This window comes from Choloepus didactylus, chromosome 5 (assembly GCF_015220235.1).
Source record: "Choloepus didactylus isolate mChoDid1 chromosome 5, mChoDid1.pri, whole genome shotgun sequence".
NCBI classification, from domain to species: domain Eukaryota; kingdom Metazoa; phylum Chordata; class Mammalia; order Pilosa; family Megalonychidae; genus Choloepus; species Choloepus didactylus.
The window spans coordinates 33,197,921-33,342,099 of NC_051311.1; the positions used below are offsets into that span (position 1 = coordinate 33,197,921).

At 38.1% G+C, this 144,179-nt stretch overlaps 1 protein-coding gene across 3 annotated transcripts; it reads left to right on the top strand.

The window, feature by feature from the left end:
- Positions 1–29,527: 29,527 nt before the first annotated feature.
- PAXIP1 (PAX interacting protein 1) lies at positions 29,528–93,557 on the top strand. 3 transcript variants are annotated; one of them, XM_037835746.1, is made up of 21 exons: positions 29,528–29,655; positions 34,400–34,534; positions 39,632–39,675; positions 41,998–42,061; positions 49,382–49,495; positions 55,141–55,770; positions 65,245–65,995; positions 66,511–66,605; positions 70,835–70,930; positions 71,898–72,035; positions 72,702–72,823; positions 73,333–73,517; positions 74,851–74,894; positions 77,461–77,531; positions 79,208–79,310; positions 82,587–82,755; positions 86,558–86,658; positions 87,858–87,992; positions 88,079–88,154; positions 88,258–88,318; positions 93,116–93,557. In XM_037835746.1, exons 1-21 carry the CDS (start codon positions 29,575–29,577, stop codon positions 93,129–93,131), a joined length of 3,231 nt encoding a protein of 1,076 aa, XP_037691674.1. In that variant the 5' UTR covers positions 29,528–29,574; the 3' UTR covers positions 93,132–93,557. The 3 variants fall into 3 exon arrangements, with proteins under 3 accessions (XP_037691674.1, XP_037691676.1, XP_037691675.1); XM_037835748.1 differs by lacking the exon at positions 55,141–55,770; XM_037835747.1 differs by lacking the exons at positions 29,528–29,655; positions 34,400–34,534 and adding an exon at positions 46,488–46,653 and having other exon boundaries at positions 39,647–39,675.
- Positions 93,558–144,179: the final 50,622 nt, after the last annotated feature.

Below are 144,179 nucleotides of genomic sequence, written 5' to 3' on the forward strand. Positions count from 1 at the left end.
AACACTCATTAGTTTCTCAGTGTCTCCAATTCTCCAACTTTGATGGGGATGATGATCTACAGAGAAGCTCCAGGACTTAAACACACACCTGCCCAAGGTGGAGAAACTGAAGGAGGATATTGCAGGAGCTGGAGTTGCTGCAGGCCTGGCTGCTGCCCCATGCCAAGATGGTGAGCTAGCAGATAAGCAACAACATGCATGAACTGCCACAGAGCCTCATACCACTGCAGCAGCCTTTGTCCTGTGAAAAGAAAATGGCTGCTGTTCCACTTCTGCCTTCCAAATCTTGAAAACGTATCTCCTGTGGCCTACCTATGCTAACCCCAAACTATGCAGGAAGAGAATTCTGGGAAATGTAGTTCCTACTTAGCTAAATTGACACAATATGATTCCACTTTAGACTACCCTTTATGAACTTGGCACACATAGACACTGCTTTTAACCATACTTAACTTCCATATAAAGACAGTTGCAAAATCATGCTTCCACCATACTAATATAAAACAATTATCTTCCATACTACTGAAAACATTTAATCAACTTCCCAAAATGGGATACAAACTCCCTTTATCTAATTTCAGATGACATTGATTCCTCTTCTAATTGAGTAATATTTCCTCTTTGATATCTTGTAACCTACACAGGTTAACTATTTAACACACAAAGGTGGATGAAAGGGAAGAAGAGAATAAAAATACCAGTTTATATATATATATAAATATATTCATGTCAAAATAAGGAAAAAATATCCAAAACTATTATATCTTTGTTTTTGCAACTGGTCATGTTAGAATTTACCACTTCTTTCTTCCACTACCAATTCTGTGTTTACTTTGCCCTCAGCAAGCAAGCACCTTGGCCAGTTTTGGGTTGTTGTATTTTCCATTGACTTTAATCATAAAGCATGAGGGTACTAAGAAGTACCCTGCCTTCCAGATAGAATGATGGAGTTGTGAAATGGGGGATACACAGTCATCTGTAAGGCAGTAGCAGATGGTCTTCTGGAGAAGATAAGACAAAAACCTCTCTGGGAACTTGATACAAAATAACAGAGACCCATCAAGGAAAATGATGAGCAGCACAGGTAAGCAAGAAATTTTTGCCAATGAGAATGAATATCTTAACAAAAGGTTTAATTATTATAAACCAAATGATTATTGCAAGATGCAAAGTGAAAACATCTATGTCTCCACATTAAATTCTTCTGGTTCAAACCTTCCTTTAGCATGCTTTACTTTACCAACCCAATCTTCTCCATGTTTCCCAATTTGGGACTAGAGGAAATGAAAAAGAAGAACATTGGATCAAACAAGATACATGAGAAGATTAGAAAAAGATGGCAAAGGAAAAATAGGGTATAGATAGGTGCTTGCATGATGTACTTCTAAGTTATGACGCTGGCATAGAGAGTTGACAACAGAAGGGTACATGGGAAAAAACTACACATTGAGTACTAGGGACTATAATTAATAGGAATACAATACTCTATAAAAGTTTCACTCACAGAGTTTATTCATCAGAAATTTAAATCCTTCAGAGTACCCCTGTGCCAGCTAAGTTGCAAAACCCAGAGGCAATAACCTCTTCAAGAACATCAACTAGATATGTCCCCTTTGCTCATAAAGTTGACACCCCTTTTCAACATGAACAAGTTAGGGTGGTCACTGCCTAGACATCTCTGAAGATTGGGAAAGTGATTAAACTAGAGGAACAGGTAGCAATAGACAAGATGGAATTTAACAAAGTATTATGAATACTGAATCTTTATATAATTTTCTTTTCCTTAGTTGTTAGGGTATTAGAATAGTTAGAAGGAAAAAAAAATGAAATGGTGGAACTGTAACCCATAACATCTGTTCTAGTTTGCTAATGCTGCTGGAATGCAAAACACCAGAAATGGATTGGTTTTTATAAAAGGGAGTTTATTTGGTTACACAGTTGCAGTCTTAAGGCCATAAAGTGTCCAAGGTGACACATCAACAATCAGGTACCTTCATTGGAAGATGGCCAATGGTGCCCAGAAAACCTCTGTTACCTGGGAAGACACGTGGCTGGTGTCTGCTCCAGAGTTCTGGTTTCAAAATGGCTTTCTCCCAGGATGTTCCTCTCTAGGCTTCAGCTTCTCTCTAAAATGTCACTCTCAGTTGCTCTTGGGGCATTTGTCCTCTCTTAGCTTCTCCGGAGCAAGAGTCTGCTTTCAATGGCCGTCTTCAAATTGCAGCTTCTCTCTCAGCTCCTGGGCATTCTTCAGAGTGCCCCTCTTGGCTGTAGCTTCTCTTCAAAGTGTCACTATCAGCTGCACTGAGTTCCTTCTGTTTGTCAGCTTATTTATATGGCTCCAGTGATTTAATTTAGACCCACCCTGAATGAGTGGGGTAACACCTCCATGGAAATTATGCAGAGTCATCACCCACAATTGGGTGGGGCGCATCTCCACAGAAACACTCAAAGAATTACAATCTAATCAACACTGATACGCCTGCCCACACAAGATTACATCAAAGATAATGGCGTTTTGGGGGGACATAATACATTCAAACTGGCACAACATCCTTTGAAATTTATTATATAGCTACTTGTTAAATTGTAATTTGAAAGCTATACCCTTTTTGTATATATGTTAGATTTCACAATAAGGAAATGACTGAAACTATGGTACTATAACTCAATAGCTTTGGAAATTTCCTATATATTTACTAGTTAAATCATACTTTGAAAGATATTACCTGTTCTAGTTTGCTAATGCTGCAGAATGCAAAACACCAGAGATGGATAGGCTTTTTATAAAACGGGGGTTTATTTCACTACACAGTTACAGTCTTAAGCCCACAAAGCGTCCAAGGTAACACATCAGCAATTGGGTACCTTCACCGGAGGATGGCCAATGGCGTCCGGAAAACCTCTGCTAGCTAGGAAGGCAGCCGGCGTCCGCTCCAAAGCTCTGGCCTCAAAATGGCTTTCTCCCAGGACGTTCCTCTCTAGCAAGCTTGCTCCTCTTCAAAACATCACTCACAGCTGCACTCAGTTCCCTCTCTCTGAGTCAGCTCATTTATATAGCTCCACCGATCAAGGCCCACCCTGAATGGGCGGGGCCACGCCTGCATGGGAACATCTCATCAAAATCATCACCCACAGCTGGGTGGGGCACATTCCAAGCAAATCTAACCAGAACCAAAATGTCTGCCCCACAAGACCACAAAGATAATGGCATTTGGGGGACACAATACATTCAAACTGGCACATTACCTTTTTGAAATATGTTATATTTCATAATAAGGAAATAACTGAAACTGTGGAATAGTATTCTATAATATTCTTTGCAATTTTCTCTCTAACTACTTGTTAAATTGTACTGGGAAAGTTATCACTTGTGCCGGTTTGTATATATTATGTCCCCCAGAAAAAAAGCCATATTCTTTAACGCATTCTTGTAGGGGTAGACATATTAGTGTGGATTCGGTTGGAAACTATTGGTTCAGTATTTCCATGGAGGCATAGCCCCACCCATTCAGCAAGGGCCTTGATTAGTTTACTGGATCCTTATAGAAGCTCAGACATAAGGAGCTCACTGTTGTAGCTGAAACAAACATTTTGAAGATGGCCATTGGAAGCTGAGGCAGACATTTTGGAGAATGCCATTTTGAAACACAACCTGGGAGCAAGCAGATGCCAGCCATGTGCCTTCCCAGCTAACAGAGGTTTCCCTGATGCCATTGGCCATCCTCCAGTGAAGGTACCTGATTGTCGATGCATTACCTTGGACACTTTATGGCCTTAAGACTGTAACTGTGTAACCAAATGTGCCAGTGTATATACTTATGTCCCCCAGAAAAAGCCCTAGTCTTTAATGCATTCTTGTGGGTGCAGACACATTAGTGTGGATTCGGTTGGAACCTATTGGTTCAGTGTCTGTGGAGTGACCCACCCAACTGTAGGTGATAACTCTGATTGGATAACTTCCATGGAGATGTGGCCCCCCCATTCAGTGTGGGCCTTGTTTAATTTACTGGAGCACTATATAACTTCAGACAGAAGGAGCTCATAGCTGGCTGGAGCTGAGACAGACATTTAGAAGATGGCTATTGGAAGCTGATGCAGACGTTTTGGAGAACGCCATTTTGAAACACAACCTAGGAGCAAGCAGATGCCAGCCACGTGCCTTCCCAGCTGACAGATGTTTTCCAGATGCCAATGGCCTTTCTCCAGTGAAGTTACCCTCTGTTGATGGACACTTTATGGCCTTAAGACTGTAACTGTGTAACCAAATAAACCCCCTTTATAAAACCCAATTCATTCCTGCTGTTTTGCATTCTGGCAGCATTAGTACACTAGATGATTTAAGTTTTTGTGTATTGCAATGGGATGAATGTATTTGTATATGGAAAGATCATGTCAGTTTGGGGTCCAGGGGGTGGAATGTTCCAGTTTGAATGTGTTACGTCCCCCAAAACGCCATTATCTTTGATGCAATCTTATGCAGGCAGATGTATCAGTGTTGATTAGATTGTAATTCTTTGGGTGTTTCCATGGAGATTTGACCCACCCAACTGTGGGTGTCACTCTGATTGGATACTTTCCATGGAGGTGTGGCCTGCCCATTCAGCATGGGCCTTGGTTAGTTTACTAGAGCACTATATAAGCTCAGACAGAAGGAACGAGCTTGCTACAGCCAAAAGGGACTTTGAAGAAAGCACAGAAGCTGAGACGGTAGCTGCAGATGAGAGACTGTTTGAAGATGGCCGTTGAAAGCAGACTCTTGTGCCAGAGAAGCTAAGAGAGGACAAACGCCCCAAGAGCAACTGAGAGTGATATTTTGAAGAGGAGCTGTGGCCTAGAGAGGAACGTCTTGGGAGAAAGCCATTTTAAAACGCAAACGGAGGAAGCAGACATCAGCGACATGCCTTCCCAGCTAACAGAGGTTTTCCAGTGAAGGTACCTGATTGTTGATGCCTTACCTTGGACACTTTATGGCCTTAAAGACTGTAACTGTGTAACCAAATAAACCCCCCTTTACAAGAGCCAATCCATTTCTGGTGTTTTGCAAAAAGGCAGCATTAGTAAACTGCAACATCACTTTTATGTATATATGCTATATTCTCCAATAAAAAAAATGATTAAAAAAAGAAAAAGAAAAATAGGGAAGAAAGTGTGAAGAAAGGGAGAAAAAGAAACTCTTGATGTTGATCAGGTCAAGTCCCTAACAAAGTCTCTCATTTTTATATGTAGACTTAGATTTTTATTTAACATTAAGAAGGCTGGAATTAATCATTTGATACCTGAAAATATCTGATTCAGGATATAAACAAGTGTTCCTAGAATGGATTCCAAGATAGGACTGCCTGGAATAGCATACTACCGCAAACATTACTGATAGATGGGTTTCAAGTATGCTATTCTCTGAAGAATCTTTATGTAAATGCCACTAAAAATATGGTATAACTGAAGCTTCTTTAATTCTAATGACTGTGTTGTAGATAAATGGAACAAAACATATTAATTATAAAATTTAAAAGTTCAATTTTTATGATGTTACTATGCACATATCCTCTAAATACACTAGCATTTTCTTTTGGAATGAAACATAGAATTCAACGTATCTACACATTCCCTTGTTCTTTTATACTTATACAAACGTTCTCATAGCTGCCTCACAAAAACCAATAGATTAAATAAATTCTCTCACTGAAAAACATTAGAATTATCCAGAAATCTTAAATCAGGCAATTATTGAAATAGTTGCCTGGGCAAAGTGTTGTAAAAATAAATTGCTTTTAGGTTCATGAGGTTGCTCTTTGCTTTCCATGGTCTTATTTTTCTTTCCTTCCATAGGTATTGTGATGGCTAGATTCATGTTTCAGCTCGGCCAGGTGATGATGCCCAGGTGTCTGGTCAAGCAAGCACTGGCCTAACCATTACTGCAAGGACATTCGTAACTGGTTAAGAAACCAGAAGGCTGGTATATTAAATTATCAGTCAACTGATTGCACCTGGGGTTGATTACATCAACAAAGGGAGTGTCTTCTGCAATGAGAGAATTCAATCAGCTGGATTTAATCCAATCAGTTGAAGATGTTTAAGGGAGAAGACAGAGAACTTTCACTTCTTCAGCCAGACAGACTTTCCTGGGGAGTCCATTGAAGACCTTCCATTGGAGTTGCCAACTTACTGCCTGCACTATGAAATTTGGACTCATGGATCCCCACAGTTGTGTGAGACACTTTTATAAATATTTACAAATATCTCCTGATGATTCTGTTCCCTAGAGAACACTAATATAGGTATCAAATGGACTCTTTTCTTCTCTATGAAGATTTATCACAGAAGCAAGATGAACACCAATATACTAAACATTCACGCTGATGAATTTTTCTTATTTTACAACTGAGACAGTAGAAAGTCAATGCCACCCAATCAAAACACAGCATCTGTTTCTTTCCTGTGATCTTCTTTTTGATCCATCTTATGTCCCCAATATTCCTAACTAGTAGCACACATACTGTTATGTTTGTCTTTCTGAGGAGTAGGGTATTTTTAAGTGAAGAAAGTGTACTGATTTACAACTGAGTAGAGAATTACTTGTGAAGATAAAGTATTAGAACTTCTATGTAGTTGGGTTTATAAGAGCTTAGAAAATGTGTCTTCAGAATAGAATGTTCATAAACAAAGAGTGACTCATTAGACACCCTTTTAGATTCACAGTCCTAAATTTGTTCTAAGCTTACAGCTCAAAAATATCACTTCATGTTAGAAGACTAAAAGTGATATATTAACTCATCTAAGGAGCCCCATATCTAATTTCTGAATATGTTCATAAAAATGGTTATCACATGTTGTAATTTCTGCCTTTTTTTTGTAATAAAAATTGGTTTTATTAATACCTTTGGAAAATGTTCCTAAAATCCCTATATTTGTCTTGATAGATACCAAATTATTTTAATTTCTTTAGATTAGTGCTAGTATTTTTCTCCACAAGCCTTACTAAACAATAGGAATTTATATTTGATATACTATGATACACTGCAAATCTTACTAAGACTTTATTCATTTGCACCTGTACTGTGCTAATCAGTATCAAATTAAACACCCCCATCAAGTCTCAGCAGCTGGCATTGTACACCACTGAGTATCACAAACTGAAAAATGATTATTTGGGGAGCCTCATAATGATACTAAGATGAAAATCTTGGCAGCCAGGAGATACATATTTTTCAATATTTGAGAAAAAATTTAATGAAAATGCCACAGATGTATTACTTGGGATGATAGTTTGCACTTATTATGAGGTCCTTTTCTCTATGGATTTTAAAGTCTAATTAGTCCTAATTTCCATGTTTTCCTAATGGTCAAGCATCCAGACACACCACCTGAGACCACAGAGTTATCACAGTGAAGTAGGAAGAGTGCTGGACTGGGGGTCAAGAGATATTAGTTAACAAACTTGTTGAGTTTTAGTCTTAGTTTCTTCCATTTGTTAGTTTCTGTCATTGGAGAGCTGCAACCCAGAGTTGGCAAACCAAGGCCCACAAGCTAAATCTGGCTCTCTATTTCCATGAATAACATTTTATTGGGACACAACCTCACTCATATGGAGACATATGAGTAGTTGTGAGTGATACTGTATGGCCCACAGAGCCTAAAATATTTTCTTTCTGGCCCTTAACGGAAAAAGTTTGCTGACCTCTGATTTAACCTCTCTGAACTCATTTCCCCATTTAGAAAATAAAATACAATAGTCAATAATAGAGCAACTTCATTAGAAGAGGTAAGTCTTTAATTTGTAAAATGATAACTATCTTTGGTGGTACCTTACAACTAAGGTGAAAAATCCCCCGTGGTGTTGTTAATTCATTGCAAATGCATCCATCCACTCCTTAAACATTTATCCGTCACCCACTTGGCATTAAGCAACAAACTTAGGGTTGAGGGGAACACACGTTAAAGGGAAAAAAGACCTGTTTTAGTAGGGGAGGAATGAGGGAGGTGGTGAGATGGGGAAGTATTTTAAAGTGAAACCATTTTAGTATTTTAAATATAAACATTGGGATAAAGGCAAGCTCCACATTTTAGGTTTCCTCCAGCCCTGTTTGTACTCCCTGCCCTGAAAACACTTCACAGAAGCATCACACTAGCCATTTATTGTATTGGATTGAGATAAACTCTTAACCTTTCACACTTGGTTGGGTTAGTCACCCTTGATCTATATCAAAGAGCCCCCAGCTATATAATTCATTTATATTTATTTATAATCATAAATATAAGGGACCAAAGAAATTCTCTCAAGGCATCAGAGATGTTTCAGGAAATGGAGCATTTAAGCTTGGCCATACGGTATGAAGAGGTAAGATTTGTAGAGAGGGTAATTTCAGATGGAGGGACCAACAGTATGTACAGAGCCGTGGAGTTCTGGATGTATTTGGAGGAGGTCAAATAATCCAGTTTGGTGGGAAGAGAGCATGTATAAAGGGGAAAGGCAGGAGGTTAGCCTGGGGTGCTTGGATTTTGGAGTACATAGGTGGTGGCTTTATAAAAGAGAGTGTTAAGAGATAATGGAATCTACTGAATGGCAGCCCAAGGGGATTGAATTTCACTTTGCATGTAGTGAGAAGCCACTGAAAATTTCTGGGCCAGAGCAATGGTAAAGACTATCTGTCTAATACTTTTTCTGGATATTGTAGAATTAATAGTGCTTCTCTGCCTGCTATTAACAGAATAAGTTTGGGGTTACCATTCAGATATTTTCCAAATGGATTCAAATGAAAAACCAACTTCTGCTGTTTCAATTTCAATCTGTATATTTTTTGATAGGAATGTATGCTGGGTGAATTCTAATTTATGAGAAATATGAGCAGTAGTTGTTTCTTTATGCACACTTTACTAGGTAGGAACACATCAAAGTAGTATTGGTGCTATGGCCAAGGGGTAATAAAGAGACACAGATAAATGAGCAACTGTGTTCTGTCTTCTGTCCTTCTCTGTTCTATAGGGGACTGATTGATTAGAAGGTACACCAGAAATGGGAAAACCATGCAAACTCATTTTGTAGATGCAGACTCATTTTTGTTCCCTAAAAAATTTAACCTTTTCTGTATCACTATATTAAAACATAGTTATCTACAAATTGTTTATACTTATACATATATAAACATGAGATAAGAAGGTCTATTTGATTTCCACAAGCAATATAGATATTTATGGATTCCCCAAATGTCAGTCATTGAGTCCATTAACAAGCATGAGGAAAAAACTATCTTATTATGCTATTTATGCCAGGTGGTAATTTCAGAAACTGTTCTTCTCATTATAATTATTTAGCATTATTCAATGTCTCATGATTATTTTATTGTCTATAACTAAGATCATGTAATATGGCTACTTCTTATAATATAAAATCCTAAGTTCTTCCAGGATATTTTTCAACCTTAAATAGAGGATATACCCGTTGAGTTCTAATTTGATCGAAATGATTGAATCACAATCCAAGTTTTCACTTGTATCATCTTTCAAAACAAGTGGGAAATAACCTTTGCATGCATCTGATATCTGATACCTCACCTAAGATTCCCTTTAATCAGTCAGTGTGAAATTTGGCAATATTCCCTCTTGTCATAAGCTATCCAATTATTGAAAATTAAGTAACTCCCTATAGAGGAGGAATCATTAAATATATAGTAAATAATGAGGTTAATTAATTTAACCCCTTCTAATTAGAAAACTAATTAAATCAGAAAATTAAAATTGACACAAGACATTAAAATCAGGAAGAAGCTCTGAATTTAGATCTAACAATTGTCTTTTCACTTTCAACCAATTCCAAAAAAGGAATATATATCAGCTACAAAAATACAAATCAGTGGACAATTTTCAATGTATTTCAAGTTAAAATTTCCATAGTATAAATATTATTTTCAAAGTTCACTTCTTTTCTACTTCTCTCATATATGAAACTAAATTTTTTCTTGTAATTTTTTTAAAGAAAGAATTGGACTTAGTCCAATTAGATGAGTCTAATCCAAACTTTGCTAGTAACTGTGACCATGAGCAAGTCACTTAAATTCTCTGGGCTTCAGTTTTCTCATCTTTAGTAGATTCTACAAAAGTCATGTAATTGACTCATGTTGGGGATGGAAGGGATTGCAAATAGCCCTAAATAGAAGTCACAGACAAGGAACCTAGAGTGTGGGGGAAGATGTTAAAATCTTTGTCAGTTTGGTATAGTACAGAAGTAGATCCAGGCTTAGGATCTTTAATTCGTTGGTGAGCTGTCTGAAAAAACAATAAGGATATATTTCTGCAAACAAGCCCATCTCTCTCTAAAAACCTAAACTGTCATGCTTCTCAACGTTATTTTTGGATACAAATTTCTAATCTTGGGAAAAGTCTGAGAGCAACAACAGAATGGAGAATAATGTGGCACTTAGTGCCATTGGAAACAGTTTTTCTAAGCTTAAAATATCTAAACGGTGTTCTGCTAGAAATTTTAGGGCCCTCAGTTTTTCCCTTTGTTTTCACTGAGTGTGCAAATGGCAAGGGCATGGGGCACTGTGGTCAATGTCCTTTTAAGGACTGCACTCTAAGGTGGGGCGCTAACATGGATTTCCCAAAGGCTATCTCCAATAACCACTGTGACAACAGGGGAGATCTTTGATAGAGGCATGATCTTACCTAGAGGAAGGTGAGTAGTACCAATTTGTAGGGAACTTCTTAAATTTCAGGGGTCTCCCTGAATGTATGTACTTCCTATACCCGGCATCTGTGACCACTGATGGAAATTAGGTATTGCCAATCTGATCAAGGTGTTATAAAACACTAGTGGCAGATGATGGGGCACAATTTTTCTCTCCTAAAGTTTGATTGCTTAGCTCATTTTAATTACTAAGAACAAATATTGTGCCGGTTTGTATATACTATGTCCCCCAGAAAAAGCCATATTCTTTAATGCAATCTTGTGCGGGCAGATTGATTAATATTTTTGATTAGGGTGTGACCCCTTGATTGAGTGTTTCCATGGAAGTTTGACCCTGCCCATTCAGGGTGGGTCTTGATTAGTTTACTGGGGTCCAGCAGAGAGCAGCTGAGAGACAGATGCTTGGGAGCTGAGGCTTAGAGATGTTTGGAGACGTTTGGAGATGCCAGCCCAGAGTGTGCTCCAGAGAAGCTAAAAGAGACAAGCCCAGAGACATTTTGGAGAACACCATTTTGAAACACTACCCAGGACCAGTAGATGCCAGCTACATGCTTTCCCAGTTGACTTAGGGGTTCCGGATGCCATCAGCCTTTTTCAGTGAAGATATCTTGTTGATGCCTTAGTCTGGACACTTCTATGGCCTCAGAATTGTAACTTTGTAACCTAATAAATCCTCTTTATAAAAGCCAATCCATTTCTGGTATTTTGTATAACAGCAGCACTAGCAAACTGGAGCAAATATGTTCCTAATTCTTTGGCATGTTAATGCTGCTGGGTCCTTTTAATCAAATGAACAATACAATTCATAATGACAATTTTATTTTCATACATTTCAAAGGCCATGATGAAGTGATAGAAGTCTTAAATCACCCTAAAACTATAGGTTGGCCACCTCCTACTTGAACTATATTCTGCTATATCCTAAGTATGTATTTACAGTCCTTGAAGTTTCCAGTGTCAATGTTAGGCCTAAAAATGAAAAGGTCTCTTAAGTCCAAATATTTTATAAGGGAACCAATTCACCACTGTATATGTGCTTCTTGGTGATAAGATAAATGTATGAGTCACTGTGATGGTTAGGTTCATGTGACAACTTGGCCAGGTGATGGTACCCAGCTGTCTGGTCAAGCAAGCACCAGCTTAACCTTTGCTGTGAGGACATCTGTGGCTGGGTAATAAACCAGCAGGCTGGTTTATTAAATCATCAGTCAATTGGCTACATCTGTGATTGATGATGTCAACAAAGGGCGTGTCTTCCACAATGAGAGAATGCAGTCAGCAGGATTTAATTCAATCAGTTGAAGACTTTTAAGCAAAACAGATAGAGGACCCTCACTTCTTCTTCGGCTGACCAGAGAAGCGTTTCCTGAGGAGTTCATTGAGCACGTTGGTCGAAAATCCCGGTTCATTTCCTAAACAGTTCGGCGAAGTTGCCAGTTTGTTTCCTGAGGAGTTCATCGAACACGTTTGTCGAAGTTGCCAGTTGGTTTCCTGAGGAGTTCATTGAACATCTTCATTGGAGTTGCCGGTTTGCTGCCTGCCGTACAAAATTTGGACTTGTGATTACCCACAGCTGCATGAGACACTTTCATAAATCTTATATTTATAGATATCTCGCATTGATTCTGTTTCCCTAGAGAACCCTAAGTAATACAGTCACTGTGCCTGGTTCTTTCCCTGCTGGTTCTGGAGGAGTTGAACAAGTACAGCTTCTAGACTTGACTTAATAATGTCAACAAAACTAGTGCTTAGTTATTTTTACAAGGTGAAATACTTAGAGAAACAGATTTGCCACAGACAAATCTGGACACTATAGTATGAATAACATTTAACTTCAAAGAACAATTTATGGATGAAAGTAGTTTCTGGGAAAATATTCCAAGAGGGAATTCCTTGCTAGATAAATGAAATTGTTGAACAATAAAAGCCTATTATGATGCATAGAATCTATGATCTTATCTTGAGTCTTAAAAAGCTCTCTGAAGTGAGTGAAGGGAACTATGTCTTTGACCACAACTAAAACACAAACATCCAAAAAACCAAAAAATTAAAACAAAACCAAAAAAAAAAAAACAACAACAAAGCCACCTATCTACTACAGTATTGTGTATTACCAATTATTCATTGCTTTTCCTCTAAAAGGATAGTAGTTTCCCACTCTGTTGACTTTGTTTGGGCTTGGCCATGTGACTTGCTTTGGCCAATGGAATGTGCCTTGACCTGGGTTCCCCAACACATCCCTCCCACTCAGAGTAGGAACCTGAGACAAAGGCTTATGTGCAGATTGTTCAATTGGGGAAGAGATCCCAGGGAGCAGCAGCACATCTCAGAGAGAGAGACAGAACAGGAAGGGAATGAACAACCACACTGTCCACTCCAAGCACTTCCATGCTCCATCCCACAAGGACTTGCTGAGGAGCCTTGTGAGATGTGTCTCAGAAATGATGGGTTGGGGCCGGGGCTGGGGTGAGAGTAGGTGGGAAGGAAGAGTTTTCCTCCATGGGTTCTCGTCCTCCAGCGATCAAGAGTGACTTCACAGGTCAACTCCTCTGAACTCTGCATTGTACCTGTGCGAGGGCAGAGCAGGTTCCCATAGTCCCTTTGTTGCTGTAAAACATTGAGATTTGGGAGTTGTCTGTTATAGCAACAGAGTTTGATGAAAGTTGACTAACGAAGAAAAAGTCCCCAAGCCCCAGTTAGGAAGCCCTCCTAAAATCTACCCAAAGGAATTTCTTTACTGCTACATGCCTCCCATTCTTCCCCGCTTCTAAATGGGAATGTTTATTGTAATTATCTTGTCCCAGTTCCACCATTGTTTGCTGGTGAAATAGGGGCAGTAATTAATAGGTTACTAGATGGAGAGGAACTACATCTGGAGTTTGCTGTTACAGTTTCCACGAGATCCTGAACTTTCAGCCTGATGCTGAGATTGAATGGAATTTTTACGGTTTCTTCTCTGGGGAAGGGGCTAAGCATATTTTGAGGACAGAAGGGATGGAAGCTCTCATTTGTGACCAAGAGGGAAGACTGTGCAAGACTGTATAGTTCACAGTTACTTGCTGCCTTCCATTGAGAGGATGATATAGCCCTGCCCACTGCACTATGACTTGCAGAGCCTCCCTGTGAGAAGAATGTCTTCACTGCTGCATTGACATAAGACTTGGCAATGAGACTTATTTTGGCAATAGGAATGTGAGTGAAGTCCAAAGAGAAGTTTTATGAGCCATTATGTGGTTCTACCATCATTCCTTCCCCTTGGTCACTACACTGCAGGTCCCTTCTGCCTAGACTCTGGGGAAAATAGGCAAAGGAGCAGAGCCATAACTGTCCTGCAGTCAATGCGAGTTTGAAGTCAACATTGTGGTAAGCCATTGAGGTGAGGTAGTAAGAGCTGACCAATAGACCCACCCAAGATACAAATGACCACCGGATTTGTGATATCATTAAAAATATATTTAGAGGCGGGGCAAGATGGCAGACTGGTGAGCTGTATGTTTTAGTTACTCCTCCAGGAAAGTAGGTAGAAAGCCAGGAACTGCGTGGACTGGACACCACAGAGCAATCTGACTTTGGGCATACTTCATACAACACTCATGAAAATGTGGAACTGCTGAGATCAGCGAAATCTGTAAGTTTTTGCGGCCAGGGGACCCGCGCCCCTCCCTGCCAGGCTCAGTCCCGTGGGAGGAGGGGCTGTCAGCTCCGGGAAGGAGAAGGGAGAACTGCAGTGGCATCCCTTATCGGAAACTCATTCTGCTGATCCAAACTCCAACCATAGATAGACGGAGACCAGACACCAGAGAATCTGAGAGCAGCCAGCCCAGCAGAGAGGAGACAGGCATAGAAAAAAAACAACACGAAAAACTCCAAAATAAAAGCGGAGGATTTTTGGAGTTCTGGTGAACATAGAAAGAGGAAGGGCAGAGCTCAGGCCCGAGCTCAGGCCCTGAGGCGCATATGCAAATCCCGAAGAAAAGCTGATCTCTCTGCCCTGTGGACCTTTCCTTAATGGCCCTGGTTGCTTTGTCTCTTAGCATTTCAATAACCCATTAGATCTCTGAGGAGGGCCCTTTTTTTTTTTTTTTTAATCCTTTTTTCTTTTTCTAAAACAATTACTCTAAGAAGCCCAATACAGAAAGCTTCAAAGACTTGCAATTTGGGCAGGTCAAGTCAAGAGCAGAACTAGGAGAGCTCTGAGACAAAACGCAATAATCCGGTGGCTGAGAAAATTCACTAAACACCACAACTTCCCAAGAAAAGGGGGGTGTCCGCTCACAGCCATCATCCTGGTGGACAGGAAACACTCCTGCCCATCGCCAGCCCCATAGCCCAGAACTGCCCCAGACAACCCAGTGTGACGGAAGTGCTTCAAATAACAGGCACACACCACAAAACTGGGCGTGGACATTAGCCTTCCCTGCAACCTCAGCTGATTGTCCCAGAGTTGGGAAGGTAGAGCAGTGTGAATTAACAAAGCCCCATTCAGCCATCATTTGAGCAGACTGGGAGCCTCCCTACACAGCCCAGCAGCCCAGAACTGCCCTGGGGGGACAGCACTCACCTGTAACATACCACAGTCATCCCTCAACAGAGGATCAGGGGGTGCACAGCCTGGAAGAGGGGCCCACTTGCAAGTCTCAGGAGCCATACGCCAATACCAAGGACTTCTGGGTCAGTGGCAGAGACAAACTGTGGCAGGACTGAATGGAAGGATTAGACTATTGCAGCAGCCTTAAAACTCTAGGATCACCAGGGAGATTTGATTGTTAGAGCCACCCCCCCCCTCCTGACTGCCCAGAAACACGCCCCATATACAGGGCAGGCAACACCAACTACACACGCAAGCTTGGTACACCAATTGGACCCCACAAGACTCACTCCACCACTCACCAAAAAGGCAAAGCAGGGGAGAACTGGCTTGTGGAGAACAGGTGGCTCGTGGACGCCACCTGCTGGTTAGTTAGAGAAAGTGTACTCCACGAAGCTGTAGATCTGATAAATTAGAGATAAGGACTTCAATTGGTCTACAAATCCTAAAAGAACCCTATCAAGTTCAGCAAATACCACGAGGCCAAAAACAACAGAAAATTATAAAGCATATGAAAAAACCAGACGATATGGATAACCCAAGCCCAAGCACCCAAATCAAAAGACCAGAAGAGACACAGCACCTAGAGCAGCTACTCAAAGAACTAAAGATGAACAATGAGACCATAGTACGGGATACAAAGGAAATCAAGAAGACCCTAGAAGAGCATAAAGAAGACATTGCAAGACTAAATAAAAAAATGGATGATCTTATGGAAATTAAAGAAACTGTTGACCAAATTAAAAAGATTCTGAACACTCATAGTACAAGACTAGAGGAAGCTGAACAATGAATCAGTGACCTCGAAGATGACAGAATGGAAAATGAAAGCATAAAAGAAAGAATGGGGAAAGAAATTGAAAAAATCGAAATGGACCTCAGGGATATGATAGATAATATGAAACGTCCAAATATAAGACTCATTGGTGTCCCAGAAGGGGAAGAAAAGGGTAAAGGTCTAGGAAGAGTATTCAAAGAAATTGTTGGGGAAAACTTCCCAAATCTTCTAAACAACATAAATACACAAATCATAAATGCTCAGCGAACCCCAAATAGAATAAATCCAAATAAACCCACTCCGAGACATATACTGATCACACTGTCAAACACAGAAGAGAAGGAGCAAGTTCTGAAAGCAGCAAGAGAAAAGCAATTCACCACATACAAAGGAAACAGCATAAGACTAAGTAGTGACTACTCAGCAGCCACCATGGAGGCAAGAAAGCAGTGGCACGATATATTTAAAATTCTGAGTGAGAAAAATTTCCAGCCAAGAATACTTTATTCAGCAAAGCTCTCCTTCAAATTTGAGGGAGAGCTTAAATTTTTCACAGACAAACAAATGCTGAGAGAATTTCCTAACAAGAGACTTGCCCTACTGGAGATACTAAAGGGAGCCCTACAGACAGAGAAACAAAGAAAGGACAGAGAGACTTGGAGAAAGGTTCAGTACTAAAGAGATTCAGTATGGGTACAATAAAGGATATTAATAGAGAGAGGAGAAAAATATGACAAACATAAAGCAAAGGATAAGATGGCTGATTCAAGAAATGCCTTCACGGTTATAACGTTGAATGTAAATGGATTAAACTCCCCAATTAAAAGATATAGATTCGCAGAATGGATCAAAAAAAATGAACCATCAATATGTTGCATACAAGAGACTCATCTTAGACACAGGGACACAAAGAAACTGAAAGTGAAACGATGGAAAAAAATATTTCATGCAAGCTACAGCCAAAAGAAAACAGGTGTAGCAATATTAATCTCAGATAAAATAGACTTCAAATGCAGGGATGTTTTGAGAGACAAAGAAGGCCACTACATACTAATAAAAGGGGCAATTCAGCAAGAAGAAATAACAATCGTAAATGTCTATGCACCCAATCAAGGTGCCACAAAATACATGAGAGAAACACTGGCAAAACTAAAGGAAGCAATTGATGTTTCCACAATAATTGTGGGAGACTTCAACACATCACTCTCTCCTATAGATAGATCAACCAGACAGAAGACCAATAAGGAAATTGAAAACCTAAACAATCTGATAAATGAATTAGATTTAACAGACACATACAGGACATTACATCCCAAATCACCAGGATACACATACTTTTCTAGTGCTCACGGAACTTTCTCCAGAATAGATCATATGCTGGGACATAAAACAAGCCTCAATAAATTTAAAAAGATTGAAATTATTCAAAGCACATTCTCTGACCACAATGGAATACAATTAGAAGTCAATAACCATCAGAGACTTAGAAAATTCACAAATACCTGGAGGATAAACAACACACTCCTAAACAATCAGTGGGTTAAAGAAGAAATAGCAAGAGAAATTGCTTAATATAGAAAAACAAATGAAAATGAGAACACAACATACCAAAACCTATGGGATGCAGCAAAAGCAGTGCTAAGGGGGAAATTTATAGCACTGAACGCATATATTAAAAAGGAAGAAAGAGCCAAAATCAAAGAACTAATGGATCAACTGAAGAAGCTAGAAAATGAACAGCAAACCAATCCTAAACCAAGTACAAGAAAAGAAATAACAAGGATTAAAGCAGAAATAAATGACATAGAGAACAAAAAAACAATAGAGAGGATAAATATCACCAAAAGTTGGTTCTTTGAGAAGATCAACAAGATTGACAAGCCCCTAGCTAGACTGACAAAATCAAAAAGAGAGAAGACCCATATAAACAAAATAATGAATGAAAAAGGTGACATAACTGCAGATCCTGAAGAAATTAAAAAAATTATAAGAGGATACTATGAACAACTGTATGGCAACAAACTGGATAATGTAGAGGAAATGGACAATTTCCTGGAAACATATGAACAACCTAGACTGACCAGAGAAGAAATAGAAGACCTCAACCAACCCATCACAAGCAAAGAGATCCAATTAGTCATCAAAAATCTTCCCACAAATAAATGCCCAGGGCCAGATGGCTTCACAGGGGAATTCTACCAAACTTTCTAGAAAGTACTGACACCAATCTTACTCAAACTCTTTCAAAACATTGAAGAAAATGGAACACTACCTAACTCATTCTACGAAGCTAACATCAATCTAATACCAAAACCAGGCAAAGATGCTACAAAAAAGGAAAACTACCGGCTAATCTCCCTAATGAATATAGATGCAAAAATCCTCAACAAAATACTTGCAAATCGAATCCAAAGACACATTAAAAAAATCATACACCATGACCAAGTGGGATTTATTCCAGGCATGCAAGGATGGTTAAACATAAGAAAATCAATCAATGTATTACAACACATTAACAAGTCAAAAGGGAAAAATCAATTGATCATCTCAATAGATGCTGAAAAAGCATTTGACAAAATCCAACATCCCTTTTTGATAAAAACACTTCAAAAGGTAGGAATTGAAGGAAACTTCCTCAACATGATAAAGAGCATATATGAAAAACCCACAGCCAGCATAGTACTCAATGGTGAGAGACTGAAAGCCTTCCCTCTAAGATCAGGAACAAGACAAGGATGCCCGCTGTCACCACTGTTATTCAACATTGTGCTGGAAGTGCTACCCAGGGCAATCCGGCAAGACAAAGAAATAAAAGGCATCCAAATTGGAAAAGAAGAAGTAAAACTGTCATTGTTTGCAGATGATATGATCTTATATCTAGAAAACCCTGAGAAATCAACGATACACCTACTAGAGCTAATAAACAAATTTAGCAAAGTAGCGGGATACAAGGTTAATGCACATAAGTCAGTAATGTTTCTGTATGCTAGAAATGAACAAACTGAAGAGACACTCAAGAAAAAGATACCATTTTCAATAGCAACTAAAAAAATCAAGTACCTAGGAATAAACTTAACCAAAGATGTAAAAGACCTATACAAAGAAAACTACATAACTCTACTAAAAGAAATAGAAGGGGACCTTAAAAGATGGAAAAATATTCCATGTCCATGGATAGGAAGGCTAAATGTCATTAAGATGTCAATTCTACCCAAACTCATCTACAGATTCAATGCAATCCCAATCAAAATTCCAACAACCTACTTTGCAGACTTGGAAAAGCTAGTTATCAAATTTATTTGGAAAGGGAAGATGCCTCGAATTGCTAAAGACACTCTAAAAAAGAAAAATGAAGTGGGAGGACTTACACTCCCTGACTTTGAAGCTTATTATAAAGCCACAGTTGCCAAAACAGCATGGTACTGGCACAAAGATAGACATATAGATCAATGGAATCGAATTGAGAATTCAGAGATAGACCCTCAGATCTATGGCAGACTGATCTTTGATAAGGCCCCCAAAGTCACTGAACTGAGTCATAATGGTCTTTTCAACAAATGGGGCTGGGAGAGTTGGATATCCATATCCAAAAGAATGAAAGAGGACCCCTACCTCACCCCCTACACAAAAATTAACTCAAAATGGACCAAAGATCTCAATATAAAAGAAAGTACCATAAAACTCCTAGAAGATAATGTAGGAAAACATCTTCAAGACCTTGTATTAGGCGGCCACTTCCTAGACTTTACACCCAAAGCACAAGCAACAAAAGAGAAAATAGATAAATGGGAGCTCCTCAAGCTTAGAAGTTTCTGCACCTCAAAGGAATTTCTCAAAAAGGTAAAGAGGCAGCCAACTCAATGGGAAAAAATTTTTGGAAACCATGTATCTGACAAAAGACTGATATCTTGCATATATAAAGAAATCCTACAACTCAATGACAATAGTACAGTCGGCCCAATTATAAAATGGGCAAAAGATATGAAAAGACAGTTCTCTGAAGAGGAAATACAAATAGCCAAGAAACACATGAAAAAATGTTCAGCTTCACTAGCTATTAGAGAGATGCAAATTAAGACCACAATGAGATACCATCTAACACCAGTTAGAATGGCTGCCATTAAACAAACAGGAAACTACAAATGCTGGAGGGGATGTGGAGAAATTGGAACTCTTATTCATTGTTGGTGGGACTGTATAATGGTTCAGCCACTCTGGAAGTCAGTCTGGCAGTTCCTTAGAAAACTAGATATAAAGTTACCATTCGATCCAGCGATTGCACTTCTCGGTATATACCCGGAAGGTCGGAAAGCAGTGACACGAACAGATATCTGCACGCCAATGTTCATAGCAGCATTATTCACAATTGCCAAGAGATGGAAACAACCCAAATGTCCTTCAACAGATGAGTGGATAAATAAAATGTGGTATATACACACAATGGAATACTACGCGGCAGTAAGAAGGAACGATCTCGTGAAACATATGACAACATGGATGAACCTTGAAGACATAATGCTGAGCGAAATAAGCCAGGCACAAAAAGAGAAATATTATATGCTACCACTAATGTGAACTTTGAAAAATGTAAAACAAATGGTTTATAATGTAGAATGTAGAGGAACTAGCAGTAGAGAGCAATTAAGGAAGGGGGAACAATAATCCAAGGAGAACACATAAGCTATTTAATGTTCTGGGGATGCCCAGGAATGACTATGGTCTGTTAATTTGTGATGGATATAGTAGGAACAAGTTCATAGAAATGTTGCTATATTATGTAACTTTCTTGGGGTAAAGTAGGAACATGTTGGAAGTTAAGCAGTTATCTTAGGTTAGTTGTCTTTTTCTTACTCCCTTGTTATGGTCTCTTTGAAATGTTCTTTTATTGTATGTTTGTTTTCTTTTTAACTTTTTTTTCATACAGTTGATTTAAAAAAGAAGGGAAAGTTAAAAAAAAAAAAAGAAAAACAAGGAAAAAAAGTGCCCCCTTGAGGAGCCTGTGGAGAATGCAGGGGTATTTGCCTACCCCACCTCGATGGTTGCTAACATGACCACAGACATAGGGGACTGGTGGTTTGATGGGTTGAGCCCTCTACCATAAGTTTTACCCTTGGGAAGACGGTTGCTGCAAAGGAGAGGCTAGGCCTCCCTATGGTTGTGCCTAAGAGCCTCCTCCCGAATGCCTCTTTGTTGCTCAGATGTGGCCCTCTCTCTCTGGCTAAGCCAACTTGAAAGGTGAAATCACTGCCCTCCCCCCTACGTGGGATCAGACACCCAGGGGAGTGAATCTCCCTGGCAACGTGGAATATGACTCCCGGGGAGGAATGTAGACCTGGCATCGTGGGACGGAGAACATCTTCTTGACCAAAAGGGGGATGTGAAACGAAATGAAATAAGCTTCAGTGGCAGAGAGATTCCAAAAGGAGCCGAGAGGTCACTCTGGTGGGCACTCTTACGCACACTTTAGACAACCCTTTTTAGGTTCTAAAGAATTGGGGTAGCTGGTGGTGGATACCTGAAACTATCAAACTACAACCCAGAACCCATGAATCTCGAAGACAGTTGTATAAAAATGTAGCTTATGAGGGGTGACAATGGGATTGGAAAGCCATAAGGACCACACTACACTTTGTCTAGTTTATGGATGGATGAGTAGAAAAATAGGGGAAGGAAACAAACAGACAAAGGTACCCAGTGTTCTTTTTTACTTCAATTGCTCTTTTTCACTCTAATTATTATTCTTGTTATTTTTATGTGTGTGCTAATGAAGGTGCCAGGGATTGATTTGGGTGATGAATGTACCACTATGTAATGGTACTGTAAACAATCGAAAGTACAATTTGTTTTGTATGACTGCATGGTATGTGAATATATCTCAATAAAATGAAGATTAAAAAAAATATATATATATATTTAAATAAAATAAAGTAAGGAATTGAAATAATTTTATCACAACAGAATCATCATGCAGCTTGTGGGCACTAAAAGTCAGTTACAAATTCTGAGGTTACTCTTAGGCTGTAATTTCCCAAAAAATGAATTTTTAGCAGGGCATAGTATGCTCTTCAGCTTATATCAATTCCAAACATGGTCCAAAATTTTGATTTTTAGCTTCATCTTGGCCACTACCTGTGGAGACAGTTGCTATACAGTGTGTTGTGGGAACACAGTCTCAGCATAAGAGGCTCCCAGCAAATGACCACTTTGCTTGCACAGCACAAAGGGTCCAAAACAGAAGGGGAATGGATATACCTTGGATGGTCCCCCAGAAAGGTCAACTACTTGGGTCAGGGTCAGTGGATGCTTCTCCTTGCATTAGAGATGAGGGATCAATTTTGGTTTGTCTCCCAGGGATGCCAACTGCTCAGTAGTTCTGCATGCCTTTCCTTGATTTGGAGATGAGGGACACCTGCAATGGCTGAGCACTGAACTTGCATACACTCCAGGGTGAGGGGGCTCGGCTAGTAAGCAACCGCTGCACCCTGGAAAGCAGCTGGGGCTAATTAAGATTTAACGGCTCCCCTTGCAACATGTGGTGTCTTGTGAAATAGAAACATAACACATGCATGCAAATAAGCACAAATGGAGACATAAGATGCAAAACAACAAGCAAGAGGGAATAGGAGGGGGTTAGGCAAGGCCTGGGAAATGGCCACTGAGGGTGTCCTTGAGTGTTGGAGCAACACCACCCCGCTAGACCTTAGCAAAATGTGCTTATACAGGTGTTCTTCATCTCACCCAATTGTTACACTACAAAAGTTGAGGGCAAACTGAATACTTACAAATTTATGTTCTTAAAACAGAAGTTCTCAACACTGGGTATTTATTAAGCTTAGGTATGTTCTTTTAAAAATGTAGAAGCCTGGTGGCCATCCTTCAGAGATGCTGAGTAAGCAGTTTATCCCCCATAGCCAGCCTATCACAAAGTACTTTAATCAGTAAGCTATTTTCTTTTCTCTATTACCATGTCTTAGTTTTCCCAGCTGCTATGACAATATCACACGATGGGGTGGCTTAAACAACAGGACTTCCTTGGCTTTATGGTTTTTAGGCTAGAAGTCCAAGATCGAGGGTTCAGTAAGGCAATTCTTTCTCCCCAAAACCTGTAAAATTCTCCTGCTGGTTTGTTGGCAATCCTTGTGGTTCCTTGACTTGTATCCTTGCCTTGCATCTTAAGGCGATGTCCTCTCCTTTCACTTCTGGGTTGTGTTGACTTCCACCTTCTGGCTCCTCTCTGTGGCTTCCCTTCTCTATGTCTGAATTTCTTTGGCTTAAACTAGGGTAAGGCCCAACCTCAGTTACTTGAGCATACCTCAACTGAAATAACATCTTTAAGAGATCCTATATACAGTGGGTTCATACCCATAAGAATATGGATCAACACCAATAACATGTCTAAATTAGGGAGTATAATTCAATCCACCACACCAGTTTCAGAATTACCCTGTCTTAAATGCAACAACCTCCTCTGGCTGGGACTCAAGGATCTTCATATACTAGACATAGAAATATTGAAATATTTTACATTATTTCCCATTTTTACCTTACATCAAGTTATCAGTTACCCAATATCTAAAATGTACCTTTTTTTCAGCAAATACCCATATTTTGACATCACACCCCCATTACCTCACAGCTTTGTGATTTCCTCCCCTCCCTTCAAGATGTACTCTCTTCCTATACACCCCTAACACATTTCCCCAGCTATTCTGATGTACAGATGGCCTTTATCTAAATCTCTCCTGTAGTAATGCTTAATTCCCCCAGCAGTAGGTTCATGTATCCAAGCACTTGTTGGTTTTTTTGAGGGAAGGCACAACACTTAAAAGAAAGAAAAAGATTTCTCAATGCCCCTAACAGGTAATCACATCCACTTTATCAGTTAGGGTGCCAACAGTAAGTAGCATTCAAATTAGGATCATCCCAGAAGGTTTATTTAGAAAAGGATTACTTATAAAGGTATAGGCAGGATGTATGGATATTGAAGGAACTTGGGGCAACAGGCAGGGAAGCCTTCACCACCCCTAGGCTCAATGAGGTGAGAGGAAGGAAAGGTTACCAGAACATGAAAGGAGAGAGTCCTAAGGAAGAGGTTACTTTGCCAGCACAAGGGCACCTCACTAGTTTCCTGGAAAATAAATATCCTAATCCAACGCTCCTCCCTTCCTCCACACCTCAACTTTCTGCTGGGGATCACCACTGATCAAATTCAACTGGAGGCCAAAATATAAGGGAGTCTGTTCATATAATCCAATCAGTTCAGTCTCCTGGAGCAGAGAACAAGTTGGGAGGAGTGAATATAGAGCTGAGGGTCAGATGTGGGAAAAATGGAAGATACATAGCATATCCATTAATAATTTTTCAATAAATACCTGATTGCATAAATGTACGTTTGCTTTTTAAAAATAACTTCAATCCTTTTTCATATAAAACCAATAAGCCCAAATTCAATACATATCTATCGAGCAGCTATGTGCAAGTATGTTTTTTTTTTTTAATTATAAGACTTTCTTGCTTCGTGTTATATCAGAACCTCTAATCTTAATTTGTACAAGAATCTTCTGAAAAGTAAAAACAGCAGCAATTAGCTAGATTCACCAATCCCATTTCCTTTTCCTGGATACATAGGGAGGAGACTACATTTTCCACCCTCCCTTGAAGTTTAGGTTGGGGTAGCAAAACTAGGTTCTGGCCAGTGGAAGCGTCTGGAGGTGAAGTATGCGACTTCTAGGCCTGGCCATAGAACTTCCTGCATGATATTCCACATGCTCTCTCCCCCTCTGAACAGCTGGAAGTAAATGGTTTTGAGATAGCAAAGCCACATGATGATAGACACCTCAAGTCACTACTTGGAGGAAAGCTATTCCTGCAAGCCACCCAGAAATGGTGTGCAAGAAACTTTCAATATCTTAAGCCACTGAAATGCCACAGCTTGTTACAACAGCATAATCTAAACCAGGGTTCTCAAAAGCAGTCTACTGACATTTTGTGCAGTTTGTTGTGGGGAGCTGTCCGGTGCATTTTCAAAATTATCGTTCAGCAGCTCCCTGGCCTCCACCTACCCCGAGCATGACAACCAAATGTGTTCAGATATTGCCAAATGTCCCCTGGGGGGGGGGGCAAAATTATCCCCTCTTGACTAATATACTCACTGCGAGCAAGGCACCATGTACAGAGCCATAGAAGGTAGATATTGGACATGATATCTGACTTGAATTCATGGAACAACATATGTAATATATTATACATATATTCCTGTTTTAAGATAAGTGCTTCATTGTAGCATTGTTTGTATTTGTTAAATCAGAAACAACAAATGCAACAATACAGAATTAATTATGGTATACTCAAATAATGGAGTATTAACATCTATTAAATGATGTATTTATATTTATTGACATAGAAGCACACTCTTGACTTTTTTTTAAAAAGTGACAACAGAAGAGTATGTGTGGTTATTTTTTTAAGGAAAAAATACATTTATATGGGACAATATCCAGAAAGATTTCAATAGTGGTTGCTTCAGGGTATAGGATTTGAGGTATTTGACGTCTTTTTCCTTAATTAGTTTTCTACATTGAATAGCTAGATGAATATTGGTGGCCAACATGTTCCCCATGAGTAAGGACACAGCTCAATCTTTCTATAATGAAACAATGCTTTTTTGGGGTTCCAGTTTCTCCTGAGCTAAATATCTGGTTTGTCTGTGCCTCTAACTCAGTTATTTTTATCACTTTTCATGGGAAGGTTACAAGTTGTAATCTATAAGTCCAAACTAAAGGTTTATTAAGCTTTGGTAATATCTTACTTTAAAGGCTATGCCTAGCTAAACTGCAGAGCATTACGAGAACAAGACAGATTCTTGTATACAATATATGCATTTTTACAAAGCCATTTGAAAATACTTACCTAAGTGACTGCATCAAGTTCCACCAGTAGGTACAATTTGAGTTAAATATTTCCAATCCTACTTTTGCTTTTTCTTTCATTTTTTTTATTTTTTCTAGCCTCAGGTTATCTTACTTTGCAAAATAGAAAATGAGAGCTGTATTACCATATTTACCAAATTAATATTGACATTAAGTAGGCCGTTTATTGTCTGAAATTTATTATCGACAAAATGAACACTTAAGAACTTGGCTGGGAGAAATCTAAGGATATTTTCAGAGCATCGTATTTGGTTGGTGGCACATGCATAGAAGTTGTAGGAAAAAATGCAACTGATAATGCTGTTACCCTAAAATAGGTCTTCTACGTCACAAAAGTCAACTATAAGAGTTATTTATCCATGAGTAAAACACAGCAGTCTCAATGTGTTATTTTTCTATAACTTTGCATATAGACATCTCATATTCTAGACTGACCCTTACCTGTAGATAATTTTTATGAGTTTTAATTTTTTTTAAATTGAAATGCCAACTTCAAGTCCTTTTGCAGCTGGGTTATTCTTCATGACCTCAGGATGTCAGTTTCATTGACTTCCTTAGAACATCCATATTCCAGATGAAACTAGATTTCATCCACAGATTTTTATTTATTACAGAATGTTTTTGTCAGATACTTACTCAGGTTCTTCCTGATGCTGGTGCTATATGACTGACACGTGTGTACCACACCGACCTTGCACAGTTCATATGTATTATATGTAATATATATTTATTTTATAAAATCCAATGGATTGATAAGATGTTTAAATACCAAATTTATTAGTCCCACAATCTGTCTTATTGAATATCAGAAATTACAGTAGGGTAAACTGGTCCTGCTGAGTGTTACCAGTTTCTTTTTTTTAACTTACTATATAAAATACCTGGTTGAGGTATGCTTTAAGTCTTTTAGCATAAAATTACATTCTTAGTTTGTGTTCAACCAAAGAAAGAAAAAAGCTAAGCAATTTCCCTCATACAGGTCAATAAAAGGGCATGCTAATTTTCATTCTGTATTTGGAACAACACTGACTTTTAACATTGAACATAAAATGTTATAATGGTCAATATCGAATATATTCCTGGGTACTCAAAAGGTTTCCAGACCAAGGAGGGATGTCATAAAAGTCTAAAGGACAAGCTATAAACTTTTAGTTATTCATGCAGGCAAGCAATCAGTGTTTTTATTATCTGGGTAAAAGAAATTTGTTAGCCCTACAATAAGGGGTGTTTCAGATTGCTCAAGACAAGAAAAAGGCAAACAATAGTAAACAAGATAGAATAAAACATTAAGTATATTGAAAAGATTTAATGTGTGCAGTTTACTTTCTGCCAATACTAAAATTACACATACTAATTTAAAGACAATCAAAGCTGTATTCACCTGAATTACAAGAGCAGTGTACACTGGATCCTGATTAATGAGCCAACGATATCAGCTTTGATTTCCAGAACTTATTTTATTCTATCACACAAAAAATGAGAAAAAGGTCAATATAAATAAGCTTCAAAAAGGAATTAATCTGTTTTATTAGGGCACTACAGAGTAATTTCTAAAGGTTTCAATTTCTTTTTACCCATTTTCACTAACATTTACTTAAAAATGGTCGGTCTGCTTAGCAGTGGATAATGGCCTCAGATATGCAGGGAAAAAAATTGTGGCCCTAATTTACAATCCTTCAGCAAACCTATTTTCAAAAATTTTAGAACTATGTAACATTCTGATTATTTACAAAGAACTTCTAGTGTATGATTTGTTGTGAGATTGGAAATAAAAGTTGTGAAAGGCTGCATTTATTATCATGGCATTATTTCTCCTTTTAACTTTATAATCATCAGGATGTTACGTGAAGGTGAACCTGAAGTCATGCTGTTGTGTTTTGTGATTGCATAAGGCGCAAGTAAGACTCTTAGATATAAGCAAGAGCTTGACAAATCAAGATCACAATTATCAAATATTTACCTGTCAAATGTTATGCTTTATGCACATGTCTTTACAAAGGCATGTAAAGAATACAAGTAGGGTTTGTATTCTAGAATACTCAAGTAGACACTATGTCAGAAAACACATCTCAAACTATGTCCAGAATGTCAGAATACCAAAAACGAAAAAAAGAAAAGGTTATTACTAAGTTGTAACACATTTAAAATATGACTGAGAATTTATATTATAGGAAAATATACTTTACTCTGAACAATGTCTCCTGGAAATAGTAGAATTTTAAATATCTGAAAGAAATCTGTGCATAAGGCTAAGAATCAAGACAGTGGAAAAGGGCAATGTGGTTGATTTACATGCAAAGTGCCTCCTGAGGTAAACGGGAAGAAATGAGCTAAACTCAGGGAAACGAAAATACTCCTTAGTAAGTCCCTGAATTTTTCAAGTCCTTTGACACAAATACAGAGTTCTTCCAATCACCCACCTCTTCTGTCAGACAACGATTAAAAAAAAAGTTAGCTTTTCCATTGTTGGAACTGGCAGTAAGACTGCGTAAGAAAAAGGGCTGTTTAACCAAGTCGCGACACATTTGTCCAACTGGAAAATGGGCCTAGCTGGCACACCACAGGTGGCGCTGCCAACTTCGGTTCTCCCCGGGGAACACTCCGGTCAGTTCCAGCAGGAAAAACGAGGTAGAGCTGGTGCTCTTTTTAACTTGAGAACGAGATGGCGGCTCCCTGAGCGATTCTTTCGGGTTTTTGTTTTTTGTTTTTCCCGGTCGCACAGGGGCCTCTTAAATCCGATAACTTTGAAAAACGGGTTCCAGTGAGAGCTTAAATCCCGGGACCACGCACCAGAGGGGTCCTGAAGCGTTACCTCGGGTCAATAGGGCTAGAGGTCATCGTTAACAGCCGGCGATAGCTCCTGCCGCCCCACCGCTCTAGTCTGCGGTCGCCAAAATTCAATTCTATTGTATTCTGCCAGCCGCAAAGGGGTTCCCAAACCAAGGAGAAGGAGACAGAGTCTTCACCGCCTTCAACAGTATAAGCCGGACCCCGGAGCGCCCTTGATATTGGGGTACAGCCAAAGCCCCGCCCCTTCCGCTTCGCGCACGCGCCGCCCCCACCAAGCGGCAGCGTGTGTTGATGGGAGGGGCTTCCCCGCTCCCTTCTTTCCCCGGGATCTGCTCATTCTCACCGTACCAAAGGGGTGGCGGGTTTCCCTAAGTCCCCGGTGCCCCCTGATTAGAGAGCGGAGCTACAGATCTCCCGTCTCAAAAGCGGAAAATGTTTGGAAAGTGCCCCTGGGGTCACAGACTGGAGAGGAGGCGCTGGGTGGCACTGGTTGCCGGACACCCTCCTCGTTGTTTCCCCCTGGGTGTCCGGAGAGGAATGGTGCGTCCCGTAGGGCGCGCGCTGCTCCCGCGCTTTGGCCGTTCAGAGAGGGAGGGGGGAAAGAGGAGGAGGGAGGGGGGACCGGACCCCAATTCGTAAAGACTCCGCCAGGACCGGACTAGCCGGGCCGTTTAGGGGAGAAGAGGGAGCGCGCAGCGCGCCGGCCAAAGTGGGCCTCGCTGGGGGGTGGGGGGTGGGTGGGGTTGGGGTGGGTGCCATCGTGGATTCTTCCGGATCTAGGGAAGCCAGCCGAGCAGCCGGGATCATGTCGGACCAGGAGTTGAAAGTTCCTGAGGAAATGTTCAAAGAGGTCAAATATTACGCGGTGGGAGACATCGATCCCAAGGTACCGCAATCGCTTACTCTTTTCTCCTCTCCCTCCGTCTTTCTCGTACTCCTCGCTTCCCGAGACAGGCGCACACTCTCTGGGCGTATAATATAGGAGCCCCCTCCTTAACACCTCCTCCGCCGCCTTCCCTCCCCCGCCCCCGTCCCCGCCGCAGCCCGCCGAGGTGGCCCGCGCCGGCCTGCCTGCGCGGGCAGGGGCAGGGGGCAGCGGGCAGGGGCGGCTGCGCTCGCGCGGCCCTCGCGCCGGCGCAGGGGGCCCGGGCGGCTGACGGAGGAGGCGCGAGGGCCGGTCTCGCGCCTGCTCCGCGTCCGCCGGTGGCCGGCCGACCGGGCGGGGGCGCGTGGCCACAGCCGGGCTCCAGCGCCGCCAGACTCCGGGCTGGGGCTCGAGCGGGGTGTCTCCGGGTCAAGCCGGCGCCGCGGAGGGGAGGGGGACAGAGGCCGGGGAGGGGGCTTCGTGCGGGGCGGCTTCTGCGGCACGGCCCCTCTTTTGCCCGCCGCCGCCGCCTTCCCCGGCCAGGGTGCCCCCGCGCGCGTGGTCCGCGCGAGCTCGCAGCTCGGGCCTAGGGCCGAGAGGGCTGATTGTCACCGTCCTCTCGGTTTGGCGTCTCGGTGAATAGCGGGTAAGCCCCCTCCACGCCCCGCACGCCGGCGCAGCCCCCGCCTCCGCTCGACCCCTGCTTTCTGCTCGTTTTAGGAGCGGGTTTGGACCGGGAAGACATCCTTCCAGCATGTCCAGCTCCGGGTGTCACAGTTGGTCTGAGAGCATGGACGGGATGACAGGGATAGTGACAGAGAACCCTGACTGATCTAGCTTTCTCAGGGACCCGGGTTTCCAGGCAGCTAAGAGGGAGAAAGTTAGGTATGCTCCTGGTTTGGGCAGCCAGATGATTTTGGACGTCTCGGCCTGTTTAGCTCCGGTAATTTATGCTGGGCTGAGAAGGGCTTGGTTCACCACCAGTGTTTGTCCCTGGGGAAGGGTGGTTGATTTGTACTCCTTTTATTAACTGGGTGAATTGTACAATAAATGTGGAAAATATCCCGATAATGGCATCACATTGAACATTTAATTTTTTTGTAGTTTGGGCTCACGTCAAAGGGTATTGTAGGTTTTCTTAAGGGTGATTCTTATGTTTACTCATCAGAATGTAATAAATGAATCTTTTTATTTTATATTATTTTTATTAGAGAAGTTGTAGGTTTACGGAACAATCATGCGTAAAATACAGGGTTACCATATACCACCCAATTATTAACACCTTGCATTAGTGTGATACATTTGTTATAATTGATGAAAGCATATTTTTTTAATATTGTTCTATTAATTATAGTTCGTGGTTTAACTTAGGGTTCACTGTATTGTGCAGTTTTATTTTTATTTTTTTAATTTTTATTCTAGTAACATACATACAACCTAAAATTTCCTCTTTGAAACACATTCAAGTATATCATTCAGTGCTATTAATTACACTTATAATGTTATGGTACCATCCCCACCATCTATTACCGAGACTTTTTCATCATCCCAAGTAGAAACTCTACATTTTAAGCCTTAACTCTGTATTTCCTATCCTCACTCTGTCCCCTGGTAACCTGTATTCAAGATTCTGACTCACTAAGTTTGCTTATTTTGATTATTTCATATCGTAAGATTGTACAATATTTGTCGTTTTGTCGCTGGCTTATTTCACGCAACATGATGTCTTCAAGGTTCATCCATGTGGTCACATGTATCAGAACTTCATTCCTTTTTATGGCTGAATAACATTCCCTCGTGTGTATATACCATGTTTTGTTTATCTGTTCATCAGTTGATGGACACTTGGGTTGCTTCCATCTTTTGGCGATTGTAACTAGTGCCATTATGAACATTGGTGTGCAAATATGTTCGAGTTCCTGCTTTTAATTCTCTGGGGTGTATACCTAGAAGTGGGATTGGGAAATAAAACTTGGTTGAATATCCTCTTCCTGTTAATCTTCAAAATATTTCTTTTTTAAAAGCGTAACTATACAATTATATTGCCTTGAGTATCACAGCAGTGCTAAACTTGGAGGACAGGAAACCATCAGAATTTAGGCCTCTAAGGCTAGAGATTAATACTTAAAAGAACTTGGATGGTGTAAAAGGAATTGTGATTAATCTTTGCCTTCTAGAGCCTTGTGTGTTGGTAGCTTAGGAACTTAACTCCCGTGATGACCACCAAAGATGGATGCTTTTCCCACTGTAACTTCAGGGTGAATAGACTTATGGTTTTGAATTTAAAGATAGTTGAACAGGTGTTGTACCCGTAGTGATAAAAATGAGTACGTGTAACAGTAGTAGCTTTCTCTAGTATTTCCCTTTCTTCCACTATCTACCATTCTCTTCCATTTTATGATTTTGACTGTTACAAGGGACTTGAGCCAAATGTTACTGAAAACCTGGAACAAGTTGAACTGGAACCATATTTGCTCAACTATGAATCAAGTCTTAGTGCTTAAAAATGTCCTTGGCAAACCACTTTGATCTGAAATAGTATAATTTCTAAAAAAGTTCAGAGCCAGAAATCTGATTCCCTGAAACTTATAAATGTGGATTCAAAAAGTTAACCTGTGTTTCAAACATCTAGCATGTGCCAGGCATTGGACTGTGTATAATATCAAGATGGACAAAACATGGTACCTATTCTTGAGGACCTCACATTGGTGGGGGTGGGAGCACATCTGAACACATAACAATACAAAGTGATGGTACTATAAGAGGACAGATTCTCTGGGGACATAGAAGGCACCACTGAATGTCACTAAGTAGGTGTTATTTCAGTTGGTTCTTAACATAAACAGAAATTAAAAAGAGGATGAAAAGTTACTTTCTTCACATGGAATGTGTTTGCTAAAGGAATGGAGGCATTGACATATTTGGGTTACATCAGGAAGATCAGTATATCTGGAGCAGAGGAAAGAGTAAAAGGAGATGAATCGAGTAAGATACAGGTTCAGCAGTGTGGAGATTGAAAAGAAACTATTGGTTTTGACATCCTCAAAGTCTGTCGAAACTGTGAATAGGTACTTTGAGTAGGGTGTTGGTAGAAGACGCTGGATTGCAGTGAGTTGAGTGAATGGGCAGAGAATTGAAGAGTGAAGATAGAAAAATTAGGCTGTTTCAAGAAATTGTCATTAAAAGGAAACAGAGGAGGGGAGTGCTGAGAAAGAAAGGGCCGTTTGTTTGCGTGTTCATGTATAAAGATGTGAGAGACCTCATTCTGTATTTGCTAAGGGAACGCAGGTGTGGAGGGAGAAAGATTGAAATCTCAAGACTCATAAAAAAAAGGAAATAGAATTGAAAACATAGAAGGGAGGTTACAAAGGATGTAGGAAACTACAGATGCTTGGACGTCAAGGGAAGAAAGTCGAGGTGGTTCCTGTCTAATGGCCAATGTGTTTTCATTTATTAAATAAGTATTTAGCTTCTGCTCTAGTTCATATTAATTGATGTTCAATGAAATATTTTAAAAAGGTTCCCCAATTTGTGGGTAAAATTCACTTTGTGAACAACACCATATCACTTATACACTTGCTGGGCCACTTAGGTTACTTAGCTTCCCTGATACATTTGACTCTATTGACCTTTCGTTGACCCTCACCCATCTTGCCTTCTGTTTACACCATTGTCCCCTGATACTGCATAAGAGCAGTATCTTCCTGTCCCAGTACTATTCTTTATTGCTAGGGTTTAGCCTGCAGATTACTCCCCACTCTGTATACTCGGGGGGAGTGTAGCTAGCTTTAGCTACCATCTATATATATACTGATGAGTCCCCACCAAGTGAAAGCCAAGTCTCTTCCTAGATATTGCATATGGTACCCCAAGAACAGTGTGCTCCAAACTAAAACAGTTTCTTCTTGCTCCCCCCATGCTCAGTTCTTTTAATATATTCCTCCATGAATGACATTACCCCCCCCCCCCAAGATTTCATTCTTGACTTTTCTCTTAGGCTCACACCCCTTCCATTCACTAAGTCTTACCAATTCTTACGTCTTTTTTCTTTCTATCCCCAGTGACATTCCTTTAGTTGTTACCTTCCTATTTCACCTGGATTATCGCAGTTGCTTCTTAACTGGCCTCCTGTCTCCTGTCATAACACCAGCCCAATCTGTTCTTACCACTGACAGTAATCTCTCCGTAACTAAAATCTGATCATGCCACTTCCCTGCTTAAAATCCTTTATTGGCTCTCCAGATACCTCAGAATAAAATACAGACTTTTTTTATAGCATATAAGAAAGACTGTTTATGGTCTGGTCACTATTTACCTGCCCAGTGCCTTGAATACTGGTCTGGCTAACTCCTGCAACTTCATAAAGAATCTGCTCATGTCTCTCTTCTTCCAGAAACTTTCCCTAATTGTGGTACCAGCCATCTCCAAGCCTTTGAGATGCGGTGGCATCATGTGCATTTCCCAGTTTTAGCTCTCACCATGCTGTGTTTTACTTGTCTGTATAGTTTTTCTGTCTGGAGTACAGAGACAATACCTAGTACCTGGCTCACAATAGCTTACATTACTGACTTGTTTAATGAATGAAGTTATGCTGCATTTTACCATCCCCAAATGTTTCATTGGCAAAGTATTCAGAGTAAGAGGCTATTGATTCTGTGTGAATATGGTGTGTTTTTATCAAAAGTTTTCATTGTTCACAATAAGTATTTGTCTAAATCAAGAACAAAATACAGTAGTATCCATTTTAATTTGTTTTTTTCTTTAGGTCATTCAGCTTCTAAAAGCTGGAAAAGCTAAGGAAGTCTCCTACAATGCCCTAGCCTCACACATAATTTCAGAAGATGGGGACAATCCAGAGGTTGGAGAAGCTCGGGAAGTCTTTGATTTACCTGTTGTAAAGGTCAGTCGTAAATAGTTATAATTAATTTTATATATTTTCATCATGTATCTTGATAGCAAATACATTTTTAGAGTTTTAATGTAACTCTTCTCAGGGTCTTTACTGAAGTACTTATTCATGAGGGAAGTTGCCAGATTAATAAAGCCCTTTTGACATCTCAGTAACCTACCTTACCTTAAGGCCCTTTAAATTAAATCAACGTTGTAAGGTTTCTGAGTATTATAAGTAATTCTAGATCATCTTATACAACTGCTCTAGGAGTGATTCCATTGTTTCACTGCCTGGAAGCTCTCCATGCCGAAGAAACATGTCATGGGAAGTAGATCTGTTGTCTTGAATCAACAGGGCATTGGTGAATTTGCTCATAAGAACATATTTGATTCCTAAAATAGGCTAAATCCTATCAAGAGATAACTCTTGGAACAAGATTCCTTTCCATTCTGACTGTGGCACATGGCCCTAATTTTCAGTTAGAATAGCCGAAGGGAGTCTTGTCCCCCATCTACTCTGCTACTTAACTACCCTCTGACAAGTGTCACATTGACCATTTGTAACACTGTCCACCTGGTGGCCATCTGTAATGCTATCCAACTTGACCTTTGGGTAGTTTGTTGTAGAAAGTGGGGACCCCAGCTGGTGGGTTAATCATTGAGCTTTTATTGACCTACTTATTGTGCTGCTTTATTGTGGCCAGTAATTGAGTTGACTGCCATTAAATATTTTAAAAATTTGTTAATTTTGATCCTTCAATTTTCGTTTCTAATTGTCTCTATTATATATTTGTTTCAATATAGTTCTATACCATTATGGATTTTTTTTTTCCTTTAAAAAAATCACTATAAAAGTTGTGGTTCAATAACAATAGAGGTAGGAGTTCAGAAGGATTTGTCATTAAGTCAGGTTGGTGGCAGAGAAGCTGTCTGGCTTCTGGAACCATTGAACCTCACTGATATCCAGGGTCTTAACTCTGCTTTGCAGGCTTAGAAACTTGATTTTTGAAAATAGACCTGAAAGTAGATCTGTCTCAAGAGAAGGTTCTCATAAACCAAACTCTCAAGAGACTAATGTGTAAGTCAGAATGATTTGCAGTGAGAAATGTAATTATCATATTTATGCACTAGAATGCTTGTTTCAGCATAACCAGCTTGTCACTATGTACACAAACTCATTTGTGAAGACTTATTATTAGTAGGTTCTTGGTGAGATAACCTAATGCCACTTTGCAAGGCTGTGAGCTAGGGCATCCTGCCTCGGACCATGTTTCCGTCCCTGGTTTGCTTCCGTTCTTCCTTAGCTATAAGCACTGTCCCTTTCCTACAAGCTTTCTCTCTTTCAGCCAGGAGCTATTGTCTCATCATAGTGACTTAATGCATATCTTGTGTCGTTTCCCAAGTCAGCTTTAAAAGGGCAATCCTATTAACAATGTTTGGGGACTAAGTCATTGTTGCCAGACCACCTCAGCAGTGGTTGGTAAACCTGTTACCCAAAGCCCTCTTTTTGTAATGAATGCTTTATCCTGAAATGAAATTCATATTTAAGATAGCTGATCACATAACTTACTTATATATATACATGTTTATTGATAAGTAATGGAGAAATAAAAGGAAAGTAAATAATAATAAGTATATATTTCAGTGTGTAAGTATTGGGCACAACCACACTAGCAGACATAATAAGATAGTCAAATGCTGCTATATATAAAAACGGTGTCAATGTGACTGCTACAAATGCCAATTGATCTTCATATCCCATAAGTGGAGTTGCCAGTTTTGAGGTGACATTTCAAAATGGTGAACAATCTTTGGTAAAGCTCTGAGCTAAATAACATATTCATCTTTCATTTTATACAATGGTTATATTCCTGAAAAAGTCAATTTATAATAAAGTTATTTACAAATCCCCATTACCCTGCTTCTACGGTTGTCAACATTGTTCCAATCTAGCTTAATACATCCCCATCCCACTTTTCTCTCCCTTTGGATATAATATATATTTTTAAATCTCAGCCACAATATTATTTGATATGTAAATATTTCAGCATTCCAGCCTGCTTATAATTAGTGGCAGCACCTGAATTGTCCAAAGGCCTATAGTGTTATGCTACAGGGTTATGTAATTTTTTAGAGCTGATCCAACAGTTTGTGTTCACTCCAGGATAGTTTTGGTAGACCCTAATGTTCTTGTCTGAACCTAATAGGCTTGTCTTATTTTGGATCCTCATGGTAATAGTTGGTTCTGAATTAGACTAATTCAAGGGTGAGGTCTGGTTTCCTAGGGATGTATCCCTTGGACTTTGCCTTGATGCTAAATTTGACAAATGCTTATTTAAAATAAGGCATTCTTACGCAGGGCTACAGTTTATCCATCATTTATAAAAAATGAGAAATTTTACATATTTGAATTTTCTAGATGTTTAAAACTTGCTTCTTTAGGCACTAAAGTTTTTAAAATAAATTTTTTATAGAAATATTTTTCTTAGTGGCCTTGGGGCATTATTGGAAATGTTAATTAGCCGACTTGTAAAACGTTTTATTTTTATGTATTGTTATTTCCCTTTGTAATAAATAGTGCCTTTTACTCTGCTTTTATAGTTCTTCATTTCTGCATTGTCTTCTTTATTTTTGAATTTTTTTGTTTAACTTTTCATTTTGCAATAACTTAATAGTTATAAAAAAGCCACAAAAATAGCACGAAGAATTTGCGTCTATCCTTCATTCTGATTCCCCAAATATTAATGTCTTATATAACCACAGTGCAGTTGTCAAGAACAAGAAATTAATATTGATACAATGCTGTTATCTAATCTATCCTAATTTTGCCAATTGTCCCTCTAATGTCCTTTTTTTTTTTTTAATTTTAATTTTTTCTAATGTCCTTTTTATTCTGGCCCAGAATACATCTAGGATCACAGACCACATTTAGTATTCATGTCTTACTCTTTAATCTGGAACAGTTCCTCAGTCTTTCTTTTTTTTCCCCAATCATTCTTTTTTTTTTTTTAAGAGAAGTTTTAGCCTTGTGGACAATACTGAGTTCCCATATACCACCACCACCACCCCCTCACCCCACCCGCCACTTCAAACACACAATTTGCCCAATTAACACATTGCATTAGTGTGGTACCTTTGTTACAATTGATGAAACAATATTATTATGATTACGCTATTAGCTGTAGTCCTTGGTTTACATCAGGGTTCATTGTATTGCACAGACCTTGTGTTCCTTTTTTTAACTTTTATTCTGATAACATTTACAACCTAACATTTCCCCTTGTAACCACAGCCAAATATAAAATTCAGTACTGTTAATTATAATGCAGTGCTACCATCACCACCCTCCATTACCAAAACTTTTCTGTCACCCCTGTGTCTTGCTTCTTTCTTTGCATTATTTTATCGACTTATGTAAATTAGGACTTGAAGTTGATTCTACTCTCCTTAGACTTTATGATAGCTAGATTAGCAGTTTTTACGCTGGAATGCCCATACTCCCCCTATCCCCCTTCCCCAGCCCTCCAGAGAAAAGTCTTTCCAAGGTGTGTACTTCATGGATAGTTTTAAGGGGATCATTTCCTTATGTGGTCCTTCCTAAAACTGCATGAAAACATACCTGTGGTTACAATAGCTCACTCCCACTTTACACAAGAAAAGTCATACTATTACCCATTTTAATTGTATTATAGTGCATTGCTCTAGTCTGTGAAAATGCCCCTGGACACACCAAACAAAGGGGTAATTTCAAATACTGTTTTCAGGAAAGCTTTCTGTTAAGGATGAAACTTGCCCCTTGTGGAGATGTTCTGAATTTAGAAGAGTCAATGTCAGTATAGGTTACTGATGCTGCCCAATTCTCTTACATTAAACTGGAATTTTCTGAGATCCATCCAAAAATGTTAAAATATATTGGATAAAATGCATAGACAGAAACAAATGCCTTCTTTCAGATTTGGTGCACTTTATTCAATAAGTTAGTTAAAACCTCTGGTAAAATTATCAAGTTGTCTTGAAATAGTTATCCCAAGTACAGCCAATCTTTATTTTATTTTATACAATGTTTAATAATTCTACCCTCTATTAGCAGACAATAAGCTTATTTAAATTCTTGAGCACCTAAAAATTATGGAGCACTTCATTTTCTGATGTCCTTTTGAGGTGTACATAGGCAAAAATAGTTTGAATTGTTCATTGTTATATCCTCAGTCCCTTGTACTATCTTTGGCACAAAATAGATTCTTCATAAATATTTAATGAATGAATTGATGGATGTGATGAGTAGGTATGTATATATGTTCAGTTGGCTGAGTTTTTGAAAATAAATGGGCATTGCTATATTTTTACATAATCTGTGAAGCAGAGCTATCAGGATAATGATTAGTATAATTTTAAAAATTAAATAGAGAAATATAAGATGAGATATTTTTCAAAAATATAAATTATCTGAAAAGATAAGTGATTAATCTGAGTTTTTATAATTGCTCTGAGTTTTAAAATTCATAAAAAGACTACCAGGCAGTTAGAAATAATTTTTATGGTTTACAAACATTGTATCTGCTTGTGCAGCATCACTGAAAAAAAACTCATGAATTTAGACGTTGAATTCAGGATCTAAGAAGAGGACTTACAAGAGGCTGACTCTATATAATGGATAGAGTGGTATGAGGCAGGACAGGTAGCAATTCCCTTCTCTAGTTTTGAGGATAGAGTTTCCTGCCAGCCTAGAGACTTTAAGCAGTAATAAGTAGCAAACTTGGAATTTAAATGGTTACACAGAGTAATTCTTAAAATAATCTGGTAGATTTTTCACCTTGGGCATTAATAATTAATCTTTCACTATGATATTTCTACTACTTGGATAATCATAATGTAATCTGGATATTTTATAATCAATTATAACAGAGCCTTTTAAGTTTTAGGAGCAGCACTACTCAAATAATGTCACTTTTTTTGTTCCCAGGTTTCAGCACCAAAAAAGAAAAATACATATATAAAATATATATATAGATATAAAATTAAAATATATATATATATATATAAAATAAAGTCATTTTGATTCTGAATTGAACATACTTTTTGATTGAATTAACGTTTTCTTTTTCAGCCTTCTTGGGTGATTTTATCCGTTCAATGTGGAGCTCTTCTGCCGTATCCTTTTTTGTGGAAAGGGAGGAGGGAAAGGATGACACTGGATTTAAGATTGAAGTGATAATTACAGAAAGAAAGATGGACTTATTAGTTAGGGTGGATTGTGTCACCTCCATTCTATATCCCTACTATTTTTCCATCCAGTATCAAATTTTATGTAACTGATCCTTGTTATTATAGTATAAAAAGGGAGGATCAGCTGTAGAAATAGCTCTAGGCTAGGACTATGGAGCCACAAGTTCTAGTTGTTCTGCTACTCAGGAACAGTACTAGTACTCTCACTACTTAAAATGTTAGGCAGTCTGCTTCTCTGGACCTTGGTTTTCTTGTCTCTGAAACATAACTTTTGTCGTATCTAGCTAATCTGTACGTTTTAAAAACTCTAAGTCTATGTGAACCAAGTCATGTATTTTTTGAAGGGTTGATTGAGGAAGAGAGGGCATCAGAGAAATTTTTAGTTTTATAATATGCATTGTTAGTCTTTATAATTACATTGGGTAGAAGGTTTATTAATTCAGTTAACATGTTGAACACCTGCTACGGACTGAGGTATTGAAAATATAGTTTTGAACAAAATGTAATTTCTGTCTTCAGGGAGTTTTCTTACATGAATGTATTCATGCATTCAGCATTTCTCGAGTGTGACTCTGAACCAAGCATTATGCTAGGGGTTAGAAATGAAGCATCCTACTGGTCTTCCATTTACCATTCTAGGCTTGATGGTTCCTATTTCACTGTGAAAGTATGAATCTTTGTTGTCTAGAGATTAACTCTGAGCAACACCCAATTTTGGAAATCACTTCTTTTAAGAGTACTTGATACTATACAGTTAAGATAAAATTTTAGACCTGAGTGAGAGCTTATGTCTTTCATCCTATTTTATTTTGCGGCTATGCCAGGCAGTTCCTTTGAATGCACTTATAACCTATTGAAGTATTGCAAATGGAAGGAATCTTTCTGTAATTAAGTATTTATAGGGAACCTCAAACAGAAAACATCCCTTTAAAAGCAGTTCATAGAGGATGTGCAAAATTTTAGCAATTCCAACTAAAAAATTCTAAAGATTTTTCATCCAGTCAGAAAAGTTGAAAGAAATCAATTCCTTTCTCTCCCTGCCACCCCTTCTTTACAAGAGCAGGTAAAAAATTGTAGGAGTGGGATGGGTATTTTTGAAGATAAGAGGCTGGTTTTTCCTGTTCTGTATCATTATTTCTCCACACAGGAATTCCTTAAGAAGTGTTATTTCCTTGAGATTTTATTTGACTATCCTTAGGAACCAGAAAAGGGAATACTCTGAGATTTGTCTTGGTTAATGTTTCCCCAAGTAGAAAATCCCTGATCTAATTAGTAGGAAGATAGAAACTGATCTTGGAAAATGGGACTGGAATACAGAGTATTACAGTCAAGGAATGTTCAAATCTTTTTAAGGTTTGTCTATAAACTTGCATGGGAGTGTCCAAAATAACAATGGAATTTTCAGTCTGATGTGTTTTTCCTAATTCACATATCTCAATATGTGTATTTTCCTCCTAAAGGAAAAGAGAAATAATACTTTTAACTATTTAAATTCTAGATACTCCAAATTCTTCAAAAAGGTCATTGTGTTTCTTTTGACTAGACTATAAATATAAAGTACAGGCACATAGAGACCATGTCTGCCTTAATTATAGCCATATTCTCAGTATCTGGCATATAGGAAGCTCTTAGTAATCATGTTGAACAGATTTTAGAAATCAGAACTTCAGAATCTGGAATTACATATTCCAACTCTTGATTTAGCAGAGGAAGCTGTAGCTCAGAATTGTTTTGCCCAAGTTGATAAAGTGAGTGGTGATGATAAGACTAGAACCCAAGTTCTTTCATGAAGGATTCATTCTACTATTCAGCAGAAGTTAATCACATTAATGTTTCATCCCAAAATAAACTTAAAATTTCTTATTTGCTTTTAAAATAATTGCTATACACTATATGAGTGTGTGCACATGCATTTGTGTATGCTTATATAGTTAGCTAGCTTTCAGAGATCAAATGTTTTCTCATGAGTATATTATGTTCATTTTATTGATTACATAACTGGAGAGATTGTATTGTAAAATGTACGTTATAGAAACCTCTCAGTTCTTTTTGTGCCTGTCCAGTTCTCTTTATTCCAGTCTGCTCTGTGCTCATCTGTGGTTAACTTGTCTGTCTCTTTCCTTAATGGATTGAGTGGGAGGAAGAGAGAGAGTAGGGGAGTCCAAATTGGAAAATAGGGATATGTCTATTAGCTAAAATTGGTTGCGCTAATCTCATTTCATTGTAATCTTAATAACTATAAAACAGAGTAAATGGTTTTTCTCCAGAGTCATGTCAGATTTTTTTTGGAGTCACTGCCTGCCTTTCTCAGGTAAGCATGCTTATAATTAGTCTTGTGTTATTTACAAACAACAATGCCAAGTTTTTATATGATTGGGCTTATGACCTATTTGCTAACCAGTTTATTAAATGATGACAGGAAAATTCAGACCAAATTATAGACAAAGAATTAATTTTCTTAATAAAGGGCCCACATAGATCAATAGGAAAAAATAATGAAAGACCTTAGCAGATGAGGTAAAGAAATGAACTTACAGTTTATAAAGAATCACAAATAACAGTTAATCATAACAAAGCATTTGATACACTTTAAAATCAAAGACATGAAAATTATTATAGAGTGAGATAAGAATTTTGCTTATCAAATTTGTAACACTGTACTCAATGCTGGTGCAGATGCCTAAGGCAAACACTTCTACTCAATGAGGACTGTAAGTCATTGTAACAGCTTTCTAGAGAAGTTTAGGAGTACCAAGAGCCTGAAAATACTCAGTCTGTTTCCTCTGCAGTTCTTTTCTGTTTAGAAATTTATCCCAAGTTGGTGGAAATAAGGAGAGATTGATGCATGACAATATTTAACACAGTGTTATTTATAAGAGGATAAAATTGAAAACAATCAGCTTATCCATATTTAGAAATGGTCAAGAAAAGTATATGTTCTTACATAATAGTCTAGCCATATAGCAATTTTTGAATTATGTTTTAGGCAGATATTTAAAGACATGGGAAATGTTTTTAGTGGGGGAAAAAAGCAGCACATAAAATAGGTATGTACAGAATTACATCAACCAAATAAAACATATGGGAAATGTCTGAGAAGAGGGACCAAAATGTTAATAGTGTTTAATTTTTGGTAGTCAGATAAGTGAATATTTAATTTTTCTTAATTGTATTCTGTTCCCCAACCCCCCAGTTAAAAATAAAAGTCTCAAACCATAAAAATTACATTAAAAAATCAAGTTGGTGTTTTTAAAACACATTGTGAAGTTACATAGAATAATTGGTTTCAAATTAGTGGTCATTGGACAGGAAAAAACACAATTTAGAGTGCTACCATTTTATTTGAACTCACAGGCATAGTCCCAATCTGTAATTTTGCTATTCTCAAGGAAATGTTTTCGAGATAGTATTTAGTCCCCCATCTCCTCTCTGAAAGCCTTGGAGAAAAAGAAATATCAAGGATTTTAGGTGAGATGAAAAGGGATTTGATTATAGTCTTTTTTTGTTATGCCTTTGTAATAGAGGATTATGGAACCAGGTAATATTAATTTAGAATTGTTAGATTATTGGCCAGACTCAGCTTTTAATACAAATTTATTACCAATCTGAATATGATCCCTTCTTTGCCTAAGCAGTAAGTAAGTTTAACATGATTACTTCCCCTCCTCTACCCCCACTTGTAAATCCTGGAAGTTCGTTAAAATGATTGAATCCTCCTCTCTCTCTCTTTTTCTATGTTAATTTTATAGATATCCTTAAAAAGGCAAAATTGGCACTTTTTTTGACCATAGGAATGAGAATTTGTTGATATTTGTATTTTTCTTTGTTTTTCGTATCTGTTATAATATATATTTACATAATCTTTAAAGTTGGCTAAAGTGAAAATCTTTTAACACTGGGTGCTATGGTTATATGCAAATTTTCTTGCTTTCCTTATACTTCTCTGTATGTTCCAAATTTGCAGCAAAGTTTTAAAAATGAAAACATTATTATTACTTATGCATAAACACAATGGGGTTTTAGCTAAAATGAATTTTGTACTTAATTATATCTTGTATTGATTGGATTTCTGATTTTCAGATAAAGAAGTCCACTTTACAGAGAGGGTTCACATTGAATGAAAAAGGAAGAGTAAGATGGGGCTCACTGAGTTGGGGTGAAGGGAAATCCTGTGGATATTTTTCAGGGAGCTAGGTCACAGTGACATGGCTGTCACATAGGAGACTTGACTGGGGAAATAAATAAGAAAATCGAATGTGAGTATAAGAATGATTATCAGGTTTTCAGTTAGGTAATTAGATAATATTAACTTTGAGTTTAGCATTGGAGAATACTTTTAGTCATGGAGAGAAAAAAACTAATGGTTGTATTTAAACAGAGGTTATAATATATATATATATAAATAATAGATTATTATATAATGCAATACACATAATATGTAACATAATATAATGCATACTATATAATATGCTAAGTCAAGTGGCACAGGTATTAATATCTGGACTCAAAAAAGGAAGACTGTCAATGTGGACTGGAAAGGTTAGGAAAGGCTTGAAAGAGGATTTAAGATTTGGATTGGACCTGAATGAATGGGCAAAACTGGAATAAAAACTGGGATGGAGAATGGGCCTTCCATATAGAGCAAAATTGAAGGAAAAATCAAGAAGGCACAAGTAGCTAAGCATTAAGGGGATGATGTCAGAACTAAAGTTATGTATTTGGTGTAGAGGAAGATAAAGGTTGGGTAGATAGATAGGTAGACAATATGGAAAACCTTGAGACCTTGGTATATGAGTTTGGACTTGATAAAGTAGGCAACAAGATGCTTGTTTGTTGATTTTTCCCCCTTATCTAATTTTGGATTACAAATGTTTACTTAGAAAATTTGGAAAACGCATTTAAAGCAGACAAAATTAAAATCTCCTTTGATCATTGTAGGTAAAATTGGGAGCTGTGAGTATTGACATACTAGGGCAGAGTAGAGATTAAAATTTTCACCAGATGGAAAGTTGCAATCTTTTAGACTTGAAATAAAGAAGATTTGGATTAGGTTTAGCACAGTGTAAACGAAGATTCAAAATGGAAACTAAAAGCAGATGGAAATCAGCAGGTCATGGTGATTTGAGAATGACACAGTGCAAAGAAAGAGAAGCTACTGCTGTGCTCCTCTCAAATACCAGATCCTATAGTAGATGCTTTCAAATTGAAATTATGAGTCAAAGATAATTTCGTTGTTTCAAATTAGGAGCACTGGATAGGGAAATAGAGGGGAACCCGATTTGTGAAGGAAGGTGATGAAGTTGATTTGAAACGTGGAGTTTGGGCTATTGATTAGCTGTGCAAGTAGAAATTTGGAGATACAGCAGCATGAAGGTGCTGATAATTATTGAATTCCTGCAGGGGATGGTAGAACAGCAGATAACTAGGAATAGAGCCTTAGGTAATATGCATAGCTAAGAGATTTGAAAAGAAAAGGACTTTGAAAATAGAAACAGTATTGGAGAAGTAGGATATTATTTTTAGAAGCCAAGGATGAAGTCAGACCAAATCATTTTTATTTTTTTGGCTGGGAAATGCAACATCCCAGGTAAAGTTTTAGAGCATTAATTTGTAGCAGGTAGTTGAATACAGGCCTGTGTATTTCCTTAATCCTGTTCTGTAACCCACTGGTAGAAAGTAAAAGGATGATGGAAAAGTAACACAGGACTGTTTATTGGCTCAGTGACCCTCATGGAGCCTTACTTGTCTAAATAGATCTTAGGTTCCAGGCTGAGAAAACACAGCAGTGGGGGAGAGGATGGAGAGCCCATGGAGAAAAAATGATGGGTGAGGAAGCTGTGGTCAGAGAACATAAATGTCCTGGATTCACAGAGGTGGAGTACTGTCATTTGATTATGCATTCTGGGAAGCTACCCTGCTCGTGACAGACTGAATGGAGGTACTGCTCATCAGCTTTTCAGTTGAGAGTGTAGTGTCTGGGTCTAGATGGACAAAAAAATGAATTTAGCGAGACCTTTGACAGTTTAATATCTTTTTATCAAATTCACGGGTAATAAAAAGCAGAATCCAATATGCTCTTTATGGGTCACTTATACCTATTAATCACAGTTCATCACTTATGATGAATCGAAGCCCCCCGTGTATAATTTAACAGGGCAGAGTTAAAAGCCTAGCTTCTGAGTTCAGAAAGATTGTTCTCATAAGGATGTGCAATACTTTAATAGTAGTTCATATCAAGAATCCCTGGAAATTTTAGTTTAAGAGGTAATATTTTGTGGTTGCTAAAAAAATGTTTATTCAGTTTTAATATATTGAACAAATATCTGTATCAGCTGAGGGATTTTGGTACAACAAATATTTGATGAAGACTTCCTTTGTGACAGGAACAATGCCAGGTAGTAGGGTTACAAATAAATTGAGATGTGCTTTCTCCCCTCAATAAACTTACGGTCTAAAAGGGGAGACAAACATATGAACAAATATAGTACATTATGTGCAAATATAAAAGTGGTACAAGGTATAGAAGTAATACAGAAGAGGGTCCAGTGATGATGGTTGATCAATGCACTGTTCTCTGCACTAATTAGAGAGTATCTGAGTATTTGTATCTTTTTCTGAACTCTAGAACACTGGTGCGCACACATGCATACAGCCATACACCAGGCAGGACTCTACCTTTAAAAAAGGAATGTTTGCTTGGTGGTTCTCAGTGACCCTTCTGTCTTTTCCCCTGTCAGGGTGTTGATACAAGCTGGAGCTCTTTGTTTGGAGTCTTCCAGAGATCTCCCAGGGAGAGGTAGGGAAGGGAGATTGTGCCAGCAGAAGTTGGGAAGCACAAAGATCATCTGCCTTCTTCTGACCCGGTATTGATGCAGGCTGAGGCCCTCTGTTATAATGTGCTGGGTAGGTTTCGGGAAATAGGTCAAGTCTAATGGAGAGCCTGGCCAGGGTCATAATTTAAATCTAGAAGACTAAAAAGTCCTTTCCATTTCTGTATCTCAATCAACAAATATTTCTTGACTGCCTACCCATGTGCCTTGCACTGTACTAGGTACTATGAAAGATATCAACGAAGACAAATAAGACATAATTTTTTTTTAAGATGTTAATCTTTAATAGGTAGCATTGTGTTCATAATCAAGACTGGGCAAGGAGGAATTCATGTAAGCTAGGATCAAGACGTGTATTATTATGGGTGGTGAGACCTGAAGAAGGGAGCATATTCCTAATTGGTATAGAGGAAAGCATTTATTCAAAAGGGGGAACAGAGATGAAATGCTAGGCCTAGGTTCCTAGTTGGGTGGATGGGGGAAGAAAAATAAGCATACAGAGTTACTCTGTGATAAATATTTAGGTTTTGGTACAGCTTGCTGTGGGTGTGGAGTGGCAATACATCTTAGAAGAATGGGAGTTCATGGGGTGGATCAGGCCTGGAGACAAAACACATAACATGTTTGCGGAATGTCATTTATATATGGCTGTGGTTTAAGGCATATATGTGAGAGTAGTGTTTATGAACAGAAGAGGTAATCAGGAGCCAGACAGATCAGGATGGGCCTTAAACACTATTTTGAAGTTTTGGATTTTAGCCTTGAGGTGTTGAGGAAACATCAAAACTTTATTAGCTAAAGTGATAAGATTTGTATTTTAGAACATTGTGTTAAAAAAGAAAAGAAAAGCACTTTTCCCCAACTATAAAATTAATGATCTTGAAAATTTGGAAAATACAGAAAAGTATAAAAATGAAAATAAAAATATCCCAATAATTCCATAACTACTAGATAATTATTGTTAACATTTTGGTGTGGAAAGAGCATTTTAAATTATTAATTACACTGATACAGGTTCATTGAATGAGCTGGTATAGATTTTAGAGGTCACTTAATCCAAATGTACATAAACGAAGAATTTTTTTCATGGGATATTTCCAAGGTCACATAAGTAGTTATTGGAGGCACTGTACAACATCTAGGTTGCCTGCCTTCCTCCCTGTCTGATGTTCTTTCCACAGCAACTTAATGCACCGTGTTGAGATCTACACCCATGGTACAGACTACATATGGTTTAGGACTATGTTTACTGCAGCCAGTAAAATGAAAATAATACTTAACAGACATATGGGCAAATCTTGGTAGAAAAGACATGTCTAGATTATATTTTTAAATTTCATTTTTAATAAAGATTATAAAATGATTCATTGGATTAATCGACATCATCATATAATTAAATCTCAATTCTCCAAATGCTACAGGGTATAAATGTTTTTGTGAAAGCCTCTAATAAAATAATAATTTGGTCCAATCTTCTGAAATGTGATGTTGACTTACTAAATTAAAAAGATATGAAAGAATAATTTTAAAAAGTGATTTTATAAAGTTAACATGTTCTTAGTATTCGTATAGTATAGAGTGCATTACTTGAAATACTTGTGAAATGAATGAGAATAGGTGTAAAATGGTAGATTTTGACACACTGAATAATGGCAGTTAAGAAATTAACTTGTCTTTTGTCCATACTTTTAAAAATACTAACTTGAGACAAAAAGTACAAAATTTTTCAACAACCATAATCTCTAATTTATAATACATTTATCCAGAAAAAAACTCGATCTACTTGGTTAAATGATTATCTTAGAATTAACACTAACACCTTTATTTTTCTTAAGTGTTTCTTTTGCCTTTCAGACTCTAAAATTTTGTTTTTTAGACATTATTTTTGGCTTTCCTAGTAGAAACTGCCCTTAGAGAAGCAGTATAGAACAGTGGAAAGACAATTTGTAGTTACACCTGGGTTTAGACAAACCTGGGTTAAAAAGCCAGCTTTTCCAATTATTACCTAAAACTTTGAGAAAAATACTTAACCCCTCTGAGTTTGTTTCCTTGTCTTTAAAGTGGGACAAATTATTCCTATTTCTTGTGGTTGTAAGGATTGGGAATATTTGTAAGGCACTTGGCACAGTTCCTGGCACATAGTAGGCAGGCAATAAATGGTAGCTGTTTTTATTATAGTGAAAGTCTGTTTAAAAACTTTTATCTGGAGTCTTCATCATTGTGCAAGCATAAAAATTATTTCTTTTATGCTTGTCATTTCTTTTTCTGTGTTAAATATTATTTACATTTCCCCCTTATCTTTTCATTTTATCCATTTCATAATTATATTTACTATCCATTAGTGATTAAGGAGTTCCTTAAATATGGTTTTGATATTGCTGTTGTATTTAAACATTTTCAGAAATGACACATGGAAGCTGGAGTGGTGTACTGGTTCTTTCTGCCTTTTTTTCTCCCATCATTTTATTACAGATTGAAATAAATTTCCAGTCTTTGGAATATGAATATAAGTAATTATTATTCATTTGGCAAAAAAAAAAAAAAAAGGCAAAAAATGATTTATATCTATGAAACTATTTTGATAGGAATAAAGTTTTTATTGTAATAAGCAAATAACTAAACTCTTATCTGTTTTTCCCACTGATACTTGGGTTAATTTCATTTAATAAGGGAAAAAGTAGATAAAACAAAATAGTTGTAATGTCACAGTGTATTCTTGTAATAAAGTAAAAAAAAAAAAAAATACCAACATGTATAGATGAAAATGTATGATAGAAGTCCTGTTTCTGACTTTCTGTCAGGTATCATCTGAAGACCGAAGCACTCTGTGGGCTTTGGTCACATTTTATGGGGGGGAGTGCCAGCTGAATCTCAATAAGAAGTGCACACATTTGATTGTTCCAGAACCAAAGGGGGTAAGTTTCATATACGTTCTCCTTTTCTTATGCCATGTAAATATTACAGTAATCAAATGTCTTTTTTGAGCTTCTTTTAAATTAATTAGGAGATTCCATTTGCAACAGCTGATATATTAATTATATGATTTATATTCATCTTCATTCCGTGAAGAATATGAAATGATTGTTAATTATATTATGAGCCTAATATGGCTTTCCAATACATGGGGAAAATGGGAACATTTTTGAAATCTTTAAAATCTAGTAAAACTTCATTTTTATTTGTGAAAAAATATAGTTAGTCCCCTTCTCAATTTTTTAAAGAACCTTGCACTGGGTATAATTATTAGCCTGCATTTGGTGAAGTTTTCAATACATTTCATTCTTAATAATGTCAAAACTAAATTTATCTTGGTAAGAGCAGGTTTCTTATGCTTAGCAGTAGTGTGGTCATTTGCTGCATCTGGCAAATTGAGAGTGGAAGGCTGATCAAACCTTAACCAGTTGATCGAAACCTTACCCAGCTAAGATCATTTCCATTTTACAAAAACTTTTGAAACTAAGCAAAAGCAAGCCATGAATGTCAAACTGTGGTCTTTGTTAATCATCCTGCAATTTAAATGTATGCGGTTCCTCATGCTAGTTTTCTGATAGAAAAATAAATTTTGAACCACTTGAGATGGGTTGTAGCTTAACTATATTCAGCCACACAATCCAAGAGGAAACCTTTTCTATGAAAGTTTATATATGATTTTTAAGTAAAAGTTTGCATTTTGCATAACATTTTGCAGAACAATTTAAGAGATAAAATAGTATGCTTTGGTTAAATTAGTGTAAAGGTTCTTTTTTGTATCAATATTGATTTATAGCTCAAAAATAAATCATTTGATTTAGGTAGCTAGTTACAAGGAGAAATGAAATCTTTGTAACTGAGTGAATACTTCTGAAGACTCAAAATAATAATTGAGGCAATATATGAATAGAGTGGGTTTGTTAAAACTGTTTTAAGTTGTGGAGGCTTAATTTAAGGGTTTTTTTTTTCCTGTCCTCAGAATATTTTGTTGATAAATCCTTGGTAACTTTTTAATTAAGGTTTAATTCAGTATATAATATGTATTTTAAAACATTTACTGACTTTAGATTAAATTTTTAAATCTATAGCTAAAAATGGAATATTTTTTAAAGCTTTATTTGGAGGAAAACTGTCTCCAAGTCAGTAATAGGTGTATATATGTCTATGTGTGTAAACAGTATTTAAATGCTTAAGAATATATAATGAATTAGTAAGATGTTTACATATGTAAACTATATATGTAGACTATATTATAAAAATACACATATTACATCTACACATTAGTAAGATTAAATCTACACATTAGTAAGATGTTTACATATGTAAACTATATATGTAGACTATAAAAATACACATATAAACATAAGTGTTTATGTATTAGAATCATCATGAATATTGACAGCTGATATGAAGACTATATTTTTGTAGTGATAGCATAAAAATTTTAAGTGGTATTGCCCTCGGTAACATGATTTTCCAAAATGGTGATCAACCAAAAATCAAGAAAATTTTTGAACAGAACAGAAATAATCATCCTTTTTTGGCAGCTCCTTTCCTGGAAAATTGATATATATACCACCAGATACTTGCCTATATGAATTTATCTATGTGTGGAGGTACATTGGAATGTTATATGTGGAATAATTCTTCAAATGTGTAAGATTGTGTAGAGCATTCCAGAACTTGGCATTCTTGGCATCCCCTCCCCCAGTAGTTTTTGTGACAAACAAAACAAAAGCAAACAAACAAAATGCCTTCAACAATGTCAAAAACTCTTATCTGGGGAGTCGTAATAGCCCCTGTTTAGAATCACTGAATTAAGTAATTTTAACCAAGATCTCTAAACTAAAAAGTGATAGAGTTGCAATTTGTACCCAAGTCTGTCTGCCACCTGCATGTATTGTCATGTTACTTTTGAGATAGTTTGTAAGTAAATCATGATAGTCCATGCAACCTCCTCAAGTTCAGGTTCTAGATTGGGAACCACATGATCTGGTATAGTCTATTGATAAAAATAAAATGTTCTTAACTTGATGTAGTTTATGTTGAGTCATTGTATTCTTCATTCACAATTATAACCTTGGCTTAAATAATTAAATAACCACAACATTTGAAATTAAAGCCCTTTTAAGAGACCGATGTTTGGTCATTCCTCATGTTACTATATTTCAGAGGTACTTAAATCTATTCAGCATAAAATCTTAAACCTAATAGTAAGAAATTTAAAGAGTTTTCAATTGATAAGTTGTGTTAATGCAAAAAAGAGACTGACTACATGCAAAAATAAATGGTATCTCTTTTTAAAGTAAATTCATGTTTTTGCATTTTTTTGTGATCAGATAGAGAAAGTGTTTAAATGGCACAATGAAGCCATCTTTTACACTGTTGAATATTTTACAAATTTAATGTAAATTGAGAAGAATGGAGGACTTTATAACTTAAAACCAAGAGAAACAAGGTATAGTTATCAGTTATTAGGGATGGGGGCTGGTTTAGCATTTGTAGATTTCTGGATGTGGCCGATTTCAAGTTGCCAACTTGATGTCATTGAAAGTCGCAAAGTTGGGAAGAGATGCCACAGTCAGCCATCTCCAGCTCACTTCTGGTTGTGCTCCTGACCTCCTAAGGCTTTACACATAGATTTTACCAATCATTGTTGACTTCTAAGATCCATGACATTCAGTTTTATAATTTTGGGGCTTCAAGAATTATATTTAACTGGTAAGTTAGTTCAAACCAGAACCATTTAAAAGTTGTGTTGCTCTTAAGTCAGCTTTGTTTAAAGAGTAACTGTCATTTTGTGAAAAGTGAGAGAAATCTGGAATGAAATATAAGGCAGTTTACTTAGATTTGCATAGGATATTGTCAACTCATTCCTGAAATGTGAAATGCCATCACCCTAAACAAATATTAGAAACTCAAGAGTCTATGTCAGTAGATCCCAGTACCTTTAAATATGAAGTCCTTTTTATAATATCAGAAATATTCATCATCTCTTCATGTCAGTAGTTCTATTTTTGGTATTTGTTGAGAGAATTAAAAAAGAATTTCGTATTTTACGATTTTAACAAAACATCTTCCTAACCTTGGAAAGCTAATTTATAAATACTATATTGTATATAATATATGTTATTTGGGCATTTTGTTTATTTAGATTATATATTTAGTTTATAAATATTCTTGTTCTATACCTGGAGTCATGTTCTCCTAAAATAACTTTGCTTTCCCAGAAAAGTAGGATAGGTAGTTCAGAAATTGAAAATCTGCTATGGAAATTTATCCTCTGTTTTTATTGTGGAGGGATCTGTTTAACATTTGATACATAAATATTTAAGAACAGCTTGATTTTTAGGATAAGGAATGAAAAATTTTATTACTGAGGGTGTGAGTAAATTGACATACTCCCGAATAGCTGGTGGAAGGATAAATTGTTATAGCCTTTTTGGAAGGAAGTACAGTTATAGATGTAAAGCCTTAAATTTGTATTACTTCTCAACCTACAGTTCAAAACCTAGGAATTTATCATATGTAAACTAATTTAAAAATATATGTAAAGATTTAAGTATAGTTTTTCATAGCAAAATGTCAGTGGTCAACATTAGAGGATTGACTAAATTATATCATTATGTAACAGAGTAGCATACTTATGTTAAAAAATATTGTGTGCAGCTATAAAAAGATTTTTGAAGCTATTGAGGAAGTGGTATTAAGAATTCATTGTTAATTTTATTAGTATGAAAATGGTGGTGATTAAAAAGTATCAGAGATAAATAGTGAAGTATTTATTAGTGTAATAACATGGTGTCTGGGGTACTCCAGCACACACCAAAAAAAAAAAGGCATGAAGAAAAGAGATGAACTAAGACTTGCAAAACTTTGACAGTTATTGAAGCTGGGTGATGGTGCAGGGAATTTATTACTAGTCTCTCTACTTTGGGGTATGTTTGAAAATGTACATTTAAAAAAAGTTAAAAACAAAAGATTCATTGTAAAAGTATGCATGTTAACATAGAAGTTTTTCACAATATGTTAAGTGAGAAAAGTACATATAAAGTATTTATACACTGTTACGATATAGTTCCTTCCTCCGCCCTTTTATAAATAAATAAGCAAATTATATATATTATATAATATAATAAATTTAAATAGATTTATAAAAATAATTAAGCCTATACACTAAAAATGTTAATTGTGGTCATCTGATGAGTGTGATTTTGAATACATTCATTCTCCTTTTGCTGAACTTTTCTCATGTGTTCTCCCCTATATTTTTAAAAGGTTTAAAAGAATATCCTCAAAAATAACAGAAAGCTAAGTCACTTAGCCTTATGTAAATTTTACTTTTCCCCCAGAAATGTCTCCCAGCTTTGTAATGCTTTGCATTCTTAACACCAAGTTATCCACAAAGTGTGAAACAAGTGAAAGCAGTAATTTTATATTCTACTATTTCCTGTACAGCCCTATTCACTACAGTACTTACTGTGACCATAAACAGCAGAGGCTGCCTTTGGTCTCTAGAACAGGAAATGGATTTTAGTTTAGGGTCCTAATTATGTGTTTGCCAGAGAATTGTTGTTATATACTAGGCTTTTAGAATCATATGGGTGAAATTCTATTAATTAAAAAAAATCTTATATTTTAAAGCTACTTTAGCATATTCTTGTTTAAAATTTTATATTTATTCCCTTTTTCCTTTGGTGTTCCTTTCACTGTGACTTTCACATTATACATCCCACCAGTAGGAGAGTTCTCTACCTGTCAGCACTCCTTATGTTGTACTCTATGTGTATTTTTTTCCAGTGTGCCTTATTTTCTGCTCTCCTTTCTCTACTATGTAAATTATCGTCATTAATGGCCCAACCAAATGTCGTCTTTCAATGAGGCTTTCCCTGAGCACTTCAACCTACATTACTTAATCCTTTTGAAACTTAATACCATGTCATTTAAGACTTGGTTTTATATTGTATTTTCATTGCATATTTAATTTCTCTTCAGATTTAAATTGTGAACTGTGAAAGGTCAGAGACTTGTTGCATTTGTGTCTCTGAACCCCTGATATTAATTGGCATGTAGAAGGAACTCACTACATGCTAGGTAATTGATTAAGAAAATATTGCCATGAAACATCAGCCATATTCTTAAGACATTGCGTGATATGTTGAAGGTACTCTACCACACAATTACCTTACTTAAAATAAATCATATATGTGGGAAACCATCTTTGTTAAAATTATAAGTAAATAAAAAATTTAAATTAGGTAAGAGAATTTTCCATAGGATTCCTAATTGTACTTTTGTGTTTAAAAATCTAATTTATAAAAGCTCATTTTAAACAGTCTTTTTAATCTTTGTAATCATTGTAATCATTGATAATATGATTCATTTTAACTTTTTTGCTCAATGTCCTCTATTTCAAAAGAGATTAAGCTTTTCCTATGTATATAATGGCAATAACAGTTGCTGAACTTTTTCAACTGCATTCTTTTCCCAAAGTTCTTTTTTTTAAATGCAAAATTCTAGGCAATTTGATAAGATTTACAGCTTTGTTGTTTTGTTTTGCTTTGTTTTTGTCTTTGTGATTTACTCATAGGAAAAATATGAATGTGCTTTTAAGCGAGCAAGTATAAAAATTGTGACACCTGACTGGGTCCTGGATTCCATATCTGATAAAACTAAAAAGGATGAAGCATTTTATCATCCTCGTTTAATTATTTATGAAGAGGAAGAAGAAGAGGAGGAGGAAGAGGTAGAAAATGAGGAACAAGATTCTCAAAATGAAGGTAGTACAGAGGATAAATCAAGCCCTGCCAGTTCTCAAGAAGGATCTCCTTCAGGTGACCAACAGTTTTCTCCCAAATCAAACACTGAAAAATCAAAAGGGGAATTAATGTTTGATGATTCTTCAGATTCATCACCTGAAAAACAAGAGAGAAATTTAAACTGGACCCCAGCTGAAGTCCCACAGTTAGCTGCAGCAAAGCGCAGACTGCCTCAGGGGAAGGAGCCTGGATTGATTAATTTATGTGCCAATGTCCCACCGGTCCCAGGTAACATATTGCCTCCTGATGTCCGGGGTAATTTAGTGGCTTCAGGACAAAATCTCCAAAGCTCTGAAAGGTCAGAAATGATAACTACTTGGAGTCCAGCTGTACGGACATTGAGAAATATTACTAATAATGCTGACATTCAGCAGATTAATCGACCGTCAAATGTAGCACATGTAAGTCACTCTTTACAAAACAAAAATTTAAATATTGGATTTTAGAGTTGGATTTTACAATCTGTTTCAGTGTAATTTTTTTAATGTTTTCTGCTTCTTCAGACTCAGAAACTATAGGTAGTATTTATTTGTGTCAGTGAAGCAGTCATATGTATATTAGTGGGTCATAAAGTCTATCTTAAAAACGGAAAAGATCATGCATTTATGTTGAAGACAATGCAACTGAGGGGAACCAGGATACCAGTGAAATAAAAGTGCTGTCTCTTGAAAGGTTTTCATTCTTGCTTAGTTTAAAATTAGAATTTTATTAGCTGTTTATTTGTTTATAATGAACTTTATGGCAAATGAATAACATAAATTCGTATTCATTGAAAAATCCTTAATCTCATTTATACAGTCTGTGACTTGGAATTTGTTGTTACAGAAAGGATCTTAAAAATTTTAGGTAGGTATTTTTCAATTTAAGACAAGGGAAATTGAAGTAGTATATTGGTCATGATTTACCAGGTACTTTTTTAGGCACTGGGGATAAAATGGTAAATCAGAAAAGTTCCCTGCTTTCAGTTTAGATGGAGAAGAGAGACAATAAGCAGACAAATATGAAAAAATAGATTTCTGGTGGTTATGGTTGTTTTGAAGAAAATAATAAAAAATCATGTACTAGCAGTTGGGGGAAAAGAGGCTATTTTAGATTGGGTGGTCAGAGAAGGCCTCATGAAGGAAGTGACTTAAATCAGGGTTGAATGACAAGGAGTCATGTGAAGAACTGAAGGCAGAGAGTTCTAGGCAAAAGGAACAATAACTGTAAATACCCAAAAGTGGAAATGAATTTACTTTTCTTCTAAGAAAAGGTTAATGAGGTTTGAGCTTAGTAAGTGAGGTAAGTGCTAGGAAAGATTTAAAAGGGGGCCTTGTCATGTTTGGCTCTTGAGGTCAATACTAAAGAGTATGGATTTCATTTAAAGTAAGCCATGGGGGAGCTTTGAGCTGGGGTGAGGCAAGATGTGATAGGTGTTGTCTGAAGAATGGATTGTAGAGGGGCAAGAGTAGAAGCAAAGAGACCAGTTCAGATACCACTGGATATGAAGTTTGAGAGGGAAAGGAGTTAAGCATAGGACCCAAGCTTTTTGCCTTGAGCAACTGAATGGTGATGATGGTGCCATTTCAAAGAAAAGGAACATTGGAAGATGTGCAGTTTTTAGACCATAAGTTCCTTTTCAGATTTGTGTTGTGTTTGTGGTATCTGATACATTCAAGTAAAGATGTCTGAGAAGTAGCTGGGCATATGTGTATGGTTCTCATATTAAAGGACTTGGCAGGTCTGATTGTGATTGTGTGAAAATGAATGAGATTGCATAGTGAAGAGGACAGAGCTGGAAAGGAGCCTAGGGCCAAGTGCTGAGGAACCCCAGCATTTGAGAGTTAGTTAGATTATTCCATCTACCTCTTCAGGCCAGTCTGGTGATTCACCTTGTTCTGGCACATTTTTTTTTTTTTAATGCGATTTTTTTGAGATATAATCACATACCAGATAATCATTCAAAGTGTACAAAGCATTCACAGTATCATCAAATAGTTGTGTGTTCATCACCACAGTCAATTTTTGAACATTTTCATTTCTCCAAAAAAATAAAAAATAAGAATAAAAGTAAAAAAAGAGCACCCGTAACATCGCATAGCCCTTCTCCCCCCCCCCATTATTTATTGATTTATTGTCTTTGTTTTCTTACTCATCTGTCCATAGACTGAATAAAGGGAGTGTTGGTTGCAAGGTTTTCACAATTACACAGTCACGCTTTTAAGAGCTATATAGTTACATAATCTTCAAGAATCAAGGCTACTGGATTACAGTTAAACAGTTTCAGGTATTTCCTTGTAGCTATGATGATACACTAAAAACTAAGAATAACCTCCAGAATGACTTCTTAACTCTATTTGAAATCTCTCAGCCACTGAAACTTTATTTTGTTTCATTTCTCTTCCCCCTTTTAGTCCAAGAAGGCTTTCTCAGTCCCACAATGCCAGAGCCAGGCTCATCCCCAGAAGTCATGTCCCATGTTGCCAAGGAGACTTACACCCCTAGGAGTCATGTCCCATCTAGTGGGGAGGACAGTGAGTTTACCTGAAGAGTTGACTTAGAGAGAGGCCACATCTGAGCAACAAAAGAGGTTCTCTGGGGGTGACTCTTAGGCATAATTATAAATAGGCTTAGCTTCTCCTTTGCAGGAATATGTTTCATAAGGGCAAGCCCCAAGATTGAGGGCTTGGCCTATTAAATTGGTAGTCCCCAGTGCTTGCAAGAATATCAGGAATTCCCCAGGTGGGGAAGTTTAATAATTCCACATTTTTCCCCAGTCCCTCAAGGGGGCTGTGCAAATACTTTTTTTTTGTTCTCTACCCAGATTACTCTGGGATGTATCAAGGCATCACACTAACCTGGACAAACCAACAAGATCTCACTTCCTATTCAAGGTTCCATGTAATTATGGTGTTCAGATAAACTGACCATACAAGTTAAATTAGATAGTGCCGGCACACTTTTATTTCATATTTTTATTTTCTGAATAATAGTACGTAGTACCACAAAAACACCTTTAGAGTATAGGAACATAGAGAAACAGTGGTCCCACTTTCAGTGGAAGGACTTGATGTTTATAAAAGTGCCATCATAGAAACACATTTATAATATGGATGTGGATGATATTTGAATCTGAGTGCACACGTCTTAAAGCTTGACTATAGGAACATTATAAAGAAAATAGTTTCTTGGAGTATTCATCCCTATACAATATACGGTTAACCAATACACAACCAACTAACTTGAAAATGGTGATGGTAAAAAATGTTGTTATAATTTGAAAGTTTGAATTAAGAGATCTGCAGGAATTCTAACTATCTGCTCATGTTCCTTCATGCTAAGGATTTTGCAGCATTGTTCAACATTGCATAGTAGCAAGAGTTATAGATAGAATACTGAATTGTTGATAAATTTGGTGGAAAATCTAAGTTAATTAATGACTCGTGGATTATCTATAAGTTAGATAATCACAAAAATTAAAGTCTATAGAATTGTTAGCCATTCTCTTGTTGTAATTAAAAGAAGAACTTACAGTTTGGGGGTCAGTTTGATGTCTGCCAGAAGAGTAGGCCATAGATTGTAGTTTGAAAATCCCTGATCTAGAGAAACCACTGACAAGCACTCATACATGTTGAAAATTTTAAAAAGAAGTTGAAGAGTTAGAGATAGTCAATAAATGAATCTTGGAAGAAGGAGTCAGGAAGTTTAGGAAAAAGCAAGGATAAGGTGTTTACACAGAGCCTAGGGATGAGAGTTTTCCTGGAACAACAAATACTGCTGATGGATTAAATGGAGATGTGAAACTGAAAGAATATTATATTTATCAACATGGAAGTCTTTGATCTTGGCATGAGAGTTTTGTTAAGGCAGTGGGGTTTGAAGTTCAATTGGAAAGAAGGTGACGAAATGGATCCAGCTAACATAGGCAATTTTCAAGAAGTTCAGCTATAAAAGGCAGGAGAAAGATTGTGTCATAGAAGCCAGAGGAAGATAGTAAGTCAGAGGCCTTCCTCCATTCCTTTCTTCCTTATTCCTTCCTTCCTCCCTCTTTCCCTCCTTCCCTCTCTCGCCTTCTTCCTTCTTCTTTGTCTTTTGACTCTCTCTTCCTTTTAAATGAGAGAGGAGGATCCAAAGTAAGATAGAAGGAAAACATATCCTTTAGATATTAGAAGGAAGAAAGTTAAGATGGTTTGAGGCATAGTGGAGTATGTATAGGGGAAGAGAGAGAAGGGATTTGAGGAGAATGGATGATTTTGAAATAATTGATTTAGAGATTGGATAGACAGTATTGCTGGACATGGTTAGGACCCAGTTTAGGTTGGTGACCATGGCTGTTTGGCTTAGGATATTAGCAGGAGTGAATGAAATGGAAACTAATCTGAATAGGGAGAAAGTGGTGGGATCAGGGCCTTGAAAGTCCCAGTGAAGAGCAGTCATAATGGCAATAGTTACACTGGCAACCAAGAAGAACAAGCAGTTTTGGTCAGAGATTGGTAAAGTTCAATTAGCCATTTTGGAGGTATATTTGCTATGGGTGATGGAAGATGTAGAGCAAAAATGTAGATTGCAAACCAGTAGCCTGTAGCCCATATTATGCCTGTCACATGTTTAGTTTAACCCAAATAATTTCTTTAACTTGAATTATTTGCCAAAATAATGAAATTTTCCATAAAAATTGGATTTCTGGCTTATTTTGAGAGGTAGACAATATAATAAAACATTAAGCCTGCATTCCTGAAGTCCTGAATGGGAATGGTCATTTGGAGCTGAGAAGCAGTTGTCCCTTTTTAAATGAGGTCTCTTCAGTGTGGTTCAATTCCCACCACTCCGTGTTTTAGTTCTTCTGTCCCATCATACTTTTTATTACCTGCCTGGTTCCTGTAGATAAATTTTTGTTTGTGATTGACTGCAAGTCCAGTGTGTAAGTGGGAATGTATGGCTTTGGTAAAACGGGGAAGGTCGTTGAGACAAAGTGGTCCAAAAACTGAAAGGCTAAGTGTGGTTGGGTTGTCCGTGTGAGTATTGAAGCCACCTAAGCTAAGGGTAGAAGATGGAATGCAAAGACCAGTTTCCAACATCTTTCAGTTCTTCAGCAGGTTGTCCATCTGGTCCATGTGTATCAGCACCCAGGAAGGGTAGTGAGTGATAAAACCACATAAGAATGTCTCAGAGGAACAGAGAATTTTAGAAGGTAGAGATGTAATGGTCAGAAAAGTATAGAAAAACGAGAAGGAATTGGTGATAAATAGGAAATCATGTCCATAAAGAATGATAGGCTAGAGGCAAAGATGATTCTAAAATATTGACCTCAGAAATTAGGAGGGTAGTGATAACCCTTACTGAAGTGGGGAAGGTTAGAAAGTGAATTGGTTGTGGAGAGACCTGGAACATCCAGTTAGACTTGTCCTATGTTTGCTCATGGTCTAAAAAGAACTATCTCATAGGGTTGATGTGAGAATTAAATAATATGTAAAGCCTGTGAATGGCTCAAGAAATTTTTTTCTTTTTTTTTTTTTTTTTTGCATTTTGCATTTTGCATAGCTGTGGTTCCTTTATTAAAGGATGCTTTATTAAAAGTGCACTGTTGGTATATACTCAGATTGAGCATTATGCTTTGTTGAAAATTTATGAATCAGAGTCATCCATTTAAAAATAGAATGGAAGTGTTCTTTGCTCTTCATTCATTTGCAGTGTAGAAAACACCACTGATCAATTACTGGTCATTTCTGATATATTCTATATTTTTCAAATACGGTGGATATTGATTTAAATCCAAAGCTCTCTAGGCTTGTGTTTGGATATAGTGATAAAATAATCTATTTTGAAATGGAAATAAGTGAATCCATTAGAGAGTTTGTGCACAGCTCTCTTTTTGAAATCCTCTTATGGGTAAGACATCCCTATAAGATGAACTTGTGATATATTCAGCTGTGTTCTCTGGAGGTGGAAAATTAGGAAGGCTCTGTCTACTTCTGATGAGTGAATAGATTTCATCACTAATGAGATCAGTTGCAGAGAGATTTTCTGAGTTTTTTAGCAATGTGAGAACATTTATCTTATGTGTACAGAAGTGTTCTAAGTGGTTTCACAACTGCTGGCATTCCAGGGTGCCAGCTACTCAGCCAGTCCCGTACCTTCAGATTCCCATTCCCTTTTTATTCCAGAGGCAGGGTGTGTTCCAAGCTAATGTTCCATGCTCTTGTCCCACATCTCTATCTGCTTTTCTCCCTGTTTGCATGAGGTCAACAGTGGACATGGGCCCATTTCACCCAAGTAGAAACAGCTCTCCGTTGACCTCCTTGTCCCATCCTGGCCTCTCTCAACCATGGTTACCCCAAGCAGAAGGCACACCCAGCCCAGAGTTTTCCTGGCCAGTCCAGTGAGGAATAGAAATGCTGAGAATAGCTTCTGACTCCAGGCATTCCCCGTTTAACTCTTAATATATGGCCCTTTGTGTGTAGGTCCTTCATGCATTCCAGACCTTGCCTTTACTCTGGAGTTGGTGTCTTTGGAGAGGGGAGGAGCTTGTGGCAAACAATTGGTGTGGCACTGTTCATTGTGGCAGACAGGTGCTTAGATCCGTATTACCTGTAAAATTTACCTGGGTCGATTATTTCTGAGGATGAAAAAATTAATATATACACAAAATAAATAATTCAAATTGTACCTGTATTAGTCATTTTCTGGTTGCCAAAACAAATACTGTACAAGAATGATTGTTTTGGCTCATGGTTTTGAGGCTAGGACAAGTCCAAAATCGAGGTGTCAACAAGGCAGTGCTTTCTCCCTGAAGGCTGTTGTTCTGAGACTGGCTGCCAGTGATCGCTTGTCTGTGGCTTTTCCATCACATGGCAGTGCATAGGGCAATGTCTTCTTTCTTCCCAAGGTCCCATTGACTTCTGGCTTCTTCCCGTGTCTCTCTCTATGTCTGAATTTCATTCTGCTTATAAAGGACTCTAGTAATCCAGGTTAAAGCCCATCCTGATTGAATTACCCACACCTTAACCAAAGTAACATCTTCACACAAACTAGAACATGGACTGTGACCAAACTGGGGAACACAATCAGACCACCATTATACCAAAGGGTATAAAGTGAAAAGTTATACACTCTCCTGATTCCCATGTACCTTCTCAGGAGGCAACCATGGTTTCCAGTTTCTCTGTATTAGCTCATAGCTGATCTGTGTACGCGTAGGTATTCCCTCCCCACCATCAGTTCCCCCACCTTCCTACACTTTCTTATACAAATGTTATACCAAATACCTTTCTGCTGCTTGGGCTGTGGCTTGTGATGGAGATACTTTTAAGTATAGAAAAGAAAGTTTTCCTCTTATTTAGAAAAAAAACGAAAAACAGTTTTCTGTTTAGAATTCAACTGAGAGGTATCTAAAGTACTGAAAGAATCTCTTTATATAGATGTCTCATCTATAAGATGATTTCAGAGACAGAAATGTACCCAAGCTCTTGAGTTTGACTTATTTTAATTTGAGATTCAATTATTTCATCACTAAATCCAAAATATATTACCCTTGCACATTATATAACCTCTGTATTTTGGAGTCTACTTAAGTGTAAGAGATACGTAAAAACAAATTTGATACTATAATTACACGGAACTTTGAATAGGAAGTGAAGCTTGGTAGGTTTGTGTAGGTTAGTGTGAAACAGTGACACATCCCAAAGTAACTGGGCAGAGAATAAACATATATATATATATATATGCAGGGCCCCCCTGTGGAGCTGGGGGAAAATGCAGAGGTGTTGGGCTTCTCACCTGGATTGTTGCTGATGTTCTCATAAACACTGAAGACTGGCGGTTTGGTGTGCTTAGCCCTCTATCTCAGGACTTGCCCTTTTGAAGCTTGTTACTGCAAAGGAGAGGCTAAACTTGCTTGTAATTGTGCCTAAGAGTCTCCTCCTGAATGCCTCTTTGTTGCTCAGATGTGGCCCTCTCTCTCTAGCTAACCCACTGGCAGATGAACTCACTGCCCTCCCCCCTACATGGGATCTGACTCCCAGGGGTGTAAATCTCCCTGGCAATGCAGGATATGACTCCCAGGGATGAATCTGGACCTGGCATAGTGGGATTGAGAACATCTTCACCAAAAGGGGGATGCAAAATGAAACAAAGTTTCAATGGCTGAAAGATTCCAAATGGTATCAAAAGTCACTCTGTTGGGCATTCTTATGCACTATATAGATAACCCTTTTTAGGTTTTAATGCATTGGGATAGCTAGATGTAAATACCTGAAACTATCAAACTGCAATCCAGTAGCCTTAACTCTTGAAAACGATTATATAGCAATGTAGCTTACAAGGGGTGGCAGTGTGATCATGAAAGCCTTGTGGGTCACACTCCCTTTATCCAGTGTACAGATGGATGTGTAGAAGAATGGGGACAAAAAATTAAATGAAAAATAGAGTTTTGGAGGCAGATGATTTGGGTGTTCTTTTTTGTTTTTATTTTTTATTTTTATTTTTCTGGTATAAGGAAATGTTCAAAAAATAGATTGGGGTGATGAATGCACAGCTATATGATAGTACTGTGAGCAGCTGACTGTACACACCATGGATGATTGTATGGTATGTGAATATATATCAATAAAACTGAATTTTAAAAAAATTTGAGATTTTGGTAACATTAAACTTGAATTTTTTGAGTTTTATTTAAATGATAAATATGCTTTTAGTAGTTATCTTGTACTGGTTGAGTTTTAGCAAAATCAATCTGATTGTTATCAGGTTTCCATGACCAAAAAGAAATTGGTTTCCAATTTTTGTTATTTGAGCATGTTGAACAAAAATTCATTGTATAACATGTTATACAGTGTTTGTTTTATTCAGTGCTGTATAGGATAATAAAAATAACTTGCAATTTGATACTCTCCTTCTTGGGCATCTCCTGATTCACTATCCCTTCTCCCACCCCCTCAACTTACTCACCTTACTCCCTGTCATTGTGATTTAGAATGAACAAGAAGGGGCATAGCAGATTGACTTGTATGGTTTTCTCTAAGTTGAAACATTTTTGTCAAAATCATTTTTAAGGAAGGACAATTTACTAGTTGTATTGATTTTTCATTTGGGAAAGTTTACCATTTAAACAAACCTATTGTTGGTGTCTTTGGTGTATATCTTAGTAGCGTGGCAGTGCACAGACCAGGATGAAAGTAGTTGGGATGTTGGTAACTGTAATGGCTACTGTGTTAGCTACTGTCAAGCTGCTCCTAGTTGTATAACTTGTGCCTGGGGTTTTAGTTGGCAAGGTATTCTTGATGTTTCACTCTCACCAGGGAACATTCTTTATTGAACTCTGGTGGCCATAAGGTTGGAGGAAATTGAAAATGGCAGCTGTGAAGAGTTTGCAGGTTAGGCTGAGTCTTTGGCTGCCAGATGCTTTCACTACTTGTCATTTCCCCAGAGTATTCCCTGGTTAAGAGTTGGTCCATGAAGCTGATGGGAGAGAGATGGGAGATGCTTGTATGTAATAGCACAATGCAAGGGAGTGCCATAGACACAGATTCCCAAAGGTCCTAGGACTAAATAGGACAGAGTACTTCTGTTTTTTTGGCTGTCTCATCACTCTGTTCTGTGAAATGCATGAGCCATATGGATTTCTTTTGTCAGTTTTAATTCATTAAATTTATTCCATTCTACTCATACGGTTTCAAATTTTGGTGGTCTCAAAACAGGAATTTATTAAGTTGCTTTATTAACATTTGTGAGGCTTAATAAATAAAATAGAAAATGCAGTATTGTTTTTTGAAACTTCCAGTCATTTGAAGTTTCCCATTTAGTTGGATATTAAACATGTTGAATATCCTGGTACTAAAAGAATTTAAGTACATTTCAGAAACTATTGATAATAACTTTGCCTAATTTTTGTTTTCTAGATCTTACAGTCTCTTTCAGCACCTACAAAAAATTTAGAACAGCAGGTGAATCATAGCCAACAGGGACATGCAAATGCAAGTGCAATGCTGTTTGGCCAAGTGAAAGTAACTCCAGAGACACATATGTTACAACAGCAGCATCAACCCCAACAGCAGCAGCAGCAGCAGCAGCCACAGCACCACCCGGTTTTACACCTTCAACCCCAGCAGCTGATGCAGCTCCAACAGCAGCAGCAGCAGCAGCAGCAGATTTCTCAACAGCCTTACCCACAGCAACAGTCACATCAGTTTTCACAGCAGCCGCAGCAGCAAGTCCATCAACATCAGTTTACACAGCAACAGCTACAGTTTCCACAGCAACATTTGCATCCTCAACAGCAGCTGCACCGCCCTCAACAACAGCTACAGCCATTCCAGCAACAACATGCCCTTCAGCAACAGTTACATCAGCTGCAGCAACAGCAACTACAGCAGCAACAGTTAGTACAGTTACAGCAGCAACAACAGAATCTGTTACAGCATCAGCAGCAGCAGCAACACATTCAGCAGCATCAGTTACAGCAGCAGCAATTACAGCGCCTACACCAACAGCATCAGCAACAACAAATGCAAAATCAAACAGCGCAACACTTGAGTCAAACGTCCCAGGCACTACAGCATCAGGCTCCACCTCAGCAACCCGAACAGCACCAGCAGCAGCAGTCACAGTTACAGCAGCAGCAGCTTTTTGGACATGATCCAGCAGTGGAGAGTTAGTAATGTGGATTTTTTTTTTCTTTTCTCCTAAAAGTCTTGTACTTACATAAATGCTTTGAGAATGTTTGAGGGTGGGGTGAGGATTCATATCAAAATAATTGTTACAAAATGGAGAATGTGAATCCTGTACCTAACAAAGAATACAGCTACAATGGAATAATTACATCATCTTTAGTACTTTGGGGCATGATATACTAAAGAGAGTATTGGTGTTACATAGAACATCAAGGCTGGCTCAAGGGCTAACTCAGATTATTTAATGGCCAGGAATAAATAATGTTCATTTTATTTTTTAACAACCATTTAATATAAACAGTCAAGCTGTTATATTTGTAGCAATATTCCACACGTACTACATCACTGGAAGACACATCATGGTCTAGACTGATTAACTTCATAAATTCAGATATAACTCAACAAATGCATTTCAAAAAACTTTTGTATATGCGTTTTCATGAGGTTATAATTTTCATTGTCTAGTTTGTAATTTTCATTTAAATTCTGTTCTAGTTCCAGAAGAAGGCTTCTTATTGGGATGTGTATTTGCAATTGCGGATTATCCAGAGCAGATGTCTGATAAACAGCTGCTGGCTACCTGGAAGCGGGTGAGAGTATGGCTAGAAGAAATAAAACTTTGTATTTGAACATTTTCCTTCATGATTATTGACTTAACTATTCATTTGGCTCCATTCAGTGATATACGTTTATGTGTATTCTGAATGTTTTGGGGGCATTTTTATTTATATTTTCTGTGATGATCAGTTTTCTGAGTGGCAAGTTTAGGATGTTGGATCTTATTATTCTTGAGATTCTTTTCTGCTCTGAAATTCTCATGGGATCCTAATTACTTGTATATGTATAGTGTGGAAGAGTAAGTTTTTTGGTGGGAATCAGGTTTTTGGTGACCTGGGACAATAGCCATCAACTGGTATGTATCTTAGTCATTTCCTTTTCTCCAAAGATTAGTGTTAGAAAATCCTAGAATCTTCAGATTGAAAGGGACTGTAAAGTCTTCTAGTCCAGTTGTGGAACTATAGTCAGTCAGTCTGTCTGTCTGTCTGTCTATCTAATCTGTTTATTTATTTCACTGTGGCCTTTAGAAGAACAATGAACACTTTTTCTTGCAATGCCACACAAATCAAAACTGAGTTGATTTTTTTTAAACTGAGCCTTAGTATGCTTCAAATATATCTTGAATGTGCTTCACTATAAACATTCAAAATGTAATAAATTTTTTTATTAGAAATGTGAGTTTAGAAAAATCATGCATAAAATACAGATTTACCATTTTACCCCCACCCCCACCCCACACATTATTAATACATTGAATTGGTACATTTGTTACAATTGAAGAAAGAACATTTTTATAATTGTACTATTAACTATAGTCCATGGTTTACATTAGGGCTCACTGTTTTGTTATATAGTCCATGGTTTCTGTTTTTATTTTTCTAGTAACATGTATATAACTTATAGCCTGTCAATCAAATGGAACCATAGAATAAAATTCAGTGCTGTTAATTACATTTACAATACTGTGCCATCATCACCACCATCCATTACCAAACTTTTACATAAGTTCTTGATTAAACTGGAGGGATTCATTCACTCAGCTGGTGTTTTAGCCCCTTCCATGTGCCAGAATGCTACAAAACCTAGAAAATACATGACAAATAAACAGAGACACTTTGAGAAAACTGTTGACAAGTAGATGAAGTAGACATCTAGACAGGTGGCAGAATGGTAGGTGGGATAGAGACAGGTACATAATGCTATAATTATGAGTCCTGAGAAGAAGCATTAACCCGTCGGGTCATGAGGTGTGTCAAGAAAAGTCTCCTGAAGAGGCAATTTCTCAACTGAATCTTTAAGGATAAGTAGGAGTAAAAGTTAGGAGGAAGATTTTCCAGATAGACACAGGGAAGAACATAGGCAAAGACATGTGATTGCAGAAATTGATGGAGAAAATGGTAAAGTGTAAACTCCTCAGTAGTGATATATGAGGCAGAAGAGGCATGAGATAAAGACAGGCAGAGGCTATGTCTTTGAAGACCTTATTTATATACTATGTTATAGAATTTAGATTTTTCTCCTGCTAGTCTTTAAAGCATATAGAAAAGGGAGAGTGTGAAGTGGCCAAATTTTGAATAGTAAAATGTTGAATTTGAGAGAGACTGGGCAGATGCCTATTGTTGTAGGTCGGTTAAGATTTGATGAACTAGGGCAATGACAGGGAGGTAGTGGGCAGAAGCATGTTTGACAATTACAACAGCAGAAATTAAACCCAAAAAAGTGATAGAAGCATTAAAAGATAACATTTAGAAACTGTCCTTAAAAATAGAAAAGTCAATGACAAAAGATAGAGAAAAGTTTTTTTGTTTTTGTTTTTTAAAAAAGATGGATAATTAGTCCAAGACATTCAGCAATTCAGTAATAGGAGTTTTGGAACACAGAAAATGGAGGCAAGAACATTCTTAAAGGAAATAGCTTACAACAGAAGGGCATGAGTCTCCAGATTGAAAGGGAATGAAAGAAGAGCAGCGTTAAAGCAGTCACGAAAGTTCTGAACACTTGAGAGAAAAGAAAATGTTGAAAACTCAGTAGAGAAGGGGGAAAAAAAGCTCAATAGAGGGGAGAATGTTAAAAGATCCAGGTATCAGGATGATATCAGGCATCCCAAGTACAACACTTGGAAGCTAGAAGACAAGCAATTTCTTCAAAATTCTGAAGAAATACGATTTTCATCCCAGAATAATATAACTGGCCTGTCAATCAAATGGAACCATAAAATAAAAAGGTATTTTCAGACTTCCCAGGTCAATAACTTTATCTCCCTTTCTCAGGAAGCTATTGTACCAGCAAAGAGGGAGATATGTTGTCCAAGAAATGGGGCCTCTGAAAGAGAGATACAAAGGGAAGTCCTGGGATGAAAGTGAAGGGAAATCCCAGATAGATGTGAAAAGAGGACTAGAGATTAACCAAATTTGGAGAACAAAGTAAGGGCCGATGCTGATAGATTACTGGTTGTGTTTTAACATTTTGAGAAGAGAGAAACTATATTAGTTAACTATGCTGTATAACAAATTACTCCAACCTTAGTGGCATAGTACGACAAACATTTATGACCTCACAGTTTCTTCATGGGACAGAAATCTTGGAGTGGCTTAGCATGGTTGTAACTCAGGGTTCCTAGGGAGGTTGCAGTCGAGATGTCGCTTGGGGCTGCAGTCATCTGAAGCCTTGACGGGCAGGATGATCCCCTTCCAAGAAGACACGTGGCTGTTGGCAGGAGGTGTCAGTTCCTCACCACATGGACCCTTCCACAGGGCTGCTTGAAGACCTTTAAGACATGGTAATGGGCTTCCCCTAGAGTGAGTGATCTAAGGTGGTCTAAGACGGAGCAGGGAGGAAGCCACAGTGCCTTTCATGGTTTAACCTTGGAAGTCACACACTGTCACTTCCACTATATTCCATTCAGTAAAAGTGAGTTGCTAAGTCTAGTCCATACTTAAAGCTAGGGGAAGCAAGCTCCAACTCTGAAAGGGAGGGCAATCAAAATTTTGTGGACGTAACGTTTAAACCACCACATACTCACTTCTGAAGAATTTGGGAATGAAATAGTGATGGGTGCATAGAAAACTAAGAAAAAGGCATGTGGGGAGCAGGTAGGAGGAAATGAGGCAATTATTAACACCAGGAAATATAAAAGTTTGTACAAAAAAGGGAACTTTAATCCTTCTATGCTGTATTAAACTGTGTGGCTGAGCTACATTGTATTAAATCACCGAAGACTGATTTAAACGAGAATTGTGATATAACTTAATTAGGAATGTGAGGGTAGGAAACAAGGGAAGTGGCTGTATGTGTGTTAGGGTCAAGAGTCGTTTTAAAAGGGCTGAATTCTCTTTCTGTAGTAGGAGGGCAAGAGATAACATCTAAAACTGAAAAATGAAGAAATAGCTGCATAAAATGTTATTTAGAATATATCAGAAAATATAAGAAGAAATCGCTTAAAGGGCTGAGTGTGATTGTTTCTGGGAAATGGAAAACAGGGATGGCATAGGAAACGGCTGTTTTTGTCATATGCCTTATTAAACTATGTTTATGAATAACTAATAAAAATAGTTAAATTTAAAAAGCGAATGAAGTAGAATTGGTTTATGGGGAGGGTCTTTTTAAAATTTACTTTCTAACTTAACTGTAAAATTCCCCTATTTTTTGGTATAGTTTTTGAATTTTGAAAAATGCGTAGTGCCATGTAACATCAAAATCAGGATGCAAATTAGTTCCTCTGCCCCAAAAAACTGAGTGTTTTTAAAAATAATTTTTTGATAATCTTTTCTTTCTGATTTGACTTCCCCTCCCCACTTTTAGAATAGTAATTTTTAACAGGGGCATTTTTGCTCCTTGGGGATATTTGGCAGTGTCTGCAGACATTTTTAGTTGTCAGAACTAGGGTGCTACTGGCATCTAGTGGATAAAGGTCAGGGATGCTTCCAAACATCCTATGATGCACAGGCAGCCCCCACAACAAAGAATAATCCGGCCCAAAATGTCAATAGTGCTGAGATTGAAAAACTTTGTTTTAGAAGAAAAGTACTCCATTTTTCTTCTTTCTCCCTATAAGTTCAGATTAAATGAGGGTTGAAATTCATTTTCATTTTATAGTGCCAGGCAGAATCATCCATAAATGTACCTATTACATATCTTTTATACTTTGGGGAAATATCCTTTGTAAATATGTGGTGGATTTTTTAATAGCTGCTTATTTGAAATTATACTTCTACTCTATTCTCCTGAGTAATCAAAATTTATTACAACTTTGTATATATAGATAATTCAAGCACATGGTGGCACTGTGGACCCTACATTCACTAGTAGATGTACACACCTTCTGTGTGAAAGTCAAGTCAGTAGTATGTATGCACAGGTGAGTAAAATAATCTAAACTATGACTGAACAAAGTATCATTTTATAGCATTTTAAAATATGGTCTTAAGATTCTAGTGATTATTGCTTTTGGAAAGGACTTTTTTCTACTTCTAAGAATAGGAAAGTTGCTTCCTATTAGTTTTCATTCATTCTTTGGTAGGATAATGTTGCAGACTCCAGATCTTTATGTCCTTGAGAAATGGAGAAGGGAAATTCCTGAGTAATGTTAAGAAAAGGGTAGAGATTTCTAATGACTATCAAAGCAACACTGATAAATGGTGGGTAGAAGTAGGATTTCTTAACTATTCTGAGACTTTGCAAGCAAGGCCCTGGAAGAATAGAATACCCTACAGAGCTTCTCTAAAACTGCTGGGGTATAAGTCTTCTCGATAGTACCTCCTTTTATTTCCAGAAGTTGTATTTCTTCTTTTTTCTTAAAGATGTTCTTATTTGTGGCCAAACTGATGTTATTGGTGTATGTGATAAATGACCTCCCCAAAACTGCTCTTAAAGAGTAGCCATTTTACTGGATCCACTTTTCATCTAGAAATGTAGAAATACTTGAGTTTTTTCCTGTGGTTACTTTTAGGTGAACAATTATATATATTTTTAACTGGTGATATGCAGGGTCTTCTGTGTTATTACGGGGTAATTTTAATTCTGATGATGACAAATGTTAGTTCATTCTGTGATTAAAGTTACTTTAAAAATTGTTAAAAATTGATTACTTTTCCTCCATGTTCTCCTTCATGTATAGATAGTAACATTTTTCAGATTGTGTTAAAATTAACTGTTACACTGTTCTAGTGTGTTACATTAATAAATTGAATGCTAAACTTCATGGAATTCTCTGATACATGGGACTTCCAATAAAGATGGCATTGTAGTTATTCAATTTTACAACTTTATACTTTATCTTGCAACAAAGATCCAAAAACAACAAACCTGTATTTTATGATTGATAGGCAATAAGAGAAAGGAAGAGATGTATCACTGCACATTGGTTAAATGCAGTCTTAAAAAAGAAGAAAATGGTACCGCCTCATCGAGCCCTTCATTTTCCAGTGGCATTTCCACCAGGAGGAAAGCCATGTTCACAACATGTAAGGGAAAATTCTTTTTTTTTTTTTTAATTCTCTTTCTTTAGCATATAATCATGCACTGATGATGTCTCTTGTATTGGCTTCTGAATTAGTCCTTTTGTGTGTACTTAGTCTGGCCTGTTCTATGCCTTGTCTTATTTCCTTTTATTCCCCTAGAGAAATCAGTTTTTCTTGCACGTAGTAGATATTTGATTGACTCTCCAATGTCTTTGACACTATTTAAAATTATAAAGTCAGGTGTTTTGCACCAGAGTGACTACTGTTGGAATCAACTGTTTGAATCTATAGTTGTGGATCTTCCCACTCACACACTCTAAAATTTGAGATCAGTAAGGCAAGTGAAGAACTAACTAATAGATGCTTAATAAGTTAACGCAATTAAAATTATCTGAGCAACGTCACATTAATGCAAAAAAAGTTTGGTGTCATTTATCCTTGGGTTTTTATCCCTCTTCCCTTAGTACAATTCTGGCTTTGAAATTCTTAGCAATGATATTAACAAATGATTGCTATAATGCCAAAAAATGAATGAATGTGTTGTATGTATGTATATATGTGTTTGTGTATGTAATAACTAAAAAGTAAAATAAGACTTGGGTTTGAATTTGTTGTGGGTTTTTGTTGTTGTTGTTGTTGTTTTACCTTTTTCGCTCTTTTTCTCCTTAGATTATTTCCGTGACTGGATTTGTTGATAGTGACAGAGATGACCTAAAGTTAATGGCTTACTTGGCAGGTGCCAAATATACAGGTTATCTTTGCCGCAGCAACACGGTCCTCATCTGTAAAGAGTAAGCAAAATATTGAAGTAAATTTCTTAGTCTTAAATTTATGCACAGTATATGGCTATTTCAGTAATTCTGTATTTTTTACCTTATCATGGCCTTGTGGTGAAAATTTGTAGATGAAAATAAAAATCTTTTACAAGAATAGCAATGGTAGTCATGGTATTGTTAGCAGAAATATCTAGTAAACTTTGAATTCATGAAATTAGATGAATTACGGTCAATTACTGAAATACAGTGAAATTAGGTAAAAAGGATAAGGTAGTAGTAGGACTAAGAGAAATTATATTTGTGGTTTGTTTTGTAATCCAGTAGGAGCCTTGAAGTATACATTTAATTACTAGCCAGTGATTACTGTTAACTTTGCTAAGATATATCTGCTGTTTCTATTATGGAAAAAAAAAAATGTTTTTTATTGGTTTTTCTTGAAAATGAGCATAAATTCAAATAGTAGACAACTCTAACATCTAACATTTAGTAAATGTGCTCTCTCCTCAAAAATAAAAAAATAAAAGACCAACTGGTTTAAAGTATGAAAAAGCCAAAGAGTGGAGGATACCATGTGTAAATGCCCAGTGGCTCGGTGACATTCTTCTTGGAAACTTTGAAGCTCTAAGGCAAATCCAGTATAGTCGCTATACAGCATTCAATCTACAGGATCCATTTGCCCCTACTCAGCATTTAGTTTTAAATCTTCTAGGTAAGTGGAATTTCACATGCTAAAATTGTATTTAAGTAAACAAATTTTTCAGATATTCTTGAGTGATTCTCATTGTAGCAATATTGAAGTAAAATTTGATTAAGCTTCTACCAGAAATATTAAGACCCCTTTTCATTTCTTCTTCTGCAAGTATTAGAAATAGTTCTCCCACCTTTATACTAACCAACAAGCTTGGCCTTAGCTTTCTAATCTGTTTTTAATTCATTTCTTATTTCCTTTACAAACTTTCTTCCTCTCTGTTCTGCCCAGGAATTTTTGTTGGTTTGGTATTTTTATTTGTTTTAATAGAGATAAGAGGAACATTTGGAAGCCTTATTAGACTTGTGTCCCTTTAGTCTTTTCTATCAAGCCATTATCCTTACAAAATGCTATCTGTGCTATGAAACCTTCCCTGCTTTCCTTCTGTTTCAAGCTAGAATTGATGTCTCTTCTTTGTCATTGTAATACTTGGATTGAATTGCTCTTGTATTGTGAATATCTTTATGCCTTGTAAAATAGGTGTAGTGTGCATGCCTGCTGCTCCCCATTTCAATTTTTAAAAACTGAGGGATTAATATCCCCATTATATATATTACCACACTTAATTTAAATTCTGCTTTTACTAAATTGAACATTATTCAAAAATGATCATTCATACTCTACTTTAACTTTCTTTTAAGGGAGGGAGCCCATTCCTTTGATGGATAGCTTTAATCATGAGAAAGGTCTTCTTCATGTTGAGCCATAATCTGCTCTTGGTCTTACTTCAACTCTGAAATTATTAGAAAGACTACTAGTCCTTTCATAGATATCCAGCTTTAAGTATTTAAACATGATCGTCATGTCTGCTCTATCCCACAAGAGTAAACATGCTGGTCCTTTCAACCATCCCTTATTTGATGTGGTTCCTTTGCCTGTCCTTTCATGTTAGCTGCCTCTAGTCATAACTTGTTTGTTAGAGGCCAAACTGATACCCAGAACTAGACACAGTTTTCTAGAAATGGTCTAACCAGGCAGCACACAGTGGGATGATGAGTACTGTTGATTTGGGCTAATCATTTGCTTTGTTTGCTTGTTGTTGTTCTTAATGTTACTTTAAATAGATAATGTGCAGTAAACTAAATTCAAGAGCTTTTGCAGGGACAGTTTACTATTCCTCATCTTGTACTGGAAAAAAAATTTTTTTTTAAGTATAGTACTTACCTTTATCTCTATTAAATGTTGTCAGCTTAGTCACCTGTTTGTTACCAGCCCCAGAAAAGGCTTTTACAAAAAGGCTTTCCTTTTTTTTAAGCAATATGGCATTGTAAAAATAACATATTTCTCTCTTTAGATGCTTGGAGAGTTCCATTAAAAGTGTCAGCAGAGTTATTGATGGTATGTCGAGTTAATAACCTTACTTTGGATATTACTATATTATAAATATGCAGTAGGAATGTTGTATTTGTAAATTTAAAATTCTATTAGTAGTTTGTCAGCATGATAAATGAAGGCTATATCGTCCTGCCACAAGATGTTTACTAAGTGTTTTTTAATCTTAATTGTTGATGTTATTATTGTTAGGTGTTCATATGTATATAAACATGTGAGGAGGATTGTTCAGGGGAAGTTGGAAGTTTTTTTTTAAGCCCCTATCTAGTTTCTCTCTTAGTAATTACATTCTCTGGGGAGCATCAAAGAGCTGTATGAGTGCTTAAAGAATAGCAGAACAGAATAAAATCATAAGGCTACTTTATGTTTTCCGTAGGGTTAAAGAGATAAGAACTTCAAGAACAGTCATTAGGAAAAGATTGCTTTAGGGGGCCTATTACCCATTTTAGGCCACAGATTAGAACTAAAGGCGTCTTATATCTCACTTTAATAAAGAGGACATGCATTCCTAGTATTCCTAGGTTTGGTATCACATCACATTGATTGTGGTCTCTCATCTACTTTTCAGGATAGTCTATTCTGGAAGTCTGAATACCGTTGGTTTTTAGTTATAAAACTAATAAATAAGGGCCATCTTTTAAGTGAGGGGCTGTCTACATTCTCATTTGTCCCATATGATTAGTAGAACATTGTTTTTTCTGAGCAACTGTTTTTACTCTTTAGTATTTGTTAATTTATAGACAGGCCATTTCAATAATTTTTCACTTATAATTTTTCTGCTGTTAGTTGGCAACATTTAACTGCATGCCAGCATTGTGAGAATATTTTTACTGTTTGCATGGTAGTAGTGTAATTTAAAGGTTTTAGGTTTACATATGTGTTATCATATATATTGACTTGTATTTTTTAAAAAAAGTGGACTTTCATGTTTATGTGTTCATTGATTTTTCATAACATCTCTGTCATATAAAGAGGTAATTTTAGGGTTTGTACTCACTTTAAACAAGTGAGGAGAAGGTTCTTGTCAGGATTACCAAGTAATACTAAGCCTGTCTTCTGATTATTGACTGACTTCTTTACTCATTTTCCAAGTCTAATCTAGAAACTACTGATAATCATCTAGAGTCTTTCAGGCAGCCTGTGGGATGGTATCTTGTTTCCTTAATGCTACTGTGGTCATATGTATTTTTTCCTAGCATAAATTAGTGTTATGATTTTAGTAAAACATGACCAGCTTTGATACATCAGCAAAAGCAAATACTCTCCCACTTCATTTGGATGAAAAAATTTTTGTGGTGGCTGACTTTAAGATCAAGTTGCAAGCGTGGTCACCAGAGTTTGTCTGCTCTCAAACCCAAGGCCTCCAGATGTTGATTTCCTCTGTGGCTTTGTATCAGTAATTAAAAGGTGAAAATCGAAGAGACTAGGAGGCCAGCTTACCTTATTTGTATATCCCACCGTGTGTTTTTCTGTCATTATTACCCCTAAATAGTTATTTGGAGATCTAAATGTGATGGTTCAGATTTCTCAAAAAAGAATCAGAACTGGAAAAGTCTTGTTGTCGTGATGTGAAAGAGCCCAGTCTACCTGAAGTAGAGGGTTTCATTGTTTTATCATAAAGGTGTTAGAAAGAAAAAATGTGAACCTTCTCTCAAATTATTGTAAAGCGTGATTCTCCAATAGATTTCAAAGGGCTAATAGATTTTAAATATTTTATGTAGGTAAGCTTGTATTTATTTTGGTGTTCTAGATATGGTTAGAAAATGTAAGTGGTAGTTTAAGTAAATTAAGATTGAGAGGTGGTTGTTTTAAATAGTAAAAACATGCAAAAATAAAATATCTTTTTTAAAGAGCCTCTAAGTTTTCAATTTAAAGAGGAGGTGAATAAGATTAAGGAGCAGAATTGAGAGGTTGACTGTGGTGGAGATCCCAAAAGGGAGAGCTGTCTTCCATCTCTCTTTCTTTCGCTTGGCATGGCTTTCTGCTCCAAGGTCAGGAATTCAAGCTTGTTTCTAGGGACTGTAGATTCTTCTCCTGAGACAAAGGACATGGGTTTCTATACCTTATTTTGTTCTTAGTAGCACTATCAATTTAAATGGTCATGTAATATCTTTTGTGCCACCTGATAGGTTAAATTTCTGTTTTAAGAACGGTCTTCTTTTTTTAGGGGAACTTAATTGCAATCGTTATGTTTTCCAAATTCTATATTGGAACACAAAACAAGAGATTTGAAATACAAACTGTCTTGTAAAGTTAAAGGCTGAGGTCTCTACATAATGTAACATGAAGTGAGGAAAGGAAAGGAAGAAGATATTTTAAAGAACTGATAGGATTTGGTGAATGAAGAAGAAAAATAAAAAACGATACCGAGGTCCTCTATGGAATAATTAACTTCTAATCCTGGCTTGCCTTATTCAAGTTACCTTTTTAGGCAAATACTAGTTTTGTTTTGGTGGAGTTTGATTCTTGTAAATGATTAGTTTGATTTTTTGGACACCTAAATCTTTTGGAAGCTGCACTGTTACTTGGGAGATTATGGATTTTAAAGTAAACAATAATATTTTAATTACAGGGTGTAAGATTACCTCCCAAACTGAAACAGAATGAAGTTACTAATATCCAGCCTTCTTCCAAAAGAGCCAGGTATGAATAATCAGCTTATTTTTTTATGGTTGGTTGTTTTTACAGGTCTGTTTTAGAAAATTGACAGCAATTGGGAAAAGTTTTCACTGTAATTAGGATTTCAAAGAATTTGATTTTTTGCTTGACAAATTTATTGTGACTATTTCTCATTTTATTGCTGGAGATAAATGATGGATAATTATATAGGCCAGTATATTTTTTCTTTATTTCTTAAAAAAAAAAATTTTTCTTTTTTGAATCCTTTTCTTTAAGCAAAATCTTACCCAGAACCCCCGATATGTAAAACATAAGCTGATGTGATTGAAAATGAGGGTGGGAGATCTAGAACCCCAGGCTCTGAGACACCTTATAGAACCCTAGGTTTCTGCATGGTACTCTTTAAAACCCCCCTTAGATGTGCTGAAAGAACATCCTCAGATGTTTAATCCACTTAGGTTTGCTTCTTTGAGTTTGCCAGTTTTTAATGAGGAGGAACAAAACAGTATTAACTGTGGTAGAAAAGAGGATCTCTGACTCTTTTGGAATTATGTGTAGGCACCCTTATACATGATACACATTGAGTTTAGCTTGAGGTAAGTATGTATGTATGCATGCATATCTTTTTTTTTTTATCTTCATTTTATTGAGATATATTCACATACCACGCAGTCATACAAAACAAATCGTACTTTCAATTGTTTACAGTACCATTACATAGTTGTACATTCATCACCTAAATCAATCCCTGACACCTTCATTAGCACACACACAAAAATAACAAGAATAATAATTAGAGTGAAAAAGAGCAATTGAAGTAAAAAAGAACACTGGGTACCTTTGTCTGTTTGTTTCCTTCTCCTATTTTTCTACTCATCCATCCATAAACTAGACAAAGGGGAGTGTGGTCCTTATGGCTTTCCAATCCCATTGTCACCCCTCATAAGCTACATTTTTATACAACTGTCTTCGAGATTCATGGGTTCTGGGTTGTAGTTTGATAGTTTCAGGTATCCACCACCAGCTACCCAAATTCTTTAGAACCTAAAAAGGTTTGTCTAAAGTGTGCGTAAGAGTGCCCACCAGAGTGACCTCTCGGCTCATTTTGGAATCTCTCTGCCACTGAAGCTTATTTCATTTCCTTTCACATCCCCCTTTTGGTCAAGAAGATGTTCTCCGTCCCACGATGCCAGGTCTACATTCCTCCCCGGGAGTCATATTCCACGTTGCCAGGGAGATTCACTCCCCTGGGTGTCTGATCCCATGTAGCGGGGAGGGCAATGATTTCACCTTTCAAGTTTGCTTAGGTAGAGAGAGAGGGCCACATCTGAGCAACAAAGAGGCATTCGGGAGGAGGCTCTTAGGCACAATTATAACTTCCCTTCTTTTTAAAACCAATTTTTAAAAAATTTAATTGGGAGGGAGGGAATTGATGAGGAGGAGAATATTGATTTGAACAAAGTTATTTGATTGGATGCTTCCCTTAGAGGTTTCAGATTTTCTGTCTTTTCTGGGGGTGACTGTGTATAAATGTTGTTAAATCATACACATAGGACAGGCAATTCATATTTTTTCCCTTAAGGAAAAAAAACACACACTTATAGCTATTAAAGAATGTTAAAGCTATTCAACTCTTCTCTTGTTTTCCAAAGAAAATGTTCATTTTTAGTAAATAATAAATCACTCTATTTATTTTATAGGATTGAAGATATACCACCTCCCACGAAAAAGTTAACACCAGAATTGACCCCTTTTGTTCTTTTCACTGGATTTGAGCCTGTCCAAGTTCAACAGTATATTAAGGTGAAATTTTATTCTACTTTATATAAGAATTTTAGCAATGTTCCCTTTCTCTTTTTGCTTTGGGCTAGCAGTTTATTAAACTAACATTTAATCTGGAGTATCTTTCTGTAGTATTATTTTATAGTGTTTGTAGTAGTATTTATGGTAATAAGTAGTAATTTAGTTGTTAGTGACTTGTACTATACAGTTATTTCCTACTTAGATACTTGCTTTCTTGTAGAAAAATATGATTCAGATGAGTAGTCTTCTTAAATATAAATAGCACTGCTTTTATAATCATGTAAACATTTGCAAGACTACTCAAATGTTATTTTTTCCCCATTCTACCCACTTTCATCTGTACAATTCAGTGAAAATAATTACATTAAATATTATTGTATATCATCACCACCATCCATTACCAAAATGTTTTTTTTTTGTTTGTTTGTTTTCAAGTAGCAAGCAGTAAAGTTTATTTGAAAAGCTGGCACATACAGGGAAATAGCACAGGTTGGTGAGAAGGAAGGCAGGCTTGAGAGGTCAGCACAGTTGGGCCCCAAGAGAGGGGAAGCACCTGGTTGAGCTGTGTCCAGGTTTTATATGTTAGCCTGTTGCTATGCTTTAGGACAGGGTTGGGGGTGGAAATTCCCATGCTCCCCCCACCCTGGCTTAAACCCTCTTTCTCCCTCCACATGACTATCTCAGCTGATTCTGAGAACTGGGGTCTGGTTCTCCTTCCACCCAGCCCCTCCTTTCTCCCTCTGCCTGTCTGTCTCAGCTGGTTCTGAGAAGTAGGGTTTGATTCCCCTTTTGCTCTACGCCTCCTTGATCTCCATCTGGCTATCTTGACTATGGCTTGATGCTGACCCTCCATTTGAACTGACTGATGCCCTGGCCTGCCCAGAGTGCCCTATTCTAGCCTGCCTCACTGTGGCTTTCTCTCTATCTGAATTTCATTCCACTTTTGAAGAAATCCAGTAATAGGATTAAGACCCATCCTGATTGAATTGGGCCGCACCTTAACTGAAGTAACCTCATCAAAAGGTCCTACTTAAGATGGGTTCACACCCGCTGGAATGGATTGCGTTTAAGAACATGTTTTTCTGGGGTATGTAGCTCCAAGCCACCATACTACCTTTATGCATTCTTACTCTTTTCACGTATATCTTCAGATTTCTAAACAGGTTAATAATTGGAATAGTAAGCATTCTGAACCTTTATGATAAGCCAGTTATTGTGTGAAGTACTTTATATATAACTCATTTAATCTTCACAGTAACAATATACCCCTGTAGCTATACAACAGATGATTACCTGATAACCAGATATAAGGCAGTTAAGTAAATTCTCTTAGATCACACAACTAATTAGGTGGTGGATTTGGGAATTGAATTCAGGTAATCTTTTTTTTTTTTTTCAATTCATTTTTATTGAGATATATTCACATACCATGCAGTCATACAAAAAAAGTGTACATTCAGTTGTTTACAGTACCATTATATAGTTGTGCATTCATCACTAAAATTAATTTTTGACATTTTCATTACCACACACACAAAAATGATAAGAATAAAAATTAAAGTGGAAAAGATCACCAAAACGTTTTCATCACCCCAGAATGAATCTTTGTGCCTGTTAAACAATAACTCCCCAACTTCCTCTCCCCTGGCTTCTGGTGATCTGTAATCTGCTTTCTGTCTTTCTGAATTTGTGTATTCTAGGTATCTCTTGTAAGTGAGACCATATAATATTTGTCCTTTGTGTCTGGCTTAATTCACTCAACATGATGTCTTCAAGGTTATTCCATGATGTTGTTTATATCAGGACTTCATTCCTTTTTATGGCTGTATAATACTCCATTTTACAAATAAACCACATTTTTTTTAATCCATTTATCTGTTAATGAAAACTGGGTTGCTTTCTCCTATGGCTATTATGAATATTACTGCTTTGAGCATTAGTGTACACATATCTTTTTGGGTCCCTGTTTTCTTTTGAGTTTATCCATTACCTAGAAGCAGAATTGTTGGGTCAGATGGTAGTTCTATGGGAGTTCTATGTTTAACTTTTTCAGGAACCACCAGACTTTCCACAGCAGCTGCACCATTTTATATTCCCACCAACACTGTACTAAGGTTCCAATTTCTCCACATCCTCACAGCACTTATTTTCTGATTTTTAAAATTACAACCATTCTAGTGGCTGTGAAGTTGTATATCATGGTCTTGATTTGCATTTCCCTAATGGTTAATAACGTTATATTATCTTTTCATGTGCTTTTTGGCTGTTTGCATATCTTCTTTGAAGAAATGTCTACTCAAGTACTTTGCCCATTTTTTAATTGGGTTGTTTATAGTCCTTCTTTATATATTGTGAATATGAAACCTTTATCAGATATATGGTTTCCAACTATTTTCTTCCATTCTCTTGGTTTTCTTTTCTCTTTCTTGACAATGTCCTTTGATGCACAGATTTCAAATGTCATTTTAATAAAGACATCTAATCTAAAGGAATGATTGTTCCTCTTTGTTCTGGAGTTGAAACGGCAGGTTGGTTTTTTTTTGGGTGGGGTTAGGCCAAAGAGTGGTTGGTTTATGTGTTTAGATAATAATAGGAAGAAAATTTTAAATACAGCTTTTGAAATAACAGCCTAAGGGATGGTGGAATTTTGTCATTTTTTGGGGGGGTGGAGTTTATTGAGAGTATTAATATATATAATTGGTTGTCAAGAGTGTAGGATCACTATCACATTGGATATCATATATTTTAAAGGAAAAACCCAATTATAATTGCTACTATTATAAACTTAGTACAATTTAATATATTTCCCTTTAAAATATGAGTATTGTTATTAGATCATTTTTAAAAATATGTTCATGTTTTCAGTCAATTTCTATACCATCATTTTTTTAAAAATAGAGATAATTTGTTAACATCCCTCATTAATATCAGTTTTTACTATCACCTCCGGGCATATTTGCTCTTTACCATCAAATGAGCTGTATCATCCATAGGTTATTTTAGTTATTCATATAGGTATGTTATTCATATTTCATGGGGAATTTTAATCTTGATTCATGTAGAATTGACTAGACATTTAAATTTTATATTCACAGTTTTACTTTTTTCCTAAAGTTTTGTGATTTTTGTTTTGTTGTGTCTGTCATACTGTTTTCCATGGATGAGAATTATATCCATAAATCTTCAGGTAACTATTCATCTGTATTTCATTCTGTTAGTATGCGTCTCTACAGATTTTTAACTTTTTCATTTCTGACCTGTGTTTGTAACTTTTAGAAACTCTATATTCTTGGTGGTGAGGTAGCCGAGTCTGCACAGAAATGCACACATCTCATTGCCAGCAAAGTGACGCGCACCGTAAAGTTCCTGACAGCAATTTCTGTAGTAAAGCACATAATAACTCCAGAATGGTTAGAAGAATGTTTTAAATGTCAGAAATTTATTGGTAAGTAGTAGCACCAGGACCTTTATTTTTAATGTCAAATAAATGTGTAAATGTTTTCTTGAATTTATCTCTGTTTTCATCCCAACAAACATCTGGTCTAATGTCTGTTTGATAATCATCCATTGAAATGTGTACATTTATTTCATGTCCCAGTTTGATAGTTATGCTTTTTACCATGGAAATATAAAGGTTTTGGTAATTTATAATATTAAGGGAAAAAATAAGCTTTGTATCCATTTCTTGCTTTGCTGTTTTCTTATTAATATATTTTATCTGAAAATTTGGCTGTATAATGAGATTGTTGTAATGTGGTAATACATAATTTTTCTCTTTACTTGGAAAGAAAGCAGGTTTACTTAAACGTCCTGGCGCAATTTGAATATCACTTAATTTGGAGAAAATTGCCTGCCTTCTCTTTCCCATACCTTGCCTAGAGCACCAAAAGTGAATTCCTTTTACTAGCACACAAAAGTGAAAATCCCAATTACAGTCACTGTATATACATTTTGTTCTCTATAATACAAATTATATTCTAAATGTAAGAAATATGTTTTTCACTAGATTAATAGACCTAAATGCTTTTAGAGCCTCGTTAAGTATTAAATGAATTTAAAATCCAAATTATTTTTTTCTTCATAGAAGCTGTATAACCCAAACAAATTTGTATCTTTATTATCTTAAGTAATCGTAGTATTACTTTTTTTGTAAGTGATCCTTTAGATGCAGAATTGGTATTGTAATCCATCATCTAGTAAAACAGGAATCTAGAACTTTTCCAAAAGTGCTTCCAAAAGCTTTTCTTAGTCTTCATCTGGCCACTTACTTGGGTGGGCAGGTGGAAGAGGCATATTGCCCTGGTTTACCACTTTCTCATTTTTAGTTTTCTGATGGTCTCTATGCCCCAACCACAATGGCACTAAAACTTAACTCCTTTGCTACCCCTACCATGTATGGTATTGATTAGCAGCCTGTTATTTAGGGTGTCTACATACTTACATGTTTTTCTCCAGTTGTTTGTCCTGCTTTTCCCTGTTATACTCACTCTTTCTCAGTTGTACCCCCTCATTCCCTAGCCCTAAAGCAGTAGCGTAATACAGCTGCCAAAGGCTAAGGACAGGCTTTTGTGGCCATGGAACAGGAAAAGCTCCCAGGGACACTACTGGTCCTTGTTGGCTCCATGCTCTTCTAATTGATGAAACTGACCTTATTAGTCACTTAATGGGTAGAAGTCATTGTTTAATCAATGTTTATTAAATTAAAATATTTTTAAGATCCATGTCATTTTCTTGACAGCTGTTTGTCAAGAATAGTGTAAGTATAATTTAATAGTTTAAGTATAATTCAGTCTGTAGTTTAAATAAATAAATAAAATGCATATATATTTTAAAGTTCTAGTGGTCCAGTTTTACAGTTGAAAAGTTAAGATCCAGAAAAATATAGATACTTAAGATTGCCATTTATAGCAAAGCTGGAACTAAACTTAAAATTCCATGATTCAGTATATCCAAAGTAATAAAACATAGAAAAGACTAAATCATTAATATAATAGAAAAATACTAAATCTCCATTACAATGTATTGAGTAGTATTTAGAACTTTTCTTTTCAGTCAAAATATTGGAAGTTTTTTGTCCTTACATTTTTAAAAACTGATAAAATATAAAAGATAACAGTGAAGACAGAGGAAAAAAGTTTGAGAAATAATTACTACAAACATATATTTCAGCTCCAAATTTTGTATCATGGAGAATTATATAAAATTTAGAATGAGATAGCCTGTTTTTTAATTGAAATACTAAATATATTTTCTTAGGTTTTAAGGAGTAAAATGTACATGAACTTTGCATAAAATATACGTGAGCTTTGGGGAGACAGGTCTTGTAATTTTATAGTAGCCCTTGGTTCCATTTGACAGGTACCCTTACTTTAGTGTTCTTAATTATTACTTTCTGAATTTGCTTTTCTTTTTCCTTTTCTAACCAGAAACATCAATTTGGTGAAAACCAGTTTGTCAAAAGACCAATTCAAACTTAAAGGACAATTGCAAAAATAACACAGAACCTATACAAAGAACTCTAAGATTCCTTTTCCCTGTCCCCAGATACCCAGATCCACCAACTATCATTTTGCCACATTTGCTTTGTCATTCTGTTTATCCGTCTGTCTGTCCATCTATCTGTCTGTTTTCTAAACATTTTAGAGTAGGTTGTATCATCTTGTTTCTAAACCACTTAATATTTCCATGTACATTTCCTAAGAATAAGGATATTCACTTATGTAATCACGTTAAGTAAAGTCATGAAGTTCAGGAAATTTAACATTGATATAAAGCTTATGGTCTATATTTTAATTTTTTCATGTCCCAATAATTTCTTTTTGGATATTTTCTCCTCCATTACCAGATCTAGTCCAGGATCATGTGTTGGATTTAATTGTTATTCCCTCTTAGTCTCTCTTTTTATAAAATTGTGGTAAAATATATACAACATTAACTTTCCCGAACTCCCAAGCATTCAGCATTCAGTGGGATTAATCATATTCACAATGTTGTGCTACCCTTACTACCATCCATTGCCAGAACTTTCCCTTCTCCCCAAACAGAAACCGTGTGTCCATTATTCATAACTGACCATTTCCTTCTTTCTCCCACCCTTGATAATCTGTACTCTACTTTCTGTGTCTGTGAGTATATATATATATTCCAGCTGTTTCATGTAAGTGGATTTATACATCTGTCCCCTTGTGTTTGACTTACTTTATTCAATATGATGTCTTTAGGGTATATCCATTTGTAGCATGTATCAGAACTTTATTCCTTTTAAAGGCTGAATAATACTGTATTGTATGTATATACCACGTTTTGTTTATCCATTCATCAGCTGATGGTATTTGGGTTGCTTAGACCTTTTGACTATTGTGAATAATGCTGCAATGAACATTGGCATTCAAATATCTTTTTAAGTCTCTGTTTTCAATTCTCTTACATAAGGTCATTTGGTAGTTCTATGTTTAACTCTCTGAGGAACCACCAGTTTTCCACAGTGGCTGCACCATTTTACATTCCCAGCAGCGTACTAAGATTCTAAGTTCTCTATACCCTTGGCAGCATTTGGCAATTTTTAATTACAGTTATTCTAGTGACTCTCAGGTGGTATCTCATTGTGGTTTTGATTTGCATTTTGCTAATGGCTGATGTTGCATCTTCAAAAACTGGTAAAGCTGTCCTTTCAAATATAAAAAATTGCTATATACTTTTATATGCTTAAAAGCATTAACTTTTGGTAAATCTTTTAACTTACGTAAATTTACCTTATTGATTATTAGCTAACTGACTCTAATGTCCCTCAAATTATTGTTTGTGGCAGAAGGTACTATTTAATGAGAGTTTTAAGGTTGTTTCTCTAGGACTGGATTTCTTAACCTGGGATCTGTGGACTTAGAGAATTTGTGAACTCCCTAAAAGAGTGTGTGAAATTATGTTTGAGGGACACAGAGAAGAGATGCATTTATGACACAGGGTTTCATAGCTTTCAATAAAATTTTTGAAAGGAGTTTTTGACCCAAAATGTTAAGAATCACTGATCTAGAAGAACACAGAATATCTGCCTGTATATGTCCAGTTGTTTTCAGGGAGGAAGTAAATGAAATATGATGGATGAGACTTAAGTACTCGAGGATTTAATAGGTGAATGTGAGCCATGAATAATATGTACATGAACAGCTGGGAGAGTTCTGTGACTGGATTGCTCGTGTCACATTTCATGTTTCTGAATTTTTCAGAATGCATGGTATTTTGTTTTCCAGATGAGCAGAACTATATTCTCCGAGATGCTGAGGCCGAAGTGCTTTTCTCTTTCAGTTTGGAAGAGTCCTTAAAAAGGGCACATGTTTCTCCACTCTTTAAGGTACACTTTAAAGGAAAAAATGAAAGAAGTCCTAGTACATGTAAAAGATCAGATCATACAACTGAACATAGAAGATAATTTATTGGGCAGTGCATATCTGGAGGAGTTAGGCTTACCTTGGCTTCCCATTTATGATTTATTCTTCTTGAATTTGTTACTGGTGATCATCTTCCAGTGAACTATAGTATACCTCTAAAGTACTCTTCATTACTATAGTTAAAGAGAATTGATACCAAGATTAAATAAATAGATCTATTTGAAATATGATTTTTAATATCTGGGTATTCCAAGAATTTATTTATGACTAATTTAATTGGTAAGAGACATGTAAGTTCACTTTTCTGCTTCTAACAAATTTTTGGAGGACATTATGTACTTAATGCTATTCTCATTAAATGTGTATTCAGAAGGAGGAGATACTTGGAAAAACATTAATTGAATACCTGGGTAACTCACAAGTAAAGATTTTTAAATATCCATTAGATAAGATACTTAGGACAGTTCATAATTTTTATTTTGTAAGAGTAGCTAAGTCTATCAGTAAAAAAAATTGGTTCTTTGAACTTCTTGAGAACAAACTTACGAATCAGAAACAATTTGCAATACTGAGTTAATATGTATTTTACTGAAAATAGTCTGATTTTCCTAAATATTTGATTTTTTTTTTTTCCTGTGAGCAGTTTAAAACAAAATGGTATTTTGTGGTATACTTAGGAGCTGGGCTGTTACGGAATTCAGTCTTAACCTTCAGTATCATTTCCTATTCTATTCAAATCCAAATAAAATGTAGATAATAAAAGGAATATAGGCCAGGAATTGTGCTTTATCAGTCTATTATTTGGCAGGTAAATGTGGTTAAATATAATGCTAATTTATAGTTTTATAGAAATTATGGTAAATGTTTCTAATATTCTTGCTTGTATCACAAAGTATGTCATTTCTTTTAGAATCATAATAATCATAGATCATACCTACATGTGACAGATACATAATTGGAAATAATATTTTTTCAGATTTTACATGCCTCGATTCCTCTAGACCCACTTCAGGTTTGGGGACTGATTGGGGGGCTAGTACCTTCTTAATGAATTAGAGTCTTTTTGTCAAAAAATCTCAGGGTAGAATTTATGAAAAACTATGTACTCTAAAAATTAAAAGCATTTTTAAACCTTATACATTTATTTCCATTTTATTTTTAGGCAAAATATTTTTATATCACACCTGGAATCTGTCCAAGTCTTTCAACTATGAAAGCTATTGTGGAATGTGCAGGAGGAAAAGTATTATCTAAGCAGCCATCATTCCGAAAACTCATGGAGCATAAGCAAAATAAGGTGGATAGAAGTGAAATACACTGATGAATATATCATATATAAGTTTTATTATCCAGTAACTGTTAACCTCATTTTCTTTTCCTTAGAGTTTGTCAGAAATAATTTTAATATCCTGTGAAAACGACCTTCACTTATGTCGTGAATATTTTGCCAGAGGAATAGGTATGGTTTATTGCTCTTGCTGTATATTAGAGTATGTGTGTTTATGCACATGGAGCTCTATTATTTAGTTAATTTAATTAATTTTTATTTTTATTGCTTTCAGATGTTCATAATGCAGAGTTTGTTCTTACTGGAGTACTTACACAAACACTGGACTATGAATCATATCCTTTTAGAAAAAGAATAAAAAGTGGATGTGTTGAATATGAAAATGAATTTCCAATAATGATAAAACATGGCTTTACTGTTCTTACAAGCCATCTTTCCTTTATTTACTACTATGATTTTATGAAGTTAACAGTCTTTCTTTTCATAATATTCATATGAGTTTCAAATAAAAGCGTTCTTAACTTTGAAAGTTCATTTTCATTAGATACTATCAGAAAGGATCTGTAGTATCTAGTGTATAAGTAATTGATAGACAATTTGATAAAATAGAAAATAATTGCAAAAATATATATGTATCCTATATGTATTTCTTCTTTATCAGATCATTTTTAAGCTTGTAGTATTCAAAATAAAAGTTAGATTGTGTGGCCCCTGTCATCACTTTGTGATGTGGAAAGAAAAACACAGTTTAATAGAAGCATCAAAATGAATAATGCATTAACATGTTGCTAATAGGTAAAATACAAAATCTTTAGAATAATGTATTTTGACACTTCAGCTTTTTATGACTTAGGCATGGGGGGGATCTCCTCTTCTGTTATTTACGGTCCTTATTCAAAATCTCTAAAATTATTATTTTAATAGGAAAATGGCCCAACAGTGAAGCGGAATGGGCCTCACAAAACATGAAGAAAATATGCATTTAACAACTAAAGAGGGCTGGCTCTCAGATAACATTTCTTATCCCTTGGGCTCATTGCAGTTAGGCTGAAGGGAAGGCCTACCCATGGGCAGATGTCTTTCTATTCTGCTCTTGTTTTCCCTCAACTTTTTATTTTGAAATACTTTCAAACTTACAGGACAATTACAAAAAGATTATAAACTCCATACAGAGAATTCCAGCATACGCCAATCCCTCACATATCCAGATATGCCAATTTTAGCATTTTGCCACATTTGCCATATCATTCTATCTGTCTTTCTGTCTGTGTCACAATCAATGTATTTTCTCAGTAGTTGAGTGTAGGTTGCATACATCATGCTCCTTGAACACAGTACTGCCATGTGCATTTCCTAAGAACAGGGTAACTTACATATCCACCTTAAGTACAATTACCAGGTTAAAGAAATTTACTATTAATATAAAGCTTACAATCTATATTCCATTTTTTCATATGTCCCAATAATGTCCCTCTGAGCCTTTTCTCCTCCTTTTCTAGATCCCCTCCAAGATTATGTATTGCATTTGATTGTCATTGTCTCTTTGGTTGCTCTTTTTCTTTTTTTTTTTTTATTTTTTAATTGCAGGAACATATAGAGAGCATAAACTTTCCCATCTCGGTTACTCCCAAGCATACCACATGTTTAATCACATTTGCAGTATTGCAGCACTCTCGCCACCTTTGATTACTAAAACTTTCCCATCTCCCCAAACAGAAATCCTATACCCATTATGCGTTAACACCCCATTCTCCCTGCTATTCAACCTGACAACATATACTGTAATTTCTGTCACTATGAACTTGCATATTTTTCAATATTTTCATTGTAGTTACCAGGGAGCTTAAATTTAACATCAAAATGAATAACAATCTTGTTTACTTGGATACCAACTTAATTTCAATAGTATTATACACTATGTTCCTGTACCTTTCTATTCCCCACCTTTTTGTAGTTCTTGTCACATATTACATGTTTGCACACTTATCGGTCCAAAACCACTGATATATCATTACACTTTATGCATTTGCCTTTTATATCCTATAGGAAATAAGAAGTGGAGTTTCACACCAAAAATACTGGCATTTATATTTATTTACCCATGTCGTTACCCTCACTGTAGATCTATATTTCTTCATGCAGCTTTGATCTACTGTCCTTTCCTGCCAACCCACAGAACTCTCTTTAGTATCTTTTGCAGGGCCAGTCTAGTGGTTACAAACTACCTCAGCTTTTGTTTATTTGGGAATGTCTTAATCTCTCCCTCATTTTTTTAAACATTTTTTATTGTGAAATATAACATGTACAGAAAAGTGATAATTTTCAAAGTATGATTTAACAAGTAGTTATAGAACAAATCTCCCTCATTTTTTAAAGACAGTTTTATGTGATACAGAATTCTTGCTTGGTGTTTCTTTTCTTTCAGCACTTTAAATGTGTCTTCCCACTTCCTTCATTTCTCCATGGTTACCATGAATTGGCACTTATCTTATTGAGGCTCCCTTGTATGTGATAGTTGATTCTCTCTTACAGCTTTCAGAACTTTCTATCTTTGGCATTTGAAAATTCGCTTATTATATGCCATGGTGTGAGTCTATTTGGGCTTATCCTATTTGGAGTTCATTGAGCATCTTAGATGTGTATTCTTGAGTCTTTTGTTAAATTTGGGAAGTTTTCTGCCATCATTTCTTTGAATATTCTCTCTACCCCTTTCTCTTTCTTCATCTAGGAGTCTCCCAATGCATACGTTAGTACACTTAGTGGTATCCCACAGGTCCCTCAGACTCTGTTCACTTTTCTTTGCTCTTTTTTTCTTTCTGATCTGTGAATGATTTCAGCTGTCTCATCTTCAGGTTCTCTGACTCTTCTGTCAGCTCCAAGCTCTGTTGAAACCCTCTAGGGAATTTTTAATTTCTGTTACTATGGTCTTTAGGTCTGTTTGGTTCTGTTTCATAATTTCCATCCCTCTATTGATATTCTCTTTGTGTTCATCTTTTGTTTTCCTGAGTTGCTTTAGTAGTTTGTCCACGTTTTCCTGTAGCTCAGTGAGCATATTTAGGACCCTTTCTTAAAGTCTTTGTTATGTCCCCAAGTCTGGTCCTCCACATTGATGATTTCTAACATTTTAATCTTCTCGTTTGCCTAGGCCATCACTTCCTGTTTCTTTGTATATTTTGTGACCTTTTGTTGAAACCTGGACATTTTGAAATTTTAAGGTGTTATCGCTGCAGTTTAGACTCTGAAACATCTGTTCCTTGAGCTCATATCCAGCTAGTGTTATGACAGAGCTTTCTTTGATTGCCAGGAGCTAACCAAAAAAAAGCAGAAGGAAAAAAAGGAAAAGATCTTTCCCAGTATTTGAAAATTGTGCAAATGCTTTCCTTCAGGGCTTATCCATGTAATCACTTTACAGAATAGCTCCAGGCCAAAGTGCAGGGGCTCCCTGGTCCTTTCTGTGCATAAGTCTTGAGCATGTGCATGTGGCCCTAGGAATTCCCCCATTTATACAGTTCTGAATGTCTTCTTCCCTAGGAAACAGTTTTCTCACAATCTGGGCACTGTACTGTATGCCCTACAGCCAGCAATCCCTTGCACAATTTGACTGCTCTCACAGCATTCTGTAGGAGAGCTCTGTGAGCCATCTTCTACATGCAGGGCGAGCTCTGGAACATCATTTGGGCCAGACATACATGCTCCTAGTAGGTACACGGGTTACTTTGCTCCCTTTGGAACCAGGGCAGCAGATCTGCACTAGGAGCACAGGCCAGCTCCACACCAAGCAGTGAGGGGTGGGGGAGGAGCCAGTGCAGGAGATCCTACCGCCTTCAAGTAGGCTTTTCCTTGATTTGGCACACATCCTGTTAACTGTATTTAACAGTAACAGTTTTCTGGAACTTTGAAAAAGATGTTTCTGCCAGTTCTTGCTGGTTGTTCAGAGCTTCTGTGTAAGGAGGGAACTATGAAGCATCTCACCCTGCCATTTTGAGCAGGGTGGAGTCTCCAGACTCCTTTACATGGAATTTTATCAACATCTTTCTGACTAATGCCAGCGTTAGCCAGATTATCCCTGAAACAAAGGAATTTTGTGACGTGTGTGGATAGGAGTACTTCATTTTTTATACCATGTTCAAGTCATACAGGTTAGAATGATACCCATCCTTGGTCAGTTCTTTTTTCCTTCTGTTTCAGCAAGTTATATTGAACACTTTCCTCTTAACCATAAAGGCTTTATGTTTATGGTATTAAGCAGAAGACCTAAATATTATTGGAAGTAAAGCACTTCTAAGAAGAAGAAAAATTTGCCTCCATTCTATAAGCAAATGTTATGTTTAATAGTAAATACTTTGAGTGATGTTTAGTGCAGAGACCCTCTCCTTACTATCGGAGCTTTTTATATCCCACCATATATAAGGAAACTTGCAGGAGTTACTGATACACGTGATAAAACATCTGTCAAATTTTGGCAGGTATCATGCTTTTCACATCTTGTTTTTACACAATATGTGCTCTAGGTTTTTTCCAGATTTTTTTCCTACCACTCATATTTATATTTGTGTAGTTTTATCCTATAGTACTTTACCTTTCAGAAGGAAGAATTGCTTTAAAGGAATTGTGGATTATTTGTGGGTATTACCTCCAGTTTTTTGTATCTAGAGCCTAAAATTAGCCTGACTAAATTTTGTCCCACGTGGGTGGTTTAGAATTACAGGGGCTGGCAGGTGCTCCTGAAGATAGCAGTAGGCATCAGTTTTTTGTGGTGGGGCTTTTATGAGATCAGCCTAACAGGGTTGTACATTGTCAATGTTAGTTTATAGAAAAATCCAGCTCTTATTGAATCTCAACCTTAGCTGCACATTGGAATCACCTGGATAGCTTATTCTTCATGCCTGGGTCCATGCCCCAGAGATTCTGAGTTACTTAGTGTGAGTGAACATGTTCATCAGGATTTTTTAAAATTTCCTGTGATTTGAATATACAGCAAGACTGAGACTGACTGGTTTAAAACGATAAGGAAAATGCTGTGGCATTCTTATTAAATAACACTTGAAACTAGTTAACTAATTTAAAGTTAGAATCCTTTTATGTTGTTATTTTGCATTATGTTTGAAAGTTGTTTTCCTCAACAAGCCTACATATAAATTTAATTGATGGCATCTAAACTCCTGTGTGACTCTGGATTCCTGGAGCACAAGATCTGGGTGTTTTAGCTGTTGGATAAAGCAACCAGTGCTTCCTGCAGATGCTCTTGTTTTCCAGCTGCTTTCTTAGGTGACAAGCGTTTTAAAGCAGGAAAACAAATATAATAAACTGCATCTTATTAAGATGTGTAATTTTATTCTGAGGAAACATAAATTATGTTTTGTATTATATGACTTTAAGAGCCCACATTAGGTTTTATGATTCATTTGCCAGGTTTTTAAATGTTTTCACAAAACTGTTCAGAACTTCACCTACAAGTAAAATGGTGTAAATAAAGACCTTGCTATCTCTAAATTATGGATGTTAAAAGATTTGAACTGTTTTGTACTTTGATTATTTTTATTTCTTATACTCTTTTCTTTTATATTGATATCTTCCCACATTTTAAATAAATGTACTTTTGTACTTTACTTAGAATTGAATGATCCTTTATTATTCCATATTTTTTGTATATCTTAGATGATTTGCATCAAACTGGATCACATTTTAAGTAATTTCAATGCTAAATATTTTCTAGTCAATTTTCTCCTAAAGAAATAATTTCCAGAAGGCAGCTATTACCTGTCATTGTAATATATAAACTCCAAGGCAGAGGTATATTCAAAATATTTAGCATCAGAGCACAGGCACCAACTATTCAGAACCAAGTTGCACAAAAAGCCTATGTCAGCCCTGCTTCTCTTCCACATCTTGATTGTACTATAATACTGTTTGGATCGTAGGTACAATGCAGTAATTGGGAGACCACACTTTAGTAAATATAATTAGGCAAAAACTAATATATTGAAAAAATGTGTGGATATTGTCATAGATGTCCAGAGGTTTTCTCACATCTCTGCGCATCAGGTATGGTTCCTGAAAAGCTGAATTTGCTACCATGTAGTTCTGAAACTTCTTAGAAATATATTTTATTGATTTCAGAGTTAATTCTTTAAATGGACAATCCAATTTTGAGAAAGCACAGTGGGAGAATGTATTACAGATTTTAACACAGAATGAATTCCATTTAATTGGAATTTTCAGTATTCAAGTAAGCCCTAATGTTTGTTACACATTGAAGACATCACTCCCTTAGGTATTTTTCCCAACTCCAGTAAGGTAGGGCCAGGTGGGGAAGTTACAATGGAAAGGAAATTTGGCTTTATATGGATACCAACAACACACAATTTCAAACTTTTTAAGTAAGGATCAATATCTTCAACTTTATCCCTTACCTGTTTAACCCTTGACCTTATGTGGTCATTTTTTTTTAATTCAGTTTTATTGAGTTATATTCATATACCATACAGTCATCCAAAGTGTACAGTTTCTTCACAGTACCATCATATAGTTGTGCATTCATCACCCCAATCTATTTTTGAACATTTTCCTTACACCAGAAAAAGTAAAAATAAGAATAAAAAATAAAAGTAAAAAAGAGCACCCAAATCATACCCCCCCACCCCATTTTTCATTTAGTTTTTTGTCCCCATTTTTCTACTCATCCATCCATACACTGGATAAAGGGAATGTGAGCCACAAGGCTTTTACAATCACACTGTCACCCCTTGTAAGCTACATTGCTATACAATCGTCTTCAAGAGTCAGAGCTACTGGGTTACAGTTTGATAGTTTCAGGTATTTACTTCTAGCTATTACAATACATTAAAACCTAATAAGGGTTATCTATATAGTGCATAAGAATGCCTACAGAGTGACCTTTCTACTCCATTTGGAATCTCTTAGCCACTGAAACTATTTCATTTCATTTCACATCCCTCTTTTGGTCAAGATGTTCTCAATCCCACTATGCTGGGTCCAGATTCATCCCTGGGAGTCAGATCCCACATAGGGGAGAGGGCAGTGAGTTCACCTGCCGAGTTGGCTTAGCTAGAGAGAGAGGGCCACATCTGAGCAACAAAGAGGTACTCAGGGGGAGACTCTTAGGCACAATTATAAGCAGGTTTAGCTTCTTCTTTGCAGTAACGAGCTTCATAAGGAAGGGCAAGTCCAATGATAGAGGGCTCAGCACACCAAACCTCCAGTCTTCGATGTTTATGAGAACATACAGCAACAATCCCAGGTGAGGAAGCCCAACACCTCTGCATTTTCCCCCAGCTCTTCAGGGGGGTCCTGCATATATATTTTTATTCTCTGTCCAGATTACTTTGGGATGTGTCTCTGTTTCACACTAAGCTATGCAAACCTACCAGGTCTCACTTGCTATTAAAAGTTCTATGTAATTATGGTATTTGAACAAACTACGAATTAAATTGTTTAGGAAATACAGATCCTGCACCAACTAAACATCTCTTCCCTTGGTCCACATGGAATTTGAAGTTTTAAAACACAGGCAGGACACATCATCAGGGAAACCAGATACTGGATATTTCCTCCTTCTGTGACCTGAGCTTGTTCTTAATCTGGGAAAACCTGATTGGGGTGGCCTAGGAGGTCAGATGCCTAGACAACAGAAAACTACAACCTACACTAGGAAAAATGAAGCTATGGCCCAGTCAAAGGAACAAACATACACTTCAACTGAGATACAGGAATTTAAACAACTAATGCTAAATCAATTCAAAAAGTTTAGAGAATATTTCACAAAAGAGAGGCTGTAAAGAAAACACTGGGCATATATAAGGCAGAAATCGAAAGTTCAAAAAAAAAAAAAAACTAGTAGAATCTATAGAAATGAAAGGCACAATACAAGAGACAAAAGACACAATGGAAATATACAACAGCAGATCTCAAGAGGCAGAAGAAAACACTCAAGAACTGGAGAACAAAAGCCTGCATGCAAAGGAGCAGATGGAGAAAATGAAAAAATATGAGCAACATCTCCAGGGACTTCAAGATGAAACAAAGTACAAGAATGTATGTATCACTGGTGTCCTAGAAGGAGAAGAGAAGGGAAAAGGGGCAGAGGCAATAATAGAGGAAATAATGAAAATTTCCCATCTCTTATGAAAGACATAAAATTACAGATCTAAGAAGCGCAGCGTACTCCAAACAATAGATCTGAATAGGCCTACGCCAAGATGCTTAATAATAATCAGATTATCAAACGTCAAAGACAGAGAATCCTGAAAGCAACAAGAGAAAAGCAATCCATCACATACAAAGGAAGCTTAATAAGACTTTGTCAGCTCTCTCAGCAGAAACCATGGAGGCAAGAAGGAAGTGGTGTGATATATTTAAGATACTGAAAGAGAAAAACCACCAACCAAGAATCCTATATCCAGCAAAGCTGTCCTTCAAATTTGAGGGAGAGCTCAAAATATTTTCCGACAAACACGAGAGACTGTGAACAAGACATCCGCCCTACAGGAAATACTAAGGGCGCACTACAGAATGACAGAAGACAGGAGTGAGAGGTTGGGAACACAGTTTTGGGAGATGGTAGCACAGCAATGTAAGTATACTGAACAAAGATAACTATGAATATGGTTGAAAGAGGAAGGTTCGGAGCATGTGGGACACCAGAAGGAAAGAGGAAAGATAAAGACTGGGACTGTGTAACTCGGTGAAACCGGGAGTATTCAACAATTGTGATAAAATGTACAAATATGTTCTTTTAAGAGGGAGAACAAGCAAATGTCAACTTTGCAAGGTGTTAAAAATAGGGAGGGAGGCATTGGGGGAAAGATACAATCAATGTAGACTAGATTCTATAATTAACAATCATTGTCTTATGCTTCCTTTAATGTAACAAAGGCGATATACCAAGGTAAATGCAGATAAGAGTGAGGGATGGGGAAGGGTGTGAGACACTGGCATTGGTGGTGGTGTCTCTTTATTCTACTTTGATTTAAGGTTATCTTTCCTTTTGCTGCTTCCTAGCTGTCTCTTTTTTTTCCTTTTTCTTTTGCCTCTCTACTTTCTTTGACTCTTGCTCCTACTTTGTGGAAGAAATGTAGATGGCCTTAGATGGTGGTGAGGGTGGTGAACACATAAATATGTGACTATATAGGGAACTATCAATTGTTCACTTCAGATGGAATGTATGGCATGTGAACAAAACCATCTTAAAAGAAAAAAAAAAAATGGATTGATGACAAAAACTTGAGGGCAGTATACTGAGTGAAATAAGCCAGACACATAAGGACAAATATTGCAGGGTCTCACTGATAGTAACTAATTATAATTTGTAAACTCATAGAACATGAAATATAAGTTACTGAGATATAGAATGAGGCTAAAGGATGGGGAGCGGTTGCTTAGTATGAGCAGAATGTTCAACTAGGGTGAACTTAAACATTTGGAAATGAACCGAGGTGATGGTAGCACGTTGTAAGAATAACTAACAGTGCTGAATGGTACATGAATGTGGTGGAAAGGGGAAGCTCAGAGTCATGTATGTCATCAGAAGGAAAGTTGGAGGTCAAAGATGGGAATGTATAAAACTGAATCCTATGTCGGGCAATGTCCATGACTAACTGTACAAATATTAGAAATCTCTTCCATGAACCAGAACAAATGTATGACAATACAACTAGAAGTTAATAATAGAGGGGCGTATAGGGAAAAAATATATACCTATTGCAAACTATATACTACAGTTAAGTAGTATTTCAACATCCTTTCATAAATGGTAACAAATGTACTATATCAACACTACGAATCAATAATGGCGGGGGGTGGTTAGGGATATGGGAGGATTTGAGTTTCCTTTTTTTCTCTCTCTCTCTTCTTTGTCTTTATTTCTTGCCTGGAGTAATGAAAAGTTTCTAAAAATTGAACAAAAATTAATTGTGATGGATGCTCAGCTGTATGAGGGTACCGGGGACAATTGATTGTACACTTTGTATCTTCGGATAATTGTATTGGTATGTGAACAATTGCAATAAAAATTAAAATTAAAAAAAAAAGGCAGTATCGTCCCTATCTTTGGCCCAATTTACCCCATTCCTAACCACATCTGCTTCATTCATATCACTAGTTGAAATCTGGAGTCTTTTTCAGCTTTTTTAACAGTTGCCGAATGTGCTAATACTGACATTCATATCCTACCCAGTTCTAGCTTCTGTGGTCATCTTCTAGTGATGGAATTACCGTGTGGCACACATTCAGGTCTTATTAAATACAACTGATGTATCTATTTATTGTCTATCAGAAGTATTTGTCCCTTGAGTTATTAAAAATATACCCCATGAGCAGTTTTTTCAGATTTACTACATGCTGGCACTTGTACTTTTAACAAATTTTGTGCCCTGAAATATGTCTGCTTTTAAGGTGGTATTTTTATACTTAAGCAGATTTCTCTATAGAACTGACATTTTCCTTCATATACCACAGGTGGAATTTATGTTGCTATGAAATAATTTAAATTCTGTAGAATCCTGGAAGTGCAAAGAGTTTCATAAGTTTTAGTAAAATTTTGATTTGCAAAGTAGTCAAAATACTGTCATACTACGTAGAACATAGAAGAAGAATGAAGAGAATTGTGGACTAAATGGATCTTCTGGTAAAGCATAATGCAGCTGTCATCATCAGTGGAGACAGGATGTTTATTTAGCAGAATACAAGTTATAACTGGTTTGATTAACCAATCAATTAATGGTTTTTAAAGAGCTGCCAAGAAATACTTAAAAAGTCCAGGAGCTTCTAAAGCCAGCCGGCTTGCACAGCTGTTAAGCATTGATTTTGCTGGCTAAGAGGGAGTTATATATGAACATATAAGAGTAAAACTTTCAAGTGTAAATGCTTTAAAAAAATAAATCAGAAAAATCATTTCTCATTTAAAAAAGAAATATTTCTCTTTCATTTAATCCTGCTGTTTTTGTCTAGTTCAAGACCATCTAATAGAAATATAATGCAAAGCACATATATATATATTTTAATTTCTAGTAGCTATAATAAAAAGTAAAAAATAATTTTAATAATTGTTTTCTTTAAACCAGTTTATCAAAACTACTGTTTCAATGTAATTAGTATTCTTAAGAATTATTGTGATATTTTTATTTTATTTTCAAGACATTTGCTGTCTTGAAAATCCTGTATATATTTTACACTAAAAGCACACCTCAATTCTGACAATAAATTTTTATTAGAAATATTTTATCTGTATTTAGATTACATCACATTTACAGTTGAAAAAATAGACTTACCTGCCCACATTATTCTAAACATATTTAAATGTTTTTTGATAACTGAATCATGTCATTTTTAAATGTCAAGTAAAATTTAAAATTCATTTCCTCAGTTGCCCTAGGCACATGTCAAGTGCTTAATGACCAGGTTTAGCTGCTCATATTGGAGAAAATAAATAGTTATCTATAACCATGCTGTCTTGATTATTTACCCTAAATTATATAACACTTTGGCAAATAAGGGTGAGAGGAAATATGAATGTCAATGATAAAAATGTGTATATTCCGTTTAAGGAAGGCTGTTTATCTTTGTGCAGAATAATAATTATTTTCCCCTACTATATGATAGATCACAAAATGTATGTTTTTATCTATGTAGATGCTAGGTATCGAAAGGAAACATGGGAGAAATGAGTATCTCAGCTTTCTAGGAGTTTATAGTCTAATTAGGAAAAGTTAAACATGTCTTAATTCTGCATATATTAGATAATTTAAGAAAAATATTTGAGTGGTAATCACTGTACAACACTTTATTTTCTTTAAATATTTTAGCATAGAAGAGAACAAGGCTATATGAAAGGTATAATTGTATCCTCAACTCCTTAAACCTAAGTGCTACTCAGTCCCCTGTGAAGCAGTCCCAAATTACTTAATTTTTGTTGATTTAAAAAAATAAGTGTCTAAATGAGTTCTAAATTCATAGGAAGTCTACCTCTTGCACATCTTCAGATTAATCTCATGTCCCATGATTTATCTGTTCTACCACCACTTACTTAGTCTTCCAAACCTCCTCCTGTATTCCTTGTCTTGCTTAACAGTAATTGCCATCTTCTTGTTTGGTGTATCCTGTTATCTTCAGCTTTTCACTGTGCTTTTACCCTCTTCTATTTGTCACCTGCACAACTACTCATGCTTATTCATGGCCACTGACACTTAGTTCTTTCCCTCTCACTTAAACTTGAGCAAGTTTTTAATTTCTTTCCTTGATTCCAATCTCTACCCTTTCAAGTTACCCTCCATATTTTTGCATGAGTAATTTTTTTGGAATAAGGTTCTTATTGCCACGTTCCTGCTAAAAAGAAAACACGTGTGCACAAACCTGCTGATGTTTCAAATCTTTCTTATTCTCTTGCGAGGCCCTCATCCCACCCACTCATTTCCATTAGTTACATAGGATCACTTGCTACCATCCAAACTTGCCAAACACCTAACAGTCGTCTCTGATTTTTTCATATGATATTCCTTCATACTAGAATAACTACCATACCTATAAGGCAAGCTTTCTTAATCATTAAGACCTAGTAAAGTCTTTCCTGTTTCTGCCAGGCCTTCTTCCTAGCTTCCTCCTCTGAATCGTTAGCCCTTTCTGATACAATGTAATGAATGCCTTAGAGGCATGTAGTTACTTGTTTGCCATCTTTTTCTACACTGGACTGATAAAGCCTCAGAGGCTGGTGGCCTCTTCATTTATGTATCTGTGGTAGGGAGAATAATGCCCACCCCCAAACAGGTATGCATCCTAATCCCCAGAACCTGCGAATATGCTACTTGACATGGCAAAAGGAACTTTGCAAATGTGGTTAAGGTGAAAGACCTTGAGATGGAAGTGGGGGAGGAGGGGTTATCCTGGATTTTCCAGGTGGGTCCACTTTAATCACCTGAGTCCTTAAAATTGGAAGGGGATGGTGGAAGAATGGGTCAGAGAGGTACAACAGGAGAAGGACTTGACCCATGTTGCTGGCTTTAAAGATAGAGGAAGGGGGCCACAAATCAAAAAATGCCTCAGCCTCTAAAGGCTGAGAACAGCCCTCGGTTAATAACCAACAGAAAAATGAGGACTTCTGTCCCAAAACTGCAAAGACTGAATTGTGCCAGCAACCCAAATGAGCAGGACATGGTTTCTCCTCTAGAATTTCCAGAAAGGAATGCAGCCTGCTAACATAACACCTTGATTTTAGTCTGATGAGACCCATACCATCTGGCCTCTAGAATGGTTAGAAAATTGATTTTTGTTGTTTTAAGCTACTAAATATGTGGAAATTTGATCTGAAAACAATGATACACTAATAGAGTATCCCAAGTTCTAGTCGGATGCTCGGCAAGTAGTAGGTATTTGCTCAAAATATGTTGAACTAAAATTATCAGAGGCAAAAATATGGAGTATTTGTACATTTTTGGAGGGAGTATAATAAACTATTCCAGAAAATTACTTTGGAAGTAAGACAGAGGGAAAGTAGGGAGGTAAACAAAATTATGTTGGAGTCATCTTTGTGAGAGGTAATAAAATGAATTAGATTAGAGACTCAAAGGAAAACTCAATGTCATTTTGTTCATGATTAAAAATAACTAACAATTACATATTTGGGGAACAAGGAGAATAGTGATATTACTACAAACAAGGAACTTGGCAAAGGAAGCCAGAGAGAATTTTTTGGTGAAAGGCTGGATTTGGGTGAAATGTATAAGCTGAGTAATATTATTAGAAGGTTGTCATAGTGACATTAGATAAATGTGGGTTCAGTGCTCCCTAATTACCATCTGTACTGCCAGTGACTAAGACTCGAAGGTCACTTTCGGTGGACAGAAATCAACCTGCTGAAAGAAACTGGAGGAATAGTTGGGAGAGATGAGACAAGAGGACCTAGGTAGTAGGGGATATGAAGGTCCCCTTCATATAGTGGACAATATAGTGGACAGGTACCTAGACCAATCCTCCTCTGAAAGCTATAAGTGCTGAAATTAGATAGGTAAATAGAGATACTAAATCCATGAGCTGGTAAGACAGGAGCATTCAGGCCAAAAACTAAGTGAAGATGGGACACGAGGGACAGAATAAGCACTGAAGTCAGTACCTTGAGAGTTATTTGTCCAAACAGGTATACCTGAGTTTCAGTCCACAGCCTCATTGTGGAGAAGATAAAAGTTCACTGCCTACTCAAGGTGAGGGATCCAGAAGAAGACCCTCCTTCCCTAAAACTGGGACCTAAAAGGTCTCTCTCCTCCGTGTAAGTATGAACTAGAAATAAGCCTGAAGCCATCAACAACAACCCTAGTCTTGAAACAACTGCTAGTCTTGAAACTTAATACCAAGAGGATCTGCAGGAACAGTTCACAATACATAGGTGGTCCAAAAAAACATTCAAGCTCAGAATTTATATTGACATTGTCCTCAAGCAGTCACAAATCCTCTCTGAAGAGACCGACCTTCATCTCAGAGCTAAATATGTATTCCACAGGGAAAGTAGCAAGGAAGCAAGGCTTCCTTTAGCATGAACAGGCAAACACCAGACATGATGGAAATCGAGTTACATAAATTGAAGTTGAGACAGAACATAAAAAATTTAATATTTTCTGAGACAAGCTTGAAAATATGAGCAGAGAATAAGAAACTGGTAAGAATTAACCAGCAGATTTGAAAAAGTACCAAAAGGAACTTCTAGAGATAAAATATGATAATTGAAATATAAAATGTAATGGATAAGAAAAAAAAAACTTAATGGATAGAGAAACACTTCTGGAATGATGGAGTAAAGACCTCCAAAAATCTTCTCCTCCATTGTGGTGGTTTGAAGCTGTATGTACCCCAGAAAAACATGTTCTTAATCTTAATCCATTCCTGTGGGTGTGAGCCCATTGAAAGTAGGACCTTTTGATGACGTAACTTTGGGTAAGGGATGGCCCACCTCAATCAGGATGAGTCTTAATCCTATTACTGGAGTCCTTTGTAAGCAGAATGAAATTCAGACACAGAGACAGAAAACCACAGAGGGAGTAACCAGAAACTGAACATCAACAGAACCAGTAAGAGAAGGGAGAGACCAGGTAATTATGAACTCCAAATTTGGGATAAACTCAAAGAGATCTACAAGACATATCACAATCAAACTTTAGAAAACCAAAGACAAAAAGAATCTTGAAAGCATCTATAGAAAAGTGATTCATCTCTCTGCAAGCCCTCTCCTCTTCTAATAAGGACACCAGTTATTGGACTGAGGACCCACACCAATCTAGTATGACCTCATCTTAATTAATTATATCTGTTATAGCTGCAAAGACCCTATTTCCAAATAAGGTCAAATTTTGAGATTTCAGGTGGACATGAATTTTGGGGGGGACATTATTCAACCCACTATAATAAAATAATTACATTAAATATAAATGTATCAAACACTCCAATAAAAAGGCAAAATTGGCAGAATGGATTAAAAAACATGATCAAACTACATGCTGTCTACTAGCAACACATTCTGAATTCAAAGACACAAATAATTTGAAAGTGAAAGGATGGAAAAAGATATACTGGGCAAACCATAATCAATAGAGAACTGGAGCGGGTATACTAATATTCTGGTTTGCCAATGCTACCGTTATGCAAAATACCAGAAACGGATTGGCTTTTATAAAGGGGGTTTATTTGGTTACAAAGCTACTCTGAAGGTTATGAAAATGTCCAAATTAAGGCATCAACACAAGTATAACTTCACTGAAGGATGGTCAATGATGTCTGGAAAGCGTCTGTTAGCTGGGAAGGCACATGGCTGGCATCTGCTGATCCCGGGTTATGTTCCAGCTCCTGTCTCATCTCCTGTGTGTTCTTCAAAATGTTGCTCTTGGGGCATTTTGTCCTCTCTTAGCTTCTCTGGAGCAAACTCTGGGCTATCATAAGTCTGTTTCAATGGCCATCTCCAAAATGCCTCTCTCAGTTGCTCTCCAAAATGTCACTCACAGCTGCCCTGAGGTCCTTCTGTTTGTGAGCTTTTATAGGGTTCCAAGTCACCTAATCAAGACCTGTGTGGGACCACACCTCCATGGAAGTAATCCCATCAACAGGTCACACCCTAATCAAAGGTGTTACCAGTCACATCTCTATGGAAACACTCAAAAGGTTCCAACATAATCAACACTAATATGTCTGCCCACACAAGATTGCATCAAAGAACATGGCATTTTGGGGGACATAATACATTCAAACTGGCATAACTAATATCACAAAATGATTTTTTTTAAAAAATTGTTGCTAGTGACAAGGACATTTTATCGAGAAAAAGGTCAATACATCATGAAGATACAGTCATTATAAACATATCCACCTGAAGACAGAACCCCGAAATGCATAAAGCAAAAACTGACGGAAGTGAAGATAGATAATTCAACAATAACAGTTAGAGATTTCAAAACCCCACTTTCAGTATAGGATAGAACAACTAGACTGAAGATCTAAAAGGAAATAGAAAACAAACAATAACATAAACCAACTAATGATCTGTGGAACACTCTACCAAACAGTAGCAGAATACACATTCTTCTAAAGTGTACATGGAACATTCTGCAGGATAGACCATGTTTTGGTTTTCTACACTCAAGCAGATACTGTAAAATGGGGTGGCTTTTAACAGTGGGAATTTACTAACTTACAACTTTATGGTTTTGAAGCTGTGAAAATGTCCAAATCAAGGCATCATCAAGGTGATGCTTTATTCCCAAAGACTGGCTGCTGGAGATCCTGGACTCCTCTGGCACATGGCAAGGCACATGGCAGCATCTGCTGGTCTCTCCCTTCTCTTCCAAGTTTCATTGCTTTCAGCTTCTTGCTTCCATGACTTTCTCTCTTTGTCTGAATTTCATTCTCTTATAAAGGACACAAGTAAGAGGATTAAGACCCACCCTGAATTAGTTGGGTCACACTTTAACTTAAGGAGCCTCACCAAAAGACCCTACTTACAATGGGTCCACCCTTGCAGGAATGGATTAACTTAATGAACATACTTTTCTGGGTACATACAGCTTCAAACCACCACAGACTTCATGTTAGTTCATAAAGCAAGTTTTAATATATTTTAAAGCATTAAAATCTTGTAAGTATATTCACTGACCAAATAGAATGAAATTAGAAATCAGTAATAAAAGGGCACTTGGGAAATTCACAAATCTGTGGAAAGTAAATAACACACTCCTAATTACTAAATGGGTAAAAGAGGGAATCACGAGGGAAATTAGAAAATATTTTGAGATGAAAGAGAATAAAAACACAACATACCAAAACCTATGAGATGCAGTTAAAGAAGTGCTTAGAGGGAAGTTTGTAGCTTTAAATGCCAATATTGAAATGAAGAAATATCTCAAATCAACAGTGTAAACTTCCAACTTAAGAAACTAGGAAAAGATCAAACTAAGCCCAATGATAAGAGAAGAATGAAATAGAAAATAGAGAAACAATAGATAAAAGCAATGAAACCAAAAGTTGGTTCTTTGATAATATCAACAAAATTGACAGACATTTGCCTGTACTGACCCAGAAAAAAAGAGAAGATGCAAATTACTAAATTCCAGAATGAAAGAGGTGGAATTACTACTGACCTTACAGTAGCAAAAAGGATTATACGGGAATACTATGAACAATTGTGTGCCAACCTAGAAGAAATGGGCAAATTCCAAGAAAGACATAAACTAACAAAACTGACTAAAGAAGAAAAAGAAATTTTGAACAGACCTATAAGAAGTAGAGATATTGAATTAGTAATAAACTATTTTTTCACAAATAAAGCCCAAGGTCTAAATAGTGTCATGGAGGATTCTGCCAAATGTTTAAAGGATATTTAACACCAATTGAAGAGGCAGACACACTTCCCAATTCATTCTATGAAGCCAGTATTACACTGATACCAACCAGACAAAGCTATCACAAGAAAACTGCAGATCAGTCTCCCTGATTTGTATAGATGTAAAAATCCTCAACAAAATACAAAACCAAGAAATATATAAAATATATTTATAATACACCATGACCAAGTGGAATTTATCCCAGGGATGCAAGGTTGGTTCACTATATGAAAATCAACCCAGGCAACACACCACATTAGTAGAATAAGGGCAAAAAAATGACATGTGCTCATCTCATTGGATACAGAAAAAGAATTTGACACTTTTTTTTGTGATAAAGACACTCAACAGTCTAGGAATAGAAGAAACTTTCCTCCATCTAGCAGAGGGTATCTAGTACCATATTTAATGATGAAATATTGAATGCTTTTCCCTTAAGATCAGGGACAAGACAACAATGTCTGCTCTCACCACTTCTATTCAACATTATACCAGAGGTTTTAGCCATGCAATTAGGAAAGAAAAAGAAATGAAAGGTGTCCAGATTGGAAAGGAAGAAGAAAAACTCTCTCTATTTGCATATGATGTGTTCTTATAATTAGAAACCCTAAAGAATCCACAAAGAAACTATTACAGCTAATAAATGGGTTCAACAAGGTGGCAGGATAAAAGATTAATATGTAAAAATACAGTATTTCTATACACTAGCAATGAATGATCTGAAAGTGAAATGAAGACAATTCATATACAATACCTTCAAAAACAATGAAATACTTAGGAACAAATTTAACAAAAGAAGTGCAAGACATACACTGAAAGCTACAAACCTTTGCAAGAAATCAAAGAAGACCTAAATGAATGGAAAAACATCTTGTGTTCATCAATTGGAAGTTAAAGTGGCAATATTGTTAAGTGGCACTACTCCACAAATTGATCTACAGAGTCAAGGTAATCTCTATCAAAATTCCAGCTGACTTTTTTGCAGAAATAGACAAGCTGGTTATAAAATCCATAGGGAAATGCAAGGAGCTCAGAATTGCCAAAGCAATCTTTAAAAAGCAGAACAAATTTGGAGGTCTTGTACTTCCTGATTTCAAAACTTAATGCAAAGTAACAGTAATCAAGACTGCAGTGCTGGTGTAAGGAAAGACATACGGAAAAATGGAGTAGAACTGAGGGTCCAGAAATATACCCATACATTTAGGATCAATTGATTTTTGAAAGAATAGTAAGCAATCAATGGGGAAAAAAATAGTCTTTTCAATAAACGTTGCTGGGACAACTGGATATCCACATGCAAGAGAATGAACTTGGACCCTTACCTCACAGCATATACAAAATGAATTCAAAATGTACCAAAGACTTAAATGTAAGAACTAAACTGTAAAACTCTTAGAAGGAAACATAGATTTAAATCTATATGATATTTCATTTGGCAATAGTCTCTTAGACACTCCACTACAAACACATGTAACCAAAAGAGAGAAGGACGGAGGGAGGGAAGGAAGGAGGGAGGGAAGGAGAGAGAGACAGAGAGGGAAATTGGACTTCATCAAAATTAAACTACACTTCTAAGGACAATCCTATCCCACAGAATAGGAGAAAATATTTGAAAATCATATATCTCATAAGCATCTAGTATCCAGATTATATAAAGAATTCTTAAACTCAACAGTAAAAAGACAATCCAATTTTAAAATGGGCAAAGGGTTTGAATGCACATTTCTCCAAGGGAGACATACAAATAAGCCAATAAGCACATGAAAAGATGCTTAACATCATTAGTCATCAGGGAAATCTGAGTCAAAACCACCATGAGATACCAGTTCATACCCATCTGAATGGCTATACTAAAACAGTCAGATTGTAACAAGTGTTGGCAAGGATGTGGAGAAATTGGAGCTCTCACACCGCAGCCACGGTGGAAAACACTAGCAGTTCCTCCAAAAGGTAGTTACAACACAACCCAGCAATTCCACTCATAAGCAACTGAAAATATATGTTAACACAGAAATGTATACACAAATTTTCATAGCAGCATTATTTACAATAGGTAAAAAGTGGAAACAACCCAAATGTCCATCAACTGATGAATGGATAAATAAAATGCTTATCCATGCAATGGGATATAATTCAGCCACAGAAAGGAATGAAGTACTGATACTTGCTACAATGTGGATGAACCTTGACAATATTATGCTAATTGAAAGAAAGCAGACAGAAAAGGCCACATATTGTATGATTCCATTTATATGACATGTCCAGAGCAGGCAAATCCATACAGACAGAAAGTAGATGAGTGCTTGTCAAGGGCTTACAGGAGGAGGGAATTAGGAATGATTAATAATGGGTACAGGGTTTCTCTTTGGTGAGATGAAAATATTCTTGAATTAGAGGGTGGTGATGGTTTCACAACCTTGTGAATATACTAAAATTTACTGAATTTTACATTTTTAAAGGGTGGGTTTTATAGATATAAATTATATCTCAATAAAACTTTTTAAAGGTATTGGGCAAGAAGAAATAAAACTATATTTATAGAGAGCATAATTATATATGTAGGAAGTTCAAAAGAATCTACAGATAAACTATTGGTCTTAATGAGTGGCATTATCATTGTTGCTGGATAAAAGGTCAATCAATATTCAAACATTATTTGTAAGCAGCTTTATTGGTAATGGCCCCAAAATGGAAACAACCAAAATGTCCATCAACAGATGAATGTATTAAAAAATAGCAATTGGTCCATTCAAAGAAATAGTACTCAGCATTAAAAAGGACTGAGCTATTGATACATGATATGGTTGGATGAGTCTCAGAATAATTATGCTGATGACAGAAGCCAGATAAAAAGAGTACACATTGTATGACTCTATTTGTATAAAATTCTAGAAAACACAAAATCATTTATAACATGACAGAAAGCATATCAACGGTTGCCTGGGCAAGGGGAAATTGTAGGGAGACGCAAAAAGGGGTCATTAGAAAACTATGCAAGTAAACTTTTGGGATGATAGAAATGTTCGCTCTCTTTATTGCGGTGTGGTTTCACAGGAGTATTCATAAATCAGATCTTATATTTTATACTTTAAATGAAGTGTGAAGTTTCTTATGTGTCAGTTTTACCTTAATAAAGCTGTTTTTAAATTGTGTTTCTATACACCAGCAAAGAATATTAGAAAATCAACTTTTAAAATGATGCTTATTTACAAAGAAGCAAAAATAATAAATACTTAGAAATAAATCTAATGAATGATATGCAAGACCTCTACACAGAAATCTATATGTCAATGAGAAAGATTAAAGAGGACCTAACTAGACAGAAAAATATGATTTTAAAATTGGAAGACTCAATATTGTAAACATGTCAGTTCTTCTCAAATTAATCTATAAATCTGAAATCCTCATCAAAATCCTCACTGCTGGATCAACTGGATATCCTTAATAAAAAAAAATATTGATCCCTAAATATGAGTGGTAAGACAATAAAGCTTCTAAAATATCTTCATGACCTTGGGTAAGAAAAGATTTCGTAAGAAGAACACAAAAAGAAAATGTGATTAGTTGGACTACATTAATATTAAGATTATTTTCCTGTTAATCAAATACATCATTAAGAGAGAGGAAAGGCAACACAGTGTAGGAAAAGGCATTTGCAATAAATACATCTGACAATGGGCTATTGCCAGAATATATGAAGACTTCCTACGTATCACCAAGAATAAGACAGAAACCCAGTGGAAAATTGAACAAGACTTGAACTGGCACTTCACAAAGGAAGATATCCAAATGGCCAACAGGCATATCAAAAAGTCTTCAAATCTCACTGGTCTTTAGGGAAATGAAAATGAAAACCACAGTGATATAAATCACACCCCCTCCAAAATGGCTAAAATTAAAAGGAACAACACCAAGTCTTGACAAGAATGTGGAGCAACTGGAATTCTCATACATCACAGCTGGGAGTTTAAATTTGTACAACCACTTCGGAAAACTGACACTATCTACTAAAATTGGATATATATAATGACCCAGAATTCTACTCCCAATAGAAATGTGCACACATATGCACCAAAACACATTTAATAGCCCCAAACTGGAAACAATCTAAATGTCCAGCTACAGTAGGATGGATAAATAAGTAGCACTATAGTCATGCTATGAAATACTACATCGCATTGAAAAGGAATGAATAATGCTACAAATCATGATGTAGATGGAATCCACAGGAATAATGTTGCACAAAGAAGCCAGATATGAAAGAACACATATTGTATGATCACACTTCTATAAAATCCAAAACAGGAAAACTCAGTCCATGGTATTACAAGTCAGAATTATAGTTACTTTGGGTACGGAGGGTGACAGTAATGACAGGAAGGAGCACAAATGAAGTTTCCGGGTTGTCGGTAATATTCTATTTCTTTATTGGTGGTTACGTGCACATAATCACTTTATGATAATTCATAAAGCGATATACTTATGTACTTTTCTGTATACGTATCATACTTCAATAAAAAGTTAATTAAAACACAACAAAAAATTCCTGTTTCTCTATCCCAGGGGTCAGAAAACTATAGCCCTTGGGCCAAATCCAGTCCTCCAACTGCTTTTGTAAATAAAGTTTTATTGGAACCCAGCCATGCTTTGGTGGTTTGGAGATATGCACCCCAGAAAAACATGCTCTTAAACATAATCCATTCCTGTGGGAATGAACCCATTGTAGGAAGGATCTTTTGATGAGATTACTTCAGTTAAGTTGTGACGGAACTCAATCAGAATGGGTTTTAATCCTATTACTGGATTCCTTTATAAATGGAATAAAATTCAGACAGGTTAGAAAGGCACAGGAAGCAAGAAGCTGAAGGTCAATGGAACCCAGAAGAGAAGAGAGAGGCCAAGAGAGGCCGCCATGTGCATTGCTATGTGACAGAGGAGCTGAGGACCAAGGATTACCAGCTGCCAGCCCTAGAATACCACTCTTCTGGAAGAAGGCATCGCCTTGATGATGCCTTGATTTGGACTTCCTCTAGCCTCAAAACCGTCAGCCAATAAATTCCCATTGTTTAAGCCAACCCATTGCCCTGTATTTGCTTAGACAGCCAGAAACCTAAAACACATGCTCATTCATTTATCATCTATGGTTTTCACTACAATGGCAAAGCTGAGTAGTTGTGACAGACATTTCAGCCCACAAAGCCTAAAATGTTTACTATCAGGTCCTTTACAAAAAAAAAAACAACAAAAAAAACCAAAAAAAACTGCCAACTAGAGCTCTAGCCAGTTCTTGCTCCCATTCTTCAAATTGGCTCTTTCAAACCTTTTTTATTCTCCCAGCAGCTTTGCATTAGGACATGGAAATTGATTGTGTTAGGTGTTTGAGGGAGTTGTAACTGGGAGGTCATATAGAATTGGAGCTGAGGCTGCTAACAGTAAACATGATGGGTCTGTGCAGTGGATGCAGAGAGCCTTATTCGCAGACGGAGGAGTAAAGTAGATCCTCAGGGCTATATATAGAAAGGAGACCAAGTGCTCTGAAAAGATACAGAGGTAATAAGAGCAAGGGGCTGTTCTCTCTCTCCTCCTCCAGGTCCTAGGAGACCAGCTGTACTTCTTCATTTGTGCAGCTGAAGTCATGAAATTTCCCCCAAGGTAAGCTCCAAACCCTTATTTCTGTAGCTCTTTGACTGACGTTCTCATTACTGATGATTGCTAAGATAGACATTGTGTCCCTGAGGCTGGCTTGGCACATAGTAGGTGGTACAGGATAGGGATACACTGCTTTTCAATTTAAAGCTTGCTCTTAACTACATGCGTACATACATAAAATGAAAACTGTGAGGTGCCCTTTGGTTGAAAACAAGAAATGAAACTTTAGCATTCATTAAGATTCAAAGTTGTTTTTCTTTTTTTCATGTGAAGACTCTCAACAAACATCTATTTTGATTATTTTATATGATTAGTCCAATCTATATATTGAAAATAACAAAGGAAGGTTGTTTTTTCTCTATCAGGAAATGCTTCCCTCTTTCCTACCCTAGATAATCCCTAGAGCCTGGAACTATATTTTAATGTCATGCTGGAAGGAGGGGAAAGAAGAATGAGTGAATGGTTCATAAAACCAGACAAACTGTGAAGAGTTGGACCATTCAGCTCAGTGAACTTTGTGGGACTTTGTGAGGTTTTGGTTTTAGGCTTCAGAGCTTTAGGGCTTCTGGGATGATTTTCTCTATATCGTTTTTGCTAGGGTGACATGTGGAAGTCTTTAGTGCTAAAGAAGAGACAGTTCGGTGGGGCAGAGAGACTTCATGCAGATGTATGGATTCCTCCTCTCTTGCCCAGCTCAATTCACCAGGTTAGGAAAAGAGGAGGCAGCTTTTCCTGGAATAAAACAGGTACAGAGAAGGAAGAAGACAAAGAAGCCCAAGGGTGAAGACTGTGAAAAAAAAAAAGTTGTCACTTAAATATATCTATTTAGGAGTGTGACATGAATGAATCACAAAGCTTCATTTAGTAAATGCTGGTCTTTGGGGGACTTTTTCTGCTTTGAAGTTTGGAGTGGTTGTGCAGCTTGGGTTTCAAGGAAGAGCTCAAGCAATTGGAACTGATCTGTTTGGACCCCTGGGAAGGGAAGAAAAGACACCTCCTTGAGAAACTGATCCTGAAGTTCAGGACATAAAAGTGATTGGTGGTATTTTCTCTGCTAAAACAAGCAGGAAGAGAAATACTCACCAATGAGAATTTTGTTTTTCAACAACCTGCTAGATGAAGCCACTTGAGTTGGGAGGTGACTGCAAGATAATGTTGACTTGTAAAACACACTCATCCTGAATATAGTAAGTCGAAGTGTGAATCACCACATTTTATGGATCCATACATCCTGAGGGCTTTGCAAACGGCACAACTTGGGCATATAATGAACCTGGATTTCATGAGTCATGTTCCATGCTGATCACTGCTAGCTGATTTCACAGTGAGGGATGCTGATGAATTACACTGGATATTTCTTTTGGGAGTGGCATCTAGTCTTTAAACCATCGTGCCACACCACCTGGACTTCCTTCCATTATTAGGAATAGAGAATGTAAATCCACTTTCTGGCCTGGGACAAAGAAAGAGAAAGAAGGTCACCTTCTTAACTCAAGGTGTTTGGTACCTACAGGAAAGCAGACAAATTACGTGCAAAAGACGGTGATGTCTACATCTGATCCTTGGAAGAATTAAAAACACATTTCCTAGGATGTTATATTTTGCATTCAGTAATTCTCTTTAATTAAAACAAACAGCACTGCTATTTATGTTTCATGTCACACAGTTTTGATGCAATAAGCAGAATATTAATATGTATGTAAATAGTGTAAATGTTAATTTGTTTATCTCTATCCGTAAATGAAAGGATGAATCACCACCAGAACAGAACAGACTTCCTTTTCTCTCAGCCTGAGGTGTTGTATGGGTCCAGTTTTATTTGGTAAATGAAAACAGAGAAGGAGACATGAAATATGCCTCCTGCTCCTCATTTGAGGATTTATTTGCCTACTTGGCTCCTCAACTCTTTGAAGTGTTAATTTGAGTACAGGGCTGGGCTGCAGATTTCAGTTGTTAGAGTAAATTGCACAAATCGGAACAATCCCAAGGGTGAGAATCAGGGAGGTGGAGCCAAGAGAAAAGAGCCCCCACTGGCTGATCTTTGAGAGGGAATTTTGAAGAATTCCAGGAGAAAAAGGGCTTTTCAGTGAAATAAACTGTGAAAAGATGGGATTTTAAGAAGTTATGAATATAAATGCCCCTTGACACCTCTGGGAGTGACTTTCAATAAAGACTTAAAAATCCACCTTAGCAACAACAAAACAGTAATATTGTTTATTTTCGATACGACACAGGGCTGAAACTCCGGCTGGTCACCAGAAGAGAAGAAGTATGCCCCTTGGGTTACAGCTTGAGCATTATCTTCCAGGAATTTGGACCTAAATTTCAATAACTAGCTCTCTCTCATACCAGTTCTTTCCCCAATTACTCTAGAGGCGAGTTGAGAGCCTGCCTTTAACTGACCACTCTGCGTGTTGACCATGACAAAGAGCACATGGCCTGGTCTTGAATCCCACCTCAGCCACCAGATGTGTGATGTGGGCGAATTACCGAGTAACTGGCTTCTCAACAGTGTGTGCAGCAGCTACAGAGTTCCTATGCATTACTGAGGATTGTGATTTTTTTATATTGACAAACATTCATAAGAGCTGAAATCTTATTTAAGCATCATTTATAAAGTTCCCTCTATAAATTTTCTGAAGCAATAATTGTTTTTTGGCAGATAGGATTTTATTGTAGTATCTGACTCAGAGACTGTATGATAGCTGTCTGATAGCTGTCACATGTAGAACATTCCCCTGCACATCCTTTTTAATAATCTAGTCGTCCTGATTATTTTTTAGTCAAGACCCGGTTATCATTGGTGAACTTTGTTTCATATGTGCACTAAAATATTTAGTTTTTATTTCAGTTTACTCTTATTTTCAGATTTTTCCTAATACGGAAATTTTGTGTGATGGTCATCATCATTGTCATCATCACTATCACGGTCTTCATTTACATCATCTGGTATTTTCAGACAGTAGAATGAAGATTATCTCAGCCTTGGATTTGCGTGCAGTGATACATCTCTTCCTTAGCCAAGTGTCTTTTTGTATGGAAAATTATCTAGTGAAGCAATTGTGGTATGTTAATTATACTGTCAGCTTTACACACGCACACACACAGAATCTATTCTTCCCCAGAAACACATTGGAACTTTTGAAAGTCTCTGCCTGTATATAATAAGAAATAGAGTTTATTTTCTGAGTTTGAACACAATAGCATCAGACCAAACTTAAGAACTGGTTGCAATCTTGCACAATTTCTAGCTAAACCACAAATGCATCATAAAATTGCAAAATTGCTCATTTCAACAGCCGTTGTGAAAATTAGCAATGTATATTTAGGACCAATGAAACTAAAGAAACAGAATATCAGCTCTTTGGAATAATTCTTTTAGATGATGCATTGAAGAGATGTTAGATGGCATGCGCCCTAATCCCAAAGATCATTGCATCTCTAAGTTTTCCGCACAGATTGATGAATTTACAGACGTTAGTTGGTAACGGTGCTTGGTTAAGAGCCCTGAAGAGAAGTGCCTGTGAGAACACTACTTGTTCTGGAAAAAAGCACCAGAACAAACAGCAAAGGATAATAGGTCCAAAGTAGTAAATGAAGAGTTTGAAACTGGTAAGACGTGAAGGAAGCACTGGGATGTCATTCACTGAGAGCACAGCCACTGGGAAAGAAGGCATCAAAGAGGTCTGTTGAGATTGAATTGTGAATCCCCAAAACAAACAAACAGACAAACAAATATATTTAAGTCTTAATCCTAATCCTCAGTCCCATGAATGTGACATTATTTGGAAATGGGGTGTTTGAAAATGTGATTAGTTAAGATGAGGTCATTTTGGATTAGTGTGGGTCCTTATCCAGTATAATGCCTTTTTTTAATAAGAAGAAGAAATTTGGACACAGAGACAGAGAGAAAAATGCCATTGTCAGACCCCAGAAAAAAAGAGTCTAACCTATAGAAGGAATGTCTGATCCAGGGGCCCTGCAGCTTATCTCATAGATACCAGGTGTGCCATAAACTAAGGGTTGAAGGCTGTTTTAGAAATCTCAGTCATAGTGGCACCTCGACCGCAAAAGGTGAATAAGACAAGATCAGATAGGCCCATAAAATGAACGAGCACAAGCAAGCCAAAAGGCCTGCTTCCTCCACATAGATAATACAGCTGCACATCAAAGAAGAGTAGTGTGTTAGAACTCTAGCAACCAATCAGCTCAGAAGTTGATAAGCCCACACCCAATAAGGGCACAGGACACACTCAGCAGGCACCCTTCCCCCACCCCCCCAACACCCTTCCATCCCAATGTGGTTTTTCCTTTAAAAAATGCTGCTCTCAGATAGAGTGCCGGAGCCATTTTCTTTCTTTCTTTTTGCTGGCTCCCACCTGCTTTCTTCCTCTAATAAACCTTAAACTCTCTACTTAAACTATGACTCGCTGCATTGTGTGGATTCTTGAATGACTCCGACCTAACAGCCATGTGCCCACAGAGAGAGAGACTGAATGATGCAGCTGCCAGCCAAGGAACACCAAGGAAGGCTGGCAAACTACCAGCAACTGGAAGAGGCAAGGAAGGGTCCTCACCTAGCCCTTCAGAGGGAGCATGGCCTTGTTTCATGCTTCTAGCTTTCAGACCTGTGAAGGAATGAATTTCTGTTGTTTTAAGCCATCAAATTCATGGTACTCTGTTAAGCAGCCCAACAAAAAAAAAGGAGGAGTCTTTCTGAAAGCCCAGGGATTCAGGCAATGCATTGTTTTATTCACACAGAAAGACGAGGAAGGTTTGCCTAAATTCCATGTTCCCTGAAGTTTCCAAAATCACAAATTATAATAAAATCTAAGCTGCTACAGTCCTGTGTGTTTCCAGCCATTTCCAGATGAAATGGCATCAAAATATCACTGATTTTCCTTAGGAAATTCATTGGCTGTCTACAGCTATGGCTCCAACTCTGGCTGTCAATTGGAATTCCCTGGGGAGCTTGGCCCCACTGCAGAGACTGTGAGTAAATCGGGATGGGGTGGGTTAGGGGAGGATAGGCATTAATCTTTTTAAAAGCTTCCCAAACAAGATGAGCCTGGAGCATCTTGTAGTACCAGAAAGAAAGGAAATAAAAGGATGGGGGCATGTCAAAGCGACCCAGGGGCCAAATGCAAGGAACTCTCAATAGCTAAAGCTAGAACAATTTGAGCAACAAAATAAATAAGGTAGTATGGGATTATAACCCTAAGCATAAAATGAATACACATTGAGTCTATACTGATAGAAATAAATGGTTGAATAAATAAGTAAATGGGAGAAGAAACATATCTTCCTTACAGAAGAATTACAAATAATATATGCAGAAAATCTCAGTGGTGGTTTGAAGCTGTATGTACCCCAGAAAAGCATGTTCTTTAAGTTGATCCATTCCTGTGGCTGTGGACCCATTGTAAGTAGGATCTTTTGGTGAGGCACCTTAAGTTAAGGTGTGACCCACATCATTGAGCATAGGTCTTAATCATCTTATTGGAATCCTTTATAAGAGAATGAAATTGAGAAAAAAAAAGAGAGAGAGAGAACGAGAGAGAGAGAAAGCCACGGAAGCAAGAAGCTGAAAGCAATGCAACCCAGCAGAGAAGAGAGAGACCAGCAGACACCACCATTTGTTTTGCCATGTGATTCTGCTGACAGCCAGTCTTCAGGAAGAAAGCATCATCTTGATGATGCCTAGATTTGGACATTTTTACAGCTTTAAAACTGTAAGCTTATAAACCAATAAATTCCCGTAGTTAAAGTCAACACATTTCTTGGTATCCACTTGGAGCAGCTTAGCAAACTAAATCACTGCCCCCTTTGGGAAGTGGAGCTTATTCTGCCCCTCCTGCTTTGGAGTGTGGGCTGGACATACTTCCAAAGAATAGTCTGGAAAAGGAAAAATAGTAGCTTTACAATGGGAAAATCTAGCAAACACTACCTGAACCAAGTGATTAAGATTGACATCAAACCTCTTGAATTTCCTCAATGTGCGTACAAACATTATCTTTTCTTACTGTGTTATGATATGAAAGGGCACTGCCCTAACCTGTCCGAGTCTCTTTCACCATCTGTGAAATGGCTTTGTTTCCTTCTTTGTGCTCTGCGTAGAGGTTGCCATTTAGCCTGTTGCCAGCTACTTGTTCTTTAGCACAACCCTGGGCCATTGGAACTGTGGAGGGGAGTGGGGAGGACTCTTGAAGAGAGTGAGAGGGGAACACAGGTGTGGAAGGCACAGCAAAGGCCACACCGTGGATTAGAAGCTGTTCTGGTTTGCTAGTGCGGCAAAACACCAGAGATGGATTGGCTTTTATAAAGGGGGCTTACTTGGTTACAAAGTTACAGTCTTAAGGCTATAAAGTGTCCAAGGTAACAAATTAATAATTGGGTAACTTCACTGGAGGATGGCTAATGGCGCCCGGAAAACCTCTGTTAGCTGGGAAGGCATGTGACTGGCGTCTGCTCCAAGTTCTGGTTTCAAAATGGCTTTCTCCCAGGACATTCCTCTCTACGCCTTAGCTGCTCTTCAGAATGTCACTCTCAGTTGCTCTTGGGGTGTTTGTCCTCTCTTAGCTTCTCCAGAGCAAGAGCCTGCTTCCAACGGCCATCTTCAAACTGTCTCTCATCTGCAGCTCCTCTCTCGCCTTCTGCGCATTCTTCAGTGTCCCTCTTGGCTGTAGCAAGCTTGCTCCTTCTGTCTGAGCTTTTATAGGGCTCCAATGAACTAATCAAGGCCCATGCTCAATGGGTAGGGCCACACCTCCATGGAAATTATTTAATCAGAATTATCACTTACAGTTGGGTGGGTCACATCTCCATGGAAACACTCAATCAAAGAATTACAATCTAATCAACACTAATATGTCTGCCCACACAAAATTGCATCAAAGATAATGGGGCTTTGGGGGACATAATACATTCAAACTGGCGCAGAAGCTTTGGCGATACAATGGGTGCCCAATAAAGGGTAGCTGATTACATAGAGCAAGGATTACTTTTCCAAAGAGGCTCGGATCTATAAATCCAGAGCTTCCTAAATTTGTTTTACTAGAAATGACCCTCCCTTTGCTTACACAAAAAGCTTCAGTTCTTGTTACCTCTTCCCTAAACCAGGGGAAAAATTATTTGACCCATCCAAAGATTGAATGAATAGAAAGCCCAGGGGTTAACAACTTGCAATTTATATGGCACTTAATATGTGTTAATCTAAGCACTTTGCGTCAAGTACATAATTTAATTCTCACTATTGTGAGTATTAGTGCTTATTATAGGTAGGCAGTATTAGTCTCCCCATTTTACAAAGAGGAAACTGAGTCACAGCTTGGCTAAGTAAGTGCCTAAGGCCAGTAGAGCTAGTAAGTAAGCAGAACTAAAATGCAAATTCTAGAATCTGTGCTGTTAAACACGATGGTATGCTGCATTGTCATCAATGGGTTGAGATAATTAAGAAGGGAGAGAAGTATCAAAAAAGATATGTTTTGTAGGAATAGCAATGTGTATTCTGTGGCATGGACATTCCCAGAGGCTAGCTCAGATGCACAGGACACTATATTACATGCAGCAGTAACTCTGGGGGAACCACCCAGAGAAAAGTCCTCATTTATTCACACAACCACTCTTTGAGACAGATATTATTATTGTTTTCACTTGTTTGTTGGTTTGTTTGTTTGTTGATCACTTTTATGGATGAAGGATTGGGACTCAGAGACTTCCAGCAATCAAGAACACTTGAGACTTGGCTAAGATATAATGCTTCATGTCTCGTTTCCTGGTCCTCAGCAATAGGCTCCCAACAGGTCTCCCTGTTGCCTTCTTGACCCCATTAAAATCCAGTCTTCACCTGGCCTCTAGAAAGTTCTTGTAAAATGTTTATCGGATCACATATCACTCCCCTGCTTATAATTCTGCTGCACTGTCCAATATGGTAGGAACCAGCCACATGTGGCTATTTATACTTACATGCAAATTAATTAAAGTTAAATTAAAAATCCATCTCCTCAGTCACATTAGCCACATTTCAAGGTTCCATGACCACATGTGTCTAGTGGCTGCTGCATTGGACAGCGCCAAGTATGAAACATTCCCAGCATCACAGAAAGTTCTATTGGACAGTGCTGTTCTAATGGTAAAATCTCACCCCTTCACCGTGGCTGGAAAGTCCTCATATCCTGCTCTCTGCCCCTCTTGGATTACCAGCAATCTCCCTCCATTGTGCTCACTATTCACCTGGAGATACTCATCTTCCTTCTCTTCTACAAACTTGCCAAGTCCGTTCCGGCCTGGGACATTAGCATAGGCTGTCCCCTGTGCCTGGAATGTTCTTCCCCAGACATGATGTCCTCCTCATCTTCAAGTTTTGATTCAAGGGACACCTTTTTAGAGAGGCCTTTCACTACCAGCCTCTCTAATATGCCCTGCTGTCAATTTTACTTTCCTGTCTTTTTTTCTTTTTTTTTTGCATTGGTACTTATTACCAGATATTGTTTTATTTGTATGTATGTTTGCTTGATTAATATTGTCTCTATCCTCCCCATAGAATGTTAAGTCCCATAAGGGCAGCAACCTATCTGAGTATTTCTCTGCAAGGGAAGTTTTCTTGGGAAAGATCCTGTTTGAAAACCAGAGGTTACTTGGGAAGGCAGAGACAGCCCTTGTGGAAGGGCCTGAACCCTTTTCCAATGTCTTTTACAGTACTGTTTATTTGCTCACCATTCTGCAGTCTGGGTTGGGCTCAGATGTGTGACCCCATGTGGTACCAGGTGGGCTCTCTCATGCGTACATGGTCAGCCAGTGACTCAACTGGGCCAGGAAGAGCCAAGATGACCTCATCTGGCCCAGCAACATGGCTAGAGCAGCTGGGGACTGGCTGGGCCTCTTGCTCTCTTTCCACCATCTTGCATCCTCCCACATCCTTCTCTCATCCTCATTCTCTGAGCTGGTTTGGGGCAGAACATGAAAGCAGAAGTCACAAGGCTTCTTACAGCCTAGATCCAGAACTTGGCCAATATCATTTCCACCATGTTCTGTTGGTCCCAGAAGGTAATAAGGCCTTCCCAGATTCAATGTGAATTTGGGAAGGCAAGATTCAATGGGGGCAATTTGGTACAAGATGTACCATAGCATTCTAGAAGGGAGATAAAGTGCAGTAGAGAAGGGCTCTAGTTCTGAAGGGCTTGGCCCAATAGTGAGGGGATTGGGAGGGGTTTTGGAGACTGAACACAGAAAGAAGGCAGCCTGGAAAGGAGGAGCAGGGCTGGGGACATACCTGCCAACTTGCCAACTGTAGGTCTGATGCTGTTGGGTTTCCTGGGACCAGACAGAGCCACAGCCACCACCCTTGTAGACTGCTCAGCCTGAAGACCTGGCTGGTCCTTAGGTGAAATTGAGCATCTGTACAGCCAAACAGGCCATTCAGTGTAGTAATTAGGAGCCTGGGCTCTGAAGCTACACTTCCTGGGTGTGACAGCCATGGAAATGTGTGCTCAGGTCTGAGAGAAACTGGATACAGACTTTTGACAGCTTAGATCTTCCAGCTGCCCTACCCTTGGGATCTCCCGTGGGATTTCCACTGAGGCCACACTCTCCCTGGGCTGCTCCCAGCCAATGACTGAGCACAACAGGGGACTAGAGCCAGATCATCCTGCCCAATTCAGGTTCCTCTAATTGGCAGTCTTTGCTCTGGGGCCCCACATTGACCTGGCCAAGATTTCCTCAGAGATGTCCCCAATTCTCCTTCCTTCCCCTTCCCCCTCCTTCCTCCTCCCACAGATGCCAGACCTCATTGTGGTCCAAAGGCTCTTCCTGCCTACTCCTACTTCTTCTCCCCTTTCTATTTCACAGAATGTTTTCACCAATATATTTTTTGAACGTCTAATTCTGTCTTGGCATCTGCTTCCTGGACAACCTGAAAACAAACAAACAAACAAACAAACAAAAAACTGGGTTTGAGTCCTGGCTTCCTTGGTGACTAGCTTGGCAGCTTGGGCAAGTCATTTGACTACATGTATCAGTTAGCTTTTGCTGTATAACAAAGCCACCCAAAACTTAGTTGTTTCAAACAACCACCATTTTATTTGCTCATAATTCCATGGGCCAGCTGGTTGGTTCTTCTATTCTGGGCCAGTCTGGCTGATCTCTGCAGTCTGCTGGTGGCTCAGTTCACTCTGGTTGGCCCACAGATTCTCTCACATGCCTGAAAGTTGGGAGCCTAGTTGGTCTCGGGGACTCAGTTGGGACAACTAGAACAGCTGGGAGGGCTGAGGCCTCCATGTGACCTCTCGTCCCCCAGGAGGGAAGGCTAGGCTTGTTCACATGGCAGCAGCATCCAGGAGAACAAGAACAGAAACATCAAGGTTGCTTGAGGTCTAAACTCAGAACTCAAATTACTTCCACCACATTCTAATGTTAAAAGCAAATTCTGCAGCCAGCCCGATTTAAGGGGTAGGGAAATACACTCCTCCACTTGACAGGAGGAGCTGCAGAGAATTGCAGTCATTTTTAGCCATCTACCACCCTCAGGTTAACTTCCCAGCTGAATTATACTGGGAGTAATAATGTTATCTATCCCATTGTGTTGTTGGAGGGTTAAATGAGTACATATACGTAAAGCTTTTAGTGCCTGGCACATGTTTCCTAGGGATGATTGGTGCTAAAGCAGTGAAATGTGAAATGTTGGCAGCCCCTCAGTTTGGAGGGCAGTACAGCCTCCAAGCAGGGTCTCGAATGACCAATGAAGGCGTCTTGCAGTTGGCCACAAATGGCCTCCTCTGAGATGACAGAGTGTTGCGTTGGGCTGGCTCGCAGCCCAGTGGTGTCTCCTTCAGGGAAAGACATTGAAGGCATTGATGGTTTTAATTTCATGTGCCCTACAGTGTTGGCCACATCGTGGGGCACTTCGTCAGGGCTGGCTCATGCCTGGGGTGTGGCAAGAGATCCCACTCGGGGCAGGGCAGAATCTATAGACCCTCTGTCTCCTTTCAGTGGGGTGTGAGCTAAGACATGTGAGCTTCCTTGGGGTGTAAGAGCTGCTTAGGATGGGAGTGAAGGAGAGAAGGTGTCCTCACTAAGGGAAGCAGGCCTAGCCCACCTGGGCTTTCAGAATGGAGGCGAAAGGCATCCTGTCCCTGACCTGGAACCAGTGGCAATGACACTACCAGGGGAGGGGGCAGTGACTACAAGTGGCTCCCGCGGCATTACAATGATGGTCCCTTCCTCCAGGCTGAGGCTCTCCATGGTATCCACCTGTGGCCACACAGGTCTCGGCAGAGAAACAGAAGAATATGGGGGCGGGGTGGGTCACTGATAATCCAGCAGCTATACTGGGATTGGGGTGGGTTCTTCAAAGGCAAGTGGGTTTTTTTATCATTGTTATTTCCATAAACACACTTCACACTCAAAATCACAACACGATTGGTCTCCAGGATCAGACCTTCTGAGTTTTTATCCTGACTGTTACGTACTAAATTTGTGGTCTTGGACAATATGATTAATTTCTTTGTTTCCTCAGTTTCTTCATCTTGATGAAGAGAATAATAATAGTAGAATTAGTCCAATTCTAAGAGGGTTGTTGTGAGAACTAAATAACCAATAAAATTCTTGAATTTAATAAGGGCATGACAAATGTTAGCTATTATAATGGTTATTTTAGCAGTAGCTCCTATTGGGAATTTTAAAGGTTCCTTGTTCCTTTAACAAAGTACTAGTATAGTGCTCAGGGACTGATAGTGGCTGTTAAAATGCAAAGGTTCTGGGGCAAGATGACGGCATAGAGAGGAGTGGAAGCTAAGTAGTCCCCCTGGAACAACTACAAAAAACCAGAAACAACTAGCAAATAATCCAGAATAACTGCGGGGGGACAAACGAGACCATCCACTCTTCATACACCAACCTAAATTGGGAGGAATGCCTGAGAACACAGCATAAAATCTGTAAGGAAAACTTGCGGATCCAAGTCGGGAGACCCCCTCCCCCATAGCCCGAGCTGCAAAGCCTCGTGGTGCCAGAGAGACGCTCTCTCCCAGCAAGCAAATATAGCTCAGCTGAGCTCCAACTGGGGTTTTAAGCAGCGAGTGTGAACTGCTCACTACAGGTACGCATCCCCAAAAAACAGACAAAGGCTTTGGGTGACGACTGACCTGGGAGAGCCAGAGGGTCGCCTTGGACTGGGTCTGAAGGGGACTATCTGTTTCTTTTTTGGCTCAGTGGAGAAAGCCCTAGTCATTTTCAGTTTCCAGGGCTGTGACTCTGGGAAGGGTGGAGACAGCACAAGCAGAGAGAGAGACCATTGAAATGCTAATGACCTCCACCTGGGGGCTCCATCTTCTCTAGGAGGAAATGGGTGGGGCCCTTTCCATTCAGAACCAGACCCCAGAGCCTGGGGGAACACGGCCAAACCTCCTCACACCAGTCAAGAATTATAGGCTAACAGGCATCACCTGCCGGGCAGAAAAGCACAGTGACCCGAGGCATCAAAGGGTGGAGCAATTTTCTAAGACACACCCACAGGGAAACCAGATACTGAATATTTCTTCCCTCTAGGACCTGAGCCTGTTCTGGTCTGGGAAAACCTGATTTGGATAACCAAGGAAACCATGCCTAGACAACAGAAAATTACAACCTACACTAAGAAAAACAAAGTTATGGCCCAGTCAAAGGAACAAACCTACACTTTAACTGAAATACAGGAATTTAAACAACTAATGCTAAATCAATTCAAAAAGTTTAGAGAAGATATTGCAAAAGAGATAGAGGCTGTAAAGGAAGCACTGGGCATGTATACAGCAGAAATCAAAAGTTCAAAAAAACAACTAGTAGAATCTATGGAAATGAAAGGTACAACACAAGAGATGAAAGACACAATGGAAACATACAACAGCAGATCTCAAGAGGCAGAAGAAAACACTCAGGAACTGGAGAACAAAACACCTGAAAGCCTACACACAAAGAAGCAGATGGAGAAAAGAATGAAAAAATATGAGCAACATCTCCAGGAACTCAAGGATGAAACAAAGTACGATAATGTACGTATCATTGGTGTCCCAGAAGGAGAAGAGAAGGGAAAGGGGGCAGAAGCAATAATAGAGGAAATAATTAATGAAAATTTCCCATCTCTTATGAAAGACATAAAATTACAGATCCAAGAAGCGCAGCGTACTCCAAACAGAAGAGATATGAATAGGCCTACGCCAAGACACTTAATAATCAGATTGTCAAATGTCAAAGACAAAGAGAGAATCCTGAAAGCAGCAAGAGAAAAGCGATCCATTATATACAAAGGAAGCTTCATAAGACTGTGTGCGGATCTCTCAGCAGAAACCATGGAGGCAAGAAGGAAGTGGTGTGATATATTTAAGATACTGAAAGAGAAAAACCGCCAACCAAGAATCCTGTATCCAGCAAAGCTGTCCTTCAAATATGAGGGAGAGCTCAAAATATTTTCTGACAAACAGACAATGAGAGACTTTGTGAACAAGACACCTGTCCTACAGGAAATACTAAAGGGAGCACTACAGGGTGATAGAAGACAGGAGTGCGTGGTTTGGAACACAATTTTGGGAGATGGTAGCACAACAATGTAAGTACACTGAACAAAGGTAACTATGAATACGGTTGAGAGAGGAAGGTGGGGAGCATGTGAGACACCACAAGAAAGGAGGAAAGATAAAGACTGGGACTGTGTAACTTGGTGAAATCTAGAGTATTCAACAATTGTGATAAAATGTACAAATATGTTCTTTTATGAGGGAGAACAAGCAAATTTCAACCTTGCAAGGTGTTAAAAATGGGGAGGCATTGGGGGAGGGATGCAATCAGCATAAACTAGAGACTGTAACTAATAGAATCATTGTATTATGCTTCCTTTAATGTAACAAAGGTGATATACCAAGGTGAATGCAGATAAGAGGGGGGGATAGGGGAGGCATGTTAGACACTTGACATTGGTGGTATTGTCTGATTCTTTATTCTACTTTGATTTAAGGTTATTTTTCCTTTTGCTGCTTCCTAGCTGTCATTTTTTTTCCTCTTTCTTTTGCCTCTCTACCTTCTTTGACTCTCCCTCCTGCCTTGTGGAAGAAATGTAGATGCCCTTATATAGACAGTGGTGAAGGTGGTGAACACATAAATGTATGATCATGCAGAAAACCATCAATTATTTACTTGGGATGGAATGTATGGTGAGTGAACAAAACCATATTTAAAAAAAATGGGTTGATGATAAAACCTCAAGGGCAATATACTGAGTGAAATAAGCAGACACATTAGGACAATTATTGCAGGGTCTCACTGATAGGAACTAATTATAATATGTAAACTCACAGACATGAAATATAAGGCACCAAGATATAGGACGTGGCTTAAGAATGGGGAGTGGTTGCTTAGTATGAGCAGAATGTTCAACTAGGATGAACTTAAATGTTTGGAAATAAACAGAGGTGTAGGTAGCAAGATGTGAGAATAACTAACAGTGCTGAATGGCATGTGAATGAGGTGGAAACAGGAAGCTCAGAGTCATATATGTCACCAGAAGGAAAGTTGGAGGTCAAAAGATGGGAATGTATAAAACTGAATCCTATGGTGGGCAATGTCTGTGATCAACTGTACAAATACTAGAAATCCCTTCCATGAACCAGAACAAATGTATGACAATACAATTAGAAGTTAATAATAGAGGGGCATATAGGGAAGAACTATATACCTATTACAAACTATATACTACAGTTAGTATTTGAACATTTTTTCATAAACAGTAACAAATGTACTATATCAATACTACGAGTCAACAATTGAGGGGGGTTGGTTAGGGATAGGGGAGGATTAGAGTTTCCTTTTCTTTTTTTCTTTTTTCATCTTTCATTTTATTTCTTGTCTGGAGTAATGAAGAGTTTCTAAAAATTGAACAAAAATTAAGTGTGATGGATGCACAGCTGTATGAGGGTACCCAGGGGCAAGTGATTGTACACTTTGGATCTTTGGATAATTGTATGGTATCTGAACAATCTCAATAAAAATGAAAAAAAAATGCAAAGGTTCTGGAACACACTTACTGAGCTGAAATTAGGTTCTGGAAGAGTCTTCTAGAGCAGTGAGTCTCAAACTTTAATATGTGATATGAATCACCTGGGGATCTTCTTTAAATGGGTGCAGTTGGATTGGACTGCAGTCTGAGAATCTGCATCTCCAACAAGTTCCCAGGTGCTCCTGCCGCTGCAGACATCACACTTTGTTGAGGATCCAGAGGGCAGGGTTCTAGACAAATGGCCATTCGCAGAGTTTGAGTAGAGGGTCCAAGATGGGAAAAACCGAGCACCTTGGAGGAGACACCCCAGCCCGTGGGGAAGGAGGGTGGGGGTGCATTGGAGTGGGCACCCGTCCTGCAGAGGGCCAGTTGAGGAAGGCAGGAATGAAACTCAGAAACATGGACTCCCTCCCCTTTCCACCTGTTGGGGGCAAAGGTGGCGAAGGGGTGGGACAGAATTAGATCTGACTCCATTTCATACATACATTAAGGGCTTGCCCTCTTCTGTTGGGAAGGTAGCCTGAACTCCAGCAGATTGTTCTGGTTACCTATTGCCAGAGAGATAAAAGATACTCCAAGAACCATTTTGATATGCTCAGGATTCAGTGGCTCAGGAATTTGGGCAGGGCGCAGCTGGGGCAGGGCGCAGCTGGGACTACTTCTGTCAAGGGCCTTGGCTAGGATGACTTGAATGTCTAGAGGTGGCTGAGTCACAGGGCCATGTGTCTGGGGCCTTGATTCTTCTCCATGAATCACCTGCTGCTGCTGGAATATACAAGACAGTGTCTTTGCTCTCGTCTGGTGCCTGGGCTGGTATGACGGAGACAGTTGGGGGCTGACTGACATGCCCCATCACTTGGCCTCTCCAGTGGCCAGCTTGGGCCTCAGCACAGCATGGTGTTTTCAGAGTCCTACTCCCTCTCCCCTTTCTATTTCACAGAATGTTTTCACCAATATATTTCTTGAACTTCTGTCTTGGCATCTGCTTCTTGGACAACCTGAAAAACTCACTGGGTTTGAGTCCTTGCTCTTTGGTGACTAGCTTGGTAGCTTGGGCAAGGCACTTGACTACATGTATCAGTTAGCTTTTGCTGTGTAACAAAATCACTCCAAAACTTAGTTGCTTCAAACAACCACCATTTTATTTGCTCATAATTCCGTGGGCCAGCTGGTTGGTTCTTCTATTCTGGGCCATCTGGCTGCTCTCTTATATGATGTCTGACTTCCCCTAGAGCAAGCGCCCAAGAGGCTAAGGTGGACACTTAATGCTTCTAATAACCAAGTCTCACTTACAGAGTATCACCCCCATGGTCTTCTATTGGCTACATAAGGCCAGCCAGCTTTGGTGCCTGAGGATCCACCCAAGGGCATGATTTTGGAAGGCAGGGTTCCTTGAGGGTCATTGTGGAGAGAAGTTACACTGATGAACCATTTATGTATTGAGTCTCAGTTGTACCAACTCACGATCAGACATGAGTCCAGATCAACTGGGTTTATTTGTTCATTGGTGCACCCATGTCCCTACTCCAGCCTTACAACCCCACTAGCTGAGGAGACCAATTAGCCAAGGAAACTAAAAATAATAATAATTGGAAATAATACACTTACAACTACTACTTATTTTGGGCTCACCTGTGCCAAGTACTAATCTAAGCCCTTTATATATACAAATTCATTTAATCCTCACAATAAAATTTTAAGGAAGGGACTATTATTCTTCCCACTTTTACAGATGAAGAAATCAGAGCAGAGAGTTAAGTAACATGACCAGGGGCAGACAGTTACAGTCAGTATTTAAACCAAGGTGTCCTGGCTCCAGAATTAGTGATTTAGCCACCCTGTTCTATGACAACTGGTGTTGGGTCTCCTCTGCAGCCAAGCCTGGATAAAGGGACTGAGCAGGGGGCTTTGGGGACACAGGGGAAGGAAATGATGCACTTGCCATCCATGGGGCACTGGCCTTCCCACTCCCTGCCAGTGTGCAATCTTTCAGTGACTGCAGGGTACCAGGCCAGGTCCCTCACTGGGACACTGGGCATAGCTTTCCTCTTACATAATGGCATCAGCACCTTGCTGAGCCTGTCACCACCTGCCCACCTGCCCATCTGTCCCCAGGCCCAGCTTCCAGCCCGGGGTCCTCTTCTTGCTGGCACACACATGGTGACAGAATGACAGCAGTTTTTTTAAAGATAAAATGCTTTAGTTATGTATTAGCCTATTAAAATAGGACACTTGGGCACTTGCTGCATTTAGTTGTTTGGAATAAGGAGAGGAAACATTGAACTGGGAAGGTTAATGATGAAGGAAAAGAAAGTGGAAGACACTCTCTGCAGGGGAGAGCTCTGTCCATCACTGGTAAAATAGAATTTGCAGAGTAAGGATGCTTGGGAATCCCTTCTTAACTTCTTTTCCTACTTGCTATGTGACCCCAGGCCAGTCACTTTACCCCTAGGCTTCATTTTCATAATTTGGCAGATTCGGATCTCTGGGCTGAGAACCTTTCTATTAATTGGGTTTTCTTGCACCAAAAACTTAAAATCATCATCTGAGCAAGGCTGAGATGCAGGTGGCAGGCACTGCTATGCCCTTATTTATTGTAAAAATATTGAAATACTTCCATGTGTGTTTGTAAATAGCCGCTGCCCTGGCCCCTCTCTTGAGAACCCCCTCCCCCAAATCCTCAGAATCCAGCAGCGAAAGGGTTAACACCATGCCCAGTAAAGGCCCCCTGAGGACACTTCTCCAGATGGACCAGGGACTGGATGGCACCCACCCTTGATAAATGTCCTGAGTTCCACCTGGCCTGCCTTTGGGAACTTTGGTTTTCTCTGGGAGCGCACTCCCCCAGGTTTAGAAATGAAATGCAGGCAAATGTTTAAGAGCAAGGGCTCTGAAGTCAAATCCCTGGGTTTGAATTGCAAATTTCCCTTTAACATGACCTCAAGCCTTTTTCCTAATTCTATGTAGCTCTTTTTTCTCACCTTAGAATAGGCCTACTGTAAGGAGGCAGTGAAATGCATCTCTAAGTGCGTAGCAGCCCTGACACAGGTGAGCCTGGTCCTAAGAATCCTCTCCCTAATCATAAGGCCCCTGGGGGCTGGTTAAAAGCAGCTTCTTTGACACTCACCCCAGACTTACTAAATTAGAACCTTTGGGAAAGAGGCCAGGAAGTTGTATTTAGCAAGTGTGCTGGTTTGAATCTGTTATGTACCCCAGAAAAGCCTATGTTCTTTTAATCCCATCTTGTGGGGGCAGACCTATTGCTGGTGGGACCTTTTGATTAGGTTGTTTCCATAGAGATGTGACCACACCCATTCAAAGTGGGTCTTAATCCCCTTGCTGGAGTCTTCTGTGAGGGGGTAAAAGGCAGGGACATTTTGGAGAGTGCTCAGAGAAGCTGAGACAGAAGCCCAGAGACATTTTGGAGAAAGCCACTGAAACCAGAAGCTAATCCTGGAAGAGAAGGTTCAGCAGAGCCAGCCATGTGTCTTCCCATGTGACAGAGAAACCCCGGATGCCATCAGTCTTTCTTCAGAGAAGGTATCTCCCTGTTGATGCCTTAACTGGGACGTAAGAACTGGCCTTAGAACTGTACATTTGTGAATGAATAAACCCCCATTGTAAAAGCTGACCCATTTCTGGTATATTGCATTCAGCAGCTTTAGCAAACTGGGACAGCAAGTGTCCCCTAGGAGATTCATAGGGTCAGCCCAGCTAGGGGAGCGCTGCCCTGGTAATTTCATCCACATTCTCCACTTTGATCATCAGTACCATGAAGCTGTGCTTCTACGCCCACTTTCCCCCAGAACTCTGGGTTTTAACTGCCTGATACACATCATGCCTTCCCGGCCCATTGGCATCTCAAACTCTACCAACCAGGCCCTTAATGAAATCCTTAGTGAGTGCATGGACTCCTCTCTGACCATCCTGCTGTCACCTGTCATGCCCATTGGATTTCCAAGTCCTGCTGATCCCATTGCCCCAGTGGGGGATCCATGTGGTTTCTTGCAATAGCTTTAGCTCCGAAAGTTCATGCCGGCAGCCCAGTGGCCCAGCAGGGCCCAGGAGGCTAGAACACTCAGCCCTTGCCTCCAGCTGGGAGCACATTTGCCTTTAGCATGCTGCACAAATAGCATCTTTTCTAATGTGCCAATCAGTCATTAGATAACTTTTAAGTACTGATTTTGTATCTGTTATGTTCTAGGCACTGGGCCTATAACAGTGACCAAAAATAGACACAGATTGCTGCCCGCTTGGATTCTAGGAGAAAAATGAACAGATTGGAAAGCACAAGCTTTCAGGATAGACCCCAAATTTCTTAGCATTGCTTGGCATCCAGCCCCCAGCTCACTTTTCACTCGATCTGCTGTGATGCCCCTCTCCCTGGCTACCCCGATGTGCCAGTTTGAACGTATTGTGTCCCCCAAATGCCATTATCTTTGATGTAGTCTTGTGGGGCAGACATTTTGGTGCTGATTAGATTTGCTTGGAATGTGCCCCACCCAGCTGTGGGTGATGACTCTGATGAGATACTCCCATGGAGGCAGGGCCCCACCCATTCAGGGTGGGCCTTGATCAGTGGAGCCATATAAATGAGCTGACTCAAAGAGAAGGAACTCAGTGCAGCTGTGAGTGACATTTTGAAGAGGAGCAAGCTTGCTAGAGAGGAACGTCCTGGGAGAGGGCCATTTTGAAGCCAGAACTTTGGAGCAGATGCCAGCCACGTGCCTTCCCAGCTAACAGAGGTTTTCTGGACGCCTTTGGCCATCCTCCAGTGAAGGTACCCGATTACTGATGTGTTACCTTGGACACTTTACGGCCTTAAGACTGTAACTGTGTAGCCAAATAAACCCCCTTTTTATAAAAGCCAATCCATCTCTGGTGTTTTGCATTCCACAGCATTAGCAAACTAGAACACCCGAACACAGCTCTTAACTTTCAGACCTTCCCATCTTTATTTGTGCTGCTCCCTCTGCTCTCTTCTCTCTAGTGTTTGCCTTTTGATACCATCCCAACAATCCTTTGAAGCTTTGTACAAGTGTCACCTCTTCTATGGAACGTTCTTTGATCTCTTTTGCCCTTGCTGGCATACATCAATTCCTTTTTAAAAAAATTTTATTATGCTAATATATAAAGATCCCACTGTAATCATTTTAAGTGCACAGTTCAGCAGTATTAATTACATTCACAATGTTATGCTGCTATCATCATCATCCATTATCAAAACTTTTACATCACCCCAAAGAAACTTTGAACCCTTTAATCAATAACTCCACACACCCCCCTCCCCTGGGCTCCTAGAAACCTTTAATCAATTTTCTGTCTCTATGAATTTGCTTATTCTAGATATTTCATATAAATGGAGTCATACTATATGTGTCCTTTAGTGTCTGGCTTATTTAACTCAGCAACAAGGTTCATCCATGTTGTAGCATGTATTAGAACTTCATCTTTTAATGGCTGAATAATATGCTATTCTATAGATAAACCTCATTTTGTTTGTCCATTCATCTGTTCATAGACACTTGGGCTGTTGTCACCTTATGGCTATGGACATTGGTGTCCAAGAATCTGTGTGAATCCCTGTTTTTAATTCTTATGGATATATACCAAGAAATGGAACTGCTAGTCGTATGTTAATTCTATGTTTAACTTTCTGAGGAACCTGCTGTTTTCTACAGTGGCTGCACCATTTTTCATCCCCAGCAGCAATGTGCAAGGATTCTAATTTATCTGCATCCTTGCCAGCAGTTGTTATGTTCCGATTTTTAATAACAGCCAATTTTTTAATAACAGGGTACGAAGTGGTATCTCATTGTGATTTTGATTTGCATTTCCCTAAGGGCATCAATTTCTTTTTGTGCTGCTTTAGCATGGAGTCTTAACCCCTTGCCTGGTGCATCTTAGGGTATAATGCCCTGCACATTATAGCAGGCTGTGCATCATCCATGTCCCCATGAACTCCTGGAGGGCCCAGGCAGATGCTGGTACTCACAGCTGTTTTGGGAAGGAAGATGGGAGTCAGCCTGGTTTGACAATGGACTCCTGGCCCAGAGCTTTTCCTTTGCTGCCATCTGGTGACAGCTTTGAGATAACAATTTTTAAAAACTAAAAATTTTCAAACCAAAAATTGATCAGAGGAGTGTAACCCAGGACCTTTCAGCTTTCGTGTGCATTGGAATCACCTGAGGGTGATTGTTAAAATGCTGGTTCTGGGGGGCCTGAGAGTCTGCATTTTAACAAGCTCCTGGGTGATGCTGTGGTCCATGGATTGTAAGTCACAGCTCCCTGGCAGCTTTGGCCTCTGATTTTAGGTTTCCTGGCTTCTGCAGTCAAGGACATGGGGCTGCTCTGACTGAGGAGGTTGATCAGTTGAGCTTTTGTTCAGGCCGGCTGGAAGGCTTTAGAATGGCTTCCCCTAACATCGGTCTTCTCTACCTGGTAAGTCCACCTGTCACCTTTTGTGGGAAGTAGAACAAAAATCAGCACATTCATAAAGGTGGGCCATTTTAGTTATAGGGCTAAGTAGTCATATGTTGATTTAAGGATATGGTTTCACAGAATCAGAATCTACCAGGGACCTTCTAGCCAACTATCATATTTTCCATTTACTGAAGCTCTCAGAGTTCAAATGACTGGTCCAAAGCCATACAGCCAGTTTGCTGAATAACTGGGAGGAAAAGGCCCCACGTCTATTGCCCAGAAACCTGTTTTCCCAAAGTTGTTTCAGGGTGCAGTTTAAGAAACTGAGGTGAAATGCCCATTGTTAGAATTCTTCCTCTCTTGGATAAAAGTGAAGCAGAATTCTTAGACTTCTCTACTCTGAATAATATCAGCTTCAGTTTATTGATGACTCCTGCAGGCCAGGTGTTGCTTTAGGAATTTCCATTCATTCGCTCACATCATCATCCCCTCAGCCTGTGAGGTTATTCTCCCTTTCACCAAGGAGGACACTCAGGCTCTGAGAGGCTACCACAGTTGCCCAAGGCCACACAGCTGGCCAGTAGAGATGGGAGAACCCAAATGAGCCCATCTGACTCCCAAACCTGAGCCCCTCCACACTGTGCAGGGCCTCCCCTCACCATCGTACCCTCTCTTCGCTGTCTCTGTCACTGGAAAGTTGGCCTTCTGGGAGGCAGAGGCTACATGACTGGACATCTTGTCCAAGGCCACACTGCCATCCTCAGGGAAGCATCTTTCAAAGTCTCAGGAGTAGCAAGTGTGGTGGAGGGAGTTAGGTACCCCAACACACACATGTTCTTAATCTTAACCCGTGTCCCTGTGGGTGTGAACCCATTTATGAATAGGTTCTCTTGAAGATGTCAGTTTTACTGAAGGTGCGGCTCAACAGAATGAGGGTGGGACTTATTGCGCTTTACTGGAGGCCTTATACAGAGAACTGGATGGCACAGAAGCGAGAAAGGAGAGGACATCACCGTGTAATGGGAGGGAGAAGCACAAGCCAAGGAACCCCAAGGATTGCTGGCAGCCAGCACCAGAACACTACAGTCTTTGGGGAGAAAGCAAGCCTTGCTGATTTTTTTTTTTTTTTTTTTACATTTTATTTTGAAATAAATTCAAAGTTATAGAAACAGTTGCAAAAACAATACAAACCCCATACACAGAACTCCAGCATTCCCTGACCCCCTCCCCCGATACCCCGATCTACTAACTTTAACATGCTGTCACACCTCTATTTCTTTCCCTCCCTCCCTATTTATCATCCATCATCTATTGCTCTGTCTTTTGAACATGTGAGAGCAAACTGCACATATCCTTGAACAAACACTATAATTCACATATACAATTCCCATGAACAAGAACATTCTTTTATGCAATCCCATTGAGCGCAGCTAAGAGGTACAAGAGATTCAACAATGATACAAAGCTTACATTCTATATTTCCTTTACCTTATGTCTCAGCTGTGTCCCTTTGAGCCTCCTGTCCTCCATCCTCCAATCCCATTCCAGTTCATCCTTGGCATTCAATTGTCAACTATTTAGACTGTCTTTTTTTTTTTTTTTTTCAGTTGTGGAAACATATATACAGCCTAAATCTTCCCATTCCACCCCCTCCCTAGCCTTCCATTAATGGGATTAATCATATTTAGAATGTTGTAATGCTCTTTCCCACCATCCATTACTAGAAATTTCCCTTCACCTCAAACAGCAACCCTACACTCATTTCTTAACTCCCCATTGCTCCTTCCCCCATTTCTCTTAACCCATACTCTACTTTTCATCTCTATGGTCATATTCTCTGATAATTTCTTTGTGTTTACTGTGGGGCTTAAAATTAAGCTCTTCAATCCATAACAATCTTGTTTTTCTTTGATACCAACTTAATTTCAATACGGCACATAAACTATGTACCTATACTCCTCCATTCCCCCACCTTTATATAATTCTTGTCAAAAATTACATATTTTGCATTGAGTTCAAAAACACTGATTTGTCATTAGAGTTTGTGTATTTTATATCATGTAGGAAGTAAATAGTGGAGTTACAATTCAAAAATTATTTACTTCTATTTGTATTCCATTGTGGTCAGAGATTGTGCTTTGAATATGTTAAATTGTTCGTTTGTTTTTTTAATTTATTGAGGCTTGTTTTATGTCCCAGCATATGGTCCATTCTGGAGAAAGATCCATGATCACTAGAGAAAAATGAGTGTCCTGGTGATTTGGGATGTAAGGTTCTATATATGTCTGTTAAAATTCTCTATATCTCTTTCTCCTTTCTTTGTTTCTCCGTCAGTAGGGCTCCCTTTAGTATCTGAAGTATGGCAGGTCTTTTATTGGCAAACTCTCTCAGCATTTGTTTGTCTGTGAAAAATTTAAGCTCTCCCTCAAATTTGAAGGAGAGTTTTGCTGGATAAAGTATTCTTGGTTGGAAATTTTTCTCTCTCAGAATTTTAAATATGTCATGCCACTGCCTTCTCGCTTCCATGGTGGCCGCTGAGTAGTCACTACTTAGTCTTATGTTGTTTCCTTTGTATGTGGTGAATTGCTTTTCTCTTGCTGCTTTCAGAACTTGCTCCTTCTCGTCAGTATTTGACAGTCTGATCAGAATATGTCTTGGAGTGGGTTTATTTGGATTTATTCTATTTGGAGTTCGCTGGGCATGTATGCTTTCTGTATTTATATTGTGTAGAAGGTTTGGGAAATTTTTCCCAAAAATTTCTTTGAATACTCTTTCTAGACCTTTACCCTTCTCTTCCCCTTCTGGGACACCAATGAGTCTTAAATTTGGACGTTTTATTTTATCTATCGTATCCCTGAGATCCTTTTTGATTTTTTCGATTTTTTTCTCCATTCTTTCTTTTGTTCTTTCATTTTCTGTTCTGTGGACCTCTAGGACACTGAGTCATTGTTCAGGTTCCTCTAATCTTGTATTATGAGTATCCAGAGTCTTTTTAATTTGGCCAACAATTTCTTTTATTTCCATAAGATCTTCTATTTTTTTATTTAATCTTGCAATTTCTTCTTTATGTTCTTCTAGGGTCTTCTTTATGTCCCTTTTATCCTGCTCCATGGTCTTCTTCATGTCTTTTATATCCTGTGCCATGTTTTCATTCTTCGATTGTAATTATTTGATTAATTGTGCCAAGTACTGTGTCTCTTCTGATATTTTGATTTGGGTGTTTGGGATCGGGTTCTCCATATCATCTGGTTTTATCATATGCATTAAGATTTTCTGTTGTTTTTGGTCTCTTGGCATTTGCTTTGCTTGATAGGGTTCTTTCAAGTTGTAAAAAAAAATACCAATCTAATTTTTCAGACATATAAGTTGGTGGCATACACTTTCTCCAACTAACCAGCAGATGGCGTCTGCGAGTCACCTATACCCCTCAAGTCAGTTCTCCCCAACTCTGTCTCTGTGGTGTGTGGGGAAATGATTTTTGTGGGGTTCAGTTGGTGAACTCAGTTTGGGTGTGTTGTTGGAGCTGTCTGCCCTGAATGTGGGGCATGTGTCTGCATGGTCAGGGAGGCAGGGCAGCTTTAATATTCAAACCTCCCAGGTGTTCCTGGAGATTCAAGGCTGTTGCAAGAGTCTAAGCCTTCATTTTAGTTTTGCCCCAGATTTTCTCTGTTGCAGACCGACAAACCACTGGCATTGACGTAGCGTCCCTGGGTTTTCCGAGTGGGCCCCCCTTCTCAGCTGTGATCTTCCAGGACCTCTGCTGAGGGAAGGCTGTGCTATGTCACTAGTGTGCATCGTCCCTCAAGGGAAGCCCCGGGCCACCAGGCCGTGCAGGGGCACTCTCTGCCTGATGCAAAGATTAGCCTATAATTCTTGACTGGTGTAAGTTCTGAATGAAAGGCAGGTAGTAGAGCTGGGCCCCACCCCTTTCCTCTTAGAGAAGATAGACACCTTAGGAGGAGGTCATTAGTATTTCATTAGTCTCTCTCTGCCTGTGCCACACCCCTGTCTGGGTCATGAAACTGGGAACTGAAAATGGCCAAGGCTTTCTCCACTGAGTCGAAAAAGGAACAGAGCTAGTCTGAGGCGACCCTCCGGCTCTCCAAGGCCAGTCGCCACCCAAAGCCTCTGTCTACTTGTTGGGGATTTGTACCTCATAGTGAGCAGTTCACACTTGCTAATTAAAACCCCAGTTGGAGCTCAGCTGAGCTATATTTGCTTGCTGGGAGAAAGCTTCTCTCTGGCACCACGAGGCTTTGTAGAGTGGGCTGTGGGGGAGGGGTCTCCCAATTTGGATCCACAGTTCTTACTTACAGATTTTATGCTGTGATCTCAGGCAATCCTCCCAGTTCAGGTTAGTGTATGATGAGTGGATGTTCACGTTTGTCCCCCTGCAGTTATTCCGGATTATTTACTAGTTGTTTCTGGTTTTTTTTTTAGTTGTTCCAGGGGGGCTACTTAGCTTCCATTCCTCTCTATGCCGCCATCTTGGATCCTCCCCCTTGCTGATATTTTGATTTCAGATTTCTTCTAGCCTTAAAATCATGATCCACTACATTCCCTTTGTTGGAGCCAATCCATTGCGTGATATGTGTGGTAGCAGTGGCAAACTAAGACAGCAAGTGTCGAATACCATTTGCTGATTGAGTTTATAGCTTGCTTGTTGGTTATTAGAACTGCAATTGTTTGGCAAGTGTCCTGGGCTTATGAGCAGGTGTGTGTGAGAGTGAGTGAATGTGACCATTCTCCAGATTTCCATGGCAGCCCTCTGATGTGACAGTGACTGCAGCTGACCCCACATAAGGAATGAAACAGAAACACTTGGGCAATTTTTTTTTTTTTTGCACCTTGCCTTCCGTAATTGAGAGGATTTGTTGTTGTTGTTGCTGTTTATATATATATATAGAGAGAGAGAGAGTGAGAGAGAGAGAAAGAGGTTTATTTTTAGGAATTGGCAGTATAGTAGGCTGGAAACCCAGACAAGAGTTGATGCTGTAGTCTTGAGTCAGAATTTTTTCTCCAGGGAACCTGTTTTTCTTCTTGAGAACTTCAACTGATTGGATGAAGCCTATCTATGGGTGATCTCCTTTACGTAAAGTCAGGTGATTATAAATGTTAACCACATCTGCAAAATAACCTCACAGCAACACTTAGGTTAGTGTTTCATTAAATAACTGGATACATAGCCTAGCCATGTTAAACACAAAAGCCTAACCATCACACCTATGTTTGTTTATTTTTTTATTGAGATTGTTCACATTCCATACAATTATCCAAAGATCCAAAGTGTGCAATCAATTGCCCATGGTACCATCATACAGCTGTGCATCCATCACCACAATTAATTTCTTTTTGAATTTTTAGAACATTTTCATTACTCCAGAAAAGAAACAAAGACAGAAAAAAAATAAAAGAAACTTAAGTCCTTCCATACCCCTAACCACCCCCCTCCATTATTGACTCATAGCATTCGTATAGTACATTTGTTACTGTTGATGAAAGAATGTTAAAAGACTACTAACTATAGTACATAGTTTACAATAGGTATATGTTTCTCCCTATATGCCCCACTATTATTTTTTTAAATAGATTTTATTTTGAAATAAATTCAATCTTACAGGAAGAGTTGCAAAAACAGTACAAACCCTGTACATAGAACTCCATCATACCCCAAACCCCCTCCCCTGATACCCCAATCCACCACCTTTAACATCCTGTCACACCACCATTTCTTTCTTTCCCTCCCTCTATCCCTCCCTCCCTCCCTCCCTATCTATCATCCATCATCTATTGCTCTGTCCTTTGAACATATGTGAGCAAGCTGCACATATCTTTGAACAAACAGTATAATTCACATATACCTTTCCCATGGATGAGAACATTCTTTTATGCAATCTCATTAAGCGCAGCTAAGAAGTTCAAGAAATTCAACATTGATACAAAGCTTGCATTCTATATTTCCTTTTTTTCTTGTGTGTGTGTCCCATCTGTGTCCCTTTGAGCCTCCTCTCCTCCATCCTCAGATCCCATCCAGGATCATCCTTGGCATTTAATTGTCATCTATTTAGACTTTTTTTTTTTAATTGTAGAAACATATATACAGACTAAATCTTCCCATTCCACCTCCTCCCTAGCATTCCATTAGTGAGATTAATCACATTAGATTATTGCAATGCTATCACCTTCCCACCATGCATTTCTAGAAGTTTCCCTTCACCTCAAACAGAAATTCTACTCTCATTTCTTAACTCCCCATTGCCCCTTCCCCCACTTCTCAGAACCCCTACTCTACTTTTCATCTCTACGGTCATATTCTCTGATACTTTCTTTGTGTTTACCATATGCCCCTCTATTATTAACTTCTAGTTACAGTGTCATACATTTGTTCTAGTTCATGAAAGAGATTTCTAATATTTGTACAGTTAATCACAGATATTGCCCACCACAGGATTCACTGTTTTATACATTCTCATCTTTTAAACTCTAACTTTCCTTCTGGTGACATATGTGACTCTGAGCTTCCCCTTTCCAGCACACTCACGCACCATTCAGCACTGTTAGTTATTCTCACAAAGTGCTACTGTCATCTCTGTCCATTTTCAAACACTTAAGTTCAACCTAGTTGAACATTCTGCTCATAATAAGCAACTGTTCCCCATTCTTTAGCCTCGTTCTATATCCTGGTAACATATATTTCATATCTATGAGTTTACATATTATAATTAGTTCATATCAGTGAGACCCTGCAATACTTTCCCTTATCTGTCTGACTTATTTCACTCAATATAGTGTCCTCAAGTTTTCTTCAACTCATTTTTTAAGACAGTTTTGTTCACACCCCATACATTCCATACTAAGTAAACAATCAGTGGTTCCCTGCATAGTCACATATTTATGTATTCACCACCGTCACCACTATCTATATAAGGACATCTCCATTTCTTCCACAAAGGAGGAGGAAGAGTCAAAGAAGGTAGAGAGATAAAAGAAAAAGAAAAAGGAAAGAGGAGAAAAAAAATACCATGGCAGCTAGGAAGCAACAAAAGGACAGATAGTATTAAACTAAAGTAGAATAAAGAGTCAGACAACATCACCAATGCCAAGAGTCCCATACCCCACCTTATGTTCCCTTCTTACAGGCATTTAGCTTTGGTATATTGCTTTTGTTACATTAAAGGAAGCATAATACAATGCTCCTGTTAATTATAGTCTCTAGTTTGTATTGATTGTATTTTCCCCATGCCACCCTATTTTTAATGCCTTACAATGTTGGCATTCATTTTTTCTCTCTCATGTAAAAACATATTTGTACATTTTATCACAATTGTTGAGCACTCTAGGTTTCACTAAGTTATACAGTCCCAGTCTTTGTCTTTTCTCTTTCATTCTGGTGTCCCACATGGTCCTAACCTTCCTCTTTCAACCATGCTCAGAGTTATGTTTGTTCAGTGTACTTACATTGCTGTGCTACCATTACCCCAGATTGTGTTCCAAATCTCTCACTTCTGTCTTTTCCTATCTGTCTGTAGTGCTCCCTTTAGTATTTCCTGTAGAGCAGGTATCTTGTTCACTAACTTTCTCATTGTCTGTTTGTCAGAATGTATTTTGAACTCTCATATTTGAAGGACAGTTTTGCCAGATATGGGATTCTTGGTTGGTGGTTTTTCTCTTTCAGTATCTTAAATATATCACACCACTTCCTTCTTGCCTCTGTGGTTTCTACTGAGAAATCTCCACATAGTCTTATCAAGATTCCTTTGTATGTGATGGATTGCTTTTCTCTTGCTACTTTCAGGATTCTTTCTTTGTCTCTGAAGTTTGATAATCTGATTATTAAGAATCTTGGCATAGGCCTATTCAGAGCTATTCTGTTTGGGGTATGCTGCCCTTCTTGGATCTGTAATTTTATGTCTTTCATTGACATAATGTCTTTTCATTGATTATTGTCTTTTCATTGATTATTTCCTCTATTACTGCTTCTGCCCCTTTTCCCTTCTCTTCTGCTTCTGGACACCCATGACACATACATTCATGCATTTCATGTTGTCATTAAATTCCATGAGACATTGCTCATATTTTTCCATTCTTTTCCCTACCTGTTCTTTTGTGTGTAGGATTTCAGGTGTCTTGTTCTCCAGTTCTTGAGTGTTTTCTTCTGCTTCTTGAAATCTGCTGTTGTATGTCTCCATTGTGTCTTTCGTCTCTTGTGTTGTGCCTTTCATTTCCATAGATTCTTCCAGTTGTTTATTCAAACTTTCAATTTCTACCTTATATTCACCCAGTGTTTTCATTATACACTTCTTCTCTTTTGCCATATTTTCCCTAAACTTTTTGAATTGATTTAGCATTAGTTATTTAAATTCCTGTATCTCAGTTGAAGTGTAAGTTTGTTCCTTTTACTGGGCCATAACTTCATTTTTCTTAGTGTAGGTTGTAGTTTTCTGTTGTCTAGGCATCTGGTTTCCTTGGTTACCCCAATCAGGTATTCCCAGACCAGAACGGGCTCAGATCTCAGAAGGGGGCAATATTCAGTATCAGGTCTCCCTAAGGGTGTGTCTTAGAAGATTGATACACTCTGTGAGGCCTCAAGCTGCTGTGCTTTTCCTAAATTGCCCAGCAGGTGGTGCCTGTCAGCCTGTAGCTCCTGACTGGTGTAAGGAAGTGTGGCTGCCTTAGTCCTTAGTTTCTGTTTTGGCTGTTTTCCCCCAAGCTTTAGGGTCTGGTTCTGAATGAGAGGCCGGTAGTAGGGCTAGGCACCACCTCCTTCCTCTTAGGGAAGATGCAGCCCCTAGGGAGTTTTCATTTGCATTTAAATGGGCTCTTTGTTTCTCTGACTCTGCTATCTCCACCCTTGTCTGGGTCAGAGAGCTGCAAACTGAAAATGGCTGCAGTTTTCTCCACTGAGCCACCCAGGTTGAGAGGGAGAGAAAAAGGGAAAAAAAAAAAACCCTTCAGAGCCAGTCCACAGTCCCCCCAGCTTCACCTGCTGGCCAGAGATAGCACCCAGTCCTCTGGGCTCCCCCTCCCGGCACAGAGAAGTCTGCTGGCTCTTTAAGGTCAGTCATCGCTAAAAGCCTCTGTCTGCTTGTTGGGGATTTGTAGCTTGTATTGAGCAGTCCATGTTTGTTAATCAAAACCCCAGTTGGAGCTGGACTGAGGTATATTCACTTGTTCAGAGAGTGCTGCTCTCTATCACAGTGAGGCTTTGCAGTTCAGGCTGCCATGGGGGAGGGGCTGTTGGCATAGGTCCACAGTCTACTTACAGATTTTTTGTTGCGATCTCAGGCATTCCTCCCAATCCAGGTTGGTGTATGATGTGTGGACAGTCACGGTTGTCCCCCAGCAGTTATTCCAGATTATTTACTAGTTGTCCTTGATTGTTTATTAGTTGTTCCAGGGGAACTAATTAACTTCTACTACTCTCTATGCTGCCATCTTCTTTCTCTCCTGTTGTTTTTAAACCAAGCCCTCAGGAAGTAAAGATGGCTTTCTCTTCCCAAATCTTATCTTTTGTGATGTAATGTTGAGGAAAAAGGAGTTGGCAGATGGACAGTATCAGTTTTGGACTACTTGCTTGTGTGCCCATTTATTTGGGGTTGTGCACCACGTAGAAATGGTCCATCCCACCCTGCACTTGCTTTAAGGCAGGAGCCACTGGGTTGGGATTGGTTTCAGGCCCTGGGCTTTCCTTATCAGTGTTCATTGGCATCTGTTCATGGTCCTGGGATGGCTAAGGGGCTCACGGAGTGGGGAGAGCTCAAGGAGGACTGGAGCTGGGTTCTGGGGAACTCTCTGCAACAAGGGGTCCTCCAAGGTCATATGTCTGATCTTTCCCTTCACTGGGGGTCACATAAATTATCATCTGAACCAGGACAATTTTGAGAGTGAAGAGAGCACTGTTAATATTGCTCCAGGACCACGGACATAAACCAGGACTATCCCCATCACCGTGCAGGGGAGGCACAAGTGGAGTGGGAAGCAGGTGGCTGGGCAATTCCAGGGATCCTAGAGGGATCTGCTGACCCACATGACATCTCCTCTGCCCAACTCTGCTGCCAGAGATCCCCAGTAGGGGCCACTGCCTCCACTTTCCCCGGGGACCATGAGGCTCATACTGAAACAGGAGACGCTTATCCTTTGAGTGACTTTTTGAGGTGGCTGTGTGTGAAGGTCCAGGAAGGAGTTTGTGGGAGGGCCCTGGGTGCCTGAAACAGGTGGAGGGGCAGGCTGATTTTAACCCTGTCATTTCCAGAACACGGGCAGACACTGACTCCCCAAACTTGAGCTCAGTAGTCCAGGCCCAGATCCAGTCCAGAATGAGGTCAGCAGCAGATGCAGCCATGTCAGCGGGGAGAGCCCCCTCCCCAACAATTGTACCCCAGTTCCCCCACTGTCTCAGGGGCCCAGCCTTGTGGTGGCTTCTGGGCTGAGTTACCTGCCTGCTCCTTTTGCCTGAGGCCCTTTGCATCAATATGGGTGCTGACAACCAGTCGGGCACTTTACTTATAGCATAATGGGTCTGATCTCAATGATCCAGAATCCACCAGGCCCTGCAACACTCTCTATTTTTTCCCATTGACCCTCCTCCAAACAACAAGCCCCCACTGCCAGGCCAGGTCCTGGGCTCAGGAGATGTCCTGGCTGGCTCTGACATCTCTGATCTCAGCTGGCAAGGGCTGGTGCACAGAACGGTGACCTCAGGCCAGGAATGAGTTTAAACTCATTTTGTTAGCAGCATCTACTTGCTAATGTAGGCAAGTGAACTCAGATATTTTATAAAAAGTTACTGTGTCACGGTGTTAAAAATGGAAAGCAAAAGGCTCTTGTCTAGGAAGGCAGAATATTTAATTCACCAGAATTCCACATAATTCTGCCCCCATCCCCTGCCTGTACCCAGAATCTAACTGTGCACACCGTATTCTTTGGAGGAACTCAGACTTCATTTCCTTTGTTTTTGGGGTCCTGAGATGACTAAAACCTTCCTCTTTTTGGACCCAAACTGCTGCTCTGAACAAAGAGCCAATGTTTTGTCAAAAAGTCCTATGTCAGCAGAAGAAAAGAGGAGGGGAACAAAGGAAGCAAAATTGAAAAAAAGTGCTATTCTGGGTTGACACTAAAGCTATCTCAGAAATCTTCACTAGAGGGAGCATGGAGCTGGAGGTGGGATCCGGGCTGGCTCCTCGGGATGCCTGTGGCCCGTGAGCATCTTGGGGTTTCGGGACTCTGCCCGCC

What these genes read in the sequence shown, in the direction of transcription:
- PAXIP1 (XM_037835746.1), top strand. Translation starts at nt 29,575, where the DNA reads ATGTCGGACCAGGAGTTGAAAGTTCCTGAGGAAATGTTCAAAGAGGTC. An exon ending in TGCTGGCTACCTGGAAGCGG is followed by an intron (nt 66,606 to 70,834) that starts GTGAGAGTATGG and finishes TTGTATATATAG; the next exon opens with ATAATTCAAGCACATGGTGG. An exon ending in TGTCAGCAGAGTTATTGATG is followed by an intron (nt 74,895 to 77,460) that starts GTATGTCGAGTT and finishes TTTTAATTACAG; the next exon opens with GGTGTAAGATTACCTCCCAA.